The sequence below is a fragment of the Rana temporaria genome, chromosome 7 (assembly GCF_905171775.1).
Source record: "Rana temporaria chromosome 7, aRanTem1.1, whole genome shotgun sequence".
NCBI lineage: Eukaryota > Metazoa > Chordata > Amphibia > Anura > Ranidae > Rana > Rana temporaria.
Genome location: NC_053495.1, coordinates 34,111,125 through 34,255,303, shown reverse-complemented (window position 1 = coordinate 34,255,303; position 144,179 = coordinate 34,111,125). Strand labels below are relative to the sequence as shown.

At 44.5% G+C, this 144,179-nt stretch overlaps 1 protein-coding gene across 1 annotated transcript; it reads right to left on the bottom strand.

Moving 5' to 3' along the window:
• Positions 1 to 48,581: 48,581 nt before the first annotated feature.
• LOC120945208 (monocarboxylate transporter 2-like) lies at positions 48,582 to 127,878 on the bottom strand. The gene is made up of 5 exons (XM_040359195.1): positions 127,778 to 127,878; positions 105,866 to 106,111; positions 58,875 to 59,018; positions 51,864 to 52,697; positions 48,582 to 49,104 (listed from the first exon to the last, which is right to left on the bottom strand). Exons 2-5 carry the CDS (start codon positions 106,080 to 106,082, stop codon positions 48,797 to 48,799), a joined length of 1,503 nt encoding a protein of 500 aa, XP_040215129.1. The 5' UTR covers positions 106,083 to 106,111; positions 127,778 to 127,878; the 3' UTR covers positions 48,582 to 48,796.
• Positions 127,879 to 144,179: the final 16,301 nt, after the last annotated feature.

The window sequence follows — 144,179 nt, the reverse complement described above, 5'->3', positions numbered from 1 at the left end:
TTATATGTGTGCAGTGGGAAATGCCTTAGTTGCTCTTGATAGGTGGTCAGAGACTGCAGATATGCAGAAAAAGATGGTCAATTACTGCAAACATGCTATACAAGTTGTTGGAGCCTGGGTGGAAGCTTTAAAGAGAAGTTTGTGTTGCAGGATAAAAAAATAAATTATACTTATGCCGCATACACACGGTCGAAATTTCCGACAACAAATGTTCAATGGGAGCTTCTTGTCGGAAATTCCGACCGTGTGTAGGCTCCATCGGACACTTGTACTTTAACGGCAATAATCCAGGCAGTGTTAAAATTGTGTACATTTTATTTAGAACATATATATACAAAAGACATGTAGGTCAAATGTGTTGGACGGGGGCGTGTTTTATGTTAACGAGGCTTGACCTCACGTTTTTTACGTTTTTTTTTACTGCGCATGCGCCGGGCGCCTACACTTCCCAGTGTGCATTGCGGCTAAGTACACCGCACGGGCCTATTGATTTCGCCGTGGACGTAAACGACTTAAATCCCGATTCGCGGACGACTTACGCAAACGACGTAAAAAATTCGAATCTCGCGGCAGGAACGGCGGCCATACTTTAACATTGTTATTCCACTAGGGCCTAGCTCTAACTTTACGCGGCCTATCTCTTACGTAGACGGCGTAAAAGTACTGCGTCGGCCGGGCGTTCATATTCTACCCCGACCGCAATGGAAGCGCCACCTAGCGGCCATCCGAAATATTGCAATCTAAGATAGGACGGCGCAAGCCGTTCTATCTTAGATATGTTTAAGCGTATCTCTGTTTGAGCATACGCTTAAACATAAGTCGGCGTAGATTCTGAGTTAGGTCGGCTTATCTACTGATAAGTCGGCCTAACTCTTTCTGAATCTACCTAATGGTGTGTATTGTCGCCAAACCAATAAAATCAGCATATGTGATGAACTGTGGTTGGTTTCCGTGTGGGGATCCAAGAGGACCAACATGTTTCGGGACAGAGCAGGTCTCTTTGTCAGGGGTACTTATCACAGAGGAATCACACTGTTCTAAAAGAGATCAGCATATCAGTCAGAGACATACAATAGAAAACACATTATAAGACATTACATAATTTTTAGTACTGAAGAGATACTTGGTATATATAGCATAACATACCGAGAACAACAGTCATCATTATAGTCCACCGTTTAGCCAATGGCAGCAGCCATGTCATGGGAAGACACCCCATGTCCCAAGTGGGACAGTGTTGAAATAGAAGATGGACCCCCACTGTTCCACACAAGTCTCCCGTATGTAACACTGCAGATAGATATGTGCCACTATTGAGACCCCTCCTCATTCATCCTTACTGTGGATGATCTAAATAAGAAAGAGGGAAGGACATCTCTTTGAAAATAGTGTGATTCCTCTGTGATAACTTCCCCTGACGAAGGGACGTGCTATGTATCGAAACGCGTTGGTCTTCTTGGATAACCACACGGAAACCAATCACAGTTCATCACATATGCTGTTTTTATTGGTTTTGTGACAATACACACCATGTCTTGTTGTAGATATGCGTTCCAATAAATTTTAACACTGCCTGGATTGTTGCTGTTAAAGTCCCAGTAGTACCAGGGGATACTCTTTTCTTTATATTGCCTAAAATACATTGTGACAGAAGATGTCCTTTCTCATCTCATAAAGTTGGATAGTATGCCCTAGTAAAAGGACCCATTTGGCTAATCAGGTACTGTAGAGGAACTGGGCAGTTTGAGGCCTTTTGTAGGCAATACATGAGTCGAATTATGAACAAATTTTCATTCAAAAGTCAAAAACTTTGTTTGTTTTGTGATCCGATGGTGCCACCATTGATTTCCAAATCTGACCAACCAAGCCTTCAATTTCAAATCATGTTGCTACAGAATATTAATTCTGGTGGGCAGAAATCTTCTTTTCTTTCTGGGAATTTTCGGAAGAATTTTTTTTTTGCAATTCGACCCATGTATGGCCTGCCTAAGCTTTTGGTTGATAAAATGTATTTGACAAAAAATTGCAGGCGGGCAATATGAAATGCATCAAGGAATGTACCAGGGCTGGCCTCACGACCAGGGGCGGACTGACCATTCGGGCACTTGGGCACTGTCCGAGGGCCCCATGCCACTAGGGGGCCCCATCAGGGTTGCCAGCCTCAGTGAAACCAGGGATAGTATGTAAAAATCAGTGTTTTTTTACATCTGTCCCTGAAATGTCCCTTACCGACATCCTTATGATCTAAAAATCCCAAGATTATAGCTGCCCCGCCTCTCCAGTACCTTTTCAGTGTGTGTTTGTGTATTCTGTGTGTATGTATACTGTGTCTCCTATTGCCCGGGGGCCCCATAATCTCCTATTGCCCAGGGGCCCTATGAGTTGTCACTGTCAGTCCGCCCCTGCTCACGACTATATACGTAATAATATGTAAACAAGGCATATCCCTGTTCTGCCTAGTGACAGGACAGTGATCTACTGTCGTGTCACTTGTAGCCCAGCCCCCTCACAGTCAGAAACAGTCCATAGGACACACTTAACCCCTTCCTCCCCCCTACTGTTTAACCCTAGTGTCATTTACACAGTAATCAGTGCATTTTTATAGCACTGATCGCTGTATAAATGACAATGGTCCCAAAATAGTGTTAAAAGTGTCCGATGTGTCCGCCGCAATATCGCAGTCACAATAAAAATCTAGTAAAAGAAAAACTAACTAGTAAAAACTTGTAAAAAAAAAATAGAATAAAAATGCCATATCGCCTATTTTGTAGACTCTATGGGCCAGATTCACAAAGAGATACGACGGTGTATCTACAGATACACCATCGTATCTCTGACTTAGACAGGTCCTATCTATGCGCCTGATTCATAGAAGCAGTTACGCATAGATAGGGCGAAGATCTGACAGGTGTAACTCTGTTACACTGTCGGATCTTTTTTTTAAATTAAAAATGGCGCCGGGGGCTTTCCCGCTGATTTACACTGAATAATATGTAAATCAGCGAGATACGCAAATTCACAAAAGTACACGGACCCGACGCTGTGTTCTTACGTCGTTTCCGTAGCGCGGTACCCGTCGTATACTTACCCTTTCTAAAAGCAGGCGCAGCCAATGTTAAGTATGGCCGTCGTTCCCGCGTCGAATTTGAATTTTTTTACGTAGTTTCCGTAAGACGTTCTCGAATACGGAACTACGTAGTTTACGTACGCGTCGCAACCACTGACGTCCTAGCGACGTCAGTGGGAGCAATGCACGCCGGGAAATTTCGCGGACGGCGCCTGCGCATTTAAATCGGCGCGGGAACGCGCCTGATTTAAATATGACACTCCCCTAGCCGCGGAATTTGAATTCCGCTGGGGGATTTAGGATCCGCCGTCGCAAGTTTGGAGGTAAGTGGTTTGTGAATTAGCTTGCCTCCTAAACTTGCGGGAGTGGATCTTAATTCACGTAGATCGAGCGGATCTATAGATCCGCTGAGCTACGTGAATCTGGCCCTATAACTTTTGCGCAAACCAATCAATATACGCTTATTGCGTTTTTTTTTTTTTACCAAAAATTTGTCGAAGAATACATATTGGCCTAAACTAAGGAAACTGAGGGGAAAAAACTGTTATATATATTTTCTGTGGATATTTATTACAGCAAAAAGTAAATTTTTTTTTTTCAAAATTGTCGCTATTTTTTTGTTTATAGCGCAAAAAATAAAAACCGCATTGGCAATCAAATACCACCAAAAGAAAGCTCTATTTGTGGGAAAAACTGGACATCCATTTTGTTTGGGTGCAACGTCGCACGACTGCGCAATTGTCAGTTAAAGCGACAAAGTGCCGATATCGTCAAAAATGGGCCGGTCATTGGGCAGCCAATTGTTCCGGGGCTGAAGTGGTTAAAATACTACCCTATATGATGTTTGTTTCAAACAACAAAAAGTGCCATATCTATTAACCTCATTAGGACTATTTAAATAAAAAATCTAAAAAATAATAAATGTAAAATCAACGACTCAAAGATTTAATAATTACACAGAAAAAAAACATTGCTTCTTTAGTTTCTTCGCAAGCAGTTTAGTAAATGGCAATTGCACTTACCATAGTACTAATTACTTCAAAACAAGTCTGCAAGCTGAAAATTACTGGCAGATTATGCTTGTCTGTGGTTTTTGGGTATTCCCCTTTGGAAAACCACTAAATGAATTATTTTACAGTAAAGCAATTTTTGTTTAAAGTGTGTTTCTTTTTTACAACTAATTGATGAAAATTAATGACAATGTTACAGGGGAGTAACAAAGGACTCCTAGAACAAGCGCCCAGGGACTTGTAGTTTAATATGGAAGATATATGCAGAGTACGGGTTCTGATTTCACTTGCAGCATGCTTGTTCTGGGTCAGTAACCCAGACATATTTGCTCAGAGACAGCTGGACATCTAGCAGATTGAATTTTTTGGCTTAGACAATAGATGTCTTCTCCTGCTGTGTATGGAAGATTGACAATTTAAAGTGCTGCTACATATTCGGAAAGAAATGTGCATGGAAACCTGCAAATCTATTTCTCCTTTGAAAAATATGAAGAGAACTCAGTAACCTTTATGACCGCTGGGCTGAGCTTCACTGGCAGGAAGTCCCCAGGGGTCATACATTTTTTCTCACCTCTTCTTGAGTATGTTGGGGCCATGGGCACACGAGTACTTACAGGGCCCCATGGAAAAGTTTTTATAGACCCCACACTTAGGCCCCGTACACACGAGAGGATCTATCCGCTGGTATTTATCCGCGGATCAGTTCCAGCGGATAGATTCTGTGGTGTGTACGGCCCAGCGGATATTTATCCGTGGATTTTTTTCGGCCCGATGGATTTCCAGCGGATAAAAATTTCTTAGCATGCTAAGAAATCCATCCGCTGGAATCCTGTCCATCGGATTGATCCGGTGGTCTGTACAGACTCACCGGATCAATCCGTCTGTTCACCTCCCTCGCATGCGTCGTAATGATTCGACGCATGCGTGGGAAGTCATTCCAGCGTCGCGCACGTCGCCGCGTCATCATCGCGGCGACGGCGCGACACGTCACCACGGATGGATTCCGCGCGGATTTCGATCTGATGGTTAGTACAACCATCAGATCAAAATCCGCCAGAGGATTTATCCGCGGGAACGGTCCGGAGGACCGTTCCCAGCAGATAATCCTCTCGTGTGTACGGGGCCTTAAAGGGGTTGTAAACCTTCGTGTTTTTTCAGCTTAATGCATCCTATGCATTAAGCTGAAAAAACACCTTGCAGTGTCCGGCCCCCCCAGTCCCCCCCGTTTTACTTACCTGACCCCCGAATTTCCGTTGGCGTGTCCCCGCCGTCCTTCTCTTCATGGAGTCCTGGGTTTGATTGGATAGATTTATAGAAGCACAGCTATTGGTTCCCACTGCTGTCAATCAAATTCAATGACGCAGGCTCCGGGGGGGCAGGGCCGAGTCATACACTCGGCGTCTATGGACACCGAGTGTATGACTCAGGAGCGCGTACGTAAGGTAACCCCCTTTGGGAAAGCACTTCTCCTAGGGGGTTATCTAATGCGGGGAGGAGCATGCCCCTACATTGGTCGCCAGTGGAAGTATGTCTCTTACATGGGTGGCCAGTGTTAAAAATTCCCTTTCCACTGGTGGTCACAATGCCACCCTTACATCCAGCAAAAAATATCATATTTGTCATGCAGCTGCCAAGTGATGTTGGCCCCTGAACTATGAAGGCGCCATCAACAGGAGGTCAATCAAGGGACCCCTGGAGGAACCCTGGTTTAAGACTGGCTGCCCTACACAGTGTCTTGTATTAAATTGAAGAACTACTGCTCCTCCTCTCCTTTTTAGTGTGGGTATTCTTTCCACCATTTTACTCTGCCATTGCTGGGTTCTTCACTTCTGACCTGCATGACTTCACCTAAGCCACTCGTCAGTGGCCTGGATGTCATAGACACACCCCCTTATAGTTTCCATTAGGGGCTTGTTGTAAGCATTGTGCTGGTATGAGTATTACCAACACCTTTCTCCCACTCACTGTATTAGCCATAGCCAAGCCATGGGTATCAATCATCAAAATCTAGTGAATGAGTGGACTTTGGAAGGAAGTACTACAGAACCTCTGAATCACGCAAATTTAATCTGAATTTCAATTGGTAACAGTACGTATCGTACATATCTAATAATAAGGGTGTTGGTCAAAGTTTATTTTTTACTTTCAGTTAAAGTGATACTAAAGCTTAATAAACAACCTGGTTATTGAGCGGGCGACCACCGTGTCCTTAACAACCAATGAGTCATCAGCTGCCAGCTATTACCAGATCCTGATAAGCCCCCCACCCGCAGACCCCCACAACCATTGGCCAGGGTTGTGGGGAAGAGGCCCCTGGAGTTTGGCCTAAGTGACTTACACTTAAAGTGAATGTAAACCCGCAGATATACCCAGTGAAGTGAATAGCCTCAGACAGGGGTCAAGTCCTGGGGAAAAAAGTGTGGGAACTCCCACCCAAGATCCACTCCCCCACCAAAAAAAATTAAAATATGATACGCTCATATGCATAGTTACTAAACCGCATGTTTTTTTTTTTTTTCAATCCACTGTACCTTAGAAATCCTTTATGTTACTGGCCGCTTCCTGTATATGGATTCATCGGGTAGTGTGCGGGTATTCCGTCACTTCCTCAATGCCGCAATGTCTCCTGGGAGATTTTGTCATTGCTCCCAGGAGACATTGCGGAGGTCTGATGCGAGTTATCGCAGGATTTAGAAAGAAGCAAGTTCTTTCTAAATCTCGCGATAACTCGAGCTGGGCATCGCCGCTTAGGATTGGCTCGGGCGGCTCGGCTGCTCTCGGCTGCTCTAGTCCTGCAAAGGGAACTGAGTTCCTGCTGTGAAAAAAGTGCAGGAACTCCGTTCCCACCCGTTCCAGCAGGACTTGAGCCCTGGCCTCAGATGTTAAGAGGTTAAACAAATCTCCCTACATAAGTTTTACATGTATATCTGCTGACTTCAGGTTTATATACACCCTGTACAAATTATTATGGCAATGATGTTTACCTCAATTATTTAGGTAAATGAGAAAAATAACAGTCAGCATAATTCTCATGTTATCAACTATTAAAGGGTCACTAAAGGAAATTTTTTTTTTTTTGCTGAAATGACTGTTTACAGGGCATAGAGACATAATAGTTAACTGATTCCTTTTAAAAATGATTAAAAATAGATAAAAAAAACAATCATATAATGTGCCTGCAGTGTAGTTTCGTTTTTGCTGTTGTTTGCTGGTTCTCTGATGTACAGAGAGCCACTAGAGGGCAGTCAGCCAATAGAGAGCAGTGATACTTTGTCTAAAACTCCTCAGCACCAATCCAGTTTAGTTTTACTCGCACCTCCTTGATTAGTGACCACCGTGAGAAATCTCCCAGTACTGTGGTCATCAGGAAACAGGCAACCAGGAAGTGTCCAGAACAGAGAGGATTTACAGCAACATGAATGCAAAAACGAACAATGAGGACATGAAACCAGGACTGCAGCAAGGTAAAGGAAGCTATTTAGCTAAAAAAAAAATTCCTTTAGTGACCCTTTAAGAGTACAATTCAAATTTTATGAACAAACCTCCTAATGATAACAGTTTTTTTTTTTTCAAAATAAAAAAAACTTACAATGCACCGTTCCAAATTATTACGCACAGTAAGTTTCAAAACACTTTATAGGTCGTAAAGAACTGAAAATTGTCATTCGTTGTGTTTGCAGAATATTTACTGAAATCAGCGGTTTTAACTTTTTAAACATTTTAACAGGTCACGTTACATTTTAACATAGGACCTCTTATTTGATAGCAGCTTCACAAGTCTTGCATCCATTGAACTTGGGAGTTTTTGGACAGTTTCTGATTGAATTTGTTTGCAAGATGTCAGAATATCCTCCCAGAGCTGCTGTTTGGATGTAAACTGCCTCCTCCCACCCTCATAGATCTTTTGCTTGAGGATGCTCCAAAGTTTCTCAATAGGATTGAGGTCAGGGGAAGATGGAGGTCACACCATGACTTTCTCTCCTTTTATGCCCATAGCAGCCATTGATGCAGAGGTATTCTTTGCAGCATGAGATGGTGCATTGTCATGCATGAAGATGATTTTATTATGGAAAGCATAGTTCTTCCTTCTGTACCAGGGAAGGAAGTGGTCAGTCAGGAACTCCACATACTTTACAGAGGTCATCTTAACACCTTCAGGGACCCTAAAGTGGCCGACCAGCTCTCTTCCCATGATTCCGGCCCAAAACATGACTCCACCACCGCCTTGCTGACATTGCAGCCTTGTTGCAACAGGGTGGACGTCCACCAACCATCCACTATGGCTCTCCTCTATGAGGAGATCAGGTGAAAATGGACCGCCTGCCTGTTTTCATCTGATCCTATCCGATCCGCCAGATGGAAAATAGGACCACAATCTGGATTGTCCTGCGGACAGGATCGAATAGCGGCAAGTGTCAGCGGACATGTCACCGCTGGCATCCACCACTCCGTAGGAGTGAATGGAGGGTTGGATCATGTCTGTCTGTTAGTCTGCCCGCCCCCTGGCCGTTCCACCAAATCTACCCACTGGCCATCCCACTGAGTCCTTCGGTGCACCCTTTGAGTGCATCGCTCACTCTGCGGCCACCTTTCTTTAGCAATTGCTAGTTACTACAGCAGCAGCTCAGTCTTTTTGGTTGGGGCCTGGGTGGCTGGGGCCCCTCGGGACACCAGGGCCCCCTACATGTATATGGGCTATCCCCCACTGATGGCGTCCCTGGCCAGCAGCGTCACCCATGGATTGAATTTTGTCTGATTTAGCAGGAATTGGCTGAAATTACATTGACACATCTGGACAATACATGATGATGCCTGACACAAGCACTGAATGCATTCAATGACATCTCCTTTGGTTTAGTGTTCTTTACTCTCCTATGTCAGCCATTATGTATTCAAAGAAATATATTTCTGCATCTAACTTCCACAGATGAACTTTTGCAGGAAAAAAGTTCTAATTATACACTTTTAAGTCCCCCCCCCCAATATGATTTACCACCTTATCACGGTTTGAAAAAAAGACGGCTGATTTTTTGATGGGCTAGACTAAACCGTGACTTACAAATGAACTGCTGGTGTAAAGCCTCATTAATCACAGGATGAATCCCCAGGACCCTAGCCTTACTAATTAATCTTCCTCTGCTGATATCTAGTCAGCAATGGCAGCACATGCATAGCACAGCACCGCTCTCCGCAATGCACAATGACATCTAGAAGTGAGAGGTGAGTGCACACACAATGCAGCGGCCCGCACATGCGCCTTCAAAGAGAACTCCATCCAAAGCCCAAATCAATGCTAGTACTGAACGATATCATGTTATATCCTCTTGGCTTTTGTTTGAAAGACCAACTCTAGATGTTTTTTGTTTGTTTTTTTGTCTGTGACCCCATTCAGGAGATTTTTTCTCACTTATCCTCCCTGTGACAACTATGCAAGAAATGAGGCATGTCATTGTAAAAAGAGCCACAGACAGCAATAAAATAGGGTGACCAGACCTCCACGGTTTCCAGGGACAGTCCCCAATTTTAAGGTGCAGTCCAAGAGAAAGAATGTCCCCAATTTCGTCCCTGTTTTTTTCCAGCTTTAACCACTTGCTGTTTAGAGCAGTTTTTTAGTTTTTCCCACATATGTTAAAATCTATTTTTTTTTTCATTAGAAAATACTTACTCCAACCCCCAAGAACCCTCCAACATATATTTTCTGAAAGCGGGGGTCTTGAGAATAAAATGGCAGCAGTTGGATTTGTTTTATGTTTATTAAATGCAACATTTCAGGACTAGATAAATTAAAATGAATTTTGATGCACACAAACACAATATATTACCCAATTTTTGGTAAAATATTAAAGATGTGGCATTGAGTAACTAGATACCAAACACGTTGCGATTCAAACTGCTTTAAAATGCATACAGTAGCAGTGCAGTGATACAGAATTTTAGGGTTAAAACAGGTGTTCAAGTGGCGACATATTGCCCCCCAGCCACCCTTTGAAAAGCCATTCATTGTGGAGGGAGGAAAGGGTAGGTGGAAGCACAGGTGAGGGGTAAGGGTAGGTTGGGGCACAGATAGGAAAGGTAAAAAAGGGTTGTTTGGGGTACAGATATGAGAGAGAGGAAAGGATAGGTTGGGTCACAGATAGGAAAGGGAGGAAAGATTGTTTGGGACACAGATAGGAGAGGGAGGAAAGGATTGTTTGGGGCACAGATAGGAGAGGGAGGAAAGGATGGTTTGGGGCACAGATAGGAGAGGGAGGAAAGGATTGTTTGGGGCACAGATGGGAGAGGGAGGAAAGGATAGGTTGGGTCACAGATAGGAAAGGGAGGAAAGGATAGGTTGGCTCACAGATAGGAGAGGGAGGAAAGGATAGGTTGGGGAACAGACAGGAGAGGGAGGAAAGGGTAGGTTGGGTCACAGATAGGAGAGGGAGGAAAGGATAGGTTGGGGCATAGATAGGAAAGGGAGGAAAGGATAGGTTGGCTCACAGATAGGAGAGGGAGGAAAGGATAGGTTGGGGCACAGACAGGAGAGGGAGGAAAGGGTAGGTTGGGTCACAGATAGGAGAGGGGGGAAAGGATAGGTTGGGTCACAGATAGAAGAGGGAGGAAAGGATAAGTTGGGGCACAGACAGGAGAGGGAGGAAAGGATAGGTTGGGGCACAGACAGGAGAGGGAGGAAAGGATAGGTTGGGTCACAGATAGGAGAGGGAGAAAAGGATAGGTTGGGGCACAGCTAGGAGAGGGATGAAATGATAGGTTGGGGCACAGACAGGAGAGGGAGGAAAGAGTAGGTTGGGGCACAGGTAGGAAGGGGGGTAAGGGTAGGTTTGGGCACAGGTAGGAAAGGGGGTAAGGGTAGGTTGGGGCACAGATAGGAGAGGGGGTAAGGGTAGGTTGGGGCACAAATGGGAGAGTGAGGAAAGGGTCAGTTGGGTCACAGATAGGGGAGGGAGGAAAGCATAGGTTGGGGCACAGATGGGAGAGTGAGGAAAGGGTCGGTTGGGGAACAGATAGAAGAGGGATGAAACGGTCAGCTGGGGCACAAATAGGAGAGTGAGGAAAGGGTTTGTTTGGGCACAGATAGGAGAGGGGGTTTGGGAAGGTTGGGGCACAGATAGGAAAGGGAGAAGAGGGTCGGTTGGGGCACAGATAAGAAAGGGAGGAAAGAGTCCATTGGGGCACAGATAGGCGAGGGGGAAAGAGTAGGTTGGGGCACAGATAAGGAGAGGGGGAAAGGGTAGGTTGAGACACAGGTAGTAGATGGGGTGGGTAGGTTGGGGCAGCACTGGGCAAGCTGTACCTTTTTGTATTCTCTTTAAAATGTTGGAGAGTATGGAGTACTTTTAACCCTATAAAAATCTTTTGACAGGTTAATATGGAAACATTTGAATTCTGTATTTAGCAATTTGGTTAGAGTTGTCTTATAATTGTGATGTATTCATCAAATGTGATATCACAAGCCATTACTAGCTCTCCCACCTCACATCTGGTTATATGACGCTGCGTATTTTGGCGAGCGAGACATATTTCTTATCGGCAGCCGCCATGCCAGCGCAGACAGAGTACCATCATTTGATCCCCGTAATATTATATGATTAACAGAGAGGCACTTGGATCTGCATCTGTATTACAGCTTGTGTTGACTCAAAGTAAAAGTCATTATGTTCTTTTTTTTCTATCAGAATATGTTGGCAAAAGCTGCTGCTGTTTTGGCTGCCTGTTTGGAATAAGTAAGATGCCAACGGCATTCGTAACTGAGACCGAGCTGATGTGAATTTACACACTGTGTGCTGCCAACTTCCTTTTTTTTCCATGTGTCAAAGAGGAAAAAGGGAGAAGGTAATGTATGCACAGAGCTGTATAATGTAGGCCTGTTCTATTAAGGGATTTCCCCCAGACCCACCAGTAGACTTACAAGTAATGAATCGGGATTGCAAGGCTGTAAAATAGCTCATAATTCAGAATCTCTGCATTGTAGGAAGACAAGAGACCTCTTATTTGTAAATGAAACTGGTACTAAGAAGAAATAGTATTTTCATAGGGAGAGGTCAGCCTACTCTTAGCACATTTCCTTTCACGCGACCCTCTGACCCAATGAAAGAAGAGCTTCTAATTATAAAAAAAAACTTAAAGACTAACTCCAACTTTTGCAAAAAAAGATAAAAAATTAAATAAGTGCAGCCATATTGCATTTGGTACTTTAGTGAATTGACGCCTGCAAAGCATTGCAACTGCAGTCAGTGGATGGCGGATGCAATACTCAGGCTCCTGCAGACTATTTCCCCAATTGTTGGTTCTTGGGAGCTGCAGACTCTGACCATGGTTAATGTTACACCCCAAATATTGTGACGCAGTGCCGTATCACAAAAAGTGTTCTGGTCAGGAAGGGGGTAAATTCTTCCGGGGCTGAAGCGGCTAAAGGAGTCTCACACACTTTTATGCTTTCTTGCCCCTAGGGTACAAAGTACATGTACAACTGTAGCAGAATCTCTGACCTCTTCCTGCCTAATGAGAACCTTCAAGGCCAAAAATAGCTGACATGCTTCAATATGTGGTGGGTTGTGAGGCATAGTGGTAAAAGTCATTGGGCGCCAGACAATTCTTGGATGTAAAAGATGTTTTATTTCTTTGATAGTCCTTTTTATATTTATAGGGTTAGGGCCAGTACACCCTTAAAGCGGAGGTTCACCCAAAAATCAACTTTCTGCCATTAGATCCAGCATACTGCTGACATCTGCAGTATGCTGTTTTTTTTTTTTGTACTTATCGTTTTATCAGCCGTTGTTATCCGGCTCCGAGCGGGGATTTCTGCGGGGAATAGGCGTTCCTAAGCCAAGCGGATTTGATTGACGGGCTGCTAAAGCGCGTCACTCCTTCCAAAAATACCCTTAGTGACACTCGGGTGTTTACGGGCGCTATACGGAGCCTGCGCCTGCCGTGAAGAGCTGACTGCGCAGGCGCCGTAAACACCCGAGTGTCACTTCGGGTATTTTCGGAAGGCGTTACGCGCTTTAGCAGCCCGTCAATCAACTCCGCTTGGCTTAGGAACGCCTATACCCGGAAGGAATCCCCGCTCGGAGCTGGATAACAACGGCTGATAAAATGATAAAAAAATAAAAAAAACAGCATACTGCAGATGTCAGCAGTATGTTGGATCTAATGGCAGAAAGTTGATTTTTGGGTGAACCCCCGCTTTAAGTAGTTCCAATTTCAAATGGCAGACTCCGAGACTTCAACAGGAGGACAGCGATACAGGGAAAGGACCCAGCAAGGGGATACTTCTGAACGTGCAGGATTGCTGTCTCCTATGGTAACAACAATACTTAAACAGTTCCTAACTCAATGTAACAGTTCTCTCAGCTTTACTACTTCTCCTTGTAGTTATTCAACCTCTTGAGCTCCCGGTCTCTCACTAGACCCTCTGATTCACTGGCTCTGAATCCTGTGAGCTCCTCAAGGCCTTTGCGTGGTATCTCCCTCAAGCATCACCCACGCTTCCCTGCTGGGTCCCTAGCTTGGTACTTCAGATACCTTCAAGCTTCACTTCTGCTGACCGGCTTGGTCCCTAGCTTGGGACACAAAGCGGCTCTGCAAGTGTCACCGCCGCTGGTTGGGTCCCTGACTTGATCACCGCCTGAAGTTTCCTGATTCTCCACTGTGCCCGTTTGGTGAGAATACTGCTCCGTTACTTGTTTCAGTTACTCACTGTGGTCCCTGGTAAAGGTGATTGGGCCCTTAATGGTAACAGCTTCCCTTCTACCTCCGACCACGACATGTTCTATGGCCGGCAGAACCATGACTTTTGGTTGGACTGCAAGCCGCAGTCCCAACCCTGCACTGCCCTCTTACTTCTGGATAGGCCCTCACACAGTCTGGCAGTCTGATGCCCCTGGGATAGGCCTAATCTCTGGCCTAGCAGCCCAGGGCAGACGACACCCGTCCACCCTGGGTGGCACACAAGAACCTGGATCACCTGACCTCACCCGAATATATAGGCTCTCCAAGCAGGCTAAGGGATTCAACAAAATCAACTAAATGAGATACCCCATAGACCCATAACCTGACCTTGACCGGACACCTGGTGGTAGAAGAGGAAAGCACAACCAGGCCAAACTTAGGCAGAAGTCAATGGATCCCTAATAATTAACTACGGTAGCTACTCCTGACAAGGAATTTGGCGAGGAGCTCCCTGACTAAACCCCAGGGTGCTACACTTTTTTCTGTCTTTTTGCATGCTGTCTAATGAAAACTCCCCTTCCCCTACAATAAATATAAATGAGCATTGGTTGATGGACCAGACCAAGTCCAAGACCCGCTCACCAGCCGCAATATATTCTGGGAAAGAGACTAGGGTAGTAACTAGCTTATGTTTTTGTGGGCTTGTGTTTTTGTCAATGATGGCTCTTGTCTCCGGCATGTCGTTATTTACAACACATGCCTGAAGCTACTACGCTATTCTCTCTTCTCAGAATAGCTGGTGGGTGGGTTTTGGTTAAATTTTTCCTCCAGTGTACAAGGCAAAGGGGTAGAGCAGAGGAGGCACTAGGCTTGAGGATTAGATGGCAGAACTGCAGAATGAAGAGAAGGCGGTAGCTTCAGTGTTGCATTTTAACTCCACTATAGAAACGTCTATAAATTGGGCCTCAGATTGGGGAGGAGATAAAGCACAGCACAAACATAAAAAGTAATGTCATTTTTTTTGCAAACCACTGCATGGATCTGAACAAAACCAAGTGCTATGTCCACTGGGTCCCCTGAGGGATTCAAGACTTCTGGTGAGAATTTCTCTTTAAAGAGTTAGGGACACTGGGGAAATGCTTCCTCCTACCCACAGCAGACTGATGAAATCATCTCATCTTAGGCAAAGTCACCCAATTGGACCTTAAGGATGTGTTTTTGTTTTTGTATTTTTGTTTTTAATAAAAGGGGAGCTTTCATGGAAAAAATATACTGTTGCTATACATTGTGACATGGCAGGAGTTTATTCATGCAGACTTAAAAACTTCTTGAAAGGTTCCCAATAAAGAAGAGATTTACCAAGGTGAAAACGCGTTAGCCTATAGCAACCAATCAATTTCTGATGATAAATTCTCATGGGCCGTCATGGGTTAACACATTTGCTATTCTCCCTTGTTAAATAAGCCTTTACACAGCTAAATAACTTACTCCCAGATCTATAAAAGAGTGAGGCACGCCAAGCTGAGCTCTCAAAAACTCATACGTGCGCTGTCGCTCAACTGTCGTCTTCTAAGTGATAACTGGAGGGTAGTAAAAGTGAGAGGACCATCCATCATTATTCAGATTTCAGATGGCTGATAAGTATAAGAAGATTTGTGATTAATGTACCTGTTTATACTCCCTGTGCTGGGCGCTGCGAGTGGAAGAACATACATGAGTAAACAATCTTAGCAGGAAGATTTGACAAGCGACGGTGTAGCAGCTCTCAATAATCTGCTGTACTGGTCATTAATGATCACTAGCAATAACAAGGGAAGAGCTCACTCAATTAGTCTCAGTACAACGACTTATCACGCTCCGGAGAATAAAGGTGTTGTACTTCATCGCGTTCTTGACGGACAAAAGTTCAGAGACCGTGTGTAGGCAAGCCAAGCTTGAGCGGAATCCAAGGTTTTTCCAATGGAAAATCCGATTGTGTGTACGCGGCATAAGAATAAAAAAATCAAATCAGCACCACTTTTAATTGTCTTCCAATTATGCGCTCCAATTTACAAGCACCTGCTGGCGGTAATAATATCCATTTAAATTTGGTCCTGCCGTCCAAATCTGATTCACACACAGGGCATTTATCAAAGCACGGAGCCTCATCTCCATAACAAAGAAAAAATCTTCCAATGTATGGTAACATATTGCAGCAAGTCGTTCTAAGCTGCTGGTATGCAGTACATATAATGACCCTCCTTTATGGGCTGTGTCTGTCTTCTGCAAGATTTGTAAGAATTTCAGACCTAAACGGATATTGCAGCTTCTGTAGCCAACTTGGCGTCCAAGTACGAGGATCCAGAACCAGCTGTCATTGCAATAATTGTACGAACGCCCCCCTGTCCAGAGCCAGAGTTATCAGTCACCCAACGCTCATTTCATTAAAACACTTTGGCTGCTGTTTGTATCTCTCGTTGAGTAAATCTTAAGGGCCTCCTCTATTGTATTATAATGCCCAAATTGCTTAGTTCTGCTTGAAGCGAGACAGCGGTCGCCAAGAGATGGCACATGCCAACTATTGTTATTAGCCGCTCAGATGCACAGAGCAGATCAGCTACTTTTTATAATATGGCTTATATATTAAATGAGTAGTGATTGTACACTTAGGGGTGTATTTAAAAAAAAAAAAAAAATCTTATAGATGTTTGTCCGATGAAACTGCGTGTAAAATTGTTCTGTGCGAATGGGGGAAAAGCGATTGTTTTCCATCTGCAATTCGAATGTGTGACCTCATTATGGTCACTAGATGGCGAGGAGAAGCACTTCGTTTCTATAATAGTCAGTGCCACCTAGTGGCCGTAATGCAATATTTTCTGTCTTCACACTTGAATTGCCTGAGAACATTTGATTTTGCCCCATTCACACGAAACAAATCTACATGCAGCTTCAGGGGATTAACAGTTATTTGAACAGTTATTTAAAAATAAATAAATCACTCCTTAGTGAAAAAAGTGAAGTTGTATTAATTTCAGTCATCCAATTGTGTGCACAATAAAATTCTGGTTATAAAAAAAAATACCCTTTACATCCTTGAGGCCACCTGTGCAGGTTTTTCTGGACATTCTAAGGCCAGGTACGCACAGGCCGAAAATCAGGAGGCATTGGATGGTTCAAGCAAATACGGCTGACATTCAGCCCGTGTGTATGCCAGTCTGTCCGACAGAAGCCGTCCAAGGACGCTGGAAAACCAGCAGCTGACCAAATTCCATTCACAATTCTTCCCCGAGCTACATCACCAATCGTATCTCCAAATATCACCCAAACCGTCCTCTTCGCTCCTCTCAATACCTTCTGCTCTCTATGTCTCCTCCTCCCATGTTCGTCTCCAGGACTTCTCCAGAGCCTCTCCCATCCTCAGGAATTAACTACCCCAATCTGTCCTGTTATCTCCTACTCTGTCCACTTTTAGGCGATCCCTGAAACTTCATCTCTTCCTGCCTCCAGTTAACAACCAAATCTTTTACTCCCCTCATCAGTTCATCCCTCACAGTCCCTACCTTTTGTTTTACCACCAGCAAACTGTTGGCGTTTTATAAATCCTGTATATTATAACAATCATTGGTGCCTTTTGATGCATTGCCAGACCTATCACCATAGCTCACAACTGTCCCTGATTTTGAGGGACTGTCCCTGATTTGGAACAAAGTCCCTCTGTCCCTCTTTCCTCCTCATTTGTCCCTCTGTTTGGTCTGATCTATATAGTTGTATATAAAATGCACTGCTTATCTTTTAATAAGTCTTTACAGTGCTAAACCTTTCATCCAATTTCTAAATTGCTGCATTTGTAAAGACACACTCCTAAACCTCGTGGACGGCCTTCCAAGGAGAGTTGAAGCTTTTATAGCTGTAAAGGTTGGGCCAACTCAATATTAAACCCTACGGACTAAAGCCTCGTACACACGATCGGTTTTCTTGGCAAAAACCAGCAAGAAAACTTTCCCGTTCGTGTGTACGAGGCTTTCAGGTTTCTCGTCAGGAAATCTGGCCAGAATCTCAACGAGAAAAAAAAGAGAACCTGCTTTCTTTTTTCTCGTTGAGATTCTTGTCGGCCTGTTTCCCGACGAGAAACCCAAGAGTGTGTATACTTACCTGTCGCGGTGGGAAACCCACGCATGCTCGAAATTACTTTGACGCATGCGCGGTAGCTTCCACGGCATAGGTAGGGGGAAACAAGATGGCGGCGACGGCATCGAATGTGACGAGCGCATGCTTGTCGTACGCAATGACGTCACCGCGTTCTTTCCTTTCAAGAGAACCGCGGTTCTTTTGAAACGAAAGTCTGTACACTCGGGCGGCAAGAGCTTCTTGCCAAGAATCTCATCTGGGAAAATTACGTGTTTTTCCTGACGAGATTCTCGGTCGTGTGTACGAGGCCTAAGACTGGGATGCCATTAAAGTTCATGGGCGTGTAAAGGCAGGCGTCCCAATACTTTTGGTAATATAGTGTATGTCCGTGCATTTCAGAGTGAAGGCAATAATTGTAGAGCTAAACTGATGGTTAATACACAGTTATACGGTGGCAGGTTGGCTCTGCTGGGCGAGAGCACGTAGCTCTCCCAGCAGCCAATAGACGCGCTCGCTCCTGACTCCCGCGCGCGTGCCCGGCGGTCGCGATCACCGCCGGGCACCCGCGATCGCTTGTTACAGAGCGAGAACCAGAAGTTGTGTGTGTAAACGCACAGCTCCCTGTCCTGTCAGGGGAGAAATACCTGACCGTCTGTTCATACAATGTATGAACAGCGATCAGTCATTTCCCCTAGTGAGTCCACCCCCCCTACAGTTAGAACACACCCAGGGAACATACTTAACCTCTTCCCCGCCCCCTAGTGTTAACCCCTTCCATGCCAGTGTCATTTTTATAGTAATCAATGCATTTTTATAGCACTGATCGCTATAAAAATGCCAATGGTCCCAAAAATGTGTCAAAAGTGTCCGAAGTGTCCGCCATAATGTCGCAGTACCGAAAAAAAATCGCTGATCGCCGCCATTACTAGTAAAAACAAAAATATTAATAAAAATGCCATAAAACTACCCCCTATTTTGTAAACGCTATAACTTTTGCGCAAACCAATCAATAAACGCTTATTGCGATTTTTTTTACGAAAAATATGTAGAAGAATACGTATCGGCCTAAACTGAGGGGGATATTTATTATGGTAAAAGTAAAAAATATTAATTTTTTTCAAAATTGTCACTCTATTTTTGTTTATAGCGCATAGACTAAAAACCGCAGAGGTGAACAATTACCACCAAAAGAAAGCTCTATTTGTGGGAAAAAAAGGACGCCAATTTTGTTTCGGAGCCATGTCACACGACCGCGCAATTGTCAGTTAAAGCGACGCAGTGCCGAATCGCAAAAAGTGCTCTGGTCTTTGACCAGCAATATGGTCCGGGGGTTAAAGGGTCACTAAAGGAAAACATTTTTTTGCTGAAATGACTGTTTACAGGGTATAGAGACATACAAGTTAACTGATTCCTTTTAAAAATGATTACAAATAGATAAAAATCAATCATATAATGTGCCTGTAGGTTAGTTTCACTTTTAAACTGGTTTCATGTTCCTATGAACTAGAGAGACACACAGAACAAAAACAAACAAATCCAGGGCAGTGTTTTGTTTTTAAAATTAATCTGATTGGTTCTGTTAAGTTTTAGACACACAGTAATGACAGCTTAGACCATAGTCAAAAGCTCCCAGTACTGTGGCTATAAGGAAACAGACAACCAGGAAGTGTGGAGATCAGAGCAGAATTACAGCAACTTCAAAGCAAAAACGAACAATGAGGACATGAAACCAGGACTGCAGTAAGGTAAAGGAAGCTATTTAGCTAAAAAAAAAAAAAATCCTTTAGTGACCCTTTAAGTGGTTAAAGTATTTTCTATTGGAAGTTTAGGGTGCTGAAGTTTGTAGCTGTTTTACTGGTGCACACAATTGTATGGCTTGACATGCTGGGTATCTATTTACTTGTTTCAACCTCATCTTTTATATTTTTACCAAAAATGGGGGAATCTATTATGTCTGTATGTGCTAAAAATGGTAGAGAAATTTTGTAAACCCTTGCACCAATATCACACTGCTACCATTTTATTCTCCAGGGTCTCTGCTTCCAGAAAATACAATCTGCAGGCCTAAAATTTTTTTAAATTTTTGCAAAGAAAAAAAAAAAAAAGAAAAAAATGGCCCTGGCAGCAAAAGGGATAAATAACAAAGACAATCATTTTGGTCATATTTAGCTATTTTCTTCAATGCCTAGATTGGAGCTACCCGTTCCTTTATAATAATGGGGACATTGCAAAAATCCTGGAGAAACGTAAAAGAAAAAAATCCAGGAGAAACGTAAAAGAAAAAAATCCAGGAGAAACGTAAAAGAAAAAAATCCAGCAAAAGTTGAAAAGCAACAAAAATGCATAAAAAAGGACGCCGAAAGCTGTAGGGCCCATTTGTTTTATCGATAGGTTTTTAGACATTTTCAAGATCGCGATTACCACTAGGAAGTCCCAAACTGTTTACAATTAACTTTAAAAATTTGCATCCGCCAGATTTGGGTAAATAATGCACTTTGTAATCAGTTCACTGTAATCCCTGGAGACAGTGCCCTATAAAGTGCTGCAGGGCTTAGCAATGTATATTTAATTATTGCTAATTAGAAATGGAATTACAAATGTGAATAAAATCACTTGGAATCTAATCAGGTGTATGAAAATAGGAAACAGCTTAAATAAAAAGAAACATAAAAAAAACATGCAGTCCCTTGGCTTTGTAGTAATAGATCACCCACAGTGCAAGGCTGCCCCCTAGTGGCCGTTCTGATGTATTGTTTTGTATTAACAGGAGCTGCAGAGTGGCAGAAAATCATTACCTTATTATTTCACTGTAAGGAACACATCATTTGCAACGTTCTGTTTGCACAAGCATTTAGAGCAATTAATTAAAGTAACAGCTGACTGCACAGCAAAAAGCAATAACAGAATTTCAATAAAGAGCTACATGTTATGACTTTTGCATTATTGGTATGTTCATATTAATTAATACACGGAATGTGTTGTTTATAGGCAAACTATTCATTTAGAATAGGTTGCCAATGCACGCCAATGGGATAAAACCCGCACCATGTTTTTAATGCAACGTAATACAACACATAGGGCTAGATTCAGCAAGCAGATACGGCGGCGTATCTCCAGATACGCCGCCGTAATTTCAAATCTGCGCCGTCGTATCTTTACGCCGATTCTCAAAGGCAGATACGTTCAAAAAATAGGCTTCCTCCGCCGACGTAACTTGAATACAGCGGCGTATAATTGTGTGCAATTTCACGCTGGCCGCTAGGGGCGCTTCCGTTGTTTTCGGCGTAGAATATGCAAATGACCTAGATACGCCGATTCACAAACGTACGTACGCCCGGCGCAATTTAGTTACGTCGTTTACGTTAGGCTTTTTTTGGCGTAAGGTTACTCCTGCTATTAGGAGGCGCAGCCAATGTTAAGTATGGACGTTGTTCCCGCTTCGAATTTTGAATTTTTTACGTCGTTTGCGTAAGTTGTTCGCGAATAGGGCTGGACGTAATTTACCGAAACCAATACGTTGTTGCGGCGTACTTGGGAGCAATGCATACTGGGATATGTACACGGACGGCGCATGTGCCGTTCGTAAAAAAACGTCAATCACGTCAGGTCATCATACATTAACATAAAACACGCCCCCTCATCCACATTTGAATTACGCGCGCTTACGCCGGCCCCATTTACGCTACGCCGCCGTAACTTAGAAGGCAAGTGCTTTGTGAATACAGCACTTGCCTCTCTAACTTACGGTGGCGTAGCGTAAATACGATACGCTGCGCCGCCGTAACTATGCGCGCCCCTACCTGAATCTAGCCCATAGTATGTATGTTGTGTGGCGTTGCAGTCAGGTACGTCGTCATCTACTGTACTGTAGATTAAATGGCGCTGCAGTGCACCTTGCAGGGTGCCATCACTGTGCATTGTGGTCAGGGGCTGTAGAATGCAAGTTTATCACACATAAATGTGAAGGTGGAGCTATGTAGCCAAAAACAGTAACCAAAGGCACCCCAAAAAATGTCATTATCAATGTAGGCTGAGCATTTTTGTGGGCTTAGTCAAATCCTGATCTCTACATTAGAAACCCATTAAGGGCACACCCCTCTATTTTTTTGTACAATTCTCTTTTAAGAGGGTGTGGCAAGGGGTGTGTCCTATACCTGCATACTTTTGCTGACAGGTGTCCCTCATCCCCATCTCAAAAAGTTGGGAGGTATGGGATAGATTCATATTCAGGCCTCCGGCCCCTTTTAGGATAGCGGACGCCTGAATTACAGAGGCAGGGGTGTTTTTTTGAAGCACCTGATTAGAGACATAGGCCCGGATTCAGAAACGAGATACGACGGCGTATCTCCTGATACGCCGTCGTATCTCTGAGTGTGGGCCGTCGGATCTATGCGCCTGATTCAGAGAATCAGTTACGCATAGATTTCCCTAAGATCCGACTGGCGTAAGTGTCTTACACCGTCGTATCTTAGGCTGCATATTTACGCTGGCCGCTAGGTGGCGTTTCCGTATAGTTACGCAAGGAATATGCTAATGAGGTATTTACGCCGATTCAGAAACGTACGTCCCGCCGGCGCATTTTTTTACGTCGTTTATGTTAGGCTTTTTTCGGCGTACAGTTACCCCTGCTATATGAGGCGTAGCTAATGTTAAGTATGGACGACGTTCCCGCGCCGAGTTTTGAAAATTTTATGTTGTTTGCGTAAGTCGTTCGCGAATAGGGCTGGACGTCATTTACGTTCACGTCGAATCCAATACGTCCTTGCGGCGTACTTTGGAGCAATGCACACTGGGATATTTCACAAACGGCGCATGCGCCGTAAAAAAAAACGTCAAAAACGCATGGTCATCCTAAATTTTAATAAAACACGCCCACAACATCCCCATTTGAATTAGGCGGGCTTACACTGCCACACATACGTTACGCTGCCGTAACTAAGGGCGCAAGTTCTTTCTGCATATGGAACTTGCGCCCAAAGTTACAGCGGCGTAACGTATCGGAGATACGTTACACCCGCAGAAAGATGCGCTCATCTTTCTGAATCCGGGCCATAAGCTCTAATAGGCTTTAAAATAGGGTGGACCCGTGGCGCAGAGCATTGCGCTTGGAGCCCACACAGGTGTGTTAGAAAAGCAAATTAATATTTGCTTTTCTAACACTGAACCGCCTCTCTGCCAATCAGGATGCACAAGTCTAATACCCATCACCCGATTGGCTGAAAGGACAGGAACTCCTATTGGACGCCTAGTCACTCGCTGCCTGACCCGCCATCATGAGTAATTTGGATAGAAGAAGATCCTGGACTGCCGCACTCCTTAAAACGATGTCTTTATTGTACAAATGAAATCCAAAAAACAACCAAAGCGATGCAGTTAAAATGAAGTAAACAACAGGAAAAAGGTGGCTGACATGTTTCACGTCATGTGATGCTTACTATGAGTAAGCACCACATGATGTGAAACATGTCAGCACCCTTTTGGTTTAGTGGGACGGAAGCAAAGCCAAGGGATCAGCAGTTTTTAGAGCGGTATCATCTCTCACCAAGATGGAGTAAGTGCTGGTCAGACAGTGAGCAGACGGACGTGTGGGTGGGGGGTCACAGTGGCTGCATTTGATGGGCACAGTGGCTGCATTTGATGGGTACATTGACTTCATTTGATGGCACAGTGAGGCTGCAATTTATGGGGGTTTTTTTCAGTATTTTTCAGAATTTTTCTGTTTGTTTGCGCCCCTCCAAAAAATTTTGAGCACCAGTCGCCACCAGTGGCGGTTCGTGCATAGAGGGCGCTGGAGCGCCGCCCCCTCTGGCTCTCACCGCCACTGAAATAACATAGATTCATGCATTGCACGAATCTATGTTATTATCGCCGCTGTAATTCAGATTATTGGCGCTCATGTCCGGCCATCTGAATAACGCCAGCTGGTTGGCTGTACGGAAATGTCTATCAAAGCCAACAGCTCTGATAGGCTTTCCCAATACAGCCCTCGGGTCCTGGAAGCTTATTCTCGGAGCGCACAGACTTTACGCCCCTTGGATAAGATGACAGGCGTCTCAGCCAATCAGGTTGGCCGGCTCTGGCTACCGGTAACCTGATTGGCTGAGACGCCTGTCAGTCATCGAGGGCGGGAGAAGACATCGTGGGACGTGGATGCCTGACTCCAGTAAAGGTAAGTGCCGGGCGGGGGGGGAGAAAGCAATTTACAGGGCACAGTGGGGACAATTGGCACAGCGGCAACCATTGGCACAGCGGCGACCATTAAAGGGCACAGTGGTGACAATTGATGGCACAGTGGCTGCGTTTAATGGCATGGCACAGTGGTGACAATGGATGGCACAGTGGCTGCGTTTAATGGCATGGCACAGTGGTGACAATGGATGGCACAGTGGTGACAATGGATGGCACAGTGGCTGCGTTTAATGGCATGGCACAGTGGTGACAATGGATGGCACAGTGGCTGCGTTTAATGGCATGGCACAGCGGTGACAATGGATGGCACAGTGGCTGCGTTTAATGGCTTGGCACAGTGGTGACAATGGATGGCACAGTGGCTGCGTTTAATGGCATGGCACAGTGGTGACAATGGATGGCACAGTGGCTGCGTTTAATGGCATGGCACAGTGGTGACAGGGGATGGCACAGTGACTGCGTTTAATGGCATGGTACAGTGGTGCGAATTGATGGCACAGTGACTGCATTTGATGGCATGGCACAGTGACTGCGTTTAATGGCATGGCACAGTGGTGCGAATTGATGGCACAGTGGCTGCATTTGATGGCATGGCACAGTGGTGCAAATTGATGGCACAGTGGCTGCGTTTGATGGCATGGCACAGTGGTGCAAATTGATGGCACAGTGGCTGCGTTTGATGGCATGGAACAGTGGCTGCGTTTGGGCACAGTAAGACTGCAATTTTTTTTTCCTTTGCGCCCCCCCCAAAAATTTTGAGCAACAGCCGCCACTGGTCGCCACTGTTAGAAACAGTAATCCCAACGGGGAATTAATATTGGGCACAGCAGGTATGCAGGCCATGGTTCTCAACAAATCCTTGGGTGAAATATAAGAGACTACTATGCATAGACATTTTTTCTTAAAGAAACTTTAACGTACACAAGAAAAAAAAGAATATGAATGGTATCCACAAATGTTCCCCCTCAAGGGGACCGACTTCCCTCTACTATTGAAGGAGACCATACAAAGTATTTTTTGGTACTTTTATAGTGGTTCTAAAGCCAAACTTATTTTTAACCGTAATGCATTACTTTTTGCATTAGGGTAAAAAATCTTCCACTAGTTGTTATTTTTATACTCTGCAGCAATGGAGCCTATACTGGACCGATGAGGACATAACCAGTCAATGAGGTCTATGGAAATCTTCCACTGATCCATATTGTCCATATGTTCTCTTGAGATTATTCAATGTTAAACCCACATGCAGTCCCACGGGTTCCAGTTGTAATATGTAAGTGGACCCCAATGGACTCCACACAGAATAGCACTTTTTATTGCTATGTGTCCGTAGCTTTATCACGGTACCTTCAAGGTCCCCAAAAAAGTTTTCTCTAATGATATACTTTAGGGCAAATCTGTACCCAGTCTATGGACATCAATTTTTTATATATTAAAAAAAAAAGTAAAAGAGCATTAAAATAAGCCATCACTGACCTTTCTAGCTGCCTGTAATGTGAAGTAATTCCTTCTCAAAAATCACAACAGGGGGCCATATTCTCAGTAGAGTTACGACGGAGAATCTCAGGAAACTCCGTCGTATCTCTCTTTTTTGACCCGCGTATCTATGCGAGTGATTCCTAGAATCATTTTCGCATAGAAACGCTGAAGATCCGACATGTGTAAGTCACTTACACTGTCGGATCTTAAATGTAATTCGCTGCCGGCCGCTAGGTGGCGTTTACGTTCAGGCCTCATTTGTTTATGCAAATGAGCCTGATACGCCGATTCCCGAACGAAATCGCGTCGCGTAACCGTCGCTTACGTCGTTTGCGTAAGCGTAAGGTTACCCCTGCTATATGAGGGGTAACCTTACGCCAGTCCCACGTATGCCATGTTAAGTATGGCGTCGGGTCCGCGTCGTCTTTTCCCGTCGGGTACGTCGTTTTCCTAAGTCGTTCTTGAATACGACTTTACGTCAATGACGCACACGTCGGCGTCATTGACCTTTTCCGCCGAGAACTGGAGCATGCGCACTGGGCTATTTTTAGCCCGGCGCATGCACAGTTCGATCGAAACGGGGGCATGCTTAATTTAAATATAAGCCGCCCCCTTTGAAATACGCGGGGATACGCCGGGCCTTTTACACTACGCCTCCCCAAACTACGGAGCAAGTGCTTGAGGAATACGGCACTTGCTCCAGTAAGTTGCGGCGGCGTAGTGTAAATAGCTTACGAGAGGCCGCCGCAGATTTTTGGAGAATATGGCCCAGGGACTCTAAAGTCAGTCATAGTTGGTTTGTAAGCTTAGAGACACAAGCTGTACACTCACTACTTTACATTGTAGCAAAGTGTCATTTCTTCAGTGTTGTCACATGAAAAGATATAATAAAATATTTACAAAAATGTGTGGGGTGTACTCACTTTTATGACATACTGTGTGTGAATATACTGTATATATATATATATCCGTGACTCTCGTGACGTGCCTACGCAATACGGGGGGGGGGGCCTTATCCGCCAGGAGGGAACTTTTTCTAAAGGACATCAATCATCTGGGCGAACTTACATTGCGGCTCAGCTTGGAAAACACCTACTCCCGCGGGAGTGAGTACCCGGAAGCCGGATTGAAAATAGCGATAATAAGGTATGTACAGCCTAAAAAAAAAAAGTGCCTACTGTACATGTTAGAAGTATAAAGAATTTGGTCTTATGTTATTTGGGTGAACCTCCGCTTTAAAAAAAGGCAGTGTTCAATAGAGGCTTGTTATAGAGATGGAATTTCATTTTAGGCATTCTGCTGTCACATATATATCTAGAAGCATTAACAGAAAGATATTTTCTTATACGCGCCTTGTAATCTGCGTACCCCTCACTGTATTGATCTATCACATGGGCGATGGATGCAACCAGACAGCAGTCACATCTATATCTGACCACTCCTTCAATACAGACAGACACTTTTCTCATTAACCTTTTGGCTGGCAGTGATGGCCACGCAACTGCAATATGATGTGACACCACCATTAATTGAGAGTATTTCTCTCTGTCTCTTTAGTGTTGTGATGTTAAATGTTTTTGTGACCTCCCAGCCTTGTCTGCACATGGAGATCAGATTCCTCTTAATAAACATGTCAAACAAAATGTGTGTGCCTGTGTAATATATATATATATATATATATATATATATATATATATATATATATATATATATTGTTGCATATTTTTAAATATACCTTCATACTGTGTGTGTGTGTATATATATATATATATATATATATATATATATATATATATATACACACACAGTATATACAATGCTGTGAAAAAGTATTTGCTCCTTTCTGAGTTTTAATTTTTTTGCATATTTGTCACACTTAAATGACTCAGATCATCAAAAAAAAAATATTAAGTAAATACAAAATGCAGTTGTTAAATGATGGTTTAATTTATTAAGGCAAAAAAAGCTGCCAAACTTGCCTTGCTCATAGGTGTGCACAGCCTATTGTATTAGGGTGTGCACCCCAAAGCTCAAACACATATGCCTGTGCATGGGTGTACAGTATATACTGCCGGTGTCAGTAGAGCAGTTGAAGATGTCAGCAGGGCAGAGTTTGGTGTCAGTGGGGTGGAGGACAGTGTCAGTAGTTTTCATCCTTACCATTTTATTTTTTATTATTATTTTTTCCAATTTAATTTTTTATTTTTACAATTTTTTTTATTATTATTATTATTATTATTTCATTTTTTTTATTATAATTTTTTTCTATTTTTTTTAAGAGCCCCATTAAGGGGCTTTGGTGAAATATAACTGGTCTAAACGGGGGGGGGGGGCATCTAATTTTTAATTTGATTTTATTTTTTTCCAATTTAATTTATTTTTTTTATTATTATTTACAATTTTATTATTTACAATTTTTATTATTATTTACAATTTTATTTTCCTTATTCGTTATTCCATTTTTTTTTAGGAGCCCCGTTAGGGGGGCTTTGGTGAAATATCACGGGTCTAAACAGGGGGGCATCTGCAGCATACAAGGTGATTAGGGTGTGCCCAGGCACACCTGGCACACCCTGTGCGCACGCCTATGGCCTTGCTATATGTGAAAAAGTAATTGCCCCTAAACCTAATAACTGGTTGTGACACCCTTGGTGGCAACAACTGCAATCAAGCGTTTGTGATAACTGGCAATGAGTCTTATTCCGCATACACACGGTCGTTTTTTGTGATGAAAAAAAAACGAAATTTTTAAAAACGTCATTTAAAATGACCGTGTGTGGGCAAAACGTCGTTTTATGTCTTCTGAAAAACGAAAAAAAAATCAAACATGCTTCAATTTTTTATGTCGTTTTTCAAAATGTTAAAAAAGATTGTTTTAAACCCGCGCATGCTCAGAAGCAAGTTATGACACGAGCTTGAATGGAACAGAGTGCCGCCGTACGTGCTGAAAGTAACCGCGCTTTGTTAGAGCATTTTGAAAAAACAATGGTGTGTAGGCAACGTCGTTTTTTAAAATGAAGTTTGAAAAAACAACGTTTTTTTTCATGCTAAAAAATTACGTTTTTTTTTCATCACAAAAAACGACCGTGTGTACACGGCATAACACATTGCTGTGGAGCAATTTTGGGCCACTCTTCTTTGCAGACTTGTTTTAATTCCGCCACATTGGAGGGTTTTCCAGCATCAACGGCCTGTGTAAGGTCATGATTCAGCATCTCATTTGGATTTAAGTCCAGGCTTTGACTAGGCCACTCCAAAACCTAAATTTGACTTTGTTTGAAGCATTTTGGGTTTGGACTTGCTGTTGTGTTTCGGATCATTGTCCTGCTGCATAACCCAAGGGCACTTGAGCTCGAGGTCACAAACTGATGGCCGGACATTCTCCTTTAGGATTTTCTGGTAGAGCTCAGAATTCATGGTTCCATCAATTATGGGAAGTCGTCCAGGTCCTGAAGCTGAAAAGCAGCCCCAGACCATCACGCTACCACTACCATGTCTGGCTGTTGGTATGATGTTCTTGTTATGAAATACTGTATTCGTTTTTTGCCAGATGTAACGGAACGCACACCTTCCAAAAAGCCAAATTTTTGTCTCATCAGTTCTCAGAATATTTGCCTAAACGTCTTGGCGATAATCAAGATGTTTTTGGGTAAATGTGAGATGAGCCTTTGTGTTCTTTTTGGTCAGCAGTGGCTTTGGCCTTGAAGCTCTAGCATGGATGCCATTTTTGCCTAGTCTCTTATTGTTGAATCATGAACACTGATCTTACCTGAGGCAAGTGTAGCAAGGTCCCAGTCTAATGAGAACCTCCAGGGCCGGAGAATGCTGACATCCTTCTGTATATAGTGGGTTGTGAGGCATAGTGGGTGTAATGCAAGGTAGATTCATTGAGCGCCAGACACTTCTTGAATGCAATGAGATTTTATTTCTCTGAACAGACCTTTGGGAGAGAGAGTTAGGGCCAGGACACCCATAAGTTAAGTTGCAAAATTGGCAGACTCCGAGACATCAACAGGAAGACAGCCATACAGGGAAAAGCATCAAGTTTTTTTTCAGTATTTTTCAGTATGTTTGCACAACCTCAAAAAAATTTGAGCACCAGCCGCCAATAGATTTGAATGTTTATGTCCCAACTCTAATGAGTAACACCAGCCGCCACTAGTTAAGGTTAGGATTACAGGAAGGGTTAGTGTTGGAGTTACAGGGAGGGTTAGTATTAGAAGGAGGGTTATGCCCTGTACACACGATCAGAGAATCGAACGAAAAATACAGATTTCGACACAATCGTACGATAATCGGATTGTTAGTACAGAGCTTTCGAGAGCCGATCACTACAGTCCATCCAACACGACCAGTTTTCCTGTCGGAAAAAGTTCGATGAGAGCTTTTGGCCAGGAATCCCGACTGTGTGTATGCTCCATCTGACTTTTTCCAATAGGAAAAAATAAATTATTTCCCGTCGGAAAAAAATCCTTGTGGGGAAAAAATGTTCATCTGTATGCTTTTTGACGCATGCTCAGAAGCATAGAACTTAATTTTCTCGGCTCATCGTAGTCTTTTACGTCAACGCGTTCTTGGCAGTCAAAAGTTCACCAAACTTTTGTGCGACCGTGTTATGCAAGGCAGGCTTGAGAGGAATTCCATCGGAAAAACCATGGGCCAGATCCACGTAGCGCGGCGCATATATCCGCCGGGCGTAGCGTATCTAAGATACACTACGCCGCCGTACCTTTTAAGTTACGGCGGCGTAGTGTATCTTTGGCGGCGTAGGGGCGCGGAATTCAAATGGATGTAATGGGGGCGTGTTTTATGTAAATACGTTGTGACCCGACGTAAACAACGTTTTTTTGCTCGAAATGAAACCGGAAAAAGCCAATGTTATAAGACAGTGACGTCATTCTACGCATATCCCTATTCGCGAACGACTTACGCAAACAACGTAAAAAATGAAAAATGCGAGGCGGGAACGTTGGCAATACTTAACATTGAGTACGTCTCATAATAGCAGGGGTAACTATACGCCGGAAAAACCCGAACGCAAACGACGTAAAAAAAATGCGCCGGCCGGACGTACGTTCGTGGATCGCTGTAACAAGCTAATTTGCATACTCAACGCGGAATTCGACAGAAACGCCACCTAGCGACCGCCGAAAAATTGCACCTAAGATCCGACGGCGTACTAAGGCCGGGTACACACGGACAAACATGTATGGTGAAAGCGGTCCGTCGGACCGTTTTCACCATACATGTCTGCCAGAGGGCTTCTGTACGATGGTTGTACACACCATCGTACAGAAGTCCGCGCGTAAACAATACGCGGGGCGTGTCCGCGGTGTCGCCGCGTCGATGACGCGGTGTCGCCGCGACAATGACGCGGCGACGTGGGCGGCCCGCCTTTAAAATGCTTCCACGCATGCGTCGAAGTCATTCGACGCATGCGAGGGACGGCGGGCGCCTGGACATGTACGGTAGGTCTGTACTGACGACCGTACATGTCCGAGCGGGCTGAATTCCAGCGGGCTGTTTTAAAACAAGTCCAGGAATATTTGTCTGCTGGGAAAAGGCCCGGCGGGCAAATGTTTGCTGGAATTCGGCCCGCTCGCGCCCACACACGACCAAACATGTCTGCTGAAACTGGCCTGCGGGCCAGTTTCAGCAGACATGTTTGGTCGTGAGTATGGGGCCTTAGACGTACGCCTGTCGGATCGATCCGAGATGCAGTCGTATCTTGTTTTGTAGATACAAAACAAAGATACGACGCGCAAAATGTGAAATTACGCGGCGTATCAAGAGATACGCTGGCGTAATTCTTTCGTGGATCTGGCCCCATCAGTTTTTTTTTCCCGATGGGAAAACCGCTTGTGTGAACTGGGCATTAGGGTTACAGGGAGGGTTTAGTGTAGGTCACTGACCAGGAACAAGTATGCAGATCAGGATTTCTGACTTTCCATCTGAACAGTTAGGCCGCGTACACACGATCAGTCAAAACCGATGAAAACGGACTGAAGGACCTTTTCATCGGTCCAAACCGATCGTGTGTGGGCCCCATCGGTCAGTTAACCTTCGGTCAAAAAAATGAGAACTTGCTTTAAAATTTAACCGATGGACGCCTAACCGATAGGTCAAAACCGATCTTTAGTATGCAAAAGCATCGGTTAAAAACCCGCACATGCTCAGAATCAAGTCAACGTATGCTTAGAAGCATTGAACTTAGTTTTTTCAGCACGTCGTTGTGTTTTACGTCACCGTGTTCTGACACGATCGTTTTTTTAACCAATGGTGTGTAGGCGCGACAGACCCTCAGTCAGGTTCATCGGATGGACTGATCGTGTGTACGCGGCCTAAGTTTTCATAATAATAATATTAATAAAGCAAGCAATAGAAAAAACTTGCTGAATAGGGTGCAGCTTTCATTTATAAACACTCAGGACAATTAGTGACTCTCTCTGCTGATTCACATTCAATACACATGCGGAGTTAATAAATACTATTTTATTTCCTCGTAATATTTGATGGCAGTTTTTCTTTTTTTTTTTTACCTCGTTCCTACATTGTCATTGACTGGTCTCATAAAACTCTCATGGCTATAAAACTAAAAGGGCACACAATCCGGAACCAGTGGGAGATCACAGAGCTACCGAAGGCACAACCCTATTAAGTGCTGTGTGTTAATTATCCTCTGAGACATCAGCATGAAAGATTTCACAACGGTGTCTAAATTTCCACTGGAATACAGACAAATATATTGTTTTTAATGTTACCTGCAACTGAAACTGCAGATAAATGAAACCTGATTGGCTGACTATAAAAATTATAACATCACACATTCTGTCCATCGTCCTACAAGGCTGTATTTACCATACTGATCATTGTCTTATATTTTCTTAATGTTGTTTTCCTCTTAAAGTGATTGTAACGGTTCGTATTTTTGTTGTTGTAAATAACTAACATGTCATACTTACCTGCTCTGTGCAAGGGTTTTGCACAGAGCGGCCCCAATCCTCCTTTTCTTGGATCCCCTGGCGGTGTTCCCGGCTCCTCCTCTTCATCGAGAGCTGCTTTCCCTGAGGGTACTCATGCGGGTGTGCTCCCGAGTCCTTCTGCTGCGGCCATTGACACAGGCAGCAGGACTCGGCCCCTGCCCCCCAGCTCCAACATAATTGGATTTGATTGACAGCAGCGTTACGCCAATGGCTCCTGCTGCTATCAATCTATCCAATGAGGACCCGAGACAGCGGCTGGAGCTGCTGTGCTCATTCTCATTGCTGCAACAATCGGGCTCAGGTAAATAAAAGGGGGCCCTTGGGGGGCAGCTGCAGCACAGAAGGTTTTTCACCTTAATGCATTGAATGCATTAAGGTGAAAAACCACGAGGTTGTAAACCTCTGAAATAAAAAAAAAAAAAAAGCACATTCTTCTATAGTGTGTACTTGCCTCAATCCAAAGCACTTAGTGTGATTTCTGTCTGCTTTGTCATTCCTCTGCTTATGCAAGAGTCACTTTGTACAGGTGATGCTTACTCCAGGGGATCCAGGGAGACAGGGAGGGGAGCTCCAGCACACAGCCTGTGATTGACATCTGTGTAGAGGGGGGTGTGTCCATTTACTCCACTGAGGTTTCAGATTACACTCTGCTCTACATTGTGCAGTGTGTGACCTCAGATCCCCAGCCATCTTCCATTTAGAAATGCTGTATGAAATGTGTTCTTGAGAAGGCTGCAACTTCTGTAGTTACAACTTCTGTAGTTACAACTTATGTAGGAGGATTTGTTTATTCTCTGTTTATGAGGCTAGTCCCTTCACTTGGTATATGTAAGGGTTTTCAACCACTTTAAGTCCATCTCTGTACCTGTGGTTATATAAGAACTGTTAGAAATTCTGTATATAGCCCTACAGAATAGACAGTCCACATGGTCTTTGCTGCTTAACTGTAGACAGGAAACAGGAACTTTTATTCAGTAAGAAGACATAGAGCATACCATAGATGCAGCTAGAAATTTATAAACACTGCCATCTACTGGATAAATAATAGATCTCTACTGAATACTGATGTACAGTAGTTGTTGCACAAAATTCTATTTTGTATTCCAACACAAACTCAATGGAAAACGGGGTGCAGGGGATGTTAAGGTAAGTCCCAAGGCTCTTTATCATTCAGGAAACATGAAACCATCTCTCTGTGTTTTTGTTTAATGGTTCTTCATATAAAGAAGACCCCACACGATAGCACATTTTTCACTAGGGTAAATACATCAAAAAAAAGGGACGGACTGTATAACCAACTGTGACACTCCTGACAATTTATTAATAGCAGGTATGTTTGGAACTCAGTAGAAAAAGGTTTCTCAGGTTTAACCACCAGTGCACTCTCTTATGTATCAGAAAGTTTAGGGGTTATATCATCACAACCTCATGTGAGTTCTAAAAATATATGAGCTTATCCCAGCATAAGCTGAAGTATGGGGATGATATTAAAGTCAAATCAAGATGAAATCAGACTGTATTAACTTTGCTACACAGTATAAATGTGAAAAGTCTGTATGCAGTAAGTATTTAAACTCTGGCAGTCATATTGTTAATTCACAATATTCTGGAGTAGATTTATCTATAGAAAACAATCCCTCAGTTTGTAGTTATAATAGAGCCCAGAAGGATCAGCATTCATTAGTAACAATCCCAACAGCTTGAGGACAACAGATATCTGGTCACAATGCAGGGAACTAATCTTAATTCAAGATACTTGCGGTTCTGCTGATAGTTGTTGTTCACCAGGGGATGAACGTAGTTCCTAGGTAATAGGGTCCAAGAATCCTGGAAGCAATGTTTCTCCTGTGAAGCTGAGGCTGGGTGTAGTAACAAACAGGCATGCAGCATGTGGATCAGAGAGGTAGAGATCTGAGGTATGGAGATTGGCAGGTGAGGAGTACAGCAGTGGTTCCAGGGCTCGGTGCTGGGAGGTAGTGCTTCTTGAGTGGCGGCAGGGATCCGACAGAATAACCGAACACCCTGCCGCCATCTCTGAGGAGTTTAAATAGCCCCGAATTCGCGGGGAAATCGGGGAAGGACGCAGAGTCGCACTTCCGCGTTCCACGCTGGAGCGCAAACATCCGCGCACCGGAAATGACACAGATGACTTGCAGAACGGAGCGCAGCTGCTTGTAGAAGGCTCAGCTGAGCTCGTTCTGTACAGGGAAACATCAGAGATGTTACACCATCATAGGCAATTAATTGCCTAGGGTTCAGCAAGAGTGTAACACCTGTCAGACTGTGGATAAAGATTTCCTCGTGGGTGCTGGCCCTGGCTCACCACTGCCAATCAGGTAGCGCGGGTTTAATACCCGTCTCCTGATTGGCTGAAGGTACAGGCTCCCCTATTGGATGCCTAGGAGACCGAAGAAGAGAGGAGGGGAAAGCATAGGACACAGGAGCCGTCACCCGCTGCCTGACCAGCAACTCAAGATGAGGTAAGTGCCGGGCAGACAGTGGGCGGGGTGGGGGGTCACAGTGGTGGCATTTGATGGGCACAAGTGGCGGCATTTGATGGGCACAAGTGGCGGCATTTGATGGGCATGAGTGGCTACATATGATGGGCACAAGTGATTGCATATGATAGGCACAAGTAGCTGCATTTGACGGGCACAAGTGGTGGCTGCATATGATGTGTACAAGTGGCTGCATATGATGGTCACAAGTGGCTGCATATGATGGGCACAAGTGGCTGCATTTGATGGGCACAAGTGGCTGCATATGATGGGCACAATGGCTGCAATCGATGTTTTTTTTTTCAGTATTTTTCAGTTTGTTTGCGCCCCCCCAAAAATGTTGAGCACCAGCCGCCATTGTGTATGACCCTTCAGATTGGAATTGAAAATACTGTTTCTGTGTGTGCAGGTAACAGAAATCCATGTAACTAAATGTAATCTCTTACTGTACAAGGATATTGGATTTTATTTATCCAGATTATCAGGTGTTTTCTAAACCTATCCTGAAAAGTAGGAAACAGTTGCAGATTTTACATTTAGGAGAGAAAATACTTTTATTCCTCTCATAAATGGAACTAAACCCTCTTTTCCTTTTCCGCCAAGGAAGTTTCCATCTTAGCTTCAGTTTGATCTGAAACTGCCATGGTGCTGCATATGTGATCAGTTATGACTCAATCCATTTGATGGTTTGACAGTCTGATTGAAAGCACAAGCAAATGTGACAGGTAGTATTTTTGGCATGCCGGGAATATTACTGTTAAATTGCTGGTTTAAGTTCCACCTCACATTTAATTCAAACAGATCATTTACTGACTTCCTTAGAAGACAATACACTTCTCTATGTGGTTTACAGTAGTTGTTTACCAGAATGTTAATTACACTAAATTCTTATTCCAGAAATTATTTATTATCCTAATTCAAATGATCTTTTGTGAATTTTGTGTCATTGTGTCATTGTAACTGTGTATTGTAAATAGTATTTACATAATGGAATTAATTGTATTATCTATTTCAATTTTTTATTTATGACTATAATTAGCATCCTATTTATCTCCGTTCAAAATGACTGGTTTCAGTTTTGGAAATATTTACCTAAAATGTTTTAATATTTATTGTTTTATATACTATATGTTAATATTTTAATATTTGTCATCAGTATTGTAAATTGTCAAATTAAGTTATCTATCTTAATTAAAATTGTCTATTGTCATTTTTTTTATATTGTTTTACATCTTATTTTTATTCAATGCACAGTAATATCTATTTATTCATTTTTATTTATGTATTGATTTATGTTAATATTTCAGTATTTAAGAATTGTCAAATTGATTTAATTTATCTGTCTTAATTAAAATTGTCTACTATCAATTGATACATTTTATTTACATATTATATTTAATTTAATATGTATTTATGTATTACATTTTATTACATTTATGTTGATATTTCAGTATTTATTATTAGTATTTAATATTTGTTGTCAATATTGTAAATTGTCTAATTAAATTATTTTGAATCAAAACTTTCCCTAAAAACACTGCTTGGGTAGCTCATGGCATTTGTTAAGCTGAATGTTTATTACATTATTAAACATCTAGATTGCCATTAGAATATGCCCCTACCTGTGTATCTGAAATGTATTTTTGAAATGAAAAAGCAGCATGCTAATTTTCATTTATTGATTGAAGCAAAATTCTGCAGAAATTATTGGCGATTACAACATTGTGCACCAAACAGAACAAGTCATATACCTCCTATCAGTGTCAGAGACGTTACAGGCAGACAGTTTGTCAGAAGCAGAGAAGTGTGTGAAATTAATTATAGATGGATGTTTAATTACCTTCATTACTCAATTCAGTCCTGCCATGTGGGCATGTGATTGGAATGAATGATGAAAGGGAGGTCTTGTATTCTGCAGTCAGTGGACGATACGGTCAGGCTGGGGTAGGGGCTGGTCATGATCGGGGACGATTCTGTAGTTTCTGGAGCAGGAAGTTCTACAATGCCCTGTACTTAATTACATTTTCCATCTAAAAGATACCAATCAGGTCAATCTCGTGTCCGAAAATATTCCCAGCATTTGACCAAATAGAAACTTTACTAAACACCAACTCCAGCTTGGATTAAGATTTACTATTACAAGCCCCAACAACCCTTAAAAAAAAGGGAGCGCAGCAGGCTATACTTACCCTGTTTTTGGCCTTATCCCTTAAAGAGTCGCCGGCTTGTCAATCCAGTAATGCTTGTATTTCCCTGGTGAATGATGCCCAGCCTCTTTCATACTACACTTTCTAAGCCCAGGGTATCATGGCCCTTGCTCCCTATCCTGGATTAAGAGGAGGAGTGCTGCCGAGTGCAGTATGACATCATTATGTGGCTTCCAGGGGCGGACTGACCATTGAGTCACTCGGGCACTGCCCGAGAGCCCCATGCCACTAGGGGGCCCCATCAGGGTTGCCAGGCTCAGTAAAACCAGGGACAGTATGTAAAAATCTTTGTTTTTTTTACATCTGTCCCTGATATGTCCGAAACCGACATGCTTTTGATGTGAAAATCCCAAGATTTTAGCTGCCCCGCCTCTGCACTGCCTCCTGTCATGGTGGCCATCTGTAAGCCCAGGGGCCCCATAATCTTCTATTGCCTGGGGGCCCCATGAGTTGTCAGTCCGCCCCTGCCTACAGGGGTAGAGCTACAGGAGTATGATATGTTCAAAGCAAGCCATATAACGAGATTTTAGTAAGTAAATTGAACAGCTAAAAATCATGTAGCCCTGGGTTCAGAGTTTTATAGTCACAAGGCAGAGCTTTCGAAGCCTTTAGGCAACCACGTACCCAACTGCACATCAGTCACGTGTATAAGGAATACTGCCCTGGCTGCACACAGGTAGTTGGTGAATGCTGAGCGCCAACCTCAGGATTCGATTTATAGAGCTAATTGTGTGTCTGGCCTGTGTAAGTCAGGTTTTAGACAACCAGGGGACTGTATCTGTCGACTTTTCTGGGACTTTGTATTATAATCAATAAACATATCTGTAAATAATATCACATATCAACTAAATTACTAGAAATGCAGACTGAACCATTTTCAACTATATCATTTATAGGATGATGGTACCGATTAACCTATTGAGGCAACCTTCAGAGCACATGATCTCACTGGCTGCATGTAATTTAAATATCTCCTAAATGGTGCATGTTTAGGAGATATTTACACTACCTATAGGCAAGCCTTGTTATAGGGGGCCAGATCCTCAAAAGAGATACTCCGACTTAACTGCTGTTCAGTCTGTGTGTAACTTTGGAAACGATCCTCAAAAGGCTTTTTCCAAAGTTAGACAGAAGATCCGGCATGTGTAATTGAATTACACTGCCGAATCTTAGGATGCAGTACCGCATCCGCCGCTGGGGGCATTTCGAGTCGAAATGCCGTTGCTAGTATGCAAATTAGCACTTAAGGCGATCCACAAAGCTTTCTAGCTTCCTTTTTGCGCCGTAAGTGTTATTTTGCAAGTGTAAAATTAGGGCTGGTTCTACAAAGTGTAAACTAGTCACACCTTGTAAAAGCCCATTCCAGCGACGGCATTTGGTATGCTTTCCCGAGGGAGAACTCCACGGCAATTTGTAAAAACAAAACCGGCATGGGTTCCCCCCCAGGAGCATACCAGGCCCTTAGGTCTGTTATGGGTTGTAAGGGGACCCCCCCTACGCCGAAAAATCGACGTAGGGGTCCCCCTACAATCCATACCAGACCCGTATCCAAAGCACGCTACCCGGCTGGCCAGGAATGGGAGTGGGGACGAGCGAGCGTCCCCCCCCCTCCTGAGCCGTGCCAGGCCGCGTGCCCTCAACATGGGGGGGGTTGGGTGCTCTGGGGCAGGGGGGCGCACTGCGGGCCCCCCCACCCCAGAGCATCCTGTCCCCATGTTGATGAGGACAGGACCTCTTCCCGACAACCCTTGCCATTGGTTGTCGGGGTCTGCGGGCGGAGGCTTATCGGAATCTGGGAGTCCCCTTTAATAAGGGGGCCCCCAGATACCGGCCCCCCACCCTAAGTGAATGGATATGGGGTACATCGTACCCCTATCCATTCACCTGTAGGCAAAAAGTAAAATGTAGTAAACACACAACACAAGGCTTTTTAAAATATTTTATTATTCTGCTCCGGAGGCACCCCCCTGTCTTCGTTATTAGCTCAATTACCAGGGGGGGCTTCTTCTTCCACTCTCCGGGGGTCTTCTTCCACTCTCCGGGGGCCTTCTCCGCTCTCCGGGGGTCTTCTCCGCTCTCCGGGGGTCTTCTCCGGACTCCGGGGGGCTTCTTCCATCTTCTCCCCTCTTCCGCTCTTGACTCGGCGAACCCCGGTTCTTCTGCAGCTCTCCGGTGCCTTCTTCTTCAGCGCTGGCTGCCTGCTATGTTTGTGTGTTAGCTCGATTTCAAACAGGCAGCCGGCGCGGTCTTCTGTGGCGTCAGGGTCTTCTGTTCTTCTCTCTTCCGATGTTGACTCGTCGCCTGTTGTCGCTGTAATGATGGAAGCGCGCTTTGCATCCCATTTATATAGGCATCACCGTCCCATCATGCTCCGGTAGGTACCCACGTGGTGGGTGCACGTGGGTAGGCACCCACCACGTGGGTACCTGCCGGAGCATGATGGGACGGTGATGCCTATATAAATGGGATGCAAGGCGCGCTTCCATCATTACAGCGACAACAGGCGACGAGTCAACATCGGAAGAGAGAAGAACAGAAGACCCTGACGCCACAGAAGACCGCGCCGGCTGCCTGTTTGAAATCGAGCTAACACACAAACATAGCAGGCAGCCAGCGCTGAAGAAGAAGGCACCGGAGAGCTGCAGAAGAACCGGGGTTCGCCGAGTCAAGAGCGGAAGAGGGGAGAAGATGGAAGAAGACCCCCGGAGTCCGGAGAAGACCCCCGGAGAGCGGAGAAGACCCCCGGAGAGCGGAGAAGGCCCCCGGAGAGTGGAAGAAGACCCCCGGAGAGTGGAAGAAGAAGCCCCCCCTGGTAATTGAGCTAATAACGAAGACAGGGGGGTGCCTCCGGAGCAGAATAATAAAATATTTTAAAAAGCCTTGTGTTGTGTGTTTACTACATTTTACTTTTTGCCTACAGGTGAATGGATAGGGGTACGATGTACCCCATATCCATTCACTTAGGGTGGGGGGCCGGTATCTGGGGGCCCCCTTATTAAAGGGGACTCCCAGATTCCGATAAGCCTCCGCCCGCAGACCCCGACAACCAATGGCAAGGGTTGTCGGGAAGAGGTCCTGTCCTCATCAACATGGGGACAGGATGCTCTGGGGTGGGGGGGCCCGCAGTGCGCCCCCTGCCCCAGAGCACCCAACCCCCCCATGTTGAGGGCATGCGGCCTGGCACGGCTCAGGAGGGGGGGGGACGCTCGCTCGTCCCCACTCCCATTCCTGGCCAGCCGGGTAGCGTGCTTTGGATACGGGTCTGGTATGGATTGTAGGGGGACCCCTACGTCGATTTTTCGGCGTAGGGGGGGTCCCCTTACAACCCATAACAGACCTAAGGGCCTGGTATGCTCCTGGGGGGTGAACCCATGCCGGTTTTTTCTTTGAAAATTGGCATGGAGTTCTCCCTCAGGAATGCATGCCGAGCGACGCTGTATTTTTTTTTTTTTTTTCCCCGACGCAACTTTTTTAAGCCGTCGCGATCCTCAAAACTCGGCGTAACGTAACCTCGCGCATGCGCAGTACGGCCGGCGCGGGAGCGCGCCTCATTTAAATGGGACTCGCCCCATTTGAATAGGAACGCCTTGCGCCGGCGGAATTTTAGTTACACAGCCTGAAATTTCTAGATTAGTGCTTTGTGGATCAGGCACTTAGGTAGAAACTTTAAGGCAGTGTAACTTAAATTGGATTTTTTAAGTTACGTCAGGTTTTTGTGGATCTGGCCCAGGCTTACCTATAGATAAAAGGTAGTAAAGGAAGTATACTTCCTCTTTAAATCCTGGTGCCTCTAGCACATCATCTCAGCCTAGGCAAAGTCACTGGACTGGAGGCCAAGGACTGCTTTCTAATGATAAAAGGAATGTAAATGGTATATTGTGACATGTCAGGAATTTGTTCCTGAATACTTGTTTTTGAAAGGTACAGGTTCCATGGCCAATCCCCTTCTTCAGCCCTTTTGTTTACTAAAAGCAAAATGCCTACATAATATAGAATTCCACTCTTCATTCTACCACTCACTAAGTGCCTGTGGTGTTCACATATGTTTTCTGGATTTCCTGGAGAAACAGGTCACTGATGACATTATCCTTCACCTAATAGCAAGAAATAAACATCTTAGTTCCATTAGTTACTGCTTTAAAATGGCTCAAGCCAAGGAATAGCAACAGAAAAATGAAAATGGAAATAGTTTTCTGTTGAGCAATTCATCTTTTATTTTACAGCTTTATTTGCTTACAACATATACACAACAAAGAGGTAGATTTTGCACTTGTGTACTGTTTGGAGGAAACACAGAAGAAATTCTACTTTAAAAAGACTAATGCCGCGTACACACGATCGGTCAAACCGGTGAGAACGGTCTGATGGACCATTTTTATTGGACCAAACCGATCGTGTGTAGGCCCCATCAGTTAATAATCCATCGGTTAAAAAAATTCAATCTTGTTTTAAATTTAACCAATGGATACCTAACCGATAGAAAAAAAACGATTGTCTGTGGGCACGTCCATCGGTTCAAAATCCACGCATGCTCAGAATCAAGTCGACGCATGCTTGGAAGCATTGAACTTCGTTTTTTTCAGCACGTCGTTGTGTTTTACGTCACCGCATTCTGACACGATCGGTTTTTTAACTGATGGTGTGTAGGCACGACCGACCATCAGTCAGGTTCATCGGTTAACCGATGGAAAAATCCATCAGACCGTTTTCATCGGATGGACCGATCGTGTGTACGCGGCATTAGACTGGCCATAGATAGTGGATAGAGGAATCCTTCATGTGTTATTGTATTTTGACAGTGAGGACTCCTTTGCTGTCAAAATAAACCTATCAGCGCTGCAATCGATTTGTTAAAACTGCTGATCAGATCAATTTTTATCAATATCCTGTTCGACAAAAGTCAATCTTAGAGCAACTTCTGCCGAAAAGAAACGTCCCTGCAGAACTGGCTGAATTTTGGTCAAACTATGGATAGCCTAAAATGGGGGTGTTCCACCTGTGGCCCTCCAGTTGTTGAGACTCTACAAGTCCCACGAGGCATTACAAGCTGCTGACAGTTACAAGCATGACTCCCAAAGGCAGAGGCATGATGGGACTTGTAGTTCTGTAACAGCTGGAAGGCCACAGGTTGACCACCTATGGCCTCTCTTCTTGTATTGTCTGAACTTCATGATTTCCTGCACATCACATCTGAAAACTTAAAGATGAATCCCAGGAATTGATATTTTTACATTGTCGCATTGGTCCATATACCATACCTGTAGGATCCCTGTGAAAACTGTAAATCACTGTAGGTGGCACTGCTTGTCTAGTGATCTCCATGAGCTTCCACGTCCCATCTAAACAGCTGTCCTGCTACACAGAAGGTTGGCTGCTTAGTACAGGCAGGGCTTTTTTTCAGGGGGAACTTGGGGGAACTCATTTCCACCACCTTTGGCTCAGACCCTTTGGCGCCTGCTCACCACAATCACTTGTAAACACAGAAGTCTGGTTTCTGTGTTTACAAGTGACAGCTCTGCACTCTGTGTGTAACCCCCTTGAACTCTACACTCTGGATGTAATGCAATCCTGGTATTTAATGCCCCTTTAGGACCCTCCTACTGTTTTCGTGAAATTTGACTGACCACATCCACTATTTGATGTGATTTGGAGGGTGTGTGTTAGGGGGAGGGGGGTTTGTGGGACCGTGGTTAAGTTCCAGCACCTATTGTTTGAGAAAAAAAGTCCTGAGTACAGGCAAGAATGCTTTTCAATTTTTCAATTAATGCAAAGCGTTCTCTGGTTGGACAAGGTGGAGATTGTGATGTGGCTGTCCCAACTCTCCACCTCATCCAACCAAAGAATGCTTTGCATGCATTGAGAGAATGCAAAGTGTCCTCTGAAGGGCTCCTGTACTGAGTGGCCAACCTTCTGTGTTTACAATGCTGCAGGGCAGCGGCTCACCACAGGACTCAGAAGAAAGTGAAGATCACTAGAGTAGCGGTGCATACTGCGGTGGTTAGCAGCTTCCACAGGGTTCCTACAGGTATGGAACATACATACAATGCTGTATCCTGGCCTAGGCCAACAAGACCCAGGCCTAGGGCAGCACTTTGCAGGGGGGGCAGCACGGAAAGAGTTGTGCTACACTGTTAGTGCAACGCAAGTTGCTTCTTATTTTGACTGTCCAGTCATCCTGGACCACAAACCTTCTTCACTGTGCTATATGTTTTCTGCTGCACCATTCGGTTTGGCCTTCATTTTGGCTTGGAGGAGAGACAGATTGCTGCCATAGTACCAACATTTCCAGTTATGATAAGAAAAGGGGGAGGTGGACGCGTCCAGCAGCCAAACTGGGAAAAAAAGTCTAAAGCTTTAAGATCACGTAGCAGGTGGACTATTTACCGTATTTGTCGGCGTATAACACGCACCCCAATTTTAAGAGGGAAGTTTCAGGAAAAAAAATATTTTTAAAATAAACAACTTTGAAGCAAATTAAGGGTCAGTGACCATCAATGTCCATCTGCAGCCCAAATAAAGTCCTCAATGCAGCACAAATAAGAATTGGCTGCCCAATGACCGGGCAATTTTTTGCAATTCGGCACTGTGTTTTTAGCTGACAATTGCGTGGTCGTGCAATATTGCGCCCTTTTTTTCCCACAAATAGAGCTTTCTTTTGGTGGTATTTGATCGCCTCTGCAGTTTTTATTTTTTGCGTTATAAACAAAAGGATAGCGACAATAAAAAAAAAAACACAATATGTTTTACTTTTCGCAATAATAAATATCCTCAATTTAAAAAAAACTAATTTTCTCCTCAGTTTAGGCCGATATGTATTCTTCTACATATTTTTGGTTAAAAAATTAGCAATAAGCGTATATTGATTGGTTTGCGCAAACGTTATAGTGTCTACAAAATAGGGGATAGTTTTATGGCATTTTAATTATTACTTTTTTTTACTAGTAATGGCGGCAATCTGCGATTTTTATCATGACTGCGACCACTAGGGAGTGTTGAAGGGGTTTAGTGTGTCTTAGGGATGCGTTCTAACTGTGGTGGGGATGGGCTACCAGTGACACGACAGTGATCACTGCTCCCGATGACAGGGAGCGGTAGAGGACTGTCCTGTCACTAGGCAGAACAGGGAAATGCCTTGTATACATGGGCATCTCCCCGATCTGCCTCTCCTGACCACAATCGCGGGCCGCCGGCGAACATCGAGTTTCCGGGACCCACGAGCACACTCCAGAGGCACGACATACAGGCACGCCCATTTGCCTGTCCGTGCCATTCTGCAGACGTGTGACGGTCGGGAAGTGGTTAAGGAACCCAGCTTACCCTGGAGAGCTCTAGAACCTCCTTGTCTAGCTCTCCTAGCCCCTCATATATGTAAATCACCCTGTGTCCATTAGGGGCACAGGGTGATCGAGAACCCCAGTCTGATCTGTGCTAGTCAGACTCACTGTATGTATATTCAGACTGTGAGGAAGAAATATATGAGGAAAGCACAAGGGGGGATTGTGGGACGTTTTGTTACAACTAATATCATGGTTTATCATTGTTTTGGGTTGAACTATAGAAAAGTCTTTCCTTCTACTTAAAGCACAACTCTGTGCAACTCGAAAAATCTCTCTGGCAGTGGGGCTGCTCCTGATTAACTGCTCATTTAAGTCTCTAGGAGGCATGAAAAAGAAGGTTTACTTACCTGATCCTCCACTTCTCTGCTTTGGTATATTGGCCCGTGCAGCACCTTCTCACCCAGGCTCCAGCAGTCTAAGGCCTTGTACACACGAGGGTATATCTGATGAAAACCGTCCGCCGGACCGTTTCCATCGGATATGTCCGCTGGCGGATTTTGATCTGATGGCTGTACACACCATCAGATCAAAATTCCCGCGGAAAACATCCGCGGTGACGTGTCATATTGATGAAGTTAATTTCACATGAGTTCCGCCCCCCCCCCTCTCACAATGCATTGTCCTCTAATCTCTGATCCAGGGCGAACTAGGTCACACGCTTCCAGAACCCAAATGGCACCTTGGTTGAAATGCTGACCTACACATCTGTATATGGCCAAATGTTTCATACCTGACCATCACGCCTATACTATATCTGCTTGTTGAACATTCCATTGAAAACCATGGGATTATTATGGAAAGTGCGCGACCCTGGAAGGTAAATACTTCCACGCATGCGTCAAATCATTTCGACGCATGCGAGGGATGGGGATCGGACGGACTTATCCGGTGAGTCTGTAGAGAGGACCGGATAAGTCCGAAGGACAGGTTTCCAGCGGATAGATTTCTTAGCATGCTAAGAAATTTTTATCCGCTGGAAAACCGTCGTCTGGACAAATGTCCGCTGGAAAATGTCCGCTAGGCCCTACACACGACCGGATCTTTCTGCTGGAACTGATCCGTGGATAAATCCCAGCGGACAGATCCGGTCCTGTGTACGGGGCCTAAGGTCCTAATTTCATCAACACTAATGGCACTAATGGCACCAAGCGAAGACCGGAGAAAAGACTGGACAGCCGTACTTCCACGAAATTCTTAAAAAGTTGCTTTTAATGGTAAAAAATGGAAACAGCACTGTAAATTTATTGTTACTACATTTTATTCATATATTTTTTGCTTAAATTGAAGGTTTGTGTCTGTTCCATATACATCTTGTATTTGGCTTGTTCACAGTTTTTTTTACTTCTTTCACCTTATTGCTTACTGTAGCTTTGGGTTCTTTTTACATATATGTGTGTTATATTTCACCACTGATGTGATCCAGCTTCCTAGGTGATCCCACTGATTGTTTTTTCACCACCCTCCTCATTAGCGATGGTTGGCCACAGGTGGAGGCAGATCACATGACTGGTTCAGGTTTGGTTTAGGTGTGTATATATTTGAGTTGTGTACCATTTTTGTTTTAGCTATGACTAAGCGCTGATACCCCAGTGCGAAACGCATCAACTATCCACCCCACTGTCTGCTGTGACTTGTAGTGCTGTTTCCATTTTTTACCATTAAAAGCAACTTTTTAAGAATTTTGTGGAAGTGCGGCTGTCCAGTCTTTTCTCCGGTCTTCGTTTTGTGCATTGTCAGCACCCACGCTTCTGAGAGGACACTGATTGCTGAGTGCACTCACCTAGAGCGGCAGTTTCCCTTTTCACTAATGGCACCAAGGGACAGTCCGCCGTGGAGCATGGGAGGAGTGCCATCTGCCAGGGGGAGCGGAGGATCAGGTAAATAGACATGTGCACACTGAAATATTTTGTTTCGGAATTTCGTTTTCGTTGAAAAATAAATGTATTTAGTTACTCCCAAAATTTGTTTTTATTTATTTGGTTTCATTAAAAAATACATTCGTCTGAAAATCCGAATTGATTAAGGTGGAATCTGTCATTGAAGGCTTATGGTATCTGTCAAATGTTCTAAGAAGATTTGACGAAGCAACTAAACTGTACAACGCCGAAATCCTACATTTCCGGTCGAATGTTCCGCCCACAAGCTATAGTAGAATTCTAATGTTGTATGACTAGTAATAATTATATTTATTAATTATTATTACTAGTCAACTGATATTAGACTTCTTCTATAGCCTATGGGCGAAGCATTTGACCATAAATGTCTGTTTGTGGTGATTGTATGTTTTTAGCTGCTTCGGCGAATCTTCATGTCTCTATAATGTCGAATCTTTTCTCTTTATGTCGAATAATCTTGGACTAATAGAGTTAGGTTAGACACATTCGACCGCAGGTTTCATAGACACAGATCACTATTGTCACCGTCATGTTGAATATTCTATTTATATCGAACTGTTGTAGAAACGAAACGAAAATAAAGCATTTTTTATGTCAGATCTTTTGGATTCTGCACATTCGTTATCGTTTGCTAAAACGAACGCGAAAATCCCAGAAATTCGGACGAAAACGAAAGCACATGTCTACAGATAAATAAAATAGCTTTTTCTCTCCCCTAGAATAAATGAGAAGTTAATCCTTAAAGTGCGGAGCAGCTCCACTGCAAGGGAGATTTTTCAAATTTCCCAGAGTTGGGCTTTAATTCAAAACACCAAAGTATTAAAAATCACAAATCAATTTATTTTTATTTTTAAAATGTTAAAATGCCACGTTGATCTCTTTTTAAAAATAAGAAATGCAGCTCTCACTATGATATTCATCTCCCTTAAGGACTCGTAACTCTATGATCCTTTTCCAGGTTGAGCGATGCCCGGTATCACCCAACCCACTTCTTGTGTGCCCAAGGCGTAAAGGACAACCGGTTTCTTTTATCTATGGTCAGCAATCAGTACCATGATTTCAGGGAGAAATGGTCAAGGAATAGTTTACGTGGAATATTTACCCAGCTATAAAAGGTAGTAAATATGAGCAAATATTATTACAAATCTTAGATTTCGATTTTTCCCTTTAAATTTTGTTTTAAACGCCCCTGAATCCCCTACGGAAATACGCCTCTGTGTGCTATAACATGACCATAAAAAGGGTCGCTCTCTTTTCCATCTAGATTCTTTAATAATTTTTGTTGAGCACTGGTTTTCTTTTAGTGGAGATATATTGATGATCCAAAAAAATGACAACTCCTAAATAAATTAAAATCATGTATTGAATATTTAACATATGTGTTTAAAATATATTACATTATATATAGTCGTCACCTTTTCTATTACATATTTCAAAATAATTTTTGCAAATGTTTTTACTATTCCTACCTGGTTCTGTTCTGGAGATATAGCTCCCTTTTCATATGGGGTACTCAATTTTTTTTGCTTTTTTTTTAGAACTTTCTGATTCTTCCACCAGTGGTAATTCTTCACACACAGAGACATACTGGCTTGTTCAATGAGGCAAATAACAAAGTGCAAGCTTTAGTAATCCATAGTAACCAATCAGAGTCTTTTTGGTTACTAATTAGACTGTAGCACAATTAAAGACATTGTTTCAGTTTAAATCAAGCCTATTTTCTTTAAGACACAGCCACAGTCTGAGAAGAAAATGCAATTTCCTGCTAGCAAGGTGCAGAGAAGGACACTTGCTATTTGTGTGGAAGCAGCAGTCTCTCTGCAGAAATCTGAAGTGCCATCTGCTGGGTCACTATTGCTCTGCACTCAAAGCAAAGCAAAGCAAAGCACATGCTCCCTGCAGATTAGAGAGCCCTATCCTTATGTCAGCATTGGAAAGGGGCGTTGGAATACAACAAAGAGAACACTGCTTCCACATAGATAGCAAAGGGTTCTTCTTTGCAGCATGCTGGCAGTGGACAGGCTTTTCTACTCAGACTGTGGCTGCTTTGTAAAGAAAACAACTTGTTTTGATGTACTTGGAATGTAGCTGGCTAAAACTGAAGGTAATTTTCATTTCAAAATGTAATCTCTCTTTGTAGAGCCCTTTTAATAAACTCAATTCAGTATTTGACATATTTAATTTTGCTTAACCACTGTACTTAATGTAGAGTCATTGTTGCTGGCCACGCCCACTCGATGGCATCAGAAATTGGGGTGGGGCTTACATTACAGTACAAAACAGGCTGCCAGATGCAGCCCTATAAGTCACACAGGCACATCAAGCCTATAAAGTAGATTTTCTAAAGTTCTTCTAACACGTGTGGCCCGATCCATTGGCTTCATCTGATTTCTCTGCTTCGAATATCGTGGTTGGGATTTCACTGCCGTTTTTTGGCTTGTCTTCAGTGGCAACTTGGTTGTAGTCGGCTTTTTTCTGTCCAACATTTTCCTTCATTTCCAACTCTTTCTTCTCTTCATTTTTTTCTGCCTCAGCCTCCTTCCTGAGCATTCGATAGTTGTAGAAGTTGCCGACCAACAGAAAGACACCAGAAAACACAATAATGGCTCCGCACTCAAAAAACATATACTTAAAATCTCCTAGGATATCTATAATGGCACCTGCAAGGGGGGGAAAAAAAACATATTCAGAATATTTTTTTTTTTTAAGGCATTATCTTCCTTTATATTGCACATAAACATCTGTTTTTTTTTTTTTAGCTCTCTGCTCATTAGTAGTAATTGGGGTCTATTTATAAAAAAATGCTGTGCATATGTCTCATGCATTCACACATCTGTCAAAAATAACTGCTGCAATCTATTTAGTTCCTATGATTGTCAGATCCATTTAGTGGCCATGATGCATTTTTTTTTCCTGAACTACCTCAATGGGGCAAATACTGCATTACAGCCACTAGATGGAGCTATAAAAGTAATATATAGGGAGGAGGCTAGAATGTACTTTGATGGTACTGCATACAAACTGGAAATAACAGTCTTAAAGGGGTTGTAAAGGTACAATGTTTCTTTCCTAAATAGCTTCCTTTACCTTAGTGCAGTCCTCCTTCACTTACCTCATCCTTCCATTTTGCTTTTAAATGTCCTTATTTCTTCTGAAAAATCCTCACTTCCTGTTCTTCTGTCTGTAACTCCACACAGTAATGCAAGGCTTTCCCCCTGGTGTGGAGTGTTGTGCTCGCCCCCTCCCTTGGACTACAGGAGAGTCAGGACGCTCTCTACATTGCAGATAGAGAAAGGAGCTGTGTGTTAGTGGGCGTCCTGACTCTCCTGTAGTCCAAGGGAGGGGGCGAGGATGACACTCCACACCAGGGAGAAAGCCTTGCATTACTGTGTGCAGTTACAGACAGAAGAACAGGAAGTGAGGATTTCTCATAAGAAATAAGGACATTTAAAAGCAAATCGAAGGATGAGGTAAGTGAAGGAGGACTGCACTAAGGTAAAGGAAGCTATTTAGGGGGGGGGGGAATTGTACCTTTACAACCCCTTTAAATAAAATTATAATATATTTCAGAAAATACAGAGTATGTTTAAAAACAGCAAGGGTAATCAACCAACATGGCCCTATAGTCGCAGAAGTGTGAGGCCGCGTACACACGGTTGGTCAAAACCGATGAAAACAGACTGAAGGACTGTTTCATCGGTCCAAACCGATGGTGTGTGGGCCCCATCGGTCAGTTATCCTTCGGTCAAAAAAAAGAGAACTTGCTTTAAAATTGAACCGATAGGTCAAAACCGACGGTTAGTATGCAAAAGCATCGGTTAAAAATCCATGCATGCTCAGAATCAAGTGGATGCATGCTTAGAAGCATTGAACTTCGTTTTTTTCAGCACGTCGTTGTGTTTTACGTCACCGTGTTGGACTCGATCGTTTTTTTAACTGATGGTGTGTAGGCACATCAGACCATCAGTCAGCTTCATCGGTTAACCGATGACAACGGTCCTTCGGACCGTTCTCATCGGATGGACCGACAGTGTGTACGCGGCCTGACATTGGTAACAATAATACCATCTGTGTATTGGTTGCATTCCTTCAATCCACTAGATGGAGCTGATGATAATAGGAAGTAAACATATTACACAAATGATGGTGATTATTTGTGTCAGCGCATTTTTATAAATATACTCACTAACATTATAACATGAGTAAAACTCAGTAAAATACAGTGGCAGAAAATACTGCGCAATTCTTTCAATGCTTGTTTATTTAATCCATAAATCAGCAGTAGAAAGTTAAAGGTAGAAGTAAACTCCAGGAATGATAAAGAGCTGTTATGGCTCAAAACAGTGTCACACCAAAGGCTTTGTGCTTCATACTGCTGCTTTATGGACTAAATAAAAAAATTGTGTAAGTCCTTAGGGCGGATCAACTTCCTAAGACAAGATTTATATGTTTCTTATAATCAGTGCTAAACGAATATATTTCCAGTCTGGTAGTCTTGGCTCCCTGGTATAGATTTTTTTTATATCCTTTTAGAACTACATGTGCAGTTTTCAGAAGTGGTCGGTGCCTGCACCCAAAACTTTCTGTACTAATGGCAAATGTACAGGAAATAACATGTTCCTGTGAACAAGTACTATTATGAGAGCCAAGCATTATAGATGTGATGTATAAGGTTCAGAAGAAGGCTTCTCTACAAGTGGCCAGAGATAAATAGATAAAAAAAATCCATGGAATATGGTTAGCATTATTACCAAGGCTAGTGCTCACTAATGCTGAGTTCTGTTTCCCATTATTTATCTGCTTATATAGTTTGCACATGGGTACCTTAATGGGTAGGCGACGGCCCCTTATCCCTTAACATAATAAAAATCAAATAAAGTGCGTGAGCAGTACTGGAGGGTATCATTAGGGGGCACGCCAGTGGAATATTAGCTTCTGCTGGCATCACCGATGTTCTCCCCTTTGGCTTGATTCATATCGCAAGAGGAACTAAAGATCTGGAACATACATACAAAACTTTTTTTGGACACTTATTTTTCTATACTCCTGATGAAGCTCTTTAGCGAAACTCATACTTAATTTTAAATTAAAAAAATAATTTAAGAAGGAATATTGTATAATATACAAAATGATAAACTGACTACCTAGACAGAGAATTCATCAGAGGCTTCTATTATATGCTTTGTGTCATTCCTTCACCATAAAACTATGTTGGTGTACAATATTTCATCATGAGATTTTAACCATAATTGTAATAAGTTTCAATTTTATTGAATACTTTGTGTTGTTGCTTTTGGATGGCACCAGTAAAGTACCATTTTATTTTTTCTATATTTAATTCACCTGGTTATATACATTATTATTATATACAGTATATCATCATTATTGCAGTATTTTGGATGCAAGCTTTTAAAATTACCTCCAATTGGTGGTCCTAGTAGAAGAGGAACACATTCTACAATTGTGACCAGTCCAACAGCACTTGCAAATCGCTTGGGTCCGACTAGATCCATAAGGGTTTCAAAGAGCAAGGAGCATACCATGCCAAAGCCCAAGCCAAAGAACACAGAGTACGTGATAAGGCCCGCGTAGGAAGTAGCCAGAGGGCACAGAAGATGACACACACCATTAAATATCACAGAAAAGCTGAAGAAGTACTGGATTCTTGGCCTTATCCATTTGGTGTTGGCTATTATTCCAGTTAACGGCCTGGCAAACATATCAACCATGGCAAGTATGGACAAGAGAAAGGCAGCTGAATATTCATCAACACCACAATGTTTTCCATATGGAGCAAGAAACACAATGGGGGCATAAAAAGCAATGAACATCAGGACGTTTCCAATGAGGTAGATCAAGAAACCCCGGTGCTTAAAGAGACTCAAGTCCAGAGTTCTGTTAAACCGGGTTAGACAACTTTCTTTCTCCTTCTTTTCTGAATCTGTTGTTTTTCCTGGCTCAGTTGAACCTTTAACTTTTTCTGGGTCTTTCTCCTTTTTGTTATTAGTAGCCATTGGTCCAATGGGACGGAAGAGTGCACCCGCCACACAGCAGTTCAAAATCAGGGCTCCCAGGATAAAGAAGCTGCCCCTCCATCCATACTTGTCAAAAAGAAACTGATTCAGTGGAGCAAGGGTAGATAGGATAACAGGACTTCCAGCCATTGCCAAGCCATTAGCCATCGGTCGTCTTTTATTAAAGTACTTCCCCACAACGATAACGGAGGGTTGAAGGTTCAAAGAGAAGCCAAACCCTACACAAGGGGAACAAATTATATTAGCACAGGAAATAATTCTACAAAATGTAAATTTAAAAAAATTGCAAGTCATTCTTGAACAGGGGTCTCCAAACTTTTCAGTATGAGGGCCACACTGTATACATTACAAATATTCACAGGCCAAAAAACAAACAAACAGGGTTTCCTCTTATATCAGGATTGAAATTAGGAGCCCCCATCAGAGTTCCACCTCACATCAGGGTCCCCATCAGAATCTCTTCTTACATCAGGGTCCCCATCAGAATCTCTTCTTACATCAGGGTCCCCATCAGAATCTCTTCTTACATCAGGGTCCCCATCAGTGTCCCCATCCGAGTCCCTCTTACAGAGTTTGGATGCAGGTTTTGGGGTGGAAGTGGAGATGGTATGCAGCTTCTGCTGGCCTTAATTCTCAATCAGTGCACAATAATGATATGCCACTGATCCTAAATGCAGGCCGGATAAAATCTTGTAGAGGGCAAAATGTGGCCCATGGGCCATAGTTTGAAGGACCCAATTCTAGAGTATGGTGGCCACCCTGAAAAGGCCCTGCCACCTTGCCTTCTGCATAGGATAGATTTCATAGTTTGCAAAGTGGTTCAAATCTGTTAGTTTTTTTCTTTTTCGTAACAGCATACGGTTACCCTCTAACATTAGTAAGCAAATATTACTGCAACTGATTGTTGTTTGACCTTCTCTAGTTTTACGCAAATAATAATAAGTTGTCTCACAAGATTCCTAAATCTTTTGAAAACTTTGGGGGCAAGATCTCCCTATTTAAATTTATTTATTTAAAGCTGACCTACTATCAAAATAAGATCCTTGCTACTCTGCCCACCTTGCTCTCCTAAAGTCATAAAAGGTAACAAAACTCATGAAAAACCTTCACTACAGAAGCTACTGCATCAATTTCCTACAGCAGCCAGTCATTTGTCCAAATGCCTAGACATTCAGCCAACTGATTGCTGCAAAAAAGGGACTATCAGCCATCTAAAGTCTGGAGGTCTGCTTTAAAAAGCAGGGTGGGTAGGATAGAAGGGGTCTTATTTTAAGGATCGGTGTAAATATGTCTACCCCACCAATTAAAGATTTCCTAATGGAGCGTAGCATAGCTGGGATAACTAGAATCTTAACACTGGATTCTACAACAGACACAAGAAGAGTTGATTGATAATTCACCCCCCTATCTAGATAGACTGAATCCTTCAAGGAAATTGTTTAGCCAATTTTTAGTAGCTAATTCCCTCTATTAAAATCACTAGCGATTAATTGCTAAAAGTTGTAATTGAACATTAAATAGATGAAAAAATACTTCTATCGTGTAAGTTTTACTAGAAGAATGTACTATCGACCAGCCACACATATAGGGGCATTGTGTAAGCATGTGCTACTTGTGTAACTTACCCAATATGGAGGAATTTGTTCCACCTGGTTAGCAATCAATTGCTACTCTCAGGCCTCATACACACGACCGTTTTCCTTGACAGAATCCATCAAGAAACTTAGTGGCAGAGCTGAGGAAAACGGTCGTGTGTATGTTTTTCATCGAGGAAACTGTCGAGGAACTCGACGAGAAAAAAAGAGAACAAGTTCTTAATTTCCTCGTCGTGTTCCTCGTCAGGCTGGTTTTCGACGAGAAACACGTTCGTGTGTATGCTAAGAAACCCGCGCATGCTCAGAATAAAGTATGAGATGGGAGCGCCCCTTCGGTAAAAGTAGCGTTTGAAATGGAGATAGCACATTTGTCACGCTGTAACAGTCTGAAAAGTGCAAATTGTCTCTTACCAAACTTTTACTTAACACGCAGTAACATAAGATTAGCAAAAGCAGCCCCAAGGGTTGTGCCAGTGGAATCGAACTTCCCCTGCCGTTGTATGTGTTGTACGTCACCGCGTTTGAGAACGAGGAGATTTGGTCTTGACGGTGTGTACGCAAAGAAAGCTTGTCAAGTTTCTCCACAAGCCTGACAAGGAACTCGTCGAGGAAAACGATGTTTCATTTACGACGAGTTCTTCGGTCGTGTGTACGAGGCCTTAGAGTCTAATTGTTAACTGTATTAACCACTTCAGCCCCGGAAGAATTTACCCCCTTCCTGACTAAAGCACTTTTTGCAATACGACACTGCGTCGCTTTAACTGACAATTACGCAATCGTGCAAGACGTGGCTCCCAAACAAAATTGACGTCTTTTTTTTTTCCCCGACATATATCGGCATGCAGCGGTCGGCAAGTGGTTAATAGCACAAACTACTAAAAATCCCCCTTGCAGATTTAGCCTTACATTTTGCTAATTTCATATACCCAGAAATCTGGAGTTGTGTACAAATGTAAATTATGGAATAAATGGTATTTCAAGGGCTTAACTTTATGGAACTTTTGACATTTGCAAAAAAAGTGAGCACTTTTATCATTTAACACATTTTTGGAGGCACACTGGATTTATGAAATGAAACATGTTATGCAAATTTAGGTTGAATGCCAACCACTAGGTTGAATGCCAACTACCCGTTTAGGTAATAATCAATTAGAGCTCCCTATTATCCCATCATTAATTTTCCACTGACACAAATCTAATTTATTATCATCTCATTTTACTAGCATTAATTAGTATGTGATCGCATCCTACTCAGCTCTTCTCTTGCTGACTTGCCATTAAAATGATTTGAAGTCACAAACAAAATTCTTTTTTGCAAATTTAACTCCTTTTCTCGCTTAAAGCTGAACTCTAGGCAGAGATAAAGGAGACAAATTAAGCTCTGTATTCAATAATAGCATAATTACATACATTTTTTTAATGTAAGCAGAGTAAGTGCCTGAATTAGACTTGGTATAAACCTCTCGTAGTCCCTGTACAGCAGAGCTTAGACCGAGGCTGGCACAATAGACCAGTCAAGTGTTCTGCAATGCTCATGTGCTAACAAGGAACATGCTGATAGATGATACAGAGGAACCTTGGTTTATGAGTAACGTGGTTAACGAGCATTTTGAAAGACGAATCGGTATGCGAGTGTTGTCTCGCAAAACGAGCAGAATTCAATCTAATGGGGTGTGCAGTACTGCATTTAGCCTGAGGTGTGGGGACGCCCGAGCCGAGCCAATTGGAGCCGTTTGGAAAAACTCAGTTCCCGGGTGTTTCCGAGCCTTTGTAAGGTTTTCCAAGGCCAGCCGAGTTGTCCCCAATCATTTCCGAGGCTCTCCGGCACCCCCCCACCTCTGGCCACACGTGGTATTGCATGCCATTGAAGTCAATGCGGAACAAATTATTTTAGTTTCCATTGACTTCTATGGGGAAACTTGCTTGATATGCGAGTGCTTTGGATTACGAGAATTATAAACTTCAATAGGCCCTGCTTTCTTTGCCGTGAAGGAATGATGATAACGTGCACCACCGAAGAAAGAGTGCTCCCAAGGGGAATCACCATTTCTAAACTTCAATAGTCCCTTATTCTTTGCAAATGGTGATTCCTTTTGGGAGCACTCTTTCTTCGGTGGTGCACTTCATCATTCCTTCACGGCAAAGAAAGAGGGACTATTGAAATTTAGAAATGGTGATTCCTTTTGGGAGCACTCCTTCTTTGGTGGTGCGTGTTATCATTCCTTCACGGCGAAGAAGGAGTGCTCCCAAAAGGAATCACCATTTTTAAACTTCACTAGTCCCCCTTTCTTTGCCTTAAAGGAATGATGATAACGTGCACCACCGAAGAAAGAGTGCTCCCAAAAGGAATCACTGTTTACAAAGAAAGAGAGACTATTGAAATTTAGAAATGGTGATTTCTTTTGGGAGCACTCTTTCTTGGGTGGTGCATATTATCATCATTCCTTCACAGCAAAGGAAGAGTGACCATTGAAGTTCAGAAAATCTGAGCACCTTTTAGCTACTTACCATATATACTCGAGTATAAGCCGAGTTTTTCAGCCCATTTTTTAGGCTAAAAAATGACCCCTCGGCTTTTACTCGAGTCAGCAGTAAAACAGCATGTGTCTCCCGCTGTATAATCCATATGCAGCTGTACCTTTCATTCGTAAAACAGCGTGTGTCTGCCGCTGTGTATGCCAGTCTGTTCGGCCGTCCATTGAAAGACAGCCCCACCTCCTCCTCGTCTGTGATAGGCGGAACACTGATACAGTTTCCCAGCATCGTATCAGTGTTCCTCTATCATGGATGAGGAGGAGGCGGGGCTTTCAGACAATGGACAGCAGAACAGACTGGATTATACAGCGGCAGACACACGCCGTTTTACTAATGAAAGGTACGGCTGCATATGGGCACAGTGAGAGACTGCAAATGGGCACAGTGAGAGACTGCAAATGGGCACAGTGAGAGACTGCATATGGGCACAGTGAGAGACTGCAAATGGGCACAGTGAGAGACTGCAAATGGGCATAGTGAGAGACTGCAAATGGGCACAGTGATACTGCAAATGGGCACAGTGAGGCTGCAGATTTCCCACCCTAGGCTTATACTCGAGTCAATATGTTTTCCCATTTTTTTGTGGTAAAATTAGGTGCCTCGGGTTATATTCGGGTCAGCTTATACCCGAGTATATATAGTATATATATTTTTTATATAATATTTTTTTTTGCACTGTGTTTGCACATTTTATATGGACATAGGGCCAGATTCTCGTACAATTGCGGCCGTGTAACTTAACCCGTTTACGTTACACCGCCGCAAGTTTTCAGTTTTAGTGCCCGATCCACAAAGCACTTACCTGGAAACTTGCGGCGGTGTATCGTAAATACGTCCGGCGCAAGGCGTTCCAAATCGAATGGGCGGGTACAATTTAAATTAGGCGCGCTCCCGCGCCGGACCTACTGCGCATGCTCCGTTTCCTAACTCCCGCCGTGCTTTGCGCGAAGTGACGTAATTTTTTCGAACGGCGACGCGCGTAGCGTACTTCCGTATTCCCGGACGTGTTACGCAAACGACGTAAAATTTTAAATTTCGACGCGGGAACGATGGCCATACTTTAGACAGCAATACGTTTGCTGACTAAAGTTAGGGCACCCAAAACGACAACTAACTTTGCAACGGGAAACTAGACTAGCGGCGACGTAGTGAACGCGAAAAACCGTCGTAGATCGCCGTAACTCCTAATTTGCATACCCGACGCTGGTTTACGACGCAAACTCCCCCCAGCGGCGGCCGCAGTACTGCATCCTAAGATCCGACAGTGTAAAACAATTACACCTGTCGGATCTTAGGGATATCTATGCGTAACTGGTTCTATGAATCAGACGCATAGATACTCTGAGAGATACGACGGAGTATCTCAGATACTCCGTCGTATCTCCTTTGTGAATCTGGGCCTTAGTGTATACACACTTTTTATTGTTTGGTTGGAGAAAAATACATATACTGTATGCCCATGTGAAGGGGACAATCACTCTCCAAACTGCTTTGCATCTTTGTAGCCTTCTTCTTCCACAATCTTTGTCTACCTTTTTTGTTTTTTGGTCCGGCCTGCCCCATCCATGCCTGGGTGTTTGCTCCAGAAGCCTACTGGGGTATCCACATCAAAGATGCCAGGGAAGCATCTGCTTACAGTGAGCGGTCAGAGAATGGTGGACCTGGTGATGCGCCATTAAGGGCCAGTTGCAAGAACCCAGATGAGAAGAAAATGGTGGCATGGGTCCCATTGAGTGACAGATCACAGCAGGACAACGCTGGATTCCCCAAGTGTGTGCGTATGCTATATGAGCACAACCCAATGGACAAGGTAAGAAGCAAATAAAATGAATGTTGTAATCCTGGGACGGGCGATGTTCCCCTTTAACGGGGACACAGAAAGCAATAAAAACCTGACAGTGGTAATAACCACTCACAATGCTATTTAAATCAGAAAAAAAACAACATATTCTATTTAGTTATATTTTAACACAAATAGTTGTATAGACATTATATCCCTGGCCATTAACGTCTAACCTGTATTACATAAGCAACATCATTACCCTAATGAACATATAGATCTAAGAAAAGTGCGGTTTAATACCCGATTTGTTACATGTTAATGTGAAATTTGGACTAACGTCAATACAATTTCCTGCGTGTGACTCCTTTTCATAAAATGTACGTCATAAATCTGCCCATCGATTGCCCTGTCAACGCTTCAGTGACAAATCCATATGCTACAACAGATTACATAGAGTAACCAAGGAAATAATGGCTCATTACCTGCAAGGACTCCGACGAAGATGTAAAGCTGTAAAATGCTGGTACTGAATGTGGCCAGGATCATGCCCAACCCGCTAAGGATGCCCCCCGCGATGACCACAGGGCGGCTGCCATATTTGTTTACCAAGATGCTGCTGATGGGACCTGGATCAATACGAGAAGAATGGATTATATAAACTGCTTTTATTGGACTGTGCCAAGGTTGAAAATGCTGCTAACATGAAAACAATAAATGTGATTAATAGCAAATCACTAAAGAAAATGAAAATTTAATACAAACAACCATCATAAAATGGGTAATGAAGTGTGATAATGGCTCCAATTTATTCTGCTGTATATGATAAACTTGTGTGTTATTTTTCCTATAGCTTTTTATTTTCACCAGTCATGCTACAGTGCAGGGGTCTCCAAACTACGGCCCAGGGCCCAAATGTGGCCCGCAGCTAAAGTCAAGTTTCCCCTTCCCCTGTCTTTCCCCAATATAGTCAGTTGCTAGGATCGCCAGCATTCCACAACCAATGACGTGCTTGTCCTAGCACTAAGATGGAACTTCATTCGTCTATACCTGCTCCAGCCCTGCTGCTACATGATAAGATGATATGATAGGGAATATGATGTAAAGGGGACTCTAACATAAGGGGGATCCCAAGATGGACCCTGAAGTAAGAGGGCTCTGATGGGGATCTAAAAGTAAGGAAGGTGCTGATGGAGACCCTAACATAAGGAAGGCTCTGATGGACACCCTAATGTAGGGGGGACTCTGATGAGAACCCTGATGTAAGGGAGACTCTAAAGGGGACCGTGATGTTAGAAGGGCTCTGATTGGGACCTGATATATGGGAGGCTCTGAGGGGCACCCTGATGTAAGAAGGGCTCTGATGGGAACCCTGATGTAAGCAAGGCTCTGAAGGGGACATTGATGTAACAGGAGTTCTGATGAAAACCCTGATGTATGGGAGGCTCTGATGGGAACCTTGATGTAAAGGAGGCTCTGAAGGGCATCCTGATGTAAGGGAGGCTCTGAAGGGCACCCTGATGTAAGGGAGGCTCTGAAGGGCACCCTGATGTAAGGGAGGCTCTTATGGGAACCCTGATGTAAGGGAGGCTCTGAAGGGGACCTTGATGTAAGGGAGGATCTGAAGGGGACCTTGATGTAAGGGAGGATCTGAAGGGGACCTTGATGAAAGGGAGGCTCTGAAGAGGACCTTGATGTAAGGGGGCTTTGCTGGGGATCCTGATGGATAAGGGGTTCTGAAGGGGACCTTGATTTAAGAGGGGCTCCAATGAGGGCCCTGATGTAAGAGAGGTTCTGATAGGGGACCCCGATGTAAGTGGGGACTTTGCTTTGTTTTATTGAAGTACGGTACTTTCTCTGTTGTTTGGAATCATATTATAAAAATTCCAAAAAAGATCGAAGTAAAGCATAATCATTCATTTATTTTTTATTAAGTGATATTTAAGGATTTAAAAAACAAAAAACAAACATGTTATACTTACCTGCTCTGTGCAGTGGTTTCTCACAGAGCAGCCTCGATCCTCTGCTTCTCGGGTCCCCTGCCGGCAGAAAGTTACTCAACAGATGCAGGAGCTAAGACTAGAAGCACCAGAAAAATGTCAATAGCTGGATTTGTGGTGCTCAATATAAAACATACTGACATACTGATGTCCAGCAAAGTCTTTGGAGGGCGTTACATAGAGGCAAAAAAACACAGTAAGAAACAATTTTTATGTGAAATAAATTACAGGGCCAATAAAGCGGGACTAAAAACGTAAAAACAAAAATTCAAGCAATGAGGCTGTTTACTGCAGAAGAGCAATGCCTACCTGCCTGTTTGCAGACTTTCTTAGAATGTACACATTGTAGCACAGTGTCAGTGTGTCGGGATAACTGCACTCCTGCACATGCATGGGAGTGCAGTCATCTGGCACATGCCAATCAAGATGGCTGAAGATCGGTACCCGAAAGAAGCGGGTGAGAAGATGCCAGCACTAGCAAAGGAACTCATAGGCATTGGATTGTTGAAGCTAAGGTGGGTATTTGGGAGTTTAGTGCTGCTTTAAAGCAGTATTAAAGCCAAAAGTAAACATTATATTGCAGCTTACTAGTTCTTTGATGGCTGCATTATTCTTGTTTTTTAGGATTTCTTCCTTCTTTTTTCATCTGGCGATCCCGTCAGGAATATCTTCCAGATATATCAGGTTACAGAGATTAGACAAACTATTTACCGTTCACAGGGGTGCTTACAATGATCAGATTTTATTTATTCATGTGAAACCTTTATACCAAAAGAAAAAAAAAGTTTGAATATAAACTGTAAGCTGGAGTTTGACTTCAATTTGTTAGTTTATCTAAATCTACTAGTACATCTAACACTCCCCTCCCCCCAAACTGAAAATGCTACTGTCTAGAGGTGCCCCCCTGTGCTCTTTCTCCCAGAGTGGGGCACTCTAATACATGAGACTGGCCAGATCACCAGGAAAAAAAAAAAAGAAGAAAACTGATGCAGCCACCACATCTAATGATTGGTAAACTTTATAACATGTTTGGCTTGGGGTTTAATATCGTTTTAAGTAGTTGATATGTAGCACCCTCTAGGTAGGTAGGTGCCAGAGGTAGGATTTGTGTGGACAGCTAAATTTAGGCAGGCCTGTTTATTTTGCTTCATTTTGGGCTGAGAGTGGCTCAGCGTAGCAGATGGTGACTCAGGCCTCGTACACACGATAGGTTAACCAGAGGACAACGGTCTGAAGGACCATTGTCATAGGTTAACCGATGAAGCTGACTGATGGTCCGTCGTGCCTACACACCATCAGTTAAAAAAAACGATCGTGTCAGAACGCGGTGACGTAAAACACAATGACGTGCTGAAAAAAACGAAGTTCAATGCTTCCAAGCATGCGTCGACTTGATTCGACGATCGTTTTTTTCCCATCGGTTAGGAATCCATCAGTTAAATTTAAAACAAGTTGGCTTTTTTTAACCTAAGGTTAAATAACCTATGGGGCCCACACACGATCGGTTTGGACCGATGAAAACAGTCCATCAGACCGTTGTCCTCTGGTTAACCTATCGTGTGTACGAGGCCTCACAGGCAGCTTCACTAAGACCTCCCTCTTCCTTCCAGAAGATTCTGGAAAGAGAGGAGGGGAGAAGAGGTGGAGCTGTCTGGGATATTCTACGGAGCCTTGGCCAATCCCTAACTTGGACTGGCAGGGGGTAGGCCTCATTGAATAGCCAGGGTCAGCCCAGCTGGGGGGGAGTTGTCGAGAGGAAGAGCTGGAGTGGGAGAGTGTGGAGGCTATCGGGGCCTTGGAGGGCACTTCCCAGTATGGGAGGAGGGTAACCTTGGGCCTGGGCTCGGGTGCAGTCTGGACCACCTTAAGGAACACATGAAGAGGTCTTTGACCAGAAGGCACAAGAGAGAGAAAAGAGAGGACAGCAGGAGAGAGCACTACTAAGAGACTCCAGGGAGGACAACTGGTCGCAGCCAAGAGGGCAGGTGAGTGAGGCACAGTTGGGAGGACTAGGGAGGTACGCATGAGAGGACTGAGAGAGGCAGTCTGACATGGGTGCAGAACCAGCAGAGGGGACTGTGGTGAAGAGGGCAGTAGAGGGGGGCATCGCATACTAGCCCATTATATGACACTTTTCTGCAAACAAAGCCTGCGCGGTCCGCTGTGCATGGCGCGTCCATCTTCGCCCCTCGTCTTTAAGGGGCCACAGGCTCCGGCTCTGTGACTGGCCGGAGCCACGTGACGTCCTTGCCCTGCATGCGCATGTGATCTGTCAGTCACGGCACACGCTGGGGAAGAAACAGCACGGAGGTCCGTTTCTTCACAGCACATGCGCCGATGACGACTACAAGTAAAATTTCTCCTAAATGGCGCACGTCTAGGAGATATTTCCACTATCTATAGGTGAGCCTTTTTATAGGCTTAACTATAGATTAAAGTAAGAAAAAAGGGTTTACAACCACTTTAAGGCCTTGTACACACGATCAGTCCAAACTGATGAAAACGGACTGATGGTCTGATGGACTGATGGTCTGATGGTCTGATGTGCGTACACACCATCAGTTCAAAAACCGATCGAGTCCAACGCGGTGACGTAAAACACAATGACGTGCTGAAAAAAACGAAGTTCAATGCGTCCAAGCATGCGTCGACTTGATTCTGAGCATGCGCTGGTTTTGAACCGATTCTTTTGCCTACTAACCATCGGTTTTGACCGATCGGTCAGGCATCCATCAGTCTGATTTTAAAGCAAGTTCTGAGGCCCTGTACACACGATCAGTCCAAACTGATGAAAACGGACTGAAGTTCAGTTTCATCAGTTCAAACCTACCGTGTGTACGGCCCATCAGACTTTTGTCCTTCAGACCAAAGTTTTAAAACTTGCGTTAAAACCGGACTGATGGACTGATGACCGATCAGTCAAAACCGATGGTTAGTACGCAAAAGCATCGGTTCAAAACCCGCGCATGCTCAGAATCAAGTCGACGCATGCTTGGAAGCATTGAACTTCGTTTTTTTAGCACGTCGTTGTGTTTTACGTCACCGCGTTGGACTCGATCGGATTTTGAACTGATGGTGTGTAGGCACATCAGACCATCAGACTTCAGCCTTCAGTCCGTTTTCATCAGTTTGGACTGATCGTGTGTACAAGGCCTAAAACTTTGGACTGAAGGACAACAGTCCGATGGGCCATACACACGGTCGGTTTGGACTGATGAAACTGAACTTCAGTCCGTTTTCATCAGTTTGGACTGATCGTGTGTACAGGGCCTAAGGGGGAAGAATTGTCCTTCTCACGAAAAGATCTTCCAACAAGCTGGAAAATCTTACCCAGTAGACGGGTTCCAACCTCAAGCAGCATCATCATCATCATTGCAGTCTATGGTAGCTTTATGTTGCCTAATCCTCGCCTGAGTATCAGTTCATGCCAATGAATTTGTGAAGGAGGTACTAAGCAGTTTGAGACCAACCTTATAAATAAAACTTAAAAAAAGGTAAAAAGTCAGACCATGAATGATTGAGACAGTCAGAAATATTCGGAGGGTGAAGGCAGAAGAAATCAATTCAGTTCTTTGGTTTTTCAGATCGTTGTTATGTGTTTCGCTGATAGAAGCCGAGCATCATTACTCCCAGAATAAATGACTTCTCCATTCCCTGTTCAGCAATTTGTACCAGAGCTGCCCAAATACACCGACACGGAGAGACAAAGGCCCGTTCGGCATCTCCAATAAATAAAGCACAATTTAAAAATGTATAGCGAGAGGGATTTCCATACCAAGGTGAAACCGCTCTAAATAATGAGGAAAGTATATTTTTCAGAGAAAAGGATAAAAAATTCAGAGGACAATTTCTGTGGTGTTATATTGGTATTGTATATCATTTGGTTTATGGACTGTACTGCGCCTGGAAACAACTGCGTGAAACCATTTCACTTAAACAGTGCAATCACACATTCTCCATAACAAGCAAAAAATGGAAAGCGCAGAGCACAGTAAAGAAGAAATCCTGAGTAGTCGTGTATAATATAAAAATAAAACTTCAAGGGCTATCAGGAAAAGCACACGGCTTACCATGCTCCATTCTGATCAGTGTGTCATATCATAGCACAGGAAGGAGAGAAACAGAATTCTCATAGACATGGGACAGATAATTCCCAAATAGCTATATACAGGTATCTTGACAGACAGTAAATTCTGGAATGAGAGACACTAAAAATATAAAGCAACATGTTTTACTGTTGTCACTGAAGACGTTTCCTGATTCAAAAAATAAATATGTAGAACCCGCTAGTGTGCTAGGCCCAGATTCACAGAGAGAACGGCACACATAACGCCGCCGTAGAGTAACCTATATACGCTACGCCGATGCAGCGCAGAGAGGCAAGCATGGAATTCAGAAAGCCAGTGCTCCCAACGCTGCGCCAGCGTGGTGTGGGTATCAAAGGCGCAGGCCGGCGTAGGTGGAAGTGGGCGTGACCCATGCAAATGAGGCGTGACCCCATGTAAATGATGGGCCGAGCGCCAGACAAGTACTTATAACGAACTGCACATGCGCCGTAACGTGGACGCATCCCCCTGCGCCTGCTCACAACCACGTCGGAACAACTGCCTAAGATATGCCGGATCACTGCGTACGCCGTGAACGTAACCTACGCCCAGCCAGACACACGTCCAACGTAAAATGCGCCGGCTTGTGTTCCTTGGTGCAGACCTTTGCATGTCTGCTGCTAGCTTACACCTCCTTTATGGGGCATAACTTTACGCTGTACGTACAACTTACGCGCACCTCTCGTAGCCTGCGTCGGGCGCACGCAGGTTCGTGAATCGCTGTATTTCCCTCATTTGCATGTTTGAATAGCTAATCAATGGGAGCGGCACTATGCGCCCAGCCGAAATGTGCGCCCACTCTACGCCGGCGTAAGCAAGTTACGTCGGCAGGGTGAAGCCTATTTTTAGGCGCATCTCTGTTTGTGGGTCTTGCGCACAGATACGACGGCGTACATTTGCACTTACGTCGGCGTAACTTGATATACGTCGGCGTAAGTGCTTTGTGAATCTGGGCCCTAATGTTCAAGTGCAGGCCAATTTGCTTGGCTTGTGGTAAAATGAGTCTGGAATCTGGGTCAAGGGTTTATTGCAGGTCAGGCTGGATGACTCATACAGGTAGGTCTTTGATGACTCCCCCTGGTTTTTGAAATTTAGAAACATTTCTAGAAGTTAGTGGGTGGAGGCCAAGAGGATTGATCTGCATTCTTAGGGGAACTTGGCCAATACTTAGGCAGTGGGCCCGCAGCGTGGCTGAGTCAGCCCTTAAATATGGATGAGTCATACTAGCAGAGGAGTCGATGGAGTGCTGAGGAGACTGTCGGTGGCATAGGGGTCTCCTAGAGGAGACCCCAGCTCCAGGATGGCTCATGAGGATCTATTCAGCAGAGTGGTTTGACATCCTGCCTAGGAGGCAGTGGGAACAAGGAGGACAGCACACCCAGGCACATTCAAGTGGGGAGACTGCCACATGTAGCAATATTTATAAAAGATCAAGATACAGTTGATAAAAAATTGGATAACTTAAATTTGATAAAAGATAGATAGGTACAGATAGATAGATCCATAGATAGAACAATAGATAGACACTGGGTAAGATTCAGGTAGCTATTACGGCGGCGTATCACCAGATACGCCGCGGTAATTTTAAATCTGCGCCGGCGTATCGTTACGCCGATTCTCAAAGGCAGATACGCTAAAAAAATAGGCTTCCTCCGCCGACGTAACTTGATTGCGGCGGCGTAGAATTGTGTGCAATATTACGTTGGCCGCTAGGGGCGCTTCTGTTGTTTTCGGGGTAGAATATGCAAATTACCTAGATACACTGATTCACAAACGTACGTGCGCCCGGCGGTAGTTTTTTATGTCGTTTGCGTAAAGGCTGTTTCTGCTAGGGTTGCTCCTGCTATTAGGAGGCGCAGCCAATGTTAAGTATGGACGTCGTTCCGGCTTCGAAATTTGAATTTTTTATGTCGTTTGCGTAAGTCGTTCGCGAATAGGGCTGGACGTAATTTACGCTCACGTCGAAACCAATACGTCGTTGCTCCGTACTTGGAAGCAATGCACACTGGGATATGTACACGGACGGCGCATGCAAAACGTCAATCACGTCAGGTCATCATACATTTACATAGAACACGCCCCCCTTCCACATTTGAATTACGCACACTTACGCCGGCCCCATTTACTCTACGCCGCCGCAACTTACGGAGCAAGTGCTTTGTGAATACTGCACTTGCTCCTGTAAGTTACGGCGGCGTAGCGTAAATACGATACGCTGCGCCGCCGTAGGAAAAAGCGCACGTACCTGAATCTACCCCACTGTTAACTCTTTCCCATGAAGTCGTTGTCTATTCATATACAGGATTTGGTACCCTGTCATATGGTCCTACTCAATATATTTTTCTGTGAAGACTGGAAGTTCAGGAAAGCGCGTACACACGATCAGTCCATTTGATGAGAACAGTCCGAAGGACCGTTGTCATTGGTTAACCGATGAAGCTGACTGATGGTCTGATGTGCCTACACACCATCGGTTAATGAACTGATCATGTCAGAACGCGGTGACGTAAAACACAACGACGTGCTAAAAAAAACGAAGTTCAATGCTTCCAAGCATGCGTTGACTTGATTCTGAGCATGCGCAGGTTTTTAACCGATGCTTTTGCATACTAACGATCGGATTTGACCTATCGGTTAGGCGTCCATCGGTTCAATTTTAAAGCAAGTTCTCTTTTTTTTGACCGAAGGATAACCAACTGATGGGGCCCACACACGATCGGTTTGGACTGATGAAACGGTCCTTCAGTCCGTTTTCATCGGTTTTGACCGATCGTGTGTACGCGGCCTTAGAGAGCTGGAGAAAGCATTAGATCTTGTAAATGCTGGAATAATAATATTAACAAATAGTTTACTGGGGAATATTTATTTTATTATGCTCAATTTATTAAGCTAAAACTCGATAAGGATTTACTTTTACTTAAAGCAAGGCCGGGTTTCTTTACAGTATAGTGTATTTAGCTATTTAAGTCACGCACTTCGAATCCACGGACAATGACATCTCCTGACTGGTGTTACACAGTGTAATTAACTGATGAATTTTTGAATACAGATAATAGGGTCTCTTGCTGTCCCCCGTGTCTGTCTATGGCCAGAATCACAACCTATTACATTATCAAAGCCAATGCAGCTTCTCCATATCATATGAGTCAGATAAGCCATTGCTCAGTCTGCTCGGGTCACACACTTAGTTAACAATTACTAAGAGCAAACCAGAAAAAATAGCCACATTATTGATCCCAGCAGGCGTCATTCCATTTCTATATTTCATTTGCTTCTATCTCTCACATGCAATGCTTTCATATTGGATTATAAAATCCCTTACAATGTGATTCCCTTCTTAGATTTGCCGATATTAGCAATCAGACATGTGAAATTCGCAATATACATCATGACCTTGTAGTTAAGCGGTAGGTACTAATTCAGTTCACTGCGAGTGAATAATAAAAAAAAAAAAGCCAGCCTATTTTTCTATATAAATTTATAATATTTATTGCAGCCAGATTCACAGACTTTTCATGTGTGCAGATGCCATGTATAGCCCCCCCCCTCCCCCCCCCCCCACACACACACACACACGTGAATTTGCATTTTTTTTTATAAAAGACCAAAAAAAAAAGAAAAAATGTTTCCTTTCTGTCAGCAAATGTTTTAATTGAGTAATTTTTCTCCTACACTGATGTGCGCTGATGAGGCGCCACTGATGTGCGCTGATGAGGCGGCACTGATGAGGCGCTACTGATGGGCACTAAAATGCTGCACTGGTGGGGTGGCACTAAAGGGCACTGATGGGGTGGCACTGATTAAGAGGCACTAATATCCAGCACTAATGGGCGGCACTTATGAGCAATGATAGGGGCACTGATGAGCACTGAAAGGTAGCACTGATTGGCATAACTGATGGACACAGATTGGCCTCACTGATGGGCACAGACTGGTGTCACTGATGGGCACAGGGTGGCATCACGCATGGACACTGTTGGGGCTGCATTGTAATTAGGACACCTATGATGTAGTCCCTCCCTACATCAGGTGCCCCCAGCGGAGTCCCTCCTTACATCAGGTGCCCCCAGCGGAGTCCCTCCTTACATCAGATGCCCCCAGCGGAGTTCCTCCTTACATCTCAGGTGCCCCCAGTAGAGTCCCTCCTTACATCTCAGGTGCCCCCAGTGGAGTCCCTCCTTACATCTCAGGTGCCCCCAGTAGAGTCCCTCCTTACATCTCAGGTGCCCCCAGTAGAGTCCCTCCTTACATCTCAGGTGCCCGCAGTAGAGTCCCCTCTTGCATCAGGTGCCCCAGCGGAGTCCCTTGGCTCTGCCTCTCATCGGACACAGAGCAGCAGCAGGACACAGGATGGAGGGTTGGCGGCAGCCCCATGTGTCTTTGAACTGCAGGTCTCTTCCCTGTGTGTTTAGTGGAGAGGGGAGGGGCCTCTGATCCGTGCAGCTAACCGGCTTCAGTGTACAAGAGAATTGTCTACTTGTACACTGAAGAGAGAAGCCAATTCGCTGCATGGATCGGAGGCCCCTTCCCGCTCCACTGAGACTGGGAAAAAGAACACCTGAAAGAGATCTCACGGCAGCGGCAGACATTTTTTCGGAGCCAGAAGCTGCGGCCGGGGCCAAAAACATTCCAGATTCATGGGCCAAATACCCGGGATTTTCATCGGGACACCCTCAGATCGGGACGAGGGTCCAATTATCGTTATTGTCCTGGGAAAATCGGGATTGTCCTGGGAAAATCAGGACTGTTGGCAAGTATGAGTCAGCAAAAGCAGAAACACTGTTCACAGGAAAGCTAAAGAACATCCAGCAATTAGCAAACACCAGGATCACCTTAAAAATAGGTAGCTTGGTGCCAACCTGCTGGGCTGTGTGTGCCAATGCTCCCTGGTACACACAAATGTGCCTACGTGTCAGTGCACACTGGATACTAACCCCAGCTCGTCTGTGTGCTGATACATGTGCATGAGCATTAGCTGCATGGGAATGAGCATTAGCTGCATGGGAATGAGCATTAGCTGTGTGAAAATTTGCATTACCCCACAAGAGTAGGGCAACATACAGCCACTCACTTGTATGGGAGGCAGTACGTGGCACCTGTGACTCCCTGGGCACTGGATGTTTTACACTAGAAAACTGTTCATCATGTAAACGTCCACGGCATAAGGTCATGAAGTGAACCTGTTGTTTTGCCCTTGTTTGTAAAGAACAGGTTGGCTTTCAATTGCCAGTGTAAAGGCCTATATACACGATCGGATTTTCCGACGGGAATTGTGTGATGGCAGGATTATCCGATCTTGTGTACAGAAGTCCTTCAGAAAAAAATCCAAAATACAAACATGCATGCTCAGAAGCAATGCTAACTATAACACAACATTAGCAGAAGTTGCCCAAAGGGTGGCACTAAAGAGCTGAAAAAACATGTAGTTTTGTGTTTGTTTTCCCTGACAATTCTTTGCTGTTTGTATGCAAGACATGTTCATGGCCAACGCCCTTTGGACAAAAGTCCTACGCTTTGTTTGTGGAAAATCCGATCGTGTGTACCAGGCTTTAAGCTGGCCATGGATGGAAAAAAATTCAGTTAGTCCAGCAGGAATGGTGCACATTTTGATACATGTGTGGCTGTCCTTGATTGACAGAAGTTGATCCTTAGATCAACTTCTGTCAAAGGGGAATGTTGGAATTTTATTTTCTTGATCAGCGACCAATCAGCTGCAGCCACAGGCACTGATCAGTATATTCTCACAGTGGAGACTCCTGATTAGGGATGAGCTTCGTATGCTTGGCCAATCACAGCTTGCAAAAAACGGAGAGCCATAATTGGCCAAAGCCAGGGTGGCTTTGGCCAATTATGGCTCAGGGGTTTTAGTACACGCCCCACACTATAAAAGGCCGCCTGCAGGTCGGCCTTGTGTATTGTGTTGCGGTGGTTGAGAGGGCAGAGAGAGTGTCATTTTTTTGCAGGTAGATAGGGCAGGCAGGCAGGCTAGTCAGTTAATGTTACAGTGTGTAGAGGATATATATACATCCCAGGTGTTGTACATATATTTATACACTGTATAGTTTAGCTAAATCAGTTCTTCCTAATTTACTGGCAGGCAGGTGATTGTGCTAGCTGCAGTATTCTTACGTGGTTTATTGTCTGTGTCCTCTGTAGTTTGCACCTAAAGCTACTTGGTGTGTACTGGCCGTGTGCTCTGCAGTTTGCACCTAAAGATTTAAGGAGTCCTGAAAAAACGACCGCTTTTAAAACTTTTTTTCCATTGATACATGTTCCCTGGGGCAAGACCCGGGTTCTCAAAGACATTTTCACAGGCATACTATAGACACCCAGCAGGTACAATATTTAAAAGAGTTTTTCATTTTTTTTTTATTTAAGCATCATTAAAATCACTGCTCCTGAAAAAACGACAATTTTTAAAACTTTTTTTCCATTGATACATGTTCCCTGGGGCAAGACCCGGGTTCTCAAAGACGTTTTACGACAATAACTTGCATATATGGCTTTAAAATGAGCACTTTTGAATTTGAACGTTCGAGTCCCATAGACGTCAATGGGGTTCTAAATGTTCGCGCGAACGTTCGGTCCGTTCGAAGGTTCTGGTGCGAACCGAACGGGGGGTTGTTTGGCTCATCCCTACTCCTGATGCCCGAATACAATATCCCAACGGGAAGGATTCCTCCATCCACCTCACTTGTGTGAAGGTGGGAACCTGTTTTTTGAGTCATCTATGGCCAGCTTTAGCCACCTTGTTGATGTTCCAGAGACCGGAGTCAAGCATGACTAATCTTACACATAACATTCAGCCACTAAACAGGCATGTAATGAGCCTGCATTTTCCTTTCATCAGCTGCAAAGTCGGGAGTTTCACAAGTTATAGCGGTAAAACTTTTACAGAAGTCCAACTTACTTTCAAAGCCAAATGTCATGGAAAGTCAAGTGAGCCGTCACAGTATTACCTCGACCAGGTCCAAGGTTCAGAAATAGACATTGCATGTTGTGTCTAATACAATACGGTGTTCTGGGTGTTTTAGGAGAAACATTAAAAAAAATAAAAAAAATCTTCTACTGTAAATGTTATTTGGTTGGAGAGTATTGGAGTTTGGAGAGTATTTATAATTTATATTCAATTACCGTAACAGTGATTAGGACAACAAGATAGTCATGAGTTCAATATTGCATTGCTTTACTTAATTTTAGTAAAGGCTATTTCCACCTTTCATACCACGTTTCCTATTACACTGATATTTATAGCCAGATTCAGGTACGGCGGCGCATCTTTCCGGCGGCGTAGCGTATCGTATTTACGCTACGCCGCCGTAAGTAAGTGAGGCAAGTGCTGTATTCACAAAGTACTTGCCTCCTAAGTTACGGTGGCGTAGCGTAAATGGGGCCGGCGTAAGCGCGCCTAATTCAAATGAGGATGAGGGGGGCGTGTTTTATGTAAATGAGTGGTGACCCGACGTGATTGACGTTTTTTACGAACGGTACATATCCCAGTGTGCATTGCTCCAAAGTACGCCGCAAGGACGTATTGATTTCGACGTGAACGTAAATTACGTCCAGCCCCATTCACGGACGGCTTACGCAAACAACGTAAAAATTTCAAATTTTGACGCGGGAACGACGACCATACTTAACATTGACTAGGCCAGCTATTTGTTGGAATAACTTTACGCCGGAAAATGCCTTACGTAAATGGCGTATCTTTACCGCGACGGGCGCACGTACGTTCGTGAATCGGCGTATCTATGCATTTGCATATTCTACGCTGAACTCAACGGAAGCGCCACCTAGCGACCAGCGTAAATATTGCACCCTAAGATACGACGGCGTAGGAGACTTACGCCGCTCGTATCTTAGCCTAATTTAAGCGTATCTGGTTTCCAGAATACGCTTAAATTTATGACGGCGCAGATTCAGAGTTACGTCGGCGTATCTACTGATACGCCGCCGTAACTCTCTTTGAATCTGGCTATTAGGGTGTAACATGGAACACTGTGCCATTCCTCGATCCCCCATTCTCACACCACCTCTGCTCCTCTCCCTGCTGCATTCTGTATATTTTTGGATTTGGTGCAGATCTGTGTGGCTAAACTTACAGAGCTGCACCATCCACCATCCATTCACAGAAAAAGTACAGCCGCGACAGACAGACTCATAGTTAGCCCGCATTCACACCTAGGCGTTTTTTACGCCTGTAGCGCTACGCCGCTGCCGCCAGAGGGCTGAAAACAGATGTCCCTCTATGGAGATGGTTCACATCTCCACGCCGAACGCCGGACGCCTGTCGCCTGCCGCGTGAAAAAAGGTCCCGGACCTTTTTTTCAGGCGTCTTCGAGCGTTCGGCTAGGAGATGGGAATCATCTCCATAGAGGGGGTCATCTTGGGGCACATCTAGGCGAACAATACCGGCGTTTTGTCGCCGCAAATCGCGGTACAAAACGCCGCTATTTTTACTGCGATTTGCGGCGACAAAACGCCGCGATTTCGTCCGCCTAGATGTGAATGGAGCCTTAGGGTTGCCCCCTGTCCAGGATTCACCCAGACAGTTCAGGTTTGGAATCATACATCCGGGTTTCAGACTGTCTGAAACCCGGACACATTATTTAGGACTGGGCAATGGCTTCCCAGCACGGTTGCTGGCTTCAGTTGTCTGAGCTGAGAGTGCCTGTTACACTCTTTCACACTGCCCAAAGCCAGCACTAACAACCCCCAACCCCCCTGTGTCTGTCCACACTACAATCCCCGGAGCTGTGCCTCAGAAAAGGAAAGTTGAGGCTGGAAATTTAAAGTCCAGCAGCCTCAGATACATCTGGATGAGAGGTGCAGACTGCCAAGGGGTGAGTGAGCTCACCATCCATCCCCGTCTGTGACAGTGAGAAAATTGTTTAACTTTCCATAATGCAGAATAAGTTGGAGCACTGAGAGTGTCACTTGCCATGTTGCCTGCCACCAGATGCCATCAGGTGTCCCCAGCAGAGTCCCTCCTTACATCAGACGTCCCCAGCGGAGTCCCTCCTTACATCAGGTGCCCCCAGCAGGGTCCCTCCCCCCAGCGGAGTCCCTCCTTACATCAGGCGTCCTCAGCGGAGTCCCTCCTTACATCAGGTGCCCCCAGCAGGGTCCCTCCCCCCAGCGGAGTCCCTCCTTACATCGTGTGTCCCCAGTGGAGTGCCTCCTTACATCAGGTGTCCCCAGTGGAGTGCCTCCTTACATCAGGTGTCCCCAGCGGAGTCACTCCTTACATCAGGTGCCCCCAGCAATGTCCCTCCTTACATCAGGTGAACCCAGCAGAGTCCCTCCTTACATCTCAGGTGCCCGCCAGTGGAGTCCCTCCTTACATCTCAGGTGTCCCCAGTATTGCCTGACACCAGATGCCACCAGAATGCCATGTTGCCTGCCACCAGATACCATCAAGTGTCCCCAGCATAGCCCCTCCTTACATCAGGCGTCCCCAGTGTAGTCCCTCCTTGAACAGTTGAACACTTCTTTCTCCTGCCTCCTGAGTAAGTACAAGACAAATCAGGGTTCTCAGAGCACCCCTTACATCAGCGTTCCCCTTTACACCAGAAGCCACAGTGTTTCCACATCAAATTTCTTGGTGCCCTCTGAAATCAGGGTTCCCAGAGCATGTTAGAGGCCCCAGAGTTCTCCCTTACATCAGAGTCTGCAGAGTCCCCCCTTACTGTGAAAGGGAACTCTGCAAGTTCAGATGTAAGAGGGGAACTCTGTGGACTCTGATGTAAAGGGGGATGATTAGAAATGTTATTTAATAGCAAAATATATGTATAGTTTATACTATAAAAAAAAATTCTGTGCGCTGCTAAAGTGTTCGGGTTTGACTTGAAGAAAAGGTGGCAACCCTACTCATGGTTCTCGATGATCTACAATTATGCTGACATCACCACACTTGTAGTCGATTGTTTACTTCCTCAAGCTCCATAACTGAAGGTCAATGCCATGGAGGGACGAGTCTTCAGGATCCTGTGCATTACACATGTGACCCACTCTATCAGCATCCTTAGAACTGTCACCGAGCTGTCAACTACTGCCAATTAGCGGCTGGTAGGCAACCAATCACGGTGGGGCAAGATTGGGATCTGGCCCATTTATAGTGCCTTCTCTAGCCGGTGCAAAGGGGTTAATTTTTTTTTTTTTTGCTAAAAAATATTGGACACATCCATACTTTACTCTCAATAAATATTTTCCTGATCCGCTAGCTGTTCTGTTGATCGTTGGCTGCCATCAGGTCACTTGCTGCTAATGAAATAGCTGAATCCACTGGGGTAGATTCAGAGAGAATTTACGCCGGCGTATCCATAGATACGCCGCGTAAATTCAAATCTGCGCCGGCGTATCTTCTTTCTGTATTCAGAAAGCAAGATACGCCGACATTAGCCTAAGATACGACTGGCATTAGTCTCTTACGCCGTCGTATCTTAGGGTGCATTCTCACGCTGGCCGCTAGGTGGCGCTCTAGTCGTTTTCAGCGTAGAGTATGCAAATTAACTAGTTACGCCGATTCACAAACGTACGTTGTTACGTCGTTTGCGTAAGTCGTTTTTACGTCGTTTGCGTAAGTCGTTTTTACGTCGTTTGCGTAAGTCGTTTTCGTCGTAACGTTGCTCCTGCTATTAGGTGGCGCAGCCAATGTTAAGTATGGACGTCGTTCCCGCTTCGAAATTTGAATTGTTTGCGTCGTTTGCGTAAGTCGTTCGCGAATAGGGCTGGACGTAATTTACGTTCACGTCGAAACCACAACGTCGTTGCGCCGTACTTGGAAGCAATGCACACGCCGTTTCGTAAATCACGTCAATCACGTCAGGTCATCACATATTGGCATAAAACACGCCCCCCTTCCCCATTTGAATTATGCGCGCTTACGCCGGCCCCATTTACGCTACGCCGCCGCAACTTACGGAGCAAGTGCTTTGTGAATACTGCACTTGCTCCTGTAAGTTATGACGGCGTAGCGTAAATACGATACGCTGCGCCGTAACAAGAAGCGCAGGTACGTGAATCTATACCTCTGTGTATGAATGCCAGGCACACGTTAATATTCAATAACAGCTTCATTTACTTGTTGATCTTCTCTGCTGCGGGGTCAGATACCTTGCTAATCAACAGCCCGCCGTTGTTTTCTCTGCCTGCCCTTTGGTGCCCAATCAAACCTGATGAAATAAGTTTATTTGACAGTGCAAAGGTCAGACCATTCATTCCATGCACGATTGGCAGGCAGAGTGGTTGTAATGATCAGATTAATTCCATGGGAGTATTAACCTTTTACCTTTCATAAAGCGTCAGTCGATCCCGCTGAGCACCGTGTTAATAGGCTACAGAATTTTCTTCTGACATGCTCAAGAGCATATGCATTAGAATTAAATGTAATAGTACTTATCTTGTTTACTGAGGTGTATAATTATATTGGATTCATAACTAGTCCCAATCACCGAGCCTGAGCTAAGTGGACTAGTCACTCCATATAGAGGATCCTTCCAGGTAGTAATAAGGACACGCTATTTACACATAGAATGCCTTTTTAATCACTGAACCCATCTTTCGTCTTCTCTTTCGTTTGGCCACCCGGACTTTACCAGATAATTATTCATAAGAAAAACATGTCACGTATCATTGGCCAAGCTCATTACAGATTTCACACTTTATAAATCCTTTTTAATTTCTGCCTTGATGGAATTGGCCTCTTATTAAAACTGAATTATGCTGCACGGGCTGGTAATTGTGTTACAAGATCAAGGAGAAGTACAGGTAGTACAACATTTAAAGTAAAAAAACACTGAAATGATGTAGGAAGAGGATTACCTAGTTGGTCACAGAATCACGTGTGCATAGCTAAGCTGCCACTTGGGACAGGTGCAAGTTGTCTATTGACTTGACACTGCTAACAGAAATACCTTCCTTCAGTGGCGGCTGGTGCTCAAATTTTTTTGGGGGGTGCAAACAAATGAAAAAAAAAAACATCAATTTTATGGCAAACAGGAGGCTCATATTATGCTATAATCTTTCTTTACTGTCAACCAGCAGCAAGAGAGTTAATTAAAAGAAAAAACGTTACACAGATGGATATGCAAATGAACATAGGTAGACTGTCCAATCAGGTAACAGAGTACGCTATAAAGGTGAGGTGTAGATGATGCTCTTCCTCTTTCTTGCTGCTCCAGCCAGATAAGTACTTTAAAAAATTCTCCTCAGGTGCTTATGCTTATATTTAGATTATATATATATATATATAACTCTTACATATATATATATATTTATACTCATATTCGACAAAGAATTTCCCTGCAAACCTGCACTTGTCTCAGCTTTGCAGGGTCACACTTTCATCCTAAATCAGCACCTCCACTGCCCATCCCCCCCCTTCTCCTACTCATTATCTTCCCAGGTGTCTCCTCACCTTTTTTCATTCATTCCCGCTTTCAACATTTCTCTCATACCCTGACAACCCACGTCCCTTCACCGCGGCCGTTCCGACGGGTTCCCGACACTACAGGCTATCATTTTTCCCCTCAGCTGGTGATCAGCTGTGCGCGGTACCGCGCGGATTCGCAGCCTGTCACACAGTGTCTCCCCTCACGACACTGCAACACTGCGATACCGCTGTTTCCCTGACAGAAAGTTTCTGTCAGGGACACAAGCAAGAGATGCTTTCTTCTGTGTGACTGTGTGCCTGTCACACACACACATAGTAACACATACGGTAAAACATAGCATTCACAATTTCTAATGTTAAATAACTTATGTTTGTTCATTGATATATACATGTAGTTGTATGTATATATACATTTATATATATAGGTAATTGTGGATGTATATGTATATATAGATATATATACTTACAAACACTGAGCTGCAGTCTGAATATTAATTATAATATATATATGTATGTTTGAGGTATACGCTTTTAATATATATGCCGCTTACTGACATGTGTATTATCTGCTGATACAAAACAGATATATATAATTCGACTGCATATACTAATTAGTTGTCCTATTATATTTTCTCTTGCAGGACAATTTGTCTTCAGCCACTATGTCTGATAAAGATCACACTACCGTTACCCCCTCAGATACCCCTGAGGAAAACCAAAAAAATCCAATCCATAGTAGATAAATCCATCCACTCTGCTATGCAAACGGCCATATCTTCTATGCATGATTCCATTGCACAATCGGTAGTCATGGCCCTGTCCCAAAGTAAACCTCAGGTTACCCAGCAACCTTTACCTGCTACCCCATCTGACATTTATTGGTCAGCGGAGGCCTCTACATCCCACATGATCCAGGGATTGAAAAAAGGGGGTAAAGTGTCTCAAAAGCGACATCATGCATCTCATACCGGTCCCTCCCATTCTAAAAGAATGGTCCTGATGGAGAACCAGGGTGAATCTTCTAAGCCTTCTAGTAAAGGAAAGGCTATTGTTAGTGACAAGAAGTCACACATTACACCCTCTGCCCGGGAGGAGTTGCTCGTTCAACGGGTAAAAATGGCCTCAAAAAGGCAGAAACCAGACTCTTACCGTACCTCGTCCAGCAATTCCTCTTCTAATGAGGACGCTCTATCGGAAGAGGAAGGAGACTCTGAATACGAGTATGTCTCTGATACGGAAGAGGGTATACCCCTTGAAAAGGAGGAGTCCGAGGACACGATCTTAGACTGCTCTGGTGACCCGTATTTCGACTTAGGTCAAATTAAACACCCCCGTTCAGGAGAATGGGTGGCCCATTTCTTAGTTACAAAATTTTTAAGCCTCTGGATCCAGAAACCATTGGATAAGAACGAGGCTAGTAAGTTAAGAGCAGAGTGCCCGAGACCTTCCCTCCCAAAGAAATTAGCCAATACACCTGAATTAGACCCCGCACTTGTAAAATTTCTTCTAAAATCAGGAAAACACCCAAAAAAGGGTGTGGACAGATCATTTCGCTTCTGTCAAGACAAATTATTAGACATGTTAGGCCCCTTAGCTAAGATTCTGGATTTAACAGAAGAGGCAGTTTCATCTAACACCCTGATAGATTTAAATATCCTGAAAGGTTGGGCTCAGCAAGCCTTTGTGCTATTTGGCAACGCCAATGCGGCCATCTCTAACGAAAGAAGAAGATCGATTCTGATGAAGCTGGATCCACAGCTTATGCATCTTGCTTCATCTCAACCATCTTCCATCACCGAGGGTCTACTTTTCGGTGACTCTTTTATAAAAGAGATCAACAAATACGTGGCTCTCTTTACATCTCTAGACAAGGCCCAATCGTCACTCAAAAAGGTTTTCCAACCAAGAGTTTTTCCCAGAGCTGGGAAACGTAGGGGCCGATTTCCCAGCAGACCTTCTACCGAAGGTCATTTCCCCAGAGGCCCTCCCAGATCAGATCACTTTGCCCAACCGGTTAACACCTATCAACAATCCCCTTTCTTCCCACAAAGAGGTAGACCTTGGAGAGCGAGAGGCCATCGCGGTTTTCCCAGGTCAAGACCTTCATTTGGTAAGTCCCCATCCGAGGTGTTTTTCCCCAATTCCCTTGGGAGGCAGGATAATGTATTTTTTCCAAAGTTGGAATATGATAACCTCAGATGCGTGGATTCTGAACACCGTGTTAGGTTACCGGATAGATTTCACCTCTTTACCGACTCTAAGTCAGGACCCTATTCCAATAAGGTTCTCAGAAGAGGACAAAAAGCTCATCTCACTGGAGATAAAAGAGCTTTACTCCAAAGGGGCCATAGTTCAGGTTCCCCTACAAACTCCAGGTTTTGTGAGCAACCTGTTCCTGGTCAAAAAGAAGGACGGAGGTTTCAGACCAGTAATAAATCTGAAATACCTAAACAATTTCGTCCATTACCGCCATTTCAAAATGGAAGGTATTCACCTGTTAAAAGACCTTTTATTACAAGACGACTGGTTGGCAAAAATAGATCTGAAAGATGCCTACCTTTCTGTACACATGCACGAGAATTCCCAACCATTTCTTCAATTCCTATGGCAAAACAAGAAATGGCAATTCACCAGTCTCCCGTTCGGGCTGTCATCTGCCCCCTGGTGCTTTACGAAATTACTGAAACCAGTAGTAGCGGCTCTGAGGAGCAGGGGTGTTCGTCTAATAATATATTTAGACGACATTTTGATCATGGCACAATCACTTCAGACCATTCAGTTACACGTTCAATGGACAATATCCCTTCTGAACATGCTGGGATTCATAATCAATTACAAGAAATCCATCTTAACCCCTTCAAAGGAGGTAGAATTTCTGGGTTTTCTCGTCAACACCCAACTATCCCTTCTGAGTCTTCCAAACAGGAAATTGAAGACGATCAGAAGAGAGATTCGCTCAGTCCTGAACAAAAGTCAAATATCTCTTCGGACAATTGCAAGGATTGTCGGTCTATTATCAGCTTCCATTCAAGCGATATTTCCGGCACCTCTACACTACAGAGCACTACAGAGACTAAAAGCTCAACATCTAAGAGACGGTCTGGCATATTCCGACGAGATAACACTAACCCCGGACACCAAAGAAGAATTACTTTGGTGGCTGACTCACATCCAGATGTGGAATGGGAAGACAATCTTCCATCCACATCCGGATTTGATAATAGAATCAGATGCAAGCAACTCAGGCTGGGGTGCCCGCTGCGGCCCTCTTACAACGGGAGGGAAATGGTCTCCAGACGAAGCTCGGTTGCATATCAATTGTCTCGAACTCCTAGCGGGATCATTTGCTCTCAAGAGTTTCGCGAGAGACAGGTCCGATTGTTGTATTCTCCTGCGCATGGACAACATATCCGCAGTACAATACATCAATCGATTAGGAGGTACGAAATCCAAACCTTTGGCGAACATGGCAAAGGATTTTTGGCATTTTTGCCTGGACAAGAACATTATATTGAAGGCGGAATACATCCCAGGCCTATCCAATTCCATCGCAGACTGGAATTCCCGTTATCTAACAGATTCCAGCGATTGGATGTTGAACAAGCCAATCTTTCAACATCTAAACTCCCTGTGGGGTCCTTTACAAATAGATCTGTTTGCATCACGCCTGAACAGACAGATTCCAACTTACTTCAGTTGGCGTCCAGACCCAGAAGCATTGGGGACAGACGCCCTTCTACAAATTTGGCCGAAAGGAACATCTTACGCTTTCCCTCCCTTCACTCTAATTTCAAGGGTTCTTCTTCTGACACGTTACCTGGAATCGAACATAGTTCTGATAACCCCTTACTGGCCATCCCAAACATGGTTCCCTCAGGCTCTGGAGATGAGCATAGACTACCCGCGATTACTCCCAGTATTCCCTTCTATTCTACTAGACCCATTTCAGAATCCTCATCCTCTAATAATCTCAGGAGTTCTTTCCCTGGTAGCCTGGAAGTTATCAGGCAATCGGGAATTATCTCAGAACTTTCGCAGACATCTAGAGACATCTTGTCAGAAGCCTGGGCTCCAGGAACCAAAACAGCTTACAGATCAGCCTGGAAACTTTGGTCTAATTGGTGCATGCAAAGGGATCTGGATCCCTTACATGCACCTCTCCCTCACGTGTTAAATTTCCTATCTGACGCTTTCTCTTCCGGCAAGGCCTACAGAACTATTAACGTATATCGTTCAGCCATTTCCTCGAGTCACTCACCCGTAGATTCTATTCCAATAGGGAAACATCCATTGGTCTGCAAATTAATGAAAGGCATAAAATTCAAAAGACCTCCTAAACCCAAATACCTTTCTACTTGGGATGTTTCCATCCTCTTAAATTTTCTTAACTCCTGGGGCGATAACGAGAATCTGTCTTTTAAACATCTATCCTTCAAACTAACGGTACTACTTTGTCTTATCTCCCTCAAAAGAGTAGCGGATGTAAAAGCCCTAGATATATCCCGTAGACAATTCTCCCCCCAGGGCGTTCGATTTTCCATTTTCAGACGCACAAAGACCAACTTACATTCGGTCTTCTATCCGGCTTTTCCCTTCAACCCAAACCTTTGTGTAGTCCAATGTCTAAAAACCTATGAAACTAAATCTCACCCTTTTAGAGACCCTGTCTCATCTCAATTACTGATTTCCTACTGCAAACCCTTCCATCCAGTTTCCTCACCCACCTTAGCTAGATGGGTGAGACAAACCATGGATTTAGCAGGCATTGACATTTCCATATTTGGCGCCCACTCCACCAGAGGCGCTATGGCCACTAAGGTATTTCAATCAGGTGGTTCACTATCAGATTTAATGCGAACAGCAAACTGGTCTTCAGAATCCACCTTTAAGAATTTCTATTTTAAACCTGAATCTCATGTGTCTATGAATGTATTATAACTATAGGTTGTACGTTTATTTAATGCTAGGGTACACAGCTTTGAACTAGCATAATATGAGCCTCCTGTTTGCCATAAAATTGGAGATTTTCCTACCCTCTGGGATGGAAAATATAGATTTTATTAAAAACAGGAGGCGAGTATTATCCCACCCTAATACCCTACCCTTAGAGATTTATCTTGTTCTTACATAATGTATTCTTTTTTCAGCTTAAATATGCCTATTCTACGGTGGACTTCATGACATATTGAAGTATACGTTTCCAGTTCAAGTTACCCCAATTAGCCTCCAGTTCAAGTGGTTTCCAGTCTAGTTTATCATCAAGAAAGAGGAAGAGCATCATCTACACCTCACCTTTATAGCGTACTCTGTTACCTGATTGGACAGTCTACCTATGTTCATTTGCATATCCATCTGTGTAACGTTTTTTCTTTTAATTAACTCTCTTGCTGCTGGTTGACAGTAAAGAAAGATTATAGCATAATACTCGCCTCCTGTTTTTAATAAAATCTATATTTTCCATCCCAGAGGGTAGGAAAATCTCCAATTGCAGCCTCACTGTGCCCATCAATTGTTGCCACTGTGCCATCAAACGCAGCTACTTTGCCCATCAATTGTCGCTACTGTGCCCATCAATTATCGCCACTGTGCCCATCAATTGTCACCACTGTGCCCATCAATTGTCGCCACTGTGCCCATCAAACGCAGCCACTGTGCCCATCAATTGTCACCACTGTGCCATCAAACGCAGCCACTGTGTCATCAAACGCAGCCACTGTGTCATCAAACGCAGCCACTGTGTCATCAAACGCAGCCACTGTGCCCATTAATTGTCGCCACTGTGGCATCAATTGTCGCCACTGTGCCATCAAACGCAGCCACTGTGCCCAATTATCGCCACTGTGCCATCAATTGTCGCCCCTGTGCCATCAAACGCAGCTACTGTGCCCATCAATTGTCGCTACTGTGCCCATCCATTGTCGCCACTGTGCCATCAATTGTCGCCACTGTGCCATCAAACGCAGCTACTGTGCCCATCAATTGTCGCTACTGTGCCCATCAATTGTCGCCACTGTGCCATCAATTGTCACCACTGTGCCCATCAATTGTCGCCACTTTGATTGTTTAAGGCCCCATACACACACGATAGAATCCATCCGCAGATAAATCCCAGCAAATGGGTTTCTGCGGATAGATCCTATGGTGTGTACACGCCAGCGGATCTGTTTCCGCGGAGAAATCTCCTCTGGGATGGATTCCAGCAGATCGGATATTTGCTGACATGCACAACAAATCCATCTGCTGGAATCCATTCCAACGGATGGATCCGCTCGTCTGTACAGACTTACCGGATCCATCCGTCCAAAGGGATTCCCCGCACGCGTCGTAATGATTTGACGCATGCGTGGAATTCCTTATATGACAGCGTCGCGCCCGTCGCCGCGTCATAATAGCGGCGACGGCGCGACACGTCATCGCCAGAGGATTTCAGCGCGGATTTCAATGCGATGGTGTGTACACGCCATCGCATAGAAATCTTCTGAAATCCTCGAGAGGATTTATCCGCGGATACGGTCCGCTGGACCGTATCTGCGGATAAATCCTCTCGTGTGTATGGGGCCTTAGATGTATAGGAGGGCTATCCTATTTTCGGGAGATCTGCTCCATCCCAAATAGCAAGAAATTGTGCTGAAAGTTTGAAAATGACTTGCTAAGCTATTTCTAGACTTGCCAGGCTTCACAAGTTTGTTGCACAATTGCAGCAAGTCTGCATTGCATGACTCCAGATCAACTTTCTTTGCAAACATTCTGCAAGTCTGCTGAAAGTTCTGGTTCAGTTATGGTGTGCAATAGTCATCCCACCACAGGGGGCACTGTATCTGAATGTTTATGCTGTAGACTTGCAGAGCTCTTGCTGTAGACTCACCATTGCAATTTTGCTCTTGGTAGAAACTTGCCACACAAATTTGCTACAAATTGGAAAAGTGTCAACTAGAGCTTGTGCTTCAAGTGCTCTACAAGTGTACAACTTGCCAGTGAAAATGTGCAGCAAGTTACCAGACTTACAATTCAACACTGCCACAAACTTGTGACAAGCTATCCTTGCTATCTGGGGTATGTTTTGGGTTTGTGACAAAATGTGTCCTTTTTGGTCTAAAGTAACTCATTTTATTGCTACACACTTTGATTTTCCCAACATCCCAACATGGATTGATATCTAATGACTGTGGAGGCCATTGGAGTACAGTGACCTCATTGTCATGTTCAAGAAACCAGTGGTAAAATGATTTAAAGCGGAGGTTCACCCTAAAACAATTATATACCATTCCATCCAGCATACTGCCGACATGTACAGTATGCTGGGGTTTTTTCGCTGTACATATCGTTTTATACTTCTTTTTCTTTTCTGACTCCCGCGGGGAATAGGCGTTCCTGTGAAGAGGCATAGATGATTGACGTGCGGATTAGGGGCGTCATGCGTTCCGAAAATTGCCGGACTGGGACTTGGCTCTATACGACGCCTGCGCACAGACTAGGAGCCGTGTAGAGCTGACTGCGCAGGCGCCGTATATACCCGAGTCCCAGTTCGGCTATTTTCGGAATGCGTTATCCACACGTCAATCATCTACGCCTCTTCATAGGAACGCCTATTCCCCGTGGGAGTCAGAAAAGAAAAAGAAGTATAAAACGGTAAGTACAGCGAAAAAAAATAACACAGCATACTGTACATGTCGGCAGTATGCTGGATGGAATGGTATATAATTGTTTTAGTGTGAACCTCTGCTTTAAGCTTTGTGACATGGGGCACTATCCTGCTGGAAGGAGCAGTCAATCGATGGGTACACTGTAGTCAAAGGGATGGGCTGTAGTGCAAATCTGCAAAATGCAAAAAGCACAAGAAATGCGTTAGGGGTGAATCAGGCCTAATGCCGCGTACACACGATCATTTTTCGGGTTGTAAAAAATGACGTTTTTCAGGCTCTAGAAAAAACTAATAGCCAGATTCAGGTAGAGATACGACGGCGTATCAGTAGATACGCCGTCGTAACTCCGAATCTGCGCCGTCGTATATTTAAGGGTATTCTCAAACTGAGATACGCTTAAATGTTGCTAAGATACGAGCGGCGTAAGTCTTCCTACACCGTCGTATTTTAGCTGTCTATTTACGCTGGCCGCTAGGGGCGTGTACGCTGATTTACGCCTAGAATATGTAAATCAGCGAGATACACCTATTCACGAACGTACGCACGGCCGTCGCAGTAAAGATACGCCGTTTACGTAAGGCGTTTTCAGGCGTAAAGATAAACCACCAAAAAGATGGCGCAGCCAATGTTAAGTATGGTCGTCGGAACCGCGGCAAATTTTGCAATTTTTACGCCGTTTGCGTAAGTCGTCCGTGAATGGGGCTGGGCGTAATTTACGTTCACGCCGAAACCAATGAGTCTTTGCGGCGTAATTTGGAGCATGCGCACTCGGATACGTCCACGGGCGGCGCATGCGCCGTTCGTTCAAAACGTCATTTACGTGGGGGTCATGCTTTATTTACATAAAACACGCCCACCTCTTCACAATTTGAATTAGGCGCGCTTACGCCGGCACATTTACGCTACGCCGCCGTAACTTAGGACGCAAGTGCTTTGTAAATACAGCACTTGCCTCTCTAACTTGCGGCGGTGTAATGTAAATTACATACGCTACGCCCGCATAATTTTAAGCAACCGTACGTGAATCTGGCTATACGTTTTTTTCAACTTGATCATTAAAACGGTCTTCCCTACACACAATCGTGAAAAAAAATGCTCTAGCAAAGCGCGGTGACGTACAACGCGTACGACGACACTATAAAGGAGAAGTTCCATGTGGATGACGCCACCCTTGGGGCTGCTTTAGCTGATTTTGTGTTAGTAAAAGACGATTCGCGCTTTTCTGTCTGTTACAGCGTGATGAATGTGCTTACTCCATTACGAACGGTAGTTTTACCAGAATGAGCGCTCCTGTCTCATAACTTGCTTCTGAGCATGCGCGGATTTTTCACGTCGTTAAGGCCCACACACGACCATGTTTTACAACCCGAAAAATGACAACGTTAAAAAATAGAGCATGTTCGAAAATAAATTTGCCCGTTTTTCAGAACCCGAAAAATGCTCTGAAGCCCACACACAATCGTTTTTAATGACACTAAAAAAACACATCATTTTTTAGAACCCGGAAAAAACGGTCGTGTGTACGCGGCATAAGTCCTGTCTTGCTTTAGGATCAAATACTTATTTCACTCACAAACTGCAACTCAATTTATAACATTTGTATCATGTGCTTTTTATGGATTTTTGGTTGATATTTTGTCTCTATAATTTAAAATACACCTATGATAAAAATTATAGACCCTTTATTTCTTTATAAGTGGGCAAACTTACAAAATCTACAGGGGATCAAAAAATGTTTTACCACTGTATGTTTGCATGTGTAGGGACCTGAGGCTCGATTCACGTCTATGCATGTTACATGAAAAAACCTTCGGTCTGGTATGGATTAGGAGGGGACACCAAAATGTAAAAAAAAATGGCGTGGACCCCCCAAAATTCATACCAGACCCTTATCGGAGCATACAGCCCAGTAGGTCAGGAAAGGGAGGGGACGAGCGAGCACCTCCCCCCTCCAGAACCAAGTTGCATGTCCTCAACATGGGGGGTGGGGGCTCTGCGCCCTCCACCCCAAAGCTCCTTACCCCCATGTTGATGAGGACAAGGGCATCTTCCCGACAACCCTGGCCGGTTGTTGTTGGGGTCTGCAGGGCGGGCTTATCGGAATCTTGAAGTCCCCTTTAACAAGGGGACCCCAGATCCTGCCCAGATCGTACCCCTACTCATTTACCAAAAAAACTGTAAAATATAAAGAAAAACTAGAGACAGTTTTTTCAGTCCTTTATTAAAAAATAGCTCCGAGCCGTCTTCTCCCGCCGCCATCTCTCCCGATGCCGTCTTCTGCCACCGCCATCTCTCCCAGTGCCATTTTCTCCCGCCGCCATCTCTCCCCGATCTGTCTTCTCCCACCGCCATCTTCTCCCGCACCACTGTCTTCTTGCTCGCCGGCGCTGTCTTCTTCCTCGCCGCCTGTTACTTGCTAAAAACTAAAAAGGACGCTATTGTCCTAAGGATGTCTTCCTTTGTTGTGAAATCCCCCGCTGTCTGGCATCTCTTATTTAGCCATGGGTTGTGCCCATCCGATGACATTACCCGGGGAAGCCCACATCCTTGTGACGTTGGGAGAAGACGGCACCAGGAGAGATGGCAGCAGAAGAAGACGACTCAGAGTTTTTATTCTAATAAAGGACTTGTCAAAAACCAGCTATTGTTTTTCTTTACAATTTACTGCTTTTTTGGTGAATGAGTACGATGTACCCAACACCCATTCACATGGGGGGGGGGGGGTGAAATCTGGGGGTCCCCTTGTTAAAGGTGGCTTACAGTTTCAGATTATCAGTATCTATGTCCTTTTAACACAAGCTGGTTATAGTCTCTCTTCTCCTCTTATCAGGGAAGAGAGCTGATAACCGGCTTGTGTTTACATCCACGATCAGTCATTGGATACAGCTCCCCGATCTGTCTTCTCCCACCGCCATCTTCTCCCGCACCACTGTCTTCTTGCTCGCCGGCGCTGTCTTCTTCCTCGCCGCCGGTTACTTGCTAAAAACTAAAAAGGACGCTCTTGTCCTGAGGCTGTCTTCCTTTGTTGTGAAATCCCCCGCTGTCTGGCATCTCTTATTTAGCCATGGGTTGTGCCCATCCAATGACATTACCCAGGGAAGCCCAAATCCTTGTGACGTTGGGAGAAGACGGCACCGGGAGAGATGGCAGCAGAAGAAGACGACTCAGAGTTTTTATTCTAATAAAGGACTTGTCAAAAACCAGCTATTGTTTTTCTTTACAATTTACTGCTTTTTTGGTGAATGAGTACGATGTACCCAACACCCATTCACATGGGGGGGGGGGGTGAAATCTGGGGGTCCCCTTGTTAAAGGTGGCTTACAGTTTCAGATTATCAGTATCTATGTCCTTTTAACACAAGCTGGTTATAGTCTCTCTTCTCCTCTTATCAGGGAAGAGAGCTGATAACCGGCTTGTGTTTACATCCACGATCAGTCATTGGATACAGCTGATCACATGGTAAAGGGCCGCTGTGATTGGCCCTTTCCCCCCGATCTGTGATCAGCGCTGCCCAAACCGTTAATGGGCAGGCTGAATGTACCAAATTGTTTGATCGATTAACTTGGGCACAACCAGCCTGCTGGATTCTCTTATGATGGCTTCCACCGCCCCCACCAGGAGCAGACAATGGCTCGGCAGGAGGGATTCCCCTGTCAGCACTGTTTGTGTGAAGAAATTTGCACCATGTATGGGCTGCCTAACGTTACAACACTTGGATGATATCTTGAGCAATCTTATATAGAGCAGCAATAAAGAGAACAACAAAATGAAATTGGTGCTCTAAAACTAGCAATTGACAAATGGTAATAAACTTATTGTCCTAAACCTAGTATAACCCTGCACAGAGGTTTTCCAGCTGACCGTGCCAAAGGATTGCCCATATTTGTTCATTGGGTTCTGAGATTATACCATCTCTAAATTGGTAAAGCCTGATGTCATACTCAGGAAGGCCAACTTTGCAATATACTGCCAATATTCCTGCCATTCTAGAGTTTCTGTATATATTGTGGCAGGGCAAGCCCGTGCCACTGTTTGAAATGGAGGTCTGGGCCAGGTTTTCTGGGAAGCAAGCACACTGATGATACAGGTGTGTGTTGCATTAATGTTAGCGCCAGAGTTAGAGGTCAGTTGCCCCTACCCCCCCAAGGGGTTCAGTGTGTAAAGGGAGCTGTGAGGTGCACATCACACCATACTGTCCAGGTCAGGACAGACAAAGGCTCGAGCCTGTGAGCATGTAGCAGTAAGGAGATGCAGGAGAAGCAGTCAAGCTGACAAAGGTACAGTGTTTTGTGCACGAGCACTCGGACTGTGTGTTTGATGGTCTGGAGGACCAAGGCAGGAGACCTGAGCAGTGAAGCTGCAAAGAGATAGCCACAGGGCATCACAGGTGGCCCCGCCCTCAGCTATAAAAGAGCTGTCACGGCGGGTCTACCGTCATTCGGCGGGTGCCTCTCATGAAGGCAGATTGTGTCATAGCAGCGTGTTTTTCCGTATCCCGGGACGAGGAAGGATTACATCGCTGGATTTTATTTTTCTTTTTTAATAAAGGACTTGTCCCAAGCTGTGTCTGTGTGTTTTCTTTTACCACTTTTGACACTTTTTTTGTGAAATGGTAAGGGTGCAATATACCCCGTTACCAATTCACATAGGAGGGGCGGGATCTGGGGGTCCCCTTTGTTAAAGGGGGCTTCCAGATTCCGATAAGCCCCCTCCTCCCCCCCGCAGACCCCCACAACCACCGGGCAATGGTTGTGGGGATGAGGCCCTTGCCCCAATCAACATGGGGACATCCTCCCCATGTTAAGGGCATGTGGCCTGGTACGGTTCAGGAGGGGGGGGGGCGCTCTCTCCTTCCCCCTCTTTTCCTGTGGCCTGCCAGGTTGCGTGCTCAGGTCTGGTATGGATTTTTTAGGGGGACCCCCACGCCATTTTTTTTTATTTGGTACAGGGTTCCCCTTAAAATCCATACCAGAACTGAAGGGTCTGATATGGATTTTGAGGGGGACCCCTACGCCATTTTTTTAAATTTGGCACAGGGTTCCACTTAAAAACTGTCTATATTGGTGCCTGTACATGAGGGTTTACAACCTCTTTAACACTTTTTTTGCAGAATCCAGCAGGCTGGTTGTGCCCAAGTTAATCGATCAAACAATTTGGTACATTCAGCCTGCCCATTATCGGTTTGGGCAGCGCTGATCACAGATCGGGGGAAAAGGGCCAAACACAGCGCCCCTTTATCATGTGATCAGCTGTATCCAATGACTGATCGTGGATGTAAACACATGCTGGTTATCAGCTCTCTTCGAGAAAAGGGAAACTGCCGCTCTAGGTGAGTGCACTCAGCAATCAGTGTCCTCTCAGAAGCGTGGGTGCTGGCAATGCACAAAGTGAAGCCCGGAGAAAAGACTGGACAGCCGCACTTCCACGAAATTCTTAAAAAGTTGTTTTTAATTGTCAAAAATGGAAACAGCACTACAAGTCACAGCAGACAGTGGGGTGAATAGCTGACGCGTTTCGCACTGGGGTATCAGCGCTTAGATGTTCTCTAAAACCTTGTACACACGATAGGTTAACCAGATGACAACGGTCTGAAGGACCGTTGTCATAGGTTAACCGATAGGGCTGACTGATGGTCCGTCACGCCTACACACCATAGGTTAAATAACCGATCGTGTCAGAGCGCGGTGACGTAAAACACAACGACGTGCTGAAAAAAACGAAGTTCAATGCTTCCAAGCATGCTTCCACTTGATTCTGAGCATGCGTGGATTTTTAACCGATGGTTGTGCCTACTAACGATCGGTTTTGACCTATCGGTTACCAATCCATAGGTTAATTTTAAAGCAAGTTGGCTTTTTTTTAACCTATGGTTAAATAACCTATGGGGCCCACACACGATCGGTTTTGACCGATGAAAACGGTCCTTCAGACCGTTGTCCTCTGGTTAACCTATCGTGTGTACGAGGCTTTAGAAGCAGGGCTTTTTTTCAGGGGGAACTTGGGGAAACTCAGTTCCACCACCTTTGGCTCAGACCCTTTGGTGCCTGCTCACCACAATCACTTGTAAACACAGAAGTCTGGTTTCTGTGTTCACAAGTGACAGCTCTGCACTCTGTGTGTAACCCCCCTGAACTCTACACTCTGTATGTAATGCAATCTTGGTATTTAATGCCCCTTTAAGACCCTTCTACTGTTTGTGAAATCTGAACAGGGTCGTGGTTGAGCTCCTGCACCAATTTTCTGAGAAAAAAAGCTCTGTTTAGAAGTATTTCAGAAATGGCAGCCCATATTTCTCCTATGACATGTTTACTTTAATAAACTTCATGTAATTCTTCTAACCTTCGATGATCAAGTAACCAGCATACCACGGCTTCATAAAACTCAGTGGCTTCCATCCAAATGTCTTCATGTTTTGAGTACATGCCAGTCAGTTAAATCAACCACACACTTTATATAAAAACCTCTGCGGTGGAGATTTCATCATCACAGCAGCCGGTTCAGAGTGGCCAATAAAAGCTTTTTGCTACTTGGGGTCACTTCACAACTTGTACTAATTATACTGGGGGGTTATTTACGAATGGCATAATGCATAGGATGTATTAAGGTGAAAAAACATGAGGGTTTACAACCTCTTTAACACTTTTAGATGTTCTCTAAAGCCTCATACACACGATAGGTTAACCAGAGGACAACGGTCTGAAGGACTGTTGTCATAGGTTAACCGATAGGGCTGACTGATGGTCCGTCACGCCTACACACCATAGGTTAAATAACCGATCGTGTCAGAACGCGGTGACGTAAAACACAACGACGTGCTGAAAAAAACGAAGTTCAATGCTTCCAAGCATGCATCGACTTCATTCTGAGCATGCGTGGATTTTTAACCGATGGTCGTGCCTACTAACGATCGGTCTTGACCTATCGGTTAGGAATCCATAGGTTAATTTTAAAGCAAGTTGGCTTTTTTTTACTTATGGTTAAATAACCTATGGGGCCCACACACGATCGGTTTTGACCGATGAAAACGGTCCTTCAGACCGGTGTCCTCTGGTTAACCTATCGTGTGTACGATAAAGGATAGCAAATCTTTGCTTTTTGAGTTTCCATCTACATTATAAAAGTCCATTGTAAAAACATAGTGGAGGTTATTTAGGAAAGGCAAATTCACTTTGCACTACAAGTGCAAATTGCACTTGAAATTGCACTGAAAGTGCACCTGGAAGTGCAGTCACTGTAGATCCGAGGGGGACATGCAAGGAAAATAAAAAACAGCATATTAGCTTGCACATGATTGGATGATAAAATCAGCAGAGCTTCCCCTCATTTCCGATCTACCCCTCAGATTTACAGCGACTGCACTTTCAAGTGTACTTTGCCCTTATAGTGCAAAGTGGATTTTCCTTAAAGGAGTTCTCTGACCTAAAACTTTTAACCCCCGCTGTGCCCGGGCTGTAAAAAAATAGAAAATAAACTTTCACTTACCTGCCTACGATCCCCCGTTGTTCCGATATCGCCGTCCCGTTCTCCGGTCCCGGGCCCCTTCCGCTTCCTGTGTGTCGGTGACTCATAGTGCGCTCAGCCTATCAGCGGCCGCAGCAATGTCCCGTCGCGGCCACTGATAGGCTGAGCGCACTATGAGTCACCGACACACAGGAAGCGGAAGAGACCGGGACCGGAGAACGGGACGGCGATATCGGAACAACGGGGGATCGTAGGCAGGTAAGTGAAAGTTTATTTTCTATTTTTTTACAGCCCGGGCACAGCGGGGGTTAAAAGTTTTAGGTCAGAGAACTCCTTTAAATATTTCCTTAAAGAGGAGTTCCACCCAAATTTGGAACTTCCTCTTATCCCACTCCTCTCCCCCTTACATGCCACATTTGGCACGTAATTTTTTGGGGGGGGGGAGTGGGGGCTTCAGGAAGAGTGGGACTTCCTGTCCCACTTCCTCCTTCCTGTAGGCGACTAAGCTTAATCGCCTTCAGGAAGGGGCTGCTGTAGGCGATCGCCTAGGACACGTCACAGTTCCTAGGCGATCTCCTGGCCAATTACACGGCGCGGCGCCGGGCCGCGCCGCTCGCGCATGCGCAGTGCCGCTCGCGCGTGCGCAGTGGGTGCCCGGCCGTGAAGCCGAAAGCTGTCACGGCCGGGTGCCCACACTGAGAATGAAGACGCCGGCCGGGGAGGGGGGGTGAGGAGCGGAGCCCCGGCCGGCGCGTCGCTGGAACGCCGGAGCAGGTAAGTGTCTGTTTATTAAAAGCAAGCAGCTACACTTTTTGTTGCTGCTGACTTTTAATAAACATACAAATGGCTGGAACTCCCCTTTAAATAACCCCCAATGACTTCACTTTACCAACAAATCATTTAATTTCTAGCTTTGATAATAGCTTATTACAGCTTAGTAAGAAATATTAGAAATATTAGAGCCATGAGTTAAATCTGCACCTTATGCCGCGTACACACGATAGGTTAAACCGATGAGAATGGTCTGATGGACCGTTTTCATCGGTCAAAACCGATCGTGTGTGGGCGCCAATCGGTTATTTAATCATTGGTTAAAAAAAAGCAAACTTGTTTTAAATTTAACCGATGGATTCCTAACCGATAGGTCAAAACCGATCGTTAATAGGCACAACCATCGGTTAAAAATCCACACATGCTCAGAATCAAGTCGACGCATGCTTGGAAGCTTCGTTTTTTTTCAGCATGTCGTTGTGTTTTACGTCACCGCGTTCTGACACGATCGTTTTTTTAACCAATGGTGTGTAGGCACGACGGCCCATCGGTCAGCTTCATCGGTTAACCTATGAAAACGGTCCATCGGTCCGTTCTCATCGAATGGACTGATTGTGTGTACGCGGCATTACCTCGACATGTCTGTATGTTTTCTGTTAACATGCCTGTCTAAGAAATATTGCACTAATCCACATAAACCTAATCATTGTTGAGAATGTAATAGAATTCCTCTGCAGCTGTAATATTGCTGAGTGACAAAGGCTCCATTTATAACAGGTTTTGTGAAATAACATTTAGAGGTGCATTTCTCATGTATTACAGAACAGCTCCACAAATATTTCCATAGTTTCATGGCAGAGATTTTAAAATCTCATAAATATAGCTTATTTACAAATCTGGTGCTCAAAGGTATTTTAATACAGGGATCAACAGACACCTCAACCCAGACAACCTGAATACAATCTCCCCTCCCTTCTGGGCATACACAGACCACATTTCAGCCAATTCCTGCTGGATCGAATGAAATGTATTCCATGTTTGGCCCGGTCGGAACCACTTGGCTTGACAAGTCTATTTTTCAAATAATGTTTCAAACAGAAAATTCATAGTGAAACATCCAATCAGATGCAGTCACTCTTCAGGTATTCTGACAGCCGCACTACCGGCTGTCAGAAAATAAAACCCCCACCCCAACCCCACCTCCTTCCAGTGTGGCGGCAGTTACTAGAGTTAAAGTGGTTGTAAACCCTAGTAAAATAAAAAATAAAATAAAAAATCTGCAAGACAAAGGCATAATGAGCTAGTATGCATCGCATACTAGCGCATTATAAATTACTTGCCTTACATTGAAGCCCCCACAGCGGTCCTCGTACCCCCCCCCCCCCTTTGGCCGGCGACATCTCTCCTGAAGTTAATTCGGGCGATGACGGCACACTCACTGAAGCAATGGCACATATGTGCCATTGCTTCTCCTAAACTGTGCAGGTTTAGGAGATATCCTGGGTAGCTACAGGTAAGTCTTATTATAGGCTTATCTGTAGCAAAAAGTGGTTGTAAAGGGTTTACAACCACTTTAAAGTGGTTATAAAAGCACAAGTTTTTTTACCTTTATGCATTCTATGCATGAAAGTAAAAAAAACTTCTGTGTGCAGAAGTCCCCCCAGCACCCCCTAATACATATCTGAGCCCCCTTTCGATCCAGTGATGTCCACGAGAACCTTGCTTCTCCAGGGACTTGCCCTCCTGATTGGCTTTTGGCAGCAGTGGGAGCCATTGGTTCCCACTGCTGTCAATCACAGCCATTGAGGAGGAGGAGAAGAGGATCCGGGCTGCTCTGTGCAAACCATTAGGCCTCATTCACATGAACGGACCATTCAGGTCCGCCTGTCAGTTTTGACGGCGGACCTGAACGGCCGCTCCATGCATCCCTATGGAGCGTCGGATGTCAGTGGAGACATGTCCGCTGACATCTGACCCGATCCAATCCACTAAAAACAGACGTATGGGGACACGTCCCCATCCGTCTTAAACTGCAAGGGGTGTGGCCTTGACAGGAAGGGGTGGGTCATATTTAAATTAGGGGGTGCACGAGTTTAGTCAGGCCTAGGGCAGCTCAAAACCTAAATACATCCCTGCAACTAATAGAACTAAGAACTAATAGAAATAAGGGGCTGTCACAGGGCCAGTGGGAACTCCTGTGTATGAACATTGAACAAAAGACATGAGGCATCTGTGCTAATTGAAGGCTTTTGAAACATGTGCCATGATGCAAGGACAAACGTCACAAGGGGGTGGGTGAGTGGGTGGGTAACTGGGAGTGAAATGTGTAAGTTAACCAATCAAATGTTTTGTGATGTCATTTGCCAATAAAATAGCTGAGCAGGCTCCAGCAAGTTCTCTGTTGGGCTGAGCTGAAAGGTGAGAGAGATGTAGATTCTTTGTCTGGTCTATATATTTCACCTTATAATTTGAATCAAACGGCAGAATGGGTTAGCCCTGAGGTTGGATCTGGGGTCAAATCGCTATCAGAACATTTACATTGGCAGAATGGCACGGTCAGGCAAATCCATGTAAATATACGTCCCTTTAAATCTACACCCTGCCACGAGCTCCGTGATCGTGCCTGCGGGACCCGCAGACTCGATGTCCCGCGATCATGTGTCACGGAGCTGCAGAACGGGGGATGCCTATGTAAACAAGCATCTCCCTGTTCTGCCTAGTGACAGGACACTGATCGTCTGTTCCCTCTCATCGGGAGCAGCGATCAATGTCGTGTCACAGTAAGCCACGCCCCCTAACAGTTAGAATCAATCCCTAGTACACACTTGACCCCTTCCTAGCCCCCTAGTGGTTAACCCCTTCCCTGCCAGTCACATTTACACAGTAATCAGTGCATTTTTATAGCACTGGTCGCTGTATAAATGTGAATGGTCCCAAAATAGTGCCAAAAGTTTCCGATGTGTCTGTCATAATGTCGCAGTCACGATAAAAAAAGCTGATCGCCGCCATTACTAGTAAAACAAATATTAATAAAACTGTCATGAAACTATCCCCTATTTTGTAGACGCTATGGCCCGGATTCACGTAGAGCGGCGCATCTTTAGACCGGCGTAGCGCATCTCATATGCGCTACGCTGACGTAAATCAGTGAGGCTAGAACAGTATTCACACAGCACTCGCTCATAAACTTGCGCCGGCGTAACGTAAATTGGCCAGCGTAAGCCCGCCTAATTCAAAGTAGGAAGGTAGTGGGCGTGATCTATTAAAATGAAGCGTGATCCCATGTAAATGAAGGGCCGTACGAACGGCGCATGCGCGCGCATGCTCAGAATCACGTTGCATATACTCCCTAAGATACGACGGCTCAATGCCTACGACGTGAACGTAACCTACGCCCAGCCCCATTCAGGTACGACTTACGTAAACGACATAAAATACGACGGGTGTTCCGACATCCATACCTTTGCATGGGCTGCGCCTCCTTACGTAAATGGCGTAGATTACAGCGACGGGCGCAAGTACGTTCGTGAATCGTTCGTGAATCGGCGTATCTCGATCATTTGCATATTCGACGCGTAAATCAATGGAAGCGCCCCTTGCGGCCAGCGTAAATATGCGCCCAAGATACGAAGGCGTAGGAGACTTACGTCGGTCGGATGGAGCCAAAATTCAGGCGTATCTTATTTCAAGCATCAGGCGCATAGATACGACGGCGCATCAGTGCACTTACCCGGCGTATCAGAAGATACGTCGGCGTAAGTGCTTTCTGAATCCGGCTATATAACTTTTGCGCAAACCAATCAATAAACGCTTATTGCTTTTTTTTTACCAAAAATATGTAGAAGAATACGTATCTGCCTAAACTGAGGGAAAAAAAAAATTTTATATATTTTTTGGGGATATTTATTATAGAAAAAAGTAAAAAATATTGTTTTTTTTTCAAAATTTTCGCTCTATTTTTGTTTATAGCGCAAAAAAAAAAACGCAGAGGTGATTAAATACTATCAAAAGAAAGCTCTATTTGTAGGGAAAATAGGACGTCAATTTTGTATGGGAGCCACATTACACAACCGCGCAATTGTCAGTTAAAGCGACGCAGTGCAGAAGCAGAAAAAGTGGCCCTGTCATTTGGCAGCCAAATCCTCCAGGGCTGAAGTGGTTAAAGCAGCCCTCTTCTTATAATTTCAGAGATTATATAAAGCCCTTGCTCCGGGGGAATCGCCCAAATGGCGCACGGTGAGAGCGCAAGTTGCTGGTATGAGAAATATTTTGTTTCAAATATATTTTATCTTCTTTACAGAAATAAAATGTCACAGCTCAGCTCCACTGAGCACAAGAAGGGCCAGTGTGTGGAGCTGAATGTTTTTTCATTATGTGCGGTAATCCCTTTAAATGGATTAGCCTCCTCTATATCCACAATTACTTCCAGCTGTGCAAACATACACAATGCAAGCCGCTGATTAACTTTCCACCAACCAGAGGCACGCTGCGTCTGCTGGAACTTTTCCACTAGCGTTACCACTAATCAATCCGACTGCTTGATACCTGTGTAATGTATATAGTGTCAATTAATTATTTATGCTTACAAATTAATTAAGAACTGTAAATCTGACCGCTGAGATAATAGTTTAGTTTGGAAAACTCATGTGAGGCTGCTTACTGGGGAAAATGCAACTGCCTACAGAAGATCTTGGGAAAGGAAGTTTTTGTTTTAACCACTTGCTTACTGGGCACATAAACCCCCTTCGTTCCCAGGCGAAATCTCAGCGTCCGGCACTGCGTCGCTTTAACTGACAATTGCGCGGTCGTGCGACGTGGCTCCCAAACAAAATTGGCGTCCTTTTTTCCCCACAAATAGAGCTTTCTTTTGGTGGTATTTGATCACCTCTGCGGTTTTTATTTTTTGCGCTATAAACAAAAAAAGAGCGACAATTTAAAAAAAATATATATTTTTTTTACTTGTTGCTATAATAAATATCCCAATTTTTTTTTTAAAAAAACTATTTTTTTACTCAGTTAAGGCCGATACGTATTTTTCGACGTATTTTTGTAGAAAAAAAAAAAAAAGCAATAAGCGACTGGTTTGCGCAAAAGTTATAGCGCCTACAAAATGGGGAACAGAATTATGATTTTTTTATTATTTTTTTTTTTACTAGTAATGGCGGCGATCTGCGATTTTTATTGGGACTGGGATATTGCGGCGGACGTATCGGACACTTTTGACACAAATTTGGCGCCATTCACATTTATACAGCGATCAGTGCTATAAAAATGCACGAATTACTGTATAAATGTGACTGGCAGGGAAGGGGTTAACACTAGGGGGTGAGGAAGGGGTTAACTGTGTAGCCTGGGTGTGTTATAACTGTGTGGGAAGAGGGGACTGACTGGGGGAGGGGACCGATGCTGTGTCCCTATGTACAAGAGACACAGATCGGTCTCCTCTCTCCCTGACAGGACGTGGAGCTCTGTGTTTACACACAGAGCTCCACGTCCCTGCTGTCACCTGCCGTGTCACCGACGATCGCGTGTACCCGGCGGACATCGCGGCCGCCAGGTACACGCATCGGGTCTTCGGCGATGCGCCGGGACAGTTTTTACCCGCCGCGCGCCACCCAGTGGCGCGCGCGGGTAATGCACATAAAAGGCCGTGTTTAAACGGCCACTTGGCACTTGAGAGCCGCGCTGCGGACGTATTTTGTCTATAGCGCGGATCTCAAGTGGTTAAAGGAATGCAGGCGGCTCCATCTGAAAATGCTAGTTGCCTGGCTGTTGTTTTGGCTTCCCAAACTTCTAGGGGCCCAGTCCTACCACATCTATTGCATTAATTGATGTGTGCGGACATTCATCTATTTTACATATGGTGTTGACATGCATTTTTTAACACATTCCACTGATGTGCTTGATTTTTTTTATCCTTAACCACTTAAAGGGTCACTAAAGGAAAAAAAATGTTTTGCTGAAATGACTGTTTACAGGGTATAGAGACATAAAAGTTAACTGATTCCTTTTAAAAATAATTAAAAATAGATTAAATTCAATCATATAATGTGCCTGTAGTTTCACTTTCGCTTTTAAACTGGTTTCATGTTTATGTGAAGTAAAGAGACCCACAGAACACAAACAAACAAATCCAGGGCAGTGTTTTGTTTTTAAAATGAATCTGATTGGTTCTGAGGAGTTTTAGACACACAGTGAAAAGCTGCCATGAGATTTTTCATAAGGAGCCAGACAAGCAGGAAGTGTGGAGATCACAGCAGAATTACAGCAACTTCAAAGCAAAAACGAACAATGAGGACATGAAACCAGTACTGCAGTAAGGTAAAGGAAGCTATTTAGCTAAAAAAAAAAAAATTCCTTTAGTGATCCTTTAAGACCCGGACCAAAATGCAGGTAAAGGACCCGGCCAGTTTTTGCGTTTCGGCACTGCGTCGCTTTAACTGACAATTGCGCGGTAGTGCGATGTGGCTCCCAAACAAATTGGCGTCCTTTTTTTCCCAGTAATAGAGCTTTCTTTTGGTGGCAATTTTGAAAAAACAATATTTTTTACTTTTTGCTATAATAAATATCCCCAAAAAAGATATAAAAAAAACATATTTTTTTCTCAGTTTAGGCTGGTACGTATTCTTCTACCTATTTTTGGTATAAAAAAAAATCGCAATAAGCGTTTATCGATTGGTTTGCGCAAAATTTATAGCGTTTACAAAATAGGAGATAGTTTTATTGCATTTTTATTATTTTTTTTATACTAATGGCGGCGATCAGCAATTTTTTTCGTGACCGTGACATTATGGCGGACACATTGGACAATTTTGACACATTTTTGGGACCATTGTCATTTTCACAGCAAAAAATGCTATAAAAATGCATTGTTTACTGTGAAAATGACAATTGCAGTTTGGGAGTTAACCACTAGGTGGCGCTGAAGGGGTGAAGTGTGACCTCATATGTGTTTCTAACTGTAGGGGGGCGGGGCTGGACATGTGACGTCATTGATCGTGTTTCCCTATATCAGGGAACACGCGATCAATGACACTGCCACATCGAAGAACAGGGAAGGTGTGTTTACACACACCTCTCCCCGTTCTTCAGCTTCGGAGGACTGATCGTGGGACACACCGGCGGCGATCGGGTCCAGCGGGCGCGGTCATGGAGCTTCGGACCAGATCGCGTGCATGCGCCGGCGGCGCGTGCGCGAGACCCCACGGCTGGGCTTAAAGGGCCACGTACAGGTACGCGGATGTGCCCAGCCATGCCATTCTGCCAACGTATATCGGCGTGAAGGGGTACTTAAATGGTTAAAGAGGAGGTCCACCCGATTTTTTCTTTTAAAAAGCCAGCAGCTACTAATAGTGCAGCTGCTGACTTTTAAAAAATGGACACTTACCTGTCCAGCGTGCACGCGATGACGGCAGCCGAGGCCGAGCAATCGCTCGTCTCTCGGCTGCCCCCGCCGCCATCCCTGGTGAGGGAATCTGGAAGTGAAACATTGCGGCTCCCTACTGGCGTGCGCGAGTAGCGCGGTGCTCCCTCACTGGTCTCCACTCTCTCCTGGGAACAGTGTGTCGCTTGAGGCAGTCCATTCAAATGAATAGGCCACCTTAAAGCCCAACTCTTGAAAACTTTCAAATGATCTGGTTTTGTAGGGCTGTGCCCACACTGCAAGGGTTAATTGCTCGTTTAAGCCTAAGGAGCATAGAAAAGTGCTTTTACTCACCCCCCGGTTAAAATGAGTATTTACCCCTTGCAGTGTTGGCACAGTTTACAAAAGTTGGGCTTTAATAAAATGCATGTTAATATATGACATAATACAATAAAATGGACACTCAAAAAACAGCGACTGTCCACCTAAAGCGTAAATAAACTCTAAAGCCTCAAGCACACGATCCAACTTTATGGCCACAATTGTCTGATGGATGTGTGGTATCGGATAATCCGACCGTGTGTATGCTCCATCAGACAATTATTGGCTGAATTAACGACAACAAAAGTTGGCTGTTCATGTTCACCAATCTGTAACGTGAGTTTATTTAAAATGTACAAAAATTTACCAAAATCCAACGTACAAACACGCATGCTCAGAACCAATTCTAAACATCAGACAACAATAGCAGAAGTTGCCCAAAGGGTGGCAGTAAAGAGCTAAAAAAACACGTGATTTGGTGAATGTTGGCTGAAAATGTTGGGCTGTGTGTATTCAGAACATGTTCAAGGCCAACACCCTTCGGACCAAAATCCACGGAAAAGCTGGTTGGAAGTCCAATCGTGTGTACAAGGCTTAACAATTATTTGCTCCATTGGGACTGTTAACTATTGGAAACTGTTTGTTAAATCTTTTCAATAACGGCAAACAAACACTGTATTTATTGGCATATAACACTCACTTTTTACCCTGAAAATAGAGGAAAAACTGTGCCTGCGTGTTATACGCAGGGGGCTGTGGAACGTTTTTTTCCCTGAAACTTCCCTCTAAAGGCTCATACACACGGTAGGACATCCAACAAAATTTCCCTTGGATTTTTGTCCTAATTGATTTGTCCTGCCACACCCATAGCATACACACAGTCAGACTTTTCTGCAAACTTTTCTAAAAGTTTCCTAACATCACGTGTTTTTTTTTGCTCTTTTCTGCTCTTTACCGCCACCCTTTGGTTAACTTCTGCTATTGTTTGTTGCTTTTAACATTGGTTTTGAGCATGCGTATTTGCACTTTGTCCAAAAGTTGGTTGGATTGCTGTACACACGGTCACACAAAGCACCATCTGACTTTTGTTGCTGAAAAGTTGGTCCGTTCGCAGACCCAACTTTTTGTTGGATGAAACCAGAAAAAGTTGGTCTGATGGAGCGTACACACGGTCGGACAAATTTGAAAAGTTGCAGATTTTGAAGTTGGTTGGCCAAAAGTCCTACCGTGTGTACAGGGCTTTAGGCTTCATTTCCACTGGCGTTTTTACAGCCACTGTTGTTAGCCTTTTTTACAGCTTAAAAACGCCTGTCCATGTTTATTTTGTAAATAAAAAATAAAAAAATTATTTTTTTGTGAGCTGGACCTCAAAAACGCTGCGGCAGAGTTTTTAAGCGTTTTTGAGCGTTTGTGCGCGTTTTTGAGCGTTTTTTAATGTCTGGCGTTTTTACAGCTCTACTCTGGAGCTTCAGAACGCCCTGGTCCTGCGTTTTTTTTACAGCTCAAAAACGCCTATGCCATTTGCAGCTCAAAAATGCCTATGTGGGCATGATACCATAGAATAACATGGACAGGCATTTTTAAGCTGTAAAAAACGCTCAGAAAGGTGGCTGTAAAAACGTCAATGGAAATGAAGCCTTAAAGTTAGGGTGCGTGTTATACGCCCATAAATACGGTACCTGCTGATTCTGGCAGAAATCTATTAAACTTATCCTGGCGATAGGACAGGAAGCATGTTATTTGCAGGATAATCAGTTGAAAATAAAGAAAAAAAGTGCAGAAAGATAAAAATTCAATGCAAATATCTATTAACTCGGAAGTGTCCAGAAGAACAGGATGCCAGGGCGTGAAAGAGCCCTAAATAAAACTTGCAAAAAAAAATAAAAAAATTACTTGGCAACTTTAACATGAATGCAGAAAGCAACTGATTGTTCTACATGGTCTCACAAAGTTCTTCAATATTTGATCCAATTTTATGTATTCCTTTACATTCTGTAGATGATTTTTTAAAATATTTTCATCTGGTAACAAGACGTTTTTTAAACTTGCTTTGTATCAGTGTGTACATTTGTCATAACCTGCAGATACAAAGTCAGTGTTTTCCTTTTGGTTTGCAAGAACAGACATGACAAAATCTGATAAAACAGTCAAACGTCTTTTGGAATTCTGTGTAGAATACATAAAAAAAAAAAAAAGAAAATACAATGTACTAAATACAGGACAGTGTAAACCAGGGAGTGGACAATTTACACGATATTGGAGGTCCTAATTATGACCCTTGGCATTACCATAGGATTATACATAATATTTAGTGACATAACCGTGCAGAATGCTGTCAGAGACTGCAGGCATGCACCAGGAGATGGTACAAGGCTATGGGCATGCTACAAGAGATGGTGATAGAACATGGGAGTGCTACAAAAGATGGTCATCATAGACTATGGGCATGCTACAAGAGATGGTGATAGAACATGGGAGTGCTACAAAAGATGGTCATCATAGACTAACGGCATGCTACAAGAGATGGTGATAGAACATGGGAGTGCTACAAAAGATGGTCATCATAGACTATGGGCATGCTACAAGAGATGGTGATAGAACATGGGAGTGCTACAAAAGATGGTCATCATAGACTAACGGCATGCTACAAGAGATGGCCAAAGACTATATACAGTACATGCTAAAAAGATATTCATAGACTATGGGCATGCTACAAGAGATGGCCAAAGACTATATACAGTACATGCTAAAAAGATATTCATAGACTATGGGCATGCTACAAGAGATGGCCAAATACTTTACACATGCTATAAAACATTGTCATAGACCCAGTAGTGCATTTAGGTTTTGTGCTGACCTAGGCCTGACTAAATTCATGCACCCCTAATTTAAATATTACCCACCCCTTCCTGTCAAGGCCACACCCCTTTCTGTTTAAGATCCGCGCTGAAATTTTCAAGTGGGGACACTAGTTCTGAGGGCCTGGGGGAGGCAAAGGATTCCCTTAATTTGCAATATTTCCTCTCACTTCCTGTTTGGCTATGGGGAAAGTGATGGGAAATCTCTGCAATGAGACAGGGATGGTAAGAAATAAACTGACAGGGGCTATAACCCTCCCTTACTCTATCCAAAATGGAAAAAAAAAAATGTTGACTATAGTTCTACTTCAAGCACAAATTTCTGAAAATTTTATGGAGGGAACTAAGAAGATATAACAATGCCAATGGTGCAGCATAAAACATATAGCACAGTGAGGAAGGTCTGTGGTCCAGGATGATAGGACAGTCAAAGTTAGAAGTGTCGCCCTCCCCAGTTTCAGAATGCCGGCCGCCCGCATACCGGAAGCTGTACGGACGTTTTCTGGGGGCGCTAGACTAATTTGCCTCTCAGCCCAGTAAGCTCCATAAGACTGGCGCTACACTAACAGTGTAACGGAAGCCGGCGGAGACTCTTTCCATGCTGCCCCCCTGCAAAGTGCTGTCCTAGGCCTGGGCCTTGTTGGCCTAGGCCAGGATACAGCGTTGCATAGACCACGGGCATTCTACAAGAGATGGTCAAAGACTACAGACATGCTACATGAGATAGTAAAAGACTATGGGCATGCTAGTAGACATATTCAAAGACTATTGACCTGCCACAAATTTTAGTCACATAGACTATGGACCAAATACAAGAGATGGTGAAAGACTACAGACATGTTACATGAGATGGTCAAGGACTACAGGCATGCTACATGAGATGGTCAAGGACTACAGGCATGCTACAAGAGATGGTCCAAGACTACAGGCATGCTACCTGAGATGGTCAAGGACTACAGGCATGCTACATGAGATGGTCAAGGACTACAGGCATGCTACAAGAGATGGTCAAGGACTACAGGCATGCTACAAGAGATGGTCCAAGACTACAGGCATGCTACAAGAGATGGTCCAAGACTACAGGCATGCTACAAGAGATGGTCCAAGACTACAGGCATGCTACAAGAGATGGTCCAAGACTACAGGCATGCTACATGAGATGGTCAAGGACTACAGGCATGCTACATGAGATGGTCAAGGACTACATGCATGCTACAAGAGATGGTCCAGGACTACAGGCATGCTACAAGAGATGGTCCAAGACTACAGGCATGCTACAAGAGATGGTCCAAGACTACAGGCATGCTACAAAAGATGGTCCAAGACTACAGGCATGCTACTAAAGGCCCATACACACGATCAGACTTTTTTACAACATCGGTTCCGACGGACGTGTTTGATCGGACAATCCGACCATGTGTATGCTCCATCGGACAATTGTTTTCTCTTTTTCATCGGACAAATGTTCGCTGTGATTGCTCTCAAACTTTTCGGCAACAAATGTCCGATGGAGGATAATCCGATTGTGTGTACACAAGTCTATTGGTCTATTTGGACTAAAGTCCAAAGTGCTAAACATCAGACAACAATAGCAGAAGTTGCCCAAAGGGTGGCAGTAAAGAGCTGAAAAAACACGTGATTTGGTGAAAGTTGGCTGAAAATGTCCTGCCGTGTGTAAGCAGAACAAGTTCATGGCCAACGCCCATTCGGACCAAAATCCACGGTAAAGTCCATTGGATATCTGATCGTGTGTTTGAGGCTATAGGACAGTGATAGCGAACCTTGGCACTCCAGATGTTTTGGAACTATGTTTCCCATGATGCTTGTGCACTCTGCAGTGTAGTTGAGCATCATGGGAAATGTAGTTCCAAAACATCTGGGGTGCCAAGGTTCGCCATCACTGCTATAGGATGATCATAGACTATGGGCATGCTATAAGAGATGGTCAGAGACTACAGACAAGGTTTTGGACAATGAATACATGCTTCAAGACATTTATTGGAAAAACCTTAAATGAAACTGCTAATGGTTACCTCAATTAAAGTCCCATTAATTAAAGTAAGAACCTAGGTAAGGAAAACACAGATTACTGTCTACAGGGTCCCCAATGGCTGCATAATAATTTCCGCCGATCCTCTGGCTTCAATAGTCATGAGTCACTGGTCCAGAACCAATAGGCAAATAAAGAAAATCTTAAGATGCCCAATTGCCCATTCAGTACATGTGCCAAGTAAACCACGATGAAGCTTTCAGTTCTGAATCGAAATAGTGAAGTAATCAAAAACATAAAATGGGATTGAAATTAACCTATTTGAACCTGATTAAAAAATCTGTCTGCCTTTGATGAAATTGCCGTCGAGTTTTACGATTTAAGGTTGGATCTTTCAACAAATTTTATTGAAATTGTCAAAGATTAAATATTAGTTTGGGGCGGAGTTGACCTTTACATAAACGTAAAAAAAAAAAAAGTGGAAAAGGATGCACAGCATAGGCAGGTATCTCTGCATGAGAATTGCACTCAAGTCAATGTGCTAGAGTTTATGTTTGAACTGTACTTACCTCCAGCATACATGCAGGCAAGCAGCAGAGAGGAAATCCATGCTATTTCACTCTTTGAGGCCCCAAAATATTCCTGGATTTCCTTGAAGAACACTGTGACAGCTTTACAGAAGGAATAGGAGAACCCCATGGATATGAAAGCCCCAACAACGACCATCCATCCCCAGCCTCCATCCGGTGGGCTGTAACCCAAGTCTGTTCCCACTGCTGGAGCCATTCTTTATTCAGGACACACCTCTCATAGACCTAGAAGATAAACAAAATAGTTTGTAAATGCACAGTTCAGTCTCCATACATAGAAACATAGCAGAAAAAGTCCAAGCGGTCCATCAAGACTTCCTTCTTCCTGTTGATGATCTCTCTAGTGATAACTAAAGATCTATATAGGCAGGGATGGACTGGCCATTGGGACTACAGGGAGTTTCCCGGTGGGCCGATGGCTCAGTGGGCCGGCTTTAGTGACAGCAGACCGCCGCCCCCCTCCGCTCCTCTGTCTCTCCCTTCCTGCAGCACTCACCTCCTCTCCCTCCCCGCAGCGCTCACCTGGGGAACAAAGAAGCAAGGGGAGGAACAGAGGAGCAGGGGGGACGACAGAGGAGCATGGGGGAGGGGATAGACAGCTGACTCAACAGCTATGGCCTGGGAGTTTCTCATTTCTGCATAATCTTGTCCCATAAGGGAGGGGAACCAAACTGATTCTTTGCCCCGGTGAAATAATGTCTAGCTTCCCCACTGGTACTGCCCATAAGAGTACCAGTACCAGCCGTTCTACTTGAATAAAGTAGAACGGTTAGTGGCTAGTGAAGGGGGAGAGGGGGCTTGGGTGGCCGGGGGGGGGGGGGGGGTGCGGGAGTTGTCCGGCCGCCATAAGAGAGACCTGTCAAAGTGGGCCAGTCCCAGTCCAGCTCTGTATATAGGGGAATTAGGACCTCTTCACTGCTATAGATATCTCTAAATAAATAGGGTAATAATCAGGACCTCCTTTCACCTGCTGGTAGTCCCTCTAGCAGGGGCAGACTGACCATTCCGGCACTCGGGCACTGCCCGAGGGTCCCATTCCACTAGGGGGCCCCATCTGGGTTGCCAGCCTCAGTAAAACCAGGGACAGTATGTAAAAATCTGTGTTTTTTTACATCTGTCCCTGAAATGTCCCTTACCGGCATCCTTTTTGGTCTAAAAATCCCAAGATTATAGCTGCCCCGCCTCTCCAGTACCTTCTCTGTGTGTGTGTGTGCGTGTGTGTATATACATGTGTGTCTGTATGTGTATTCTGTGTGTATGTATTGTATACTGTGTGTATATTGTGTGTGTGTATATATACTGTATGGCCCAGATTCACGTAGGAGGGCGCATCTTTGTGCGGGCGTAACGTATCCTATTTACGTTACGCCTCCGCAACTTTGACAGGCAAGTGCTGTATTCACAAAGCAAAGTTGCGGCGGCGTAGTGTAAATAGGCCGGTGTAAGCCCGCCTAATTCAAATGTGGAAGATGTGGGCGTGTGTTATGTAAATTTATTGTGACCCCACGTAAATTACGCTTTTTACGAACGACACATGCGCCGTCCGTGAAAGTATCTCAGTGCGCATGCTCCAAATTAACCCGCAAGAAGCCAATGCTTTCGACGTGAACGTAAATGACGCCCAGCCCTATTCGCGAACGACTTACGCAAACAACGTAAAACGTAAAAAATTTGACGCTGTTCCGACGTCCATACCTAACATTGGTACGCCTCATCTACGCCTCATAGAGCAGGGGTAACTTTACGCCGGAAAAAGCCTTACGTAAATGGCGTATCTGTAATACGACGGCCGGGCGTACGTTCGTGAATAGGCGTATCTAGCTGATTTACATATTTCTAGGCGTAAATCAGCGTACACGCCCCTAGCGGCCAGTGTAAATATGCAGTTAAGATACGACGGCGTAGGAGACTTACGCTGGTCGTATCTTATACAAATTCTGGCGTATCTCATTCTTTGAATCAGGCGCATAGATACGACGGCTCAGACTCAGAGATACGACGGCGTATCTGGAGATACGCCGTCGTATCTCCTACGTGAATCTGGGCCTATGTGTGTATACAGTACTGTGTGGCCACATAATCTCCAATTGCCCGAGGGCCCCATGAGTTGTCAGTCCGCCCCTGCCCCCTAGTGATAATTAAAGATCTATATAGGGGATTTAGGGCTTCCTTCCTCCTGCTGGGGATCCCTCTAGTGATACCTACAGATCTAAATAGGGGAATTAGAACCTCCTTCTTCCTGCTGATGATACCTCTAAATAAAGATCTACACAGTAAAACCATCATTTATTCCAGAAACATGCTTGAAGTTCAAGGCACTTGTATATCAAAGCAAATTTGCCCATAAGAAATAATGGAAACACAAATGATTTTATTCATAGGTCCTTCAGTTTATAGTCCATATAAAAAGATTATAGCAATGTGATAAGTTGTGTAACCATAAAATGTCCATCCACAAATGGAAGCCTCCACAAGGGGATTAGAAGCAAAATCCAGCAGGAACTACAGAGTATAAAAGAGAAGAGAGGCGCCTCTAAGTGTAGCAATATGGTTACATTTAATGAAGGTACAACATTTAGCTCACATGGTTCATGATCAAAAGAGGCACATCTAAGTATGCAGGCATCCGGGGTAAAGCTGTCCACATAGGCCGTCCTCTGCACCACCGATTCTCACAGTTGTCATTCTGTAATTGTGACGGGAAGACTACCCTGCAGTAGAGTGATCTGAAAGCGGGGCTTGGGGTGCAACGTGGATGGGACGACGTTGATGGTAGTGAGGAGGATGGTTTATGTGGACAGCTTTACCCCAGATGCCTCCATACTTAGATCTGCCTGTTTTAATCGTCAACCATGTGAGTTGCTAAATGTTGTACCTTCATTAAATGTAACCATATTGCTACACTTAGAGGCGCCTCTCTTCTCTTTTAGGCTGGATTCACACTTGTGAATCATCTCCGTTTTAGCTGCGAATTTGGAGACCTGGGAGAGGGGTGGGGGAGGGGTGAAGTGTATTGAGGAGAAGGAAAGAAATCCTGATGAGAAATGAACACATCTGCGAATCACAGTCGCACCGCAATGCCTAGAAAACGCACACGTTTTTTGGGCAATGCGCAGTGCGAATGCATCGCACATATGTGAACCAGCCTCATACTCAGTTGTGACATGACGCTACTTGTATATCAAGTCCAAATGTATTAAAAAATGTTGCTTGTCTTGTAAAACGCTCTCAAACCAAGTTACCCATAAATCAAGGTTTTACTGTATAGGGGTTCAAGACCTCCTTCTTCCTGCTGGTGATCCATCTAGTGAAAAATAAAATCTATATAGATGAATCAGGACCTCCTTCCTCCTGCTGGTGATCTCAGCATTGATCCTGGGCATTGAAAGCAACTGGTAACCTACAAAACCCATTCCCAGGTTTGTGCCAGGGTGCAAAGTACAGTTTTCAGATAGTGATAAAGGGCCAGATTCACGTAGAAGTGCGGCGGCGTAACGTATCGTACGTATCGTATCCTGTCGGATCTTAGGGATATCTATGCGTAACTGATTCTATGGGCCAGATTCACGTAGATCAGCGGATCTATAGATCCGCTCGATCTACGTGATTTAAGATCCGCTCCCGCAAGTTTGGGAGGCAAGTGGGTAATTCACAAACCACTTACCTCCAAATTTGCGGCGGCGGATCGTAAAACCCCCGGCGGAATTCAAATTCCGCGGCTAGGGGGAGTGTACTATTTAAATCAGGCGCGTTCCCGCGCCGATTTAAATGCGCAAGCGCCGTCCGGGGAATTTCCCAGCGTGCATTGCTCCCACTGACGTCGCTAGGACGTCAGTGGTTTCGACGTGAGCGTGACTTGCGACGCGCGTGTTTGTGAATCGGCGTACGCAAACGACGTAAGAAAATTCAAACTCGACGCGGGAAAGACGGCTATACTTACTATTGGCTGCGCCTCATAGAAGCAGGGGTAAGTATACGCCGGAAAAGCCGCTACGGAAACGTCGTAAGAAGACTGCGTCGGGTCCGCGTACGTTCGTGAATTTGCGTATCTCGCTGATTTACATATTATTCAGCGGGAACGCCCCCGGCGACATTTTTAAATTGAAAATAAGATCCGACAGTGTAACACAGTGTAACACTGTCGGATCTTAGCCATATCTATGCGTAACTGATTCTATGAATCAGGCGCATAGATAGGACCAGTTTCAGGCAGTGTAAGTCAGAGATACGACGGTGTATCAGGAGATACACCGTCGTATCTCTTTGTGAATCTAGCCCTATGAATCAATCGCATAGATACTCTGGGCCAGATTCACAAAGAGATACGACGGTGTATCTCCTGATACACCGTCGTATCTCTGACTTACACTGCCTGAAACTGGTCCTATCTATGCGTCTGATTCATAGAATCAGTTACGCATAGATAGGGCTAGATCCGACAGTGTTACACTGTGTTACACTGTCGGATCTTATTTTCAATTTGAAAATGGCGCCGGGGGCGTTCCCGCTGATTTACGTTGAATAATATGTAAATCAGCGAGATACGCAAATTCACGAACGTACGCGGACCCGACGCAGTGTTCTTACAACGTTTCCGTAGCGGCTTTCCCGGCGTATACTTACCCCTGCTTCTATGAGGCACAGCCAATGTTAAGTATAGCCGTCGTTCCCGCGTCAAATGTTTTTCTTTTTACGTCGTTTGTGTAAGTCGTTCTCGAATACGGATGGACGTCATTTACGTAAGCGTCGAAACCACTGACGTCCTAGCGAAATTCCGCGGACGGCGCATGCTCATTTAAATCGGCGCGGGAACGTGCCTGATATAAATGCCTGATATAAATAGTACACTCCCCCTAGCCGCGGAATTTGAATTCCGCTGGGGGATTTACGATCCGCGGCCGCAAGTTTGGAGGTAAGTGGTTTGTGAATTACCCACTTGCCTCTCAAACTTGCGGGAGCGGATCTTAAATCAGGTAGATCGAGCGGATCTAAAGATCCGCTGATCTACGTGAATCTGGCCGGAGACGGAGTATCTCTGCTGTGAATCTGGCCCTAAGCACCCAAAGTTAAAAGAAACCTTTCACTTTGCTGTGTTCTCCCACCACCCTGGTTGTCTGTCAAAGCCTTTGGAAATAAATGCATATATGGAGAGCATCTGACATCTTCTTCCTTATTAACCACTTCATTACTGGGCACTTAAACCCCCTTCGTGCCCAGACCAATTTTCAGCTTTCAGTGCTGACACATTTTGAATGACAATTGCGCAGTCATACAACACTGTACCCAAATTATATTTTTATCATTTTTTCCCCACAAATAGAGCTTTCTTTTGGTGGTATTTGATCATCTCTGCGATTTTTATTTTTTGCGCTATAAACAAAAAAAGACAGAAAATTTGGAAAAAAACACAATATTTTTTACTTTTTGTTATAATAATATCCCAATTTTTTTTTTTATATTTTTTTTCTCGGTTTAGGCCGATACATATTCTTCTACATATTTTTGTTTAAAAAAATCGCAATAAGCGTATTTGATCGGTTTGCGCAAAAGTTATAGCACCTACAAAATAGGGGATAGATTTATTTTTTATCTTTTATTAGTAATGGCAGTGATCTGCGATTTTTATTTTGTCAGGCCTGTGATTTTGCTGCGGACGTATCGGACACTTTTGACACAAATTTGGGACCATTCACATTTATACAGCGATCAGTGCTATAAAAATGCACTAATTACTGTATAAATGTGACTGGCAGGGAAGGGGTTAACACTAGGGGGTGAGGAAGGGGTTAAATGTATTCCCTGGGTGTGTTCTAACTGTGTGGGGGGAGGGGACTGACTGGGGGAGGTGACCGATGCTGTGTCCCTATGTACAAGAGACACAGATCGGTCTCCTCACACACAGAGCTCCACGTCCCTGCTGTCACCGCCGATCGCGTGTACCCGGCGGGCATCGCGGCCACCACGTACACGCATCTGCTTCCCAGCGATGCGCCGGCACAGTGTTTACCCGCTGCACGCCCGGGTAATGCACAGAAAAAGACATTCAAAGACGTCCACTTGGCAATTGAGAGTCGCGCTGTGGACGTCTTTTGTCTATAGCGCGGATCTCAAGTGGTTAAAGCAGCCAATCAGGCTTGAACAGCACCCTGTGGGGTAGTAGAGATGTAATTAACCTGTGTAAGCTCCAACAGGGAGATTAGACTCAGGGCTGTGTGTGTGTAAGTAAGTATAAAGCCTGGTACACACGATTGGATTTTCCGCGGACAAAGCGTAGGACTTTTCTCCGTAGGGTGTTGGCCATTAACTTGTCTTGCATACAAACGGCAGAATTGTCGGTCAACAAACATGAAACTACGTGTTTTTTCAGCTCTTTATCGCCACTTTTTGGGCAACTTCTGCTAATGTTGTGTTATGGCGAGCATTGCTTCTGAGCATGCTTGTTTGTACTTTGGATTTTTTTCCGAAGGACTTCTGTACACACGCTCGGATAATCCGACAACTCACATGAGGACAATTTTAAAGCATGCTATCCAACATTTGTTGGTGGAAAATCCGACAACAATTGTCCGATGGAGCGTACAAACGGTCTGTTTTTCTGACAACAGCCATTTCATGCCGGATAATCCAATCGTGTGTACGAGGCTTTAGGCTCAATAACTCCTGTCACTTTGGCCTGAGTTGCCACCCAGGCTGCCATATACAGCAGTGTGAAAAGTCCTATTCCGGAACATGGCCAGGAATTTCTCTAGTGTTGAAATGTGCCATGAAATAGGTAGATGTAAGCAAGGATCAAAGAAATAATAAAGTCATGCCCTTTTTATCATCTTAATGTCAATAATCCTATCAACAAACGTTGATAAGCCAGTTCTGCAGGACAGGATACTGTTTGTCGTACTGAAGATTTCCAGTATAATCGGTACAGCTCTACACAATATTATCTGAGGGGCTGTTCCATAGCTCCCAACTGTCCCTGATTTTGAGGGACTGTCCCTGATTTGGAACAATGTCCCTCTTTAATCCTCATTTGTCCCTCATTTTTGTTCCCTGGTGCAGACCTTTGCATGTCTGCTGCTGGGTTACACCTCCTTTATAGGGCTTAACTTTACGCCGGATGTACAACTTACGTGCACCTCTCATAGCCTGCGTCGGGCGCACGCAGGTTCGTGAATCGCCGTATTTCCCTCGTTTGCATGTTTGAATGACTAATCAATGGGAGCGGCACCATGCTCCAAGCCTAAATGTACGCCCAGTCTACGCCGACGTAAGCAGGATATGTTGGCGGGGTGTAGCCTGGTTTTAGGCGCATCTCTGTTTGTGGGTCTTGCGCACAGATACGACGGCGCACATTTGCACTAACGTCTGTGTAACTTGTTATACGTCGGCGTAAGTGCTTTGTGAATCCGGGCCTGTATATACTCGAGTATAAGCTGAGTTTTTCAGCACATTTTTTTTTGTGCTGAAAATGCCCCCTCGGCTTATACTCGAATCACCTTTTTGCGCCTGGCAGACAAACGGGCAGCTTGATCAGGTATTACACACTGTGGGCCATATTCTGATACATTTCAGGCGGCGGAACGTATGTACTTTACGTTACGCCGCCGCAAGTTTAAGTGGCAAGTGCCGGATTCCCAAACCACTTACCTGTGAACTTGCGGCGGCATCGCGTAAAGTCCACCCGTGTAAGCCATCCTAATTCAAATGATCCAGGCAGGGGGCGTGGATCATTTAAATTAGGCGCGCTCCCGCGCCGATCGTAATGCGCATGCTCCGTCGGGTAAATTACCCGACTTGCATCGCGCTAAATGACGTCTCACGGACGTCATTTGTTTTGACTGTAACGTAAATGGCGTCCAGCGCCATTCACGGACGACTTACGTAAACGACGTTCAATTTTGAAATTTCGACGCGGGATCGACGGCCATACTTAACATTGAGTACGCCACCTAGGGGGCATCTTTATCTTTACGCCGCGTATCGCTTACGGAAACGACGTTAAAACACTACGGCGGGCAAGCGTACGTTCGAGAATCGGCGTGAGTAGTCATTTGCATATTCTACGCTGACCGCCACCTAGCGGTCAGCGTAAATATTGCAGCCTAAGATACAACGGCGCAGGCTGGTGTATCTTAGGCATGTTTAAGTGTATCTCATTTTGAGAATACACTTAAACATAGGAAAGGGACTTACGTAGGCGTATCTGTTGATACGCCTACGTAACTTGTTTAAGAATATGGCCCTCTATTACAAGCATGACTGAGACTGCAAGTTTGGATGGCTTAAATCAGGTTGGGTCCCCATCCAGAGACTGGCCACATCAATCACCTTGCAGGTGGACAGACAAGGAAAAGGCCACAGCCTTCTCCACATCAATCACCTTGCAGGTGGTCAGACAAGGAGAAGGCCATAGCTGCTGGAACCAGCAGCTATGATGGAGAAGGAGCGCACACACTTCTGATAAGAGTGGTTAAGCTGTGGATTGCTTTCCCATATGAAGCAGTAATGGCAAATACACCAATGAAATAATTACTTATAACTATGAACAGATATAATTACTAGGGGATAATATGCAGACATTTTTTTATCCAGGGAACCTATCAGAGGAAGGGGATGTAAAAGGTTTTCCGCTTATGTGGCAAAATTGTCAGTCATTGCCTTCCTGGGGACAAAACACATGGGAGTGGCTAAACCTGTTGGACACAAGTCTTTTTTTTCACCTATTAACTATGTAATGATATTTAATTAATATATACTTTGCATACATTTCAGGAATCAGGAAGTTGTTGTAACTGAATTCATAGGAAGCTACAGCACTACCGAGGAAAGACATTTCCCCATGCACAGCTGACTTCCTGTCAGTAATCCAACTGCAGACAACCAGCACACAAGTAATGTAAGCACGACGCAAAAGATCCCAAGTTCTGTGAAATAAAGAACCTTTTGTAGAATTTTTTTTATAGACTATTTCTTCCAGTATTTGTATTTTGGATTTTATAGTTTACTCTAGTTGCAATATTGTTCAACCATTCATCATGTAAGACTGAAGTGTAAATCCACTTAAACGTTGTTTTGTTTTTTGGGATAGACTGGGGAGGGGTTAGAACACCCTATTACAGTGATGGCGAACCTTGGCACCCCAGATGTTTTGGAACTACATTTCCCATGATGCTCCACTTCACTGCAGAGTGCATGAGCATCATGGGAAATGTAGTTCTAACACATCTGGAGTGCCAAGGTTCGCCATCACTGCCCTATTAGGTTACTACTATTCAGGATTCCATTAAAAAGATTTCCCTTCATTATCACTTTTTTTAAACACAGACATAAAAATAATAATAATAAATAATATTAATAATAATACATATACAGTGGATCCTCGGTTGAAGAGTAACTTGGTTTGAGAGCGGTTTGATTTGCGAGCAACTTGTTTTAAATAAAAAAATTAAAAATTCTGACTTGGTTTGCGAGTGTTGACTCGCAAGACTAGCAGAGTTCAAGCTAAATAGGCCTGCAGTACCTCATTTGGCTTGAGGTACGGGGGCGCAGAAGCCAAGCAGAGACGAAAATAGGCCTGCAGTACCTTATTTGGCCTGAGGTACGGGGGCACATGAGCCGAGAAAAGCTGAACATTGTCCTGCAGTACCTCATTTGGCCTGAGGTACGGGGGCGCAGGAAACAAGCCAAAGTGTCCTCTGACCTTTTCGGCGCTCTCTGGCGCACCCCACATCTGGCCGCATTCGGTATTGCATCCGATTGAAGTCAATGCGGAACTAATTATTTTCGTTTCCATCGACTTCAATGGGAAAACTCGCTTTGATATGCGAGTACTTTGGATTACGAGCATTCTCCTGGAACGGAAAATGCTCGTAATCTGAGGTTCAACTGTACACATTTGTTTTTTTAGTAAAGCAAGAGAAGAATGAAAGTTCTTGTGCATGGAGTTCAGCGTAAATGATCATTTTAAAACGCATGTGGCCATCTTAACTAGAAGTCAACTGATATATCGGCCGATTTTTGGCATTTTTTAATTAATCAGCATCAGCCAGATTGTGTTGCAAATTAGGCCGATACTTGCAAAGGACATCTGTAATAGAAGTCAATGCAAGTTGCCAGGAGTCTCCTCGTTGGAGCGACTCTCTCCTATCTGGGAAGCCTGCCAAGTCTGAGAACATCTCTGATAAAAGAAGCAAAGAAATACAATGTTTCTACTTATCAAAAGAATGAACTCTGGTGTGTAGAAGATCTCAGTTTAACCATTTAAAGACTAAGGGGCAGATCCACGTACAGCGGCGCATATTTGCGTAGGGCGTAGCGTATCTAAGATACACTACGCCGCCGTAACTTACTTTTTTTTTGGTATCCTCAAAGAATGCGCGCTGTAAGTTACGGCGGCGTAGTGTATCTTTGGCGGCATAAGGGCACGCAATTCAAATGGATGTGATGGGGGCGTGTTTTATGTAAATACGTCGTGACCCGACGTAAATTATGTTTTTTTTCAACTGCGCATGCGCCGTCCGTGGGGGTATCCCAGTGCGCATGCTCGAAATTAAACCGGAACAAGCCAATGTTTACGACGGTGATGTCATTCTACGCAAATCCCTATTCGCGAACGACTTATGCAAACGACGTAAAAAATTCAAAATTTGACGCGGGAACGACGGCCATACTTAACATAGGATACGCCTCATATAGCAGGGGTAACTATACGCCGGAAAAAGCCGAACGCAAACGACGTAAAAAAATGCGCTGGCCGTGTCCAAGGTGCCCGCGATGTCGGCCGCCCAAGGCCGATTCGTCGATTGTGGCAGGACCATTCTCATTAAGGGAAACAGGCAGTGGAGCCCTGCGGCTTCACTGCCCGTTTCCTACTGCGCATGCGCGAGTTGCGCAGCGCTTTGTGAATGGGCAAACCATCCTTTTTTTGGAGCCTATTTGGCTTTTTTTTTAGGGTGGACCTCCGCTTTAACAAGAGCCCCTAATAGCAGTAAAAGCCCAACAAGGGTTCTAATCCTTCACCCTTTTAACTAAAAGAAAAAACTGGTTTGGTCGGACATATATTTAATGGCTAAGAAAGCTTGGAAAAAATATACTTGTTCCCCATGAGCAATAGTTTACCCTATAAAAGATGACTCTTGTGAAACTCTGGCTGGAAATAAATAGAGATTCATGTGTACATGAACCCCTCTTATATTTAGTTTCAATGTGCCTTCCAAGTGTTTGTGCCAAATCATATAAGAGTTGAACCCGCTGTGACCGCACTGCAGCCTAGCCTGACCCGCACTCCTGCTGATCTGGTCACATTACACACTGATCCACATTACAGCTGTCTGTCACATGTTCAGTATAAAAGCTTCCAATAAAACATAATAAACTCTGACTGCAGTGAGGCTATAAAAATAAATTTCATTAGCTAAAGCTAAACTCCCGACAAAAAAACTTTTATGTAACTCTATTCCTCAATAGCCGCAAAGGTTTTGCACCAAAAACCTTTGCAAATCCAAATAGTACCTTGTAAGGCCAGGTTCACACCTATGCGAATTGAGTGCGGTTTAAACCGCATCTAATTCGCAGGACATTTCAAAATACATTGTTTTCAATGAGGCTGGTTCACATATGTGCGATGCATCCGCACTGCGTATTGCCTCCAAACCGCATGCGGTTTTTATGTCTTGCGGTGCGAATTCAGTCCCATTATCTTCTATGGGTACGCATCTAATTCGCACGTGTTCAGTTCTCTGCAGGAGTTTCTCTCATTCAGCTCAATACAATTCTCCCCCACTCTCCTCTCACCCGGAAGTTCTCCCAGGTCTCCAAATTCGCACCTGATCTGCAGCTAAACCGCAGTTGATCTGCAGAACACCCTCTAGAGAAATCTGCAACGACAACGCAGCTCAAAAAAGCAACGCACTAGTGTGATTCCGGCCTAAAAGTAGCCATGACATCATCACTGTGCCATACTGTGCAGAGAGAAGAGCTGTGGGAGGGACTTAGCAGGCTCCACCCACTGCATTATGCCTGTAGAAAGGTACAGGAGTGGGCGGAGACAAGACTAGTCATCCTGTACAGGGAGAGAGAGCAGTAATGAAAGGTCTTTACTACAGGAAACTCCTACTTAGAGGTGAAGTCTCACACTGGATTACTTTACAGATTATTATTATAAATATACAGGGCTAGATTCAGAGAGAATTTACGCCGGAACGAGGGATAGAGAGTATTAGGATGATTATAGACAATCATAACCTAGACCAGCAATTCTTAATTTGGGTTCTGTGGAACCTTAGGGTTCCTCCAGAGGTTGCTAGAGGTTCATTGAGCTGCGGCTGGTTAACCTCCCATGGTGCCTGCATAGCTATGGGGACCACATCACTTGACAGAGCCAGATGCATGATGCCAATGAGCCTTTTTGGCCACCTGTAAGGGTGGCATTCTGACCACCACTGTAGAGGGGCATTATCCCCACTAGCCACCAATGTAAGGGGCATTCTTCCCAAATAAGACAGTGCCCTCAGACCTAAAAATTATTTTAAAAGTTCCTCTGTGGTAAAAAAATTGAGAAAGACTGGTCTAGAACACAGATTTCCAAACCTCAGAATGAATGTGGGCCACACCCAGGCCAATGCAAGATTTTATACAGCCCCCAGTGAGAGCCGGTTTACACAGGGGTGACTCGTCAGGCGACTTAGTCGCCTGACAAGTCGCGCTCCGCTCTGTACTATGGAACCGTTCTAATAGGAACGGCTCAAGTCGCTCTGACTTAGAAAAAGGTTCCTGTACTACTTTGGGACGACATCAGGGCGAATTGCATTGACTTCAATACAGAAGTAATTTTGAAAGTCGTCTCCGAAGTCGTGGGCAGATCGCCTTGCCGAGTTGCTCGGCAAGTCGTGCTGCCCCAGTGTGAACCGGCTCTTAGGGTCATTGACAATGGGTGTGGATTAAGGTCAGCAGAGGCTGCTTCTGATGTAAGGGCGGACTCTGGGGGGATTATATTTGGCCTGTAAATATCTGTAAAATATACAACGTGGCCCTCTTACTGAAGTGTTTGTAGACCCCTGGTCTAGAGTAACAGACGCAGGAAATGAATAAAGAGAAAGAGAGAGGTGAGGGAAAAGTGGTCACAATCTGGGGAAGAAGGGGTGAAGTGAGTTGTGGGAGGGGATAAATGGGGGGGGGGGGTGGCCCATGTTAGGCCGACCAAAGACAGTTTGAATCTCAACCGATTTTGCACGAACGAGCCGAGATTCAAACCATGTATAGGCAGGTTGAATGTTCCAAGTTGATTGATCAATCAACTTGGGTACAACAAGCCTGCCAGGTTTTGCCAGATTATGGCTAGTGGCTGGTATAGCCGCTAGCCATAATCACTGTCTTCTCCCGGCAAGGACAGTTTACCCCCCCTCTGAAGAATACAATGGCTAGGCACTGACTGTGGTGGCAGGAAAGAAATTTGCTCCATGTATTTAGGGTTTCATCTTTACCTAAAGGCTAGCAGAACAAAAGTCCACTACTATTGTACTATTTAAAGGGGGTTTTCACTTCCACCAACACAGTAGGACATCGTTTGCCCAGCTGATTAGTAGCTATTGTTTGGGTCTCTCCACAATTATCATTAGTTTTTCAAGACCCCATTGTTTACTCTGAATTTGTCAGACAAAGCAAATGCATACATGTCAACAGTCCCGATTTTCCCGGGACATTTACAGGATTTAGACCCTTGTCTCGTTTTTACGTTGTCCTGGGAAAAATCATGGGAAATTGGCATTTGTCCAGACTCCCGGAGAGCTAGAGGTTCAGGGTCGGTACTGGTGATGATCAAAAGGCAGAGCCCAGCTGGCTGCCAATAGAAATGGAGCTGACGACAACCTCCCACCCCCACGGCCTGCTGTCGGTCTGTGACTTGTTGTTGGAAAGGCCACAGGGTCAGGGGTTGGCCGTACGTAGCTACATTTCTACTAGCAGCTTCCTGGGCTCTGCCTCTTGTTTCTTCCCCTCAGCACAGGCTCAGCCTCCACAAGAGCTGGCCTTCTCTAATGGCGGCAGAGATCAAATCATGCTTTACCCAATGAGAGGCAGAGCCAAGAGACTTCGGGGGCACCTGATGTAAGGAGGGACTCCACTTGGAATGCCTGGTGTAAGGAGGGACTCTACTGGGGCACTTGATGTAATAAGGGACTCTACTGGGGGCATCTGATGTAAGGAGGGACTCTGCTGGGAATGCCTAATGTAAGGAATAGGGATGAGCCGAACACCCCCCTGTTCGGTTTCGCACCAGAACCTTCGAACGGACCGAACGTTTGCGCGAACATTTAGAACCCCATTGACGTCTATGGGACTCGGACGTTCGAATTTAAAAGTGCTAATTTTAAAGCCTAATATGCAAGTTATTGTTGTAAAACGTCTTTGAGAACCTGGGTCTTGCCCCAGGGAACATGTATCAATGGTTGTTTTTTCAGGAGCAGTGATTTTAATAATGCTTAAATAAAAAAATTTAAAATATGAAAAATTCCTTTAAATATTGTACCTGCTGGGTGTCTATAGTATGCCTGTGAAAACATCTTTGAGAACCCGGGTCTTTCCCCAGGGAACATGTATCAATGGAAAAAAAGTTTTAAAAACGGTTGCTTTTTTCAGGACTCCTCAGAAGGCGCCTCAGAAGACGTCATTACGAAACACGCGTCAGGCGGTGTTGCGCATTACGTCACTTCCGGGTAAGCGCCAGGTGGAACGCAGCTGGAATGCACGCTGCAATCCCCAGTACAGGCGCCCATTTCCTATACCCGGCCAGCTATTCTTATGAGCCTGACTGTTTCAAACAGCTACAGCTTTGCTAGCTTTTTTTTTGTTACATTTTTAGTAACATTTTTATCAAGATGCACTGAGAATACACAGTGTTGTATTATTATATTTTAAAGTGTTTGGCACTCTGTGGCCACAATTAAATCCTATTTGAGTACTACACTATGGGAGCCGAATCTTTTTTTCTCTGAGGGACTGCCTTTATAATTGGCGCTGGAAAGACCCTTACGCGGACGGATCCTGACTTGGAGAGGAGAGATCTGGAGCAGTGGTAACCTGGGATACCTATACTACATGCTGTATACCCCTGGCGGGGAGTTGGATCTGGTGAGTGGGGACCCTTGTGGGGGAGCACCGGGACCACCGCGAATATACCATCTGTGGTATAGAAACACCTTCCCTCACTGCAAGACTCTGCATCGCTATAGTCCTGATTGGAATTAACAGAACTCCTCTACTAGAGACTGTTGGTTCTTCTCATGCGATTTCTCTTATGGCGATTTTACGCTTGCATATAGCCTTGGAGGCTGTGATTGGATTATATTATATATTTTATATATATTTTTTCTGACCACTATTTTTGGTTTTCATTTGCACACAGCTTATTGGTAATAGCTGCCACTGTTAATTAGACTGTCACTGTGGGTGGGAGTGTGTTTGGCAGGTCTGCATACACTAGGTTGTTACAGGCTCTTACTATTATCACACCATATATGCACATATTTGCTTGTATCATTGGTATTTGATGTGGAGGTTCACACACTTATGTCATTATTTTATTATTATTTTTTATTTTGATGTGGAGTATTACACATTGAATAAATTGATTTACATATATATATTAATTTCTACTAGTAGCTCACTCTTACTGGATCCCCTAGGTGGGGCCCTCTTGTGGTTTAGGGAGTAAGGTATAGGCAGCGCCATCACCCCCAATTCTTTACTTTTACCAAAAATCCTTTTTATGTTTATTTATTTTTTTATTTGTTTATTTGTATTGTTTTCTGTAAAAGAAAAAAAATGATACAATATACCAGTCCCGAATAAAACTTTTACACATGATGGCCAGCAAAATATTACTCTCAAGAGACATTTAATAAAAGAAAGTAATTTTGTATTATATATTGTCTTATTATTATTATATATATATAATTTTTTTATAATATGTTATATCATTTTTGTATGGAGGGGCTCCTTCTGTCAGGGGGCTCAGGGCAGTTGTCCTTTTTGCCCCCTACTAAATTCAGCACTGGGTGCCAGAACTGAGTTCCCCCCGCAATTACCGCTGAAAAAAAGCCCTGCTCTCAAGTATGCACAGGGGCTAAAACACTGTGGGCTGGATTCAGATACAATGGTGTATCTATCCGCCCGGCGTAACGTATCTCAGATAAGTTTTGCCGCCGTAATTTAGGGCGCAAGTTCCGTATTCAGAAACAACTTGCGCCCTTAGTTACGGCGGCGTAACGTATGTGTGTCGGCGTAAGCCCGCCTAATTCAAATGTGGATGATGTGGGCGTGTTTTATGTATATTAAATGTGACCCCGCGTATTTGACGTTTTTTTACGTGAAAAAATCCCAGTGCGCATGTTTGAAATTCCGCCGAAAATCGTCATTGCTTTCGACGTGAACGTAAATTACATCCAGCCCTATTCGCGAACGACTTACGCAAACGACGTCAAATTTTCAAAACTCGACGCGGGAACGACGGCCATACTTAACATAGGATACGCCTCATATAGCAGGGGTAACTATACGAGGAAAAAAGCCTAACGTAAACGACGTAAAAAAATGCGCCGGTCGGACGTACGTTTCTGAATCGGTGTATATACCTAATTAGCATATTCCTTGCGTAAATATACGGAAGCGCCACCTAGCGGCCAGCGTAATTATGCAGCCTAAGATACGACGGTGTAAGACACTTACGCCGGTCGGATCGTAGGGAAATCTATGCGTAACTGATTCTATGAATCAGGCGCATAGATACGACCCCGCACACTCAGAGATACGACGGCGTATCTGGAGATACGCCGTCGTATCTCCTTTATGGGCCAGATTCACAAAGAGATACGACGGTGTATCTACAGATACACCATCGTATCTCAGACGTAAACTGGTCCTATCTATGCGCCTGATTCATAGAATCAGATACGCATAGATAGGACTAAGATCTGACAGTGTTACACTGTGTTACACTGTCGGGTCTTTTTTCAATTTAAAAATGGCGCCGGGGCGTTCCCGCTGATTTACGATAAATAATATGTAAATCAGCGAGATACGCAAATTCACGAACGTACGCGGACCCGTCGCAGTGTTCTTACGTCGTTTCCGTAGCGGCTTTCCCGTCGTATACTTACCCCTGCTTTCATCAGGCGCAGCCAATGTTAAGTATAGCCGGCGTTCCCGTGTCGAATTTGAATTTTCCAACGTCGTTTGCGTACGCCGATTCACGAACACGCGCGTCGCAAGTCCCGCTCACGTCGAAACCACTGACGTCCTAGTGACGTCAGTGGGAGCAATGCACGCCGGGAAATTCCCCGGACGGCGCATGCGCATTTAAATCGGCGCGGAACGCGCCTGATTTAAATAGTACACTCCCCTAGCCGCGGAATTTGAATTCCGCCGGGGGATTTAGGATCCGCCGTCGCAAGTTTGGAGGTAAGTGGTTTGTGAATTAGCCACTTGCCTCCTAAACTTGCGGGAGCAGATCTTAATTCACGTAGATCGAGCGGATCTATAAATCCGCTGCACTACGTGAATCTGGCCCCATGAGTCTAGCCCAAAAGGTGTAAATGGAAGGTCACAAAGCACTCTACAAACAATAATAAATATCAACACAATATTAAGGAAAACTATTAAAAACATTACCAGGCAATCGTAGTATTCTAAAACATCAAGAGGATCATAGATTTCCTCAAATATAAACCAAACACAGGACACATGGGGCACACACCAGGCACACACCGGACACACACAGGGCATGCATGGGGCATGCACGGGGCACACACGGGTGATGGTTCACATTGTGAATGCACCACTGAAATCAACCGTGATCTCCCAAAATGAATAACTATCAATTAGCAACTGATCGCTGCACATAAGGAACAATGGCGTATAAATATGCAAAAAATAAGATTGGTTAAACCAACAATTGCTTTTTTACCACTACTATTCCTTTATACTGACTTTGAAATGTACAAATGCAGCAGTTTAGAAATGGGATGAAAGGTTTAACACTGTAAAACCCTTTTTTGTAGACAAATAGTGCGTTTTAATACAGGTATAATGAGGGGAAAATGAAGAGGAAAGAGGGACAGAGGGACACTGTTCCAAATCAGGGACAGTCCCTCCTTGCATGTGATTGGGTACTCTTTGCTAAGTGAAGCTTTAACTCATTTACTAAGCTCTGGAACAACAGCACTTTGCAAAGTGCACAATCTATTTGCCTTAACTGGGTTCAAACTGGTGCAATCACAGACATCACATGTGATTCGCATGCAGATCACACGTGATGTCTGTGCGATGCAAATTCAGCCATACAAACTGTATGGCTGAAATTGCATCGCATTCGCCCCAAAAATGCTGCAGGACCCTGTTTCTGGTCTGCACTGGAATTGGATCGAATGGGTTTTCATCACCTTTACATTAACGCCTGCAGCGGTTCGCAGATGTCAGTGTGAATCTCTGGTGATTCTGGAATCCGCACAGGAATCGCGCTGGTTCCCGCATCGCACAAGTGTGAACCCAGCCTTAGTAAATACACCCCAGCGTGTCACTTGAAGTTGGTAGCTTGCAAAAGTGCATGAGCCTCTTTTGGAATTGCGCATCTTGGCCCCCAAGAAATCTGCTGGGAACGCCTAAAAAAAAGCGCAGAAAACATGCAAAAATACAGTAGCTACCTTTCTATTGATTAAAAATAAAAACACCCAAGCCTGAAATGCATGCAAAAAATGACTGTACAAATGCATTAAAAAAGATGCTCAAAAAAACAACAAAGACGCTCCTTAACAGTGAATGGGGCTCATTCGCACAAGCTGCGTTCAGCATTGTTGCCGAATTAAGGCCCAATGTAAGGAGAAGACAATGTACCTCGAGTCCTATGAGTTCACACTGCTGGGCTTCTGTAAAAAAATAAAAAAGTATCTTTGCGCAGTGACGCGCTGTAACTCATCGCAATGCGATCCGAATATCGTTCGAAAAATGTCGTCCGAGGAAGAATCGTACGATAATCGGATCGTTAGTGCAGAGATTTTGAGAGCCGATCAGGACAGTTCTTCCGATATTATTTTATCGAACATGCACCAAAATTTTTCTCGTACGATAGCTAATCGTACGATTTTTGTTTAGTCAGTACAGTTGTCTTCCGAAAATACAACACAAATACATTACAACTAGTGTTGAGCAGAATATGCCATATTCGATTTCGCGATATATCTCGAATATATATTCGAATATTCGAGATATATTCGCTAAATTCGAATATTCGTGATATTTTATCGAAAGTAAATGATTGCGATTTTTCGCTATTGCGAATGCGAAAATAATTGCGATTTTTTGATAACTGCGGTAGGAGCACTCTGATTGGCTCAGAATATTCGTGATATTTTATCGAAATATCGCAACATGCGAATGCGATATTTATTGCGCAATTTCGAGAAATGCTGGAGGAGCGCTCTGATTGGCTCAGAATATTCGTGATATTTTATCGAAATATCGCAACATGCGAATGCGATATTTATTGCGCAATTTCGAGAAATGCTGTAGGAGCACTCTGATTGGCTCAGAATATTCGTGATATTTTACAATACAAAATAATTGCGAATATTCGGCAAATGCGGAAGGAGCACTCTGATTGGCTCAGAATATTCTTGATATTTTACAATACAAAATAATTGCGAATATTCGGCAAATGCAGAAGGAGCACTCTGATTGGCTCAGAATATTCTTGATATTTTACAATACAAAATAATTGCGAATATTCGGCAAATGCAGAAGGAGCACTCTGATTGGCTCAGAATATTCGTGATATTTTACAATAGAAAATAAAAAGTGTTTTGCATTGGTGGTGATTCTTTCCTCTATCCATCTGTCACAGCCGTTTGTCAATCAAACACCTTGAAGATTGAACACGTTCATGCTGCATGCTTTGGACTTTTTTTCACTTCACATATCAAAGACATTTTTATGAAAGATTATTTTTCTATTATTGGGACTATATTTCTTTATATATTTGTTTCACTGTGTATTTCACAAGTTATTTGCGCTTGCTTATTTTATAATTTGCCCACATGTCTTGTCACTAGACATATTTTTTATTCTTGTAGAGCGACTCCATTTTCTGTCTTGTATTAATTTATGTTGTATAACATTTTTGAGTTGCTGCTGTATTCTCCCCTTTTTTAAAGGTATGCGCAATTTTTTCCTTCTTACAAAAAATAATAATATCAAACATACAAATATTCAAAACATACACATACACAAAGCCCCCCCCTTTTGCATCAGAGACAATCAGAGTTCTCCTACCACAGTTATCGAAAATTCGCAATCATTTTCGCATTCGCAATAGCGAAAAATCGCAATTTTTTTTTTTTCAATTTGGCAACATAAAAGGATCGCCTCAGCTTAGCTACTCGGCCCAGGGTCTCTAATCATACCAGCAATGCTTTTAGACGTCGATAGGATGTGATCTGTTTTAAAAATCAAATTGAAAAAATGCGAATATTCGGAATTGCGAATATTCACCGCGAAATTCGAAATATAGCGCGATTTCTCGAATATGCTATATTCGAGTCGAATATTCGCAATGCGAATATTCGTGAGCAACACTAATTACAACACATGACATCACTTCCGATTATTTTTTTCTGCCGTACTTTCGTGACTTTAGTAACCTATTTAATTTCTACTTGCGACTAGTAAACGAAAAAAGTCGGACGATCTGTCAGATCGTGTGTACGGGGCATTACATACAGCCAGAAAAAAAGCAAACAGTGGGCTAAATTCAGAGACAGTTACGCCGGCGTATCAGTAGATACGCCGTCAAAACTCTGAATCTACGCCGTCGTAAATTTAAGCGTATTCTGGAAACCAGATCCGCTTAAAGTAGGCTAAGATACGAGCGGCGTAAGTCTCCTACGCTGTCGTATCTTAGGGTGCATATTTACGCTGGCCGCTAGGTGGCGCTTCCGTCGATTTCAGCGTAGAACATGCAAATGAGCTGGATACGCCGATTCAGAAACGTACGTGCGCCCGGCGGATTTTTTTACGTCATTTGCGTAAGGCTTTTTCCGGCGTAACGTTACTCCTGCTTCTATGAGGCGTAGCCAATGTTAAGTATGGACGTCGGGCCAGCATCGAATTTTGCGTCGTTTACGTTGTTTATGTAAGTCATTCGCGAATAGGGCTTTGCGTAAATTACATCCACGTCGAAAGCATTGACTATTTGCGACGTGATTAGGAGCATGCGCACTGGGATACGTTCACGGACGGCGCATGCGCCATTCGTGAGAAACGTCATTTACGTGGGGTCATGTTTTATTTGCATAAAACACGCCCACCTCTTGACAATTTGAATTTGGCGCGCTTACGCCGGCAGATTTACGCTATGCCGCCGCAACTTACGATGCAAGTGCTTTCTGAATACTGCACTTGCCTCTCTAAATTGCAACGGCGTAGCGTAAATAACATACGCTACGCCCGCACAAATTTACGTCGCCCTACCTGAATCTAGCCCAATGTGTTTAACGTTGCACGGAAGCGTGCATTTACAGCGCATACCTGCGTGTGTTATGCACACATTAACGTGCGCTGTGTGATGTAAATGAGCCCCAAGCGCTCTAGGATACGGGTTTCTTTCTTTTCTGGTAGCTGCCAGCTTTCTAGTAGAATATGAAGGGACAGAAATATTGGGCATCCCGGTGCTGAGGATCACTAATACATTGTAATATTTGAGGATCAGTATAGGTGATAGGTGTGATGTCCCATGTCCCAGCATGGTCCCAGCATGGTCCCTGCTCATCCCTAAATGCCCTCAACGCTGCCATCCCACCGGGCACAAACTTTAAATCAGCAGAAAGTTCAGCCTGGGCTCCGCTCACTCACCCTGTCCTGGATGACGTGGAGATCCCAGCAGAAGAGAACTGGAAGTGAGAAGCAGAGGGAGAGGGAAAATACTTTTGAACAGAGCCCTTATCTGGGAGAGGAGAAGGCAGGATGCAGGGAGGAGTCTGGGACAGTCACACCACAATGAGTACAGTATGGGTGCCTCTGATCACCTGGGGGTTGGCTGCAAAACTTTTATTTAAATGGGACCAGCTCTACCTGATTGGCCACAGAATAGATTAAAACAGCTGGAAAGAGGAGCTGTGTATGCCTCGGGGAACTCTGCAGAACTCAGCTGCTGCAGCACCTCTTAGAAAGCAGAGGTTAGCTAGCATTGCATAGAAAATGATGTGAGAAAGATGAATTCCACTTTTTGCAACAAAATAATAAATCCACCCAGATTGATTACTAGGGTTGTCCCGATACCACTTTTTTAGGACCGAGTACAAGTACCGATACTTTTTTTCAAGTACTCGCCGATACCGAATACCGATACTTTTTTTTAAATGTGTCCCCAAATGCAGCCATGTCCCCCCACAGATGCAGCCATGTCCCCCCCATATGCAGCCATGTCCCCACACATATGCAGCCATGTCCCCACACATATGCAGCCATGTCCCCACACATATGCAGCCATGTCCCCCCACATATGCAGCCATGTCCCCACACATATGCAGCCATGTCCCCACACATGCAGCCATGTCCCCCCACAGATGCCGCCATGTCCCCACACATGCAGCCATGTCCCCCCCATATGCAGCCATGTCCCCCCATATGCAGCCATGTCCCCCTTATAAGCAGCCATGTCCCCCTTATAAGCAGCCATGTCCCCCATATGCAGCCATGTCCCCGTTATAAGCAGCCATGTCCCCCTTATAAGCAGCCATGTCCCCCTTATAAGCAGCCATGTCCCCCCTTATAAGCAGTCATGTCCCCCCTTATAAGCAGTCATGTCCCCCCTTATAAGCAGTCATGTCCCCCCTTATAAGCAGCCATGTCCCCCCATATGCAGCCATGTCCCCCTTATAAGCAGCCATGTCCCCCTTAGAAGCAGCCATGTCCCCCCTTATAAAGCAGCCATGTCCCCCTTATATGCAGCCATGTGCCCCTTAGAAGCAGCCATCTCTCCCCCCCCCCCCTTACCTGCATGCTGCCGCGCCGCATGGTTAAACAGGGTGCGGGGAACATCACAGCTTTCATTTGAGTATTCTATTTAGGCATCGGCGGTATTTGCGGGAGTACAAGTACTCCCGCAAATACTCAGTATCGGTCCCGATACCGATACTAGTATCGGTATCGGGACAACCCTATTGATTACTAAAAGAAAATGTGCATCAGTGGATTGAGTTTCAGGTCTGTAACGAGGTACGGACCTGAGCTTCATGCACACTATGACATAGCTCCCAACTGTCCCTGATTTGGAACAGAGGGCCAGATTCTCTTTTAACTGCGGCAGCGTAACGCATCTCCTTTACGTTACACCGCCGCAAGTTTTACGGGCAAGTGCTTGATTCACAAAGCACTTGCCTGTAAACTTGCGGCGGCGTAGCGTAAAGTCCACCGGCACAAGCCCGCCTAATTCAAATGATCCATGTAGGGGGCGTGGATCATTTAAATTAGGCGCGTTCCCGCGCCGATCGTACTGTGCATGCTCCGTCTCGAATTTTCACGCCGTGCATTGCGCGAAATTACGTTGCAAGTACGTCATTGGTTTCAACGTTAACGTAAATGGCGTCCAGCGCCATTCACGGACGACTTACGCAAACAACGTAAAAATTTTCAATTGCGACGCGGGAACGACGGCCATACTTAACATTGAGTACGCCACCTAGGGGGCATGTTTATCTTTACACCGCGTAACTCTTACGGAAAGGACATAAAATCACTACGACGGGCAAGCGTACGTTCGTGAATCGGAGTAACTAGTCATTTGCATATTCTACGCTGACCACAATGGAAGCGCCACCTAGCGGTCAGCGTAGACATTGCACCCTAAGATACAACGGCGCTGGCCGTCGTATCTTAGGCATGTTTAAGTGTATCTCAGTTTGAGCATACACTTAAACATACGACGGCCTTAGATTCGGACTTACGTCGGAGTATCTGCTGATACGCCGCCGTAATTCTATGTGAATCTGGCCCAATCTCCCTCTGTCCCTCATTCCTCTTCATTTGTCCCTCATTTTGGTCTGATCTATATAGTTGTATATAAAATGCACTATTTATTTTTCAAAAAGTGTTTCCCAGTGCTGAACCTTTCATCCAATTTCTAAATTGCTGCATTTAAATTTTAAAATAAAATAAAGCCAATATAAAGGAAATGTAGTGGTTAATAATAATAAAAAAAAAGCCCTTGTGGGTTTAAAGTGGTTGTAAAAGTTTGTTTTTTATTTTAAGACCCGGACCATTATGCAGGTAAAGGACCTGGCCAGTGAATGCGATTCGGCACTGTGTCGCTTTAACTGACAATTGCGCGGTCGTGCAACGTGGCTCCCAAACAAAATTGGCGTCCTTTTTTCCCCCCACAAATAGAGATTTCTTTTGGTGCTATTTGATCACCTCTGCGGTTTTTATTTTTTTTGCGCTATAAACAAAAATTTAGAAAAAAAAAGCGTAAATTTTGAAAAAAATTCAATATTTTTTACTTTTTGCTATAATAAATATCCCCAAAAACATTTAGAAGGAAAATCAAAGGAAAAGGTAAGTGAACCAGCAATGCACTAGCTTAACCTGCCTAGCGGTGTTCCCGAGCGTGACTCGGGGTGGTTTTTCAATGCTACTATCGGTAACCCCGAGTCACGCTCGGGGTAGCTGTGCAGAGCCTGCAGCGGCGTGGCTTACCTTGTCCCTGGATCCAGCGATGCATCCCCGCTGTGTGAGCGAGCGGTGTCCTCCTCGCTCGATTCACACAGTGCCTCTGTGTGCCGCCGATCTCCGTTCCCTGCGACGTTACAACGCACGGGGGCGGAGAACGGCGCCAAATTCAAAAAAGTAAATAAACACATTACATACAGTATACTGTAATCTTATAGATCACAGTACTGTATGTAAAAAATACACACCCCCCTTGTCCCTAGTGGTCTGCCCAGTGTCCTACATGTACTTTTATATAATAAAAACTGTTCTTTCTGCCTGGAAACTGTAGATTGTCCATAGCAACCAAAAGTGTCCCTTTATGTCAAAAGTGATTTTAGAGCAGCTAGAAAACAGCGATAATAAATTATAATCACTTGCAGAATTGAGCGATAGCGATTTGTGGGGAAATTCGTCATAAAAAAAAAAAAGTAATGACAGCGACAATTCTGCAACTGAGCACATTTCAGTGATTTTGATTTGATTACATTATTGAATAATTTTTATTATAATTATATTATCATTTGTTATAATTATTTATAGTTATTTATTATATTATAATTCATGATTTTGTGTTTCAAACTTTATCATACCCGGGATGTCTACTAGACTCTGGTTTGGACAGATTTAAGTGAGTTATTCCTAAGAATTGCAGGCCTACAGTATAGAACGCCAAATTTCCTTGCAAAAAATTGTACCGCTTTTGGTACAAAATTCCAGACAGAATCATACTGCCAGGGAGGTTAAAGGAACCTATTTAGAAAATAAAAAAATAATCTTTACAACCCCTTTGGTTAAACTTTTTTGGGGGTTAATTCTCTTTTAATTCTCCTTTAAGGGGGGCGTGGCACAGGGCGTGACCTATTTCAACATACTTTTGCTAGTAGGTGTCCCTCATTCCCATCTCAAAAAGTTGAGAGGTATGCTATAAGCTAAAAAAAATGCCAAAAAAAGCTTGATGTCCATAATAGCGTTTTTGTACCAGCTTTTATCAGCAGTTAGGAGCGTTCAGTATTTTTTTCTGCCAGCAAATTGCTCCCAAAAATGCAAAAAAATATGTTTTTTTTCTACTCCTAGAAGCTGAAGTGTACTGGATTTTTTCCCTCTGTGTCCTCAACACACAGACCGACAAACTGTAATATACATTTAAATATCAACCACAATGTAACTTGAATAGCATAGGCGTGTGCACAGGGTGTGCCAGGTGTGCCTGGGCACACCCTAATGACCCTGTACTGGGCAAATTCCCCCGGCTACTTGGCTGCAGAAAAAAGAACTGGGGAATCTCTGTCTTTAGTCCCAAAAGACTGATGTCTCAAAATGTGAGACATCAGGGGTCTGTCAAGACCCCTTATATTTCACCTCTAAGAAAAAAAATTGTCAAAAAAAAATAATATTATAAAAAAAAACAGAATATATTGTAAAAATTTGTAAAACTGTAAAAAAATAATTAATAAAAAAATAAACTGACACCAGTCTCTGCGATTTTGACATCGTCCACTGCTCTACCGACCATGTTCATTGCCCTATTGCTTTGGGGTGCACACCCTTAATGCAATAGGCTGCGCACACCTATGTTGAATAATATTCTATAGGGTGGCTCCCTGTAGTAGTTCAATGCAATATGTAAAGGAATATAAGGAAGTTGTGCACAGCAGAGAGGAAATAAGAAGCATTCCTTTAGTTCCAGGTATCTTCAGCTAGCCTGTGTTCTTTATACTGCATTCAATTTGTAATCCAAGATGGGAGAGGATAAGAAGGATGAACTAAACTGCACCTCATCCGAAGAAATTATAACATGTGTGTGCTCCTCCTTTAACTGTGTTAGAGAAATGTTCACAATATTGACTTTAAAGCACAATGGGAGAATATTAGCCCCAAGTGCCTGCTGTGTGAGGCCTGGGAAGAAGTAGATTCACATCCGTGGAACTACAAGTATCACCAGCCAGTCTGTATAAATGTTATTCAGCAGTACTGCTGTTAACTATCACAAGGACTGTGCCCGCTCACCACTACGAACATCAGATGAATAGAGGGTTCCAGCCGAAATTCTCGGTGTCTTTGTCCTGTGGAAATGGCGGCACCGCGCCACGCTGCAGCTCCCGGTGGACTGGGTTGCAGGTGCCTCCGGATGGTCTGGAACACAGGCCGGTCCGCTGTGTCGGAATAGCGATGCTGTCCTCTGAGATCCCTCGGAGGCTGGCGATCCGGCTCCCTGTTGTATAGGCCGCAGATTCTCAGCACTCCCTGTCACACACACCTCCTGCTGGCCTTTTTTATTTCCTCTCCCAGCAGGCTGCTCTGTGCACAGAGAATTCTGTTACCTGTGGTCCAGATTGGTCCAGCTAACAGTGTCACTTCCTCATCCCGGACTACAGGTCCCATGATGCATTGCTCTGGGTCATTCTCACAGGAGAAAAAAAACACACGTAGAGCATAGCTCCCAACTGTCCCTGATTTGGAGTAATGTCCCTCTGTCCCTCATTCCTCCTCATTTGTCCCTCATTCCTCCTCACTTGTCCCTCATTTTGGTCTGATCTATATAGATGTATATAAAATGCACTTTTTATCTAACAAAAAGTGTTTTCCAGTGCTAAACCTTTCATCTGATCTCTAAATTGCAGCATTTGTAAATTCCAAGAGCCAATATAAAGCAATAGTAGGAGTAAAAAAGCACTTGTGGGTTTAACCAATCTTGTTTTTTTTGTATAATTCTCCTTTAAGGGGCGTTGCAAGGGGTGTGTCCTATGCCTGCATACTTTTGCTGATAGGTGTCCCTCAATCCTATCTCAAAAAGTTGGGAGGTATGCTTAGAGTCCAGCATGCACTAGAGGGAGCCAAACCCATATAAAAAAAAAACAACAACAAAGCTGTCCCTTAATCATGAGCACAATAGCAAACCCTGGCTACACCAACAATTACATTTTTCTTTCATCTGGTTTTCAGTCTAGAGTTCCTTTCTTTATTTCTTTGGCTTTACTGCCTGACCGAGCTGAGTAAATCTCAGGAATGGATGGACAGGAATACAACTAATTGGCAGAGGCGACTCTAGGCTTTGTGAGGCCTTAGGCAAAACTTGACATGGGGCCTCACTCACACCCATGATGAGAAAATAATTTCAAGGACAAGAGCCTTTTCCCCACAACCCTAGCCGGTCGTTGTGGGGGTCTGCGGACAGGGGGCTTTTCGGAATCTGGAAGCCCCCTTTAACATGGTAGCCCCCAGATCTTGCTCTTTAATAACTAAAGGGTGGGGGCCACACGGTGATGTCACCTGCATTGACGTCACAAGGGGTGGTGTCACCGATATTCAGTGGTTGTTAGGGATACTGGCGGCCCCACTCCTGAGTCAGAACTCTTAACGCTGCCTGAGCATAGTAACGTTAAGGTCAGGGGTCAAGTCCTGGGGAAAAAAGTGTGGGAACTCCCACCCAAGATCCACTCCCCCACCAAAAAAAAAAATATGCATAATTACTAAACCGCATGTTTTTTCTTAATCCCGCGATAACTTGCAGCAGACCTCTGCAATGTCTCCTGGGAACAATGACAAAAGCTCCCAGGAGACATTGCGGCATCGAAGAAGTGACAGAATACCCGCACACTACCTGACGAATCCATATACAGGAAGCGGCCAGTAACATAAAGGATTACCAAGGTTCGCCTGCCCCTGACAGTGACTCGAGCTGGGCATCGCCTCTTAGTAAAGGATTGGCTCGGGCGCCTCGGCTGCTCTAGTCCTGCAAAGGGAAATGAGTTCCTGCTGTGAAAAAAGTGCAGGAACTCCGTTCTCACGCGTTCCCGCAGGACATGAGCCCTGGTTAAGGTCCCCTGTCCCTCAAAACTGGGTTAATGCAGCCATTGGGCAAGTTAGGCGGCCGCGAGGCCACTGTGAGTGTAAGGCCTTAGGCGACCACCTAATTTTCCTAATTAAAGAGCCGCCTCTGCTAATTGGCAGGTAAAACAGCTCCCTTCCATGCATTTCACCTGTGTTTCTAGATGTACCTGAAGTTCACCTTTAAATGCTTTATGTAAAGCCTAGCGATTTAGTGAGGTCCATGTGTAGAGCTCATTCCACACCCTTTTTGCACCCTGCCATCCACGCTGAGACACCGTCCAGCACTACAAATATGGAAGCAGTGATAAATATCGCCTTAACCCCAGTAAGATAGCGTGCTTTGTAATGCAGTTATTGTATAGCGTTAGGGCTGATTACTCATGACTTACACTGACATTATCTCTTCATACAGTTACATAAAGCAAAAAGTAAACCAATCAGTCATGTGACGGGGTGACAGCTCGGTCTGTTTCTGCTGCCACTGTTCAAACAGCTGCTGATTACTTACTACCAGGACTAGTTATCGATCCATCCAAAGATCAGCAGCTACTGTATTCATTTCACTTCTGTGAATGGTAACCAGTGTAGCGCTCACCCCCGAAGGAGCCGCTGGTTATAGATCGGGTGGCATGTTACCTCTGTGACTCCGCCGTCTAGGGTAGTTGATGAGAGCCAAAGTAATGGAATGTCCACACAGCAGGTGTCTTTTTCTTGTGCTTTTATTTACCACACAACGTAAAACCGTAGAACTTGAGGTAGAGAGTAAAGATGTATGAGGAGAAGAAAACAGCAGATTCAGGCCTAACGATACGGAAGCAATCCTGCTTCCAACGACACTTTGCTTTCGTCGCCACTCCAGCCGGAGTGGGTATAGTGTACCTGGACAGGCCTCTCACACCGACCTGGCAGCCAGAGTATCACTCGGAAAACTTGAGAACTTAGATCATGGAGACAATCCTCCTTGGTAGAATTTTTGCCTGGATCAGCTTCAGGTAGTTTTCAATTAGGTTACCGACTGACAGGTGGCCAACATCCAACCTTTCAGTGTCCGGTTACCTTGATCCCTGATGGATTGTCTAGGCCCTATTGGATCGCCAGCCTCTCTTGGCTCTCCTCGGGCGGACTCCCCACCGAACGGCTATCTTGCTTGGGATCTTCTCAGAATTGGGGACCCAGTCGATTACTGGGGCCCCGCCATAGCTTTAAATGTTCCGGGCCAACATGGTCACAGAACCAGCAACACCGCGTGGCACATGCACCCCGGCCTGGAAGGCCATCTCGCCGGGGGGCCGTGATGTATAGTCACCCTGAAGGTGGGTGCCACACCGCAAAAAGAACCCCCGCCTCAATGGCGTCTGTTCCAGAAGTACCCTCCCCCAGCATGCCCCGCGAGAGAAACTCTCTTCTGATTGGCTGCTGGCAAGAGGCACTCAAGCCTCGACTCCACTGGTGCCACCCGTCGCCCCGGGGTGGTATAACACCCCAGCAACAACAGAATGAGCCTACAATACAGAAAATTCAGATCAGAGTCAAATTATACTCTGATCATCCCTTAAATTTTGTCAGCACCGGTACTTGGAAGTACATCGGCGCTACACAAGGATATTATATATTACAGAGTTTTACAGCTAACTAAATAAATTGTATCTATAGCATAAACCAGAGGTCTCCAAACTGCGGCCCTTTGCTTGATTTTATCAGGCCCTTGGGGCATTATTTCCCCCACTGTCCCCCCACTGTTGGCAACCAGGTTAGGCATAGTTCTTGCCACTGACACCAATTATAGGTCACTATTCCTTTCACTGACACCAATGATGGGTCACTATTCCTCCCACTGACACCAATGATGGGTCACTATTCCTTTCACTGACACCAATGATGGGATACTATTCCTCCCACTGACACCAATGATGGGTCACTATTCCTTTCACTGACACCAATGATGGGTCACTATTCCTCCCACTGACACCAATGATGGGTCACTATTCCTCCCACTGACACCAATGATGGGTCACTATTCCTCCCACTGACACCAATGATGGGTCACTATTCCTCCCACTGACACCAATGATGGGTCACTATTCCTTTCACTGACACCAATGATGGGTCACTATTCCTCCCACTGGCACCATTGATAGGATACTATTCCTCCCACTGACACCAATGATGGGTCACTATTCCTTTCACTGACACCAATGATGGGTCACTATTCCTTTCACTGACACCAATGATGGGTCACTATTCCTTTCACTGACACCAATGATGGGTCACTATTCCTCCTACTGACACCAATGATGGGTCACTATTCCTTTCAGTGACACCAATGATTGGTCACTATTCCCCCCACTGACACCAATGATGGGTCACTATTCCTCCCACTGACACCATTGATGGGATACTATTCCTCCGACTGACACCAATGATGGGTCACTATTCCTTTCACTGACACCAATGATGGGTCACTATTCCCCCCACTGACACCAATGATGGGTCACTATTTCTTTCACTGACACCAATGATGGGGCACTGTTTATCCCACTGACACCAGTGATGGGGCACTATTCCTTCCACTGACACCAATGATAGGGGAACTATTTATCTCTGACACAAATGATGGGGCATAGTTTATCCCACTGACACCAATAATGGAGCACTATTTCTCCCTCTGACACCAATGACGCCAATGATGGGCACTATTGGCCGGGAGTCCTAAAACTCCTCCTCCTGTCAAATACCTCTGAAAGGCAATCTACCACAGATTGCTTTTCAAAGGTGCGGCAACGTCAGCAACGCATCTAAGCTCAACCTCACCGAACAGTACAGATGCTCATTGTTATTGTTTCTTTAGCCAAATGTAGATACAATTATTTAAATCTCGATACCGTAATTACTTTTTACAAGCTGCTAGTATAGCAAATGAGTGTGATATGTTCATCTCAGCCTTGATATATTATTATTGTTACAGTTCTTCAATTGTATCTGTGAGAACAGGAATGTGAATTAAGCCAACAAAACTAGTGACGCATTAATCTTGCAGATTTCCTTGCTCCATGGATTTAGCTATTGTGGCATTTAAACAGAGATTAGAAAAAGAGCCCACAGACCCTGCATGCTTTATACAACTTTGCAAAGAAATCCAATCTGTGCTGATAGAAATAAGGCAGAAGGAGAGGTCACCCAACCAATTCTTTGACAGGAATCAGTGCTTCCAGGTCTGAATGAATATGATTTTGCTGAAAAAAGGCCTTCACTTGTGGTTTTACTAGAAATGTGAACTGCAATTTGATGTATCAGCTTTAGTGCCACCTGGTGGTGAATTCTGGTATTTCAAGGTATCCATATAACACAATTTCCCTATGACAGGGGTCTCCAAACTTTTTAAACAAAGAGACAGTTTACTGTCCTTCAAACTTAAAGGGGGGGGGGGGGGGGCGCACTGTGGCCAGTGGGAGTAGAAAATGTCTTGGTGTCAGATGGAGGACAATGCCCCATGGTTGGTATAAGGGGTAGTAATAGTGTGCCATCGTTGGTGTCAATGGGATCAATAGTGTGCCATCATTGGTGTCAATGGGAGGAATGATGCGTCATCATTGGTGTTAATGGGAGGAATTGTTGGTGTCAGTGGCAGTGGCTCCTCAGGGAGTGGTATTCCACGTGGTGTGGTGATGGAATTTATGAAGGGACTATGAACATCATCCCCTGCCCTACCCGAGTAAGTGGGTAATTGTTGCCACTGTGCCCATTGTCACCACTGTGCCCTTTGTCACCACTGTGCCCATTGATGCCACTGTGCCCTTTGTCGCCATTGTGCCCATTGATGCCACTGTGCCCTTTGTCGCCTCTGTGCCCTTACTCCTTCCACGTCCCTCGATGTCTTCTCCCGCCTTGGTGATGCTTTAGCCAATCAGGTTACCGATAACCAGAATCGGGGAACCTGATTGGCTGAGACGGCTGTCAGTCTTATCCAAGGAACGCACCCCCCGTACGTTCTGAGGATAAGACATCCGGGAGTCGCTGGCTCTGATAGGCACTTCCGCACATCAAACCAGCTGCCGTTATTCAGGTGGCCGGCGCTCAAGTTCCGGCCATCTCTGAATAGACCAGCGGCAGCTTGCAACAATAACATACATTCATGCAATGCAATGCAATGCAATGCAATGCATGAATGTATGTTATTAGACTCAGTGGCGGGAGAGAGCCAGAGGGGGCGGGGCTCCAGCAGTGGCGGTTCTATGGACAAACCGCCACTGCCCACAGTGTTTCCTAGCCCACACATTGGCCTCCAGTCAATCCCCAGGGCCAATTCAAAGCCTGAGCCCCCTCCAGGACCTCCTGTACCATCACAGTGACAACCAGTCCCATCCAGAGCCTTACAGCATTTTAGTATATCTTTTGCATACCCATACTTTAATTGTATGAGCATAAACTTTTTTTTTTTTTTTACTGTTGTTCCATGGAAGGCTTTGGAGGATATTACTGAGCAGTGGTCCAGAGGCACTGTTCTAGATTATCTTGCACATTTCCACTATGTGGGATCTCTGGAAAGCCAAGGCTTGTGTTGGTGATGGCTTTGGAGGAGCACCCCATGGTGGTCATATACTTCTGCCCTGTGCAGACCTCAGATACAGAATGGCACAGAACACAGGAAAGATCTTTCAGTTTCCTTATGGTTTGGATGAGTCACATGACTCATGACTCTGCAAGTAAGCAGGTTGAAACGGTTAGTTGGCACTGTCCCGGCTGTGAGAGTTAATGATTTGCCCGGTCTCCGTTCTTTTTGCAGGTTTTTTTCTGTCTGGGTCTGTTGCCTCTGTGAGGCCTCGTACACACGACAGAGTTTCTCGGCAGAATTCACCGAGAAACTCGGTCAAAACCCGGATTCTGCCGAGAAACTCTGTCGTCTGTACAGTTTTGGCTCGATGGAGCCGCCGAGGAACTCGACGAGAAAATAGAGAACATGTTCTCTATTTTCTCGTTGTCCTCGTTCTTCTATGGGAGAAGCCGGCCCGCCGAGCTCCTCGGCGGCTTCATCCCAAAACTCGACGAGGAACTCGACGTGCCAAGCACGTCGAGTTCCTCTGTCGTGTGTACGGGGCCTCATATACAGGGGGCAATGGTTTGGTGTGAGAGAGTTCTGATCCAAGAAGTCCCCCATGGAGGTCTGGGGAGTAGACAGTCTGTGGGCAGAGTACAGCCTTGGGTTGTGACCCATAGGGAATGAATTCAGAAGAAGAGACCCGCAGGAGTAGGAGAATGTCTTCTATCATGGCCTGCAACAGAGACTTTTGACTTGGGGTTGCCAGCACTGGACTATGCTGCCCAAGGATCTACAGTTGCATGACAGGACCTGTAAATGACTATGGACACTGAGATGCACTTTTTCAGGTATGCCATGGTCAGCCTGTAGTTATAGTTGGGGAACTAGGAAAGCACCATGTTTTATCAGGTGGACTATAATATATCTACCTTTGTCACTTTTATTAAGAAAAACGTTTGAAACATTGTCCCAGCCTGGTCTGAAGTTACTAACGAGGTGTAACGCAAGTAACCAGCACACACACAGTTAACAGTTGGGTCTTTAACCACTTCAGCCCCGGACCATATTGCTGCTCAATGACCGGGCCCCTTTTTGCGATTCGGCACTGCGTCGCTTTAACTGACAATTGCGCGATTGTGCGACGTGGCTCCCAAACAAAATTGGCGTTCTTTTTTCCCACAAATAGAGCTTTCTTTTGGTGGTATTTGATCACATCTGCGGTTTTTATTTTTTGCGCTATAAACAAAAATAGAGCGAAAAATTTTGAAAAAAAAATAATATTTTTTTACCTTTTGCTGTAATAAATATCCCCAAAAATGTATAAAAAAAATGTTTTCCTCAGTTTAGGCCGATACGTATTCTTCTACATATTTTTCGTTTATTGATTGGTTTGCGCAAAAGTTATATCGTCTACAAAATAGGGCATAGTTTTATGTCATTTTTATTAATATTTTTTATTTTTTATACTAATGGCGGCGATCAGCAATTTTTATCGTGACTGCGACATTATGGCGGACAAATCGGACACTTTTGACACATTTTTGGGACCATTGTCATTTTTACAGCGATCAGTGCTATAAAAATGCACTGTTACTGTGAAAATGACAATGGCAGTGCTTGCTCCAAGATATGGAATCCATTAGTACTTAAGAGGTGTGGGAAACAATTTTCTGCCTCCTCTTCCATGGTTTTCCGAGCTCTATCATGCGAACCAGCAGGCTTTAAGACTCGAGGTCCCGCCTACCTTTCACGGTGCTGTGCAATTTATTGTTCAAAAGGACACAGAATTTGTGAGTATTGTTTATTGCAAATGTATGTTATCTTCTGCCTTGTTGAATCAATCCCTGTATTCATACATATATATAATTACTTACCGTATTTATCGGCGTATACCGCGCACTTTTTTGCCCTGAAAATCAGGGCAAAATCGTGGGTGCGCGGTATACGCCGATACCCGCTTTCCCGCGCAGAGTTTTGAATACTGCGCCAACATATACCGAGCACAGTACACTCGGGTATAGTCGGGCAGTCTCGGCTCCTTCCGCGCTCACGTCCTGGACGTACAGGACATCAGCGCGGGTAGCCGAGCATTGCCGACAATACACGAGTGTACTGCGCTCTGTATATGTCGGCGCAGTATTCAAAACTCGGCGCGGGAAACGAGCGGGGAGGACGCGAGGACGCCACAGAAGGACGCCGGACCCGGAGAAGAGGACACCCGAAGCCGCAGAAGGACGCTGGATCCGACGAAGAGGACACCCGAAGCCGCAGACGAACGCCGGACCCGACGAGGCCGCCAAAGGACGCCGCGCAAGACACTAAAACTGTAAGTACAAAAAAAAATGTTTTCCACAGGATTGGGGGCAACTTTAGGGGTGCGCGGTATACGCGGGAGCACGTTATACCACGATAAATACGGTATATGTTTCTACTTTCCAATAGGACTGTGGTCCTAACTGCCTTGAGATCATTCAGAAGCTCCTCCTGTGTAGTTCTGGGCTGATCCCTCACTTTTCTCATGATCATTCTTACCCTATGAGGTGAAATCTTGCATTGCGCTCCAGACCGAGGGCGATTGATGGATATTTTATATTCCATTTGCAAATAATCGCTCCAACAGTTGTCTCCTTCTCACCAAGCTTCTTGCTCAAGGACGGACTGACAACTCATGGGGCCCCCCGGCAATAGGAGATTATGGGGCCCCTGGGAAATAGGAGATTATTGGGCCCCCGGGCAATAGGAGATTATGGGGCCCCCGGGCAATAGGAGATTATGGAGCCCCTGGGCAATAGGAGATTATGGGGCCCCCGAGAAATAGGAGATTATGGGGCCCCCAGGCAATAGGAGATTATGGAGCCCCCAGGCAATAGATTATGGGGTCACACAGTATACACACACACATACAGTATGCATACACAGTATACACACACAGACACACAATATACACAAACACACACAGTATACATACTCACAGAATACACATACACACACTGAAAAGGTACTGGAGAGGTGGGGAAGCTATAACCTTGGGATTTAAAAAAAAAAAAAACACACAGATTTTTACATACTGTCCCTGGTTTTACTGAGGCTGGCAACCCTGATGGGGCCCCCTAGTGGCATGGGGCCATCGGGCAGTGCCCGAGTGCCCGAATGGTCAGTCCGCCCCTGTTCTTGCTAATGGTCTTGTAGCCCATTCCAGCCTTGTGTAGGTCTACAATCTTGTCTCTGACGTCCTTTGACAGCTCTTTGGTCTTGCCCATGATGGTGAGATTTAAATGGAAGAAAGAGATTCTGTGGACAGGTGTCTTTATACACATAACGAGTTGTCGTTAGGAGCACCTTTATAAATTGATAGGACTAATTTGTGTACCATATGAGCACATACTGTAGCCAGTCTGTGGGAGCCAAAATTTGCCAATTTGTTGGTTGGTATGGAATCAAATATTTATTTTACTCACTGAACTGCAGCTCATTTTATAACATTTGTATCATATTTATTTTTTCCTGGATTTTTGGTTGATATTTAAAATATACTTATGATAACAATTATAGACCATTCATTTCTTTGTAAATGGGCAAACTTACAAAATCTGCAGGAGATGAAATAATTATTTTACCCATTGTCCATTTGGCCCATTATTAGTCATCATTTAATTTCATTAAATTACTAAAAATGAATTGATACATGGAGGAGAAGCACTAGGGGTGTTAAAAAATAATTAATTTCAGGTGCCAAATATGCTAAGCTGCTGCTGGAGTTGATCTGTAAGCAATTACACAAGGTTCCCACTATGGGCCAGATCCTCAAAGAAGTTACGCTGGCGTATCTATTGATACGCCGCGTAACTTCTAGTTTGCTCCGGTGTATCTTTATTTTGTATCCACAAAACAAGATACGCCTGAAGCTGGGCTAGATCCGACTGGCGTACGTCTTAGTACGCCGTCGGATCTAAGGTGCATTTTTACGCTGGCCGCTAGGTGGCGTTTCCGTCAATTTCCGCGTCGAGTATGCAAATTAGCTAGATACGGCGATCCACGAACGTACGTCCGGCGCATTTTTTTTTACGTAGTTTCCGTAAGACTTTTTTCGGCGTATAGTTACCCCTCCTGTTTGAGGCGTATCCTATGTTAAAGCCGAGGTTCACCCTTAGAGGGCACTTTTTCCCCTTAGATTCCTGCTCTTTTTGTCTAGGGGAATCGGCTAGTTGTTTTAAAATATGACCTGTACTTACCGTTTACGAGATGCATCCTCTCCGTCGCTTCCGGGTATGGGCTGCGGGAATGGGCGTTCCTTCTTGATTGACAGTCTTCCGAGAGGCTTCCGACGGTCGCATCCATCGCGTCACGATTTTCCGAAAAAAGCCGAACGTCGGTGCGCAGGCGCAGTATAGAGCCGCACCGACGTTCGGCTTCTTTCGGCTACGAGTGACGCGATGGATGCGACCGTCGGAAGACTGTCAATCAAGAAGGAACGCCCGCTCCCGAAGACCATACCCGGAAGCGACGGAGAAGATGCATCTCGAAAACGGGTAAGTACTGCTCATATTTTAAAACAAATAGCCGATTCCCCTAGACCAAACGAGCAGGAATCTAAGGGGAAAAGGGCAAAAATTAAATAAATGGGTGAACTCCCGCTTTAAGTATGTACGTCGTTCCAGAGTCGAATTTTGAAAATTTTACGTCGTTTGCGTAAGTCGTTCGCGAATAGGGCTTTGCGTAGAATGACGTTCGCGTCGTAAGCATTGGCTTGTTGCGTGTTAATTTCGAGCATGCGCACTGGGATACCCCCACGAACGGCGCATGCGCCGTTCAGAAAAAACGTCATTTACATTGGGTCACGACGTATTAACAAAACACGCCCCCATCTCATCCATTTGAATTGCGCGCCCTTACGCCATCAGAGTTACACTACGCCGCAAACTTACGGCGCAAATTCTTTTAGGATAAGGAAAATACGCTGTAAGTTACGGCGGCGTAGTGTATCAGAGATACGCTACGCCGGACGCAACAATGCGCCAAGCTACGTGGATCTGGAGTTGACCTGCAAGCACCACCTGGCCAAACATTGACTGCATCAGATGCAGTGACTGTTCGGCAGTGTTGTTGTATTGATGCTGCCCACAACTCTGATTACAACAGCAGGCAAGGGAGATTCCCTAATTTATGCCGTTTAGCTTG

Bases quoted from the DNA above. Each gene is read 5' to 3' on its own strand.
- LOC120945208 (XM_040359195.1), bottom strand. From the start codon at position 106,082: ATGGCTCCAGCAGTGGGAACAGACTTGGGTTACAGCCCACCGGATGGA. The intron at 59,019-105,865 runs GTAAGTACAGTT...GTATTGATCCAG, and splicing joins TGCCTGCATGTATGCTGGAG to GTCCCATCAGCAGCATCTTG. The intron at 52,698-58,874 runs GTAATGAGCCAT...CCCCTTGTGTAG, and splicing joins CTTCGTCGGAGTCCTTGCAG to GGTTTGGCTTCTCTTTGAAC.